Here is a 121,896-nt window from a genome sequence, read left to right as displayed (position 1 = left end):
TTACTTTCCAATAATAATAAATAAATCTTAAAAAAAAACTCTTGACAATAGGATGCTGGAAGCTCTGCCATTGTTTATACTTACAATGTCAGGATACACATAAATAACAGAATGATGGACTTATTGCTTATACTTATTACTTATAAAGGACTGTTATTGTGATAATATAGGGGGAATGAATTAGGAGGGTAGAGGATATGGGGAAAGGAAGTCCCAGAGCCTATGGAACTGTGTCATAAAATGAAAAAGTCATAATTACTAAAAAAAAAAAAAAAACCCCACATGGTAACTGTCTTAGGCATTTTTTTTTAATAAATTATTCTCTGTTCTTTATTTAATTTAAAGCCTAAACTTGAGGAAAAACTAAATTTTCTTCCAGTTTGAGCCTCAATTTGTCTAACAAAAGGAAGTAATCTGCATAGAGAAGTACTGTTGGAACATACCCACCAAGTGTCTTGTTAAAGGCTCCTTCAGTGCACAGGTGTTCTGCCTGCGTGACCGTAAGCTAAACATCTGGATGGTAGAGTTACTGTAATTCTCACCAGATGTTTGGTGTTAAGGAGTAGATAGAGCCATGTAATTGATCTGTGAGTAGTTGAAATGTTGAGTGAACAAATAACTTGAGACTGCACTTGCACACATTCTGAACGTGACCACAAGTCCACAGCGTCATTACTTCCAGTGCATTCAAATTCGTGTTCACAGGCACTGAATTGGTGACTTCATCTTGCACTCCTAGAAGCATGAATTACAACCTAAGAAATCACTTTCAATCTATAGTTCCACAAACCGAAGAGCTGCCTTAGAGATTTCATTAAATGCACATCTTTCTCCCACATGTTGGTTCTAGGATTCCTCCTCCCATCCTTAATTTTTAATTGAAAAATTAAAAAAAGCCTAGTTGTGTAACTCTAATGCTCTCTTGAATAAAATAAGATGTGTCTGTCTTAAATGAAAGAGAGGTTACTGGGAGCCTAGGACTGATCAGACTATAATCTCTGTAGGACGAAAGGATGTTTCAGCTCAGGGAGTTGTTTAGCCTACCAGTTGAGATGCCCGCATCCCATGTGAGCTCCATTCTGGTTCTGGCCTCTGACTCTACCTATCTTCCTGCTAATAGAGACCCTGAGAAGCAGCAGTAATGGCTCAGGAATTGGGTTTTTGCTTCCACCCAGAGACTTGGGCTGTGTTCATAGCACCCTGCCCTGGCCTCAGCCATCATAGGCATTTGGGGAATGAGCCAGTAGATTAGAGCTGCATGTCTGTCTCAGTATCTCACAAATACTTTTTTTTCCACCTGAAAGCATCTATAAAGGATTTTTATGGTGGATCTTAATAATTAAAAAGTACATATACACATACAAATCTATTGCTTCTTACTTTACTATTTATTTTTACACTCAAGTTTGTGGAAAATGGAATTTGAAGATAGGTTTAATTTGGTGTAAAATAATGCTGAAATCCATGCATATAAAAGGGTCTTTAAGAAAGTTCCTGAGAAAATGCTGGTAGCCTTTTTGCACATTGGGAGTCCTTGCTGTGCTTCATGGTTTATCACCCGTATTTGCTTTTCAAATAATTATTCAGGGGAGATAAAGAGAAGGGGACCTTGAGGTCCACAAACCTGTGCTGTCGTTGTGAGCTAGAATACACTAAGCACTTTGTTCTCCATGTGTTCTCAGCCAATCCCACTCCATCCTTCCCTGGGGCACCTGTAGGCTGCCTGAAAGGAGGTTGCCTGTGTTTCTTAGGGTGATGAAGGAGAGTCTATTAGTACCAGCAGGGGATCTCACTGGTGGAAGTGGTTAGAACTGGCCAGGAGTTGCCTTTCACAGGCTTTGGCAGCTGACAAGACTACCTATTTGTAAAGTCTCTATTTGAGTTTATGAGTGGCTGGAGGTTAAAGCATTCTTGTCAGAAGGCCCCTGAAGTGAGTAGAGAAATATCTACTTATAATTAGTTACCTGGGTAGGGGAAGTTCACACACATCATAATAAAGTAACACAATAACAGAAATCTCAATTTTTCTGTTTAATTGCTGCAATTTCATAATTTCATCATTTTGTTTTAAAAGATCACTTTTTTTTGCCAATACATAAACTTGGTATGCACAGCTTGCATTTATCCTTTTTAATGGTACAATTCAATAGCTCTGGCATTTCCCTTCCCAGTCCCCCAACTCCCCACCTCTCCCATTGATGTCCCCCATATCATTACAATACTACAGTCCTACACAATCAATCATAAGTCCATCATTCTGCTATTTAAGTGTATCCTGACATTGTAGGCTTGGACAATGGCAGAGTCCAGCATCCTATTGTCAATATGCATTCAACAGTTTCATTAGGAGTCCAATTTCGATTTGTAAGTAGAGATGCATGATATCTTCCCACCAGTATTTTATAGTCTCTCACACAGTTACTATACATCCCCTTTTTAACCCAAACTTTTCTTTTTGGGGGGTTACTTTTGTATTTGTGAAAAAGGAAACCTTTGTTTATTTATACTTTCACATCTTAATTTTCCATTATTTTAGTGCACCCTGGCCTTCTCTTCAGGTCAATAGATATTCTTTTAAAAGTTATTTATTTGAAAGGCAGAGTTAGAAAGGGAAAGACAGAGGACTAGGTCTTCTATCATTTGATTTACTTGCCAGATACCTGCAATAGACAAGACAGAGCCAGGACAAACCAGAAGGCTGGAGCTTCTTCCAGGTCTCCCATGTGGGCGCAGGGACCCAAGCACTTGGGTTATCTTTTATTGTTTTCCCAGGAACTTTAGCTGTGAACCTGATGGCAAGTAGAGCAGCCAGGACACAGGTCAGTGCCAAGAATGGGATGGCTGGCACTAAAGGCTGCAGCTTAACTTGCTAAGCCACAGCCCACAGCACTAGGCCCTCAACAACTATTCCTAACTTGTTGTCCTTTTTCATCAATGCAAAACATGCTAAAGAGCAGATGAACTACAGCTATAATCTCGCAGTTACATATCGCCAGTCAATATTCCTTCCTGTGATGTCATTAAGAAGAAGTCTGTTTTGTTCTTATGTTCTACAATCATGTAGGATCTTCATTTTAGAGAAATATCATTTAGAATATAGATGATGAAAAAGATATAGAAGAGAGCTGTTTTAGATTACATATTGGATGTTGTAAAATAGGTATTGTATAGCTAAGAACCAGATGTTGAATGGACAGATGAATGTGTGAGCGTGTTCCTAAGCATGGCAGTCTGTACTATTTCTGTCTTTTGCAGCAAGTGTTCTCATCACAGGCTCTGAACCAATGCATGCTGCAAATGTGCCTCTCTCCTCCTCATCTCCCTGAACAGAGTGGGCAGCCTCAGGCTTGTACATCCCCTGTGTCTAACAGTTTCTTCTGGAAACAGCTGTTTATCCTTTAGAAGGAAAATTTCCCACATATATGATTTTGTCAAATGGTGTCTTCCTAGGCCAGCCCTCAAACTCTTTAACTCACAATGAAAGTGAAAAAAACCCGATAATATTAGAGTTTCTTCTTGTTTCTTGGCAGGCAGGGCTGAGGGATTGGTGGGTGGGTAGGGGGACCAGCCTGGAGGGAAGATATTTTGAATTCCAAATGAGGATCCTGGTCCAGGGAACTCTACTCACAGAGATCCAGAGATGCTCGTCCTTACTGTCCTCACATGATGTGGTCATCCCTTTCCTCTTCTACTAATTTGGTTGTATATGGAAACTGCACAAGCAGAACAGTCAGTTATGATGAGCAAATATGAAAGTGTCAGAAAGAAAAAAAGCAAGAGAACCTATTTGACATAAAAGTTCGCTGTTTTTTTCTGAGAGTCCTTATTCATGTTGAGATCTAAGAATCTCAATTTGATCCCTGAGACTACAGTAACTGAAATGTGCAGTAATCAGAGATTTTTTTTAGCTGTTACAAATTTCCCTGAATTTGCAATCTTTTTCATAAAGCATATTCAAAATATGATCTGGGTTGAGTGTTTGGTCTGGTGAGTCCCATTGGAGTAGTGGGGTTGCAGTCCCAGCTCCAGTTCCTGATTCTGCTAATGGGTACCCTGGGAGCCAGCAGTGATGACTCAGGTGTTTGAGTCCCTGTCACCCACATGAGAAACCCTAATGGAATTCTCAGCTTCCAGTGGCTTGTGGACATCTGAGGAGTGAGTCGGCAGATGGTTACTCTCTGTTTCTTTCTTCCTAGTTGTGGTTTCTTATCTAAAACACATATGATATTGAAGTGAAGCCCAATAGTTGGTATTCATGGTTTGCATTTTTTTTCTTAAGCAACAAAGTATTTTCCCCACATGGCATCCCTCTTAGAACCTCAGCATGTATACCAGAAAGCAGGGGACCTTCTTTGGTTGAAATGGAATGATGTTTGAAATCAGAATTCACAGTTTGAGGTTGAAAAAGTATGTAATGGGCTGTTTAAATCCATATTTACTTTCAAGTTACAAAGCATTCAAAGCAAATCATGAGGCCTGACATATGCTGATTGTTTTGACCAATGAATCCACATAAGAGGTGGATAGCAGAAAAAAAATCTGAAAATTTTTAAAAATTAAAGGGCAAAAATATATTTGAGATCCTTATAATTTTTGAATGTATGTTGATTTTTGTGGTGACACAGGCTCTGAAAATTATCACTGTTCACTCGAAATAGACTGAGGAAAATAGTGTGTACCCCAAATCCACAGTTGAATATATGAATATTTCCTTTTTTATCTTTTACATTTGATCTTAGCCAAAAGGCCAAGAAGTGATCCTTTTTATTTTTTAAGGGAAAGTTTTAATCAATTTATTTATTTTGTAAAAACATTAGTTGACCCCATTTATTTGTGGAAGTGAAAATCAGAAACAGAGTTAAACAGGTAAATAATCCAACTTAATACTTGGAAGATAAAATAAAGAAGATAACTATATCAGATTACCATGAATTTGGTGTGGCTTTTAGGAAATTCAAGTAATAGACTAAGAGGAAAAGACAGAATTATTGTAAAATCCTTTAAGAAATCAATAGATTAAATCCTTAAAGAAAAAGGAGAGAGAGAACCTTGTATTTCATTGATGTGGAGGAAACAAACTGAGAAACACTGTCATCTTTTAAAACCACTGGTCAATCCCATTATGAAGCACCTCCAAATCTTCCCATTGTTCTAGAGTGAAATTCAAACTCCTCCAACTGACCTCTGCTCAGCTGTCCACCTGATCTCATGTCCTTCTTACACTCACTATTCTCTCTATTCCCAGAATGTACCTGATGTGTCTGCTTATCAAGGACTCATCTCCCTACTCTTTCTTCTGCCCGGGTACTTCGCAGACGTGGAATGGCTGGGTCTAGGTTCTTGCCTCCGAAGCAAGAAACAGTGTGAGGACAAGAAGCAGACAAGCACGATTTATATTTGAACCAAGAAAAGTACACACTCAAAGAATATGGGCATACTTAAGAACTGCACTCTGTAAGGCTTGGAGCCATCCCTGTACATGATCTGGAGATATACAGGATGGCAGGAACTGGGACTGAATTCAATTGTGGAAACAAGGCTTGGGTACCATTGTCTCTTTCCGGAAAACTTGTTCCACAATTAAAAAAAAAAGATATATATTTATTTGTATTGCAAAAGTAGATGAGATTTACAGAGAGAAGGAGAGACAGAGAGAATAATCTTCTACCCATTGGTTCACTCTCCTAATGGCCACATTGGCCAGAGCTGGGCCAGTCTGAGGCTAGGAGCCAGGAGCTTCTGCCAGGCCTCCCATGTGGGTGCAGGGTCCCGAGGCTTTGGGCCGTCCTCCTCTGCTTTTCCTCGGACACAAGCAGGGAGCTGGAAAGGAAGTAGAGTAACTGGGAGCTGAACTGGCACCCATTTGGGATGCTGGTACTTGGAAGTGAAGGATTAGCCTATTGAGCCACTACACTGGCCCCAGGTAAAAAACAGTCTTTAAGAGTTTTGATAATGACTATTTCACAATCATTTTAGAAAACCATGATGTTTTCAAAGATGAAAACCTTCTCTTTGGACTAAAAAGCAAACAAAACAAATGACAAAAAAGAACCCTGACACACACACACACACACGGGGGTGGGGGGTGGCGGGGGGAGAGGAGACGCTTGGACAATTTTAGAGAATGTTTTCCTTCTTTCCCTCACCAGAACAGAACAAAAATGAATTATTTATTATTAAGGAATGGCACTACCTTAATTCAAATTAATGATTTCTCAGAGAATAATTGTTAACAAACTGTACCTCATTTCCAAGTTCATATGAAGTGGAAGGCATCCCAACAAGTAGCAGTCAAACACGCTCCAGAATGCCCTGACTCCATGGCAATGGTCCATGAAGCTTAGCTGCTGGCCTTGCAGCCTCCTCAGCCCCAGCACCTGCAGCGCAGGTGCAGCTGGCTCTGTGTTTACTCAGCCTGGACTTTACACGACCCTCAGTACAAGGTAAATAGTCATCTATGTCTTCATATTTGGCAACTGCTCTGCACATGCGGAATCTTATTTTTTATTATGATTTATTTATCTCTACTGGAAAGTCTGATTTACAGAGAGAAGGAGAGACAGAGAGAAAGATTCTCCATCTGCTGGTTTACTCCCCAAGTGGCTGCAACATCTGGAGCTGAGCTGATCTGAAGCCAGGAGCCCAGAGCTTCTTCTGGGTCTCCCACACGGGTGCAGGGTCCCAAGGCTTTGGGCTGTCCTCAACTGCTTTCTCCAGCCACAAGCAGGGAGCTGGATTGGAAGTAGAGCAGCCAAGATACAAACCTATGCACATGTGGGATCCCAGCATGTGCAAGGCGAAGAATTTAGCCTCTGTCTAGTCTACTGTGCCTGGGCTGGAACTTTCATTTTTTTTTTATTATTTTTTTATTGGAAAGGCGGATATACAGAGAGGAGAGACAAGAGGAAGATCTTCCGTCTGATGATTCACTCCCCAAGTGAGCACAACGGGCCGATACTATGCCGATCCGAAGCCAGGAGCCTCTTCCGGGTCTCCCACGCGGGTGCAGGGTCCCAAAGCTTTGGGCCGTCCTCAACTGCTTTCCCAGGCCACGGGCAGGGAGCTGGAAGGGAAGCGGGGCTGCCGGGATTAGAACCGGCGCCCATATGGGATCCCGGGCGTGCAAGGCGAGGACCTTTAACCACTTGCGCCACCGCGCCGGGCCCTGGAACTTTCATTTTTAAAATAACCATTTGCTTGAGAAGCAGAGGGACCAGGGCGAGAGGTTCCATTCACTGGTTTACTCCCCAGATGCACACAACAGTTAGCACTGGGCCAGGTCAAAGCCAGGAGCCTAGAGCTTCATCTTGCCACACAGGAGGCAAGAACCCAAGTCCTTGAAAGCGTGTATCTGCTGCCTCTGAGGCTGTGTATCAGAAGAAAGGTACAGCTGACAGTAGAGCCGGGACTGGAACCCAGGTGTGGAGTCCCAAGTGGCATCTAACTGAGTCCAATATTTGTCCTTGGAGTCCTCATTTTCTGTAATAATGGTTTGAATTCTAGCACTGTGGAGTTTACTGCAGGACAGAAATAGTAACAGTGTGGCATTGTGGAACAGTTGGCATTGTGGTACAGTTGGTTTAGCCAAGGCCTGCATCCCATATACGTGATGGTTCAAGTTCCAGATGCTCTATTTCCAATCTAACTCTCTGTAAAAGCAGCAGAGGATGGCCCTATTGATTGGGCCCCTGCCACCCACATGGGAGACCCGGATGGAGGGTTATGTCAGTTATGACCTGCCAGGGCACTGCAACCATTCAGAAAGTAAACCAGCAGCTTGAAAATCTCCCTCTCCTTACCTCCACTGTCACTCTGCCTTTCAAACAATAAATACTCATAAAGAAATAGGTGCAGCAATGCTATAGAGAAAATTGGAGGGTACTCTGTTTTAGTAATAGATGTACTTTAGTTAGAATTCCATCATTATGCATAACTTAATGTACAGTTTTAAAAGCTACAGCTGTAGAATAAGGTGACATTAGTGCCATTGTTGGCATACTACTATGGAAATTAACATGTGAATTTCCTACGCTGTCAGAAGACCTGGAAAGCAGAGGTTACCACTCCTTGTTTCCTGCAAGGCCTGAAGGGCTGCTAAACACTCCCAGGCATTTAGCAAATGTTTGTTACTTGAATGATTATTTTATGAAAATATGTTCATTTATTAGAAAACAAAAACCCATCTGAAAGCAGTTAATTTGGTATATCTTTTCTTCAAAAAGACTTATTTATTTTTATTGGAAAGTCAGATTTACAGAGAAAAGGAGAGACAGAGAAGAAAGATCTTCCATCTGTTGATTCACTCCCCAAGTGGCCGCAATGGCCAGAGCCTAGCCAAACCAAAGCCAGGAGCCAGGAACTTCTTCCAGGTCTCCCATATGGGTGCAGGGTCCCCAGGCTTTGAACTGTCCTCAACTATGCAATGGTAAATGGAACAGTCAGGATTAGAACCTGTGTCGATATGGGATCCTGATAGAGGCAAGGCAAAGACTTTAGCCACTAGGCTATTGCATTGGGCCCAGCATGTATCTTTACACATCTTTAGTTAAGAGCCACTCAATTATCATGTTCAACTGATCTTTGTCTGTCCAGTTCCCCTGAAATTAGTCCAGGCATATCCAGGTAGAACTCTGGAGGATGTTCCACTCTGCTGGTGACGCAGACCTATGCTTTCACTCCACAGGCCTGCCCCCAGCAACAGGTTTTTCTCCTATTAGATGATGGTATCTGGTCAGATCTCCTTGGTAAGGCAGAATGTACTGTTCCGATAGACTTCTCAAAACATTGTATTTTGCCATATTGTTCCAATCTGCACAGAGATTTACTACTATGAGTGGCTCATCAGAGGCTAAGCAATTCCTCTTCACTGTGCCTGTCAGTACCAGCTGGGTATGTTGGGTCATACTGACTTTTTTGCTCTGCAGTTGCAAGGCACCAAGGGCCTAACAGGAGAGAGAGATGCAGTCCATATTCTCTGAGTTTAGGTATCTGGAAAATGGGAGGCCATCCAAGTATTCTTGGGTGCTCCAGGGGTTCAAGAAAACTGGAGAGTCTGTGATGCCCCCAGCTTCCTGGCCAGCTAATGAAATAATAAATGCAAGGGCATGGGAAAAGAGGTTATGCTGAGCTTAATTTTAGCTCAAATGACTTGTTGCACATCTAGGTGGGATGTGTCTGGGGTTCAGAAGAATTGGAGGACTCACCTAACACACCTAACACAGACACTCATTGAGAATGATGGGGGTGCAGAGGCAGATACATGCTGCTAAACAATGTACTGAATGCAGCCTGAACTGAAAATGCATTTAATCCATGCAACCTGCCAAATGCCATTGCTCATGTAGCTTAAGCGCATTGACGAGCTTGAGATGCTTCCCTTGGGAATCCTGGGGCTAACTTAGAGCCACAGCTGCCTCTGTCCAGTCCTGAAAGCAAGCATTGAACCATTCATCCTGTCTTGGGAACAGACCAAAAGCCATGATGCGACATTCTACATCACCCTAAAGCTGGAAAAAAATGGTAGATAGAATCATCATAAGCTGGGGACCATGTGGGTGGGCATCTGCAAAGCGCTGAGCATGGGTGAGAGCAACTAAAGAGAAAGCATATAGAATGATCAAGTAAGAGGATTGAGGAAAGAAGGTCAGGAAACACCATAACTGAGGGTGCTAGTAGCACAGAAGCAGGCAGCTAGGAATCAGACTAGGCCGGGAGGATGTCGCTGAGGCAGCATAGTGGACAACAAGGCAGGACAATCAATGTTACTAAGTGACTAAGAGACTGAGTGAAACATAGTGAAAATGGCCTGTTAGAAAAGTTAATAGAAGGAAATAGATATAAAATACCAATAAATCTATTCCTGATGGGTGAGATTTCAGATGCCTTGCCTTCTTAAATAGCCTATATTTTCTGAACTATGTCTAATAAATATCAGATATCTTTATATTGAAGAGCTACTAAAATGTGGGACAAATGCTTTGATAAAGTCTAAATTTATGGAGCAAAGAGCAAATAATGACTGGCTGAGGAGTGTTCCTATATGCTGGACACCATGCTAAGGAGAAAGCAGTACACAAGAGGATAGTTCTGCTGTTTTACCAACAGTTGTTTTGGCAAGGGAGGAATGCAGGGCTCCTGGGAGAGTACTCTGCTGCTAAACGACAGTAGACTTGATGGGTCTTAGCAAAAACGGTGGCCTTAGGTCTGAAGACTGAAGAGCCAGAATGGGAGCTGGGCTGTACCTGACAGGGATGCTATACTTAACTTGGGTAGCAGTATGGTTGCTGGCCTGGAAGATCCCATGGAAGGCTATAGGGTATATCATCTCTTCGCAGGCCTCAAGGGATGGGCCAGGTCCCAAGATGTAGTATCAGTGTGTTTCCAGGATGCAATAACTATGGATTTATGCAGAAGGGATAAGGACATGGTGGGGATGGGAGTGGGGGAAATTAGCAACAAACTCCATCCTTATCAAAGGCCACGGAGTCCTGAACATCATCTTTGGGTGGATATGCACAGTAATGATGCCTATCTTCAAGTTCCATGCGTATTGGCACTTTGCAAATAAGTTTCCTTTTTTTGCCTTATGTGTGACTGGGCTGTTAGGAGGCCATGAAGGGCTGTGTGTACCCAACTCTATCTGGGCTCCTTGAACTAGCACTACAGAGGCAGCTGGCTTTGAGAAACCCAGGGAAAGCAGCACCATATGGCCCAAGGAGCCCTCAGGAGGATTTCTTGCCCTCCTGGAGCCTGTGTGTGGCAACAGCTGCAGTGACATCAGTGAGTCACAAGTGAGATACTCAGTGGTTCCCTACTTTCTTCTTTCCTTCCTCTCCACTTTTTTCTTCCCATTCCAGGGGAAACACTGTTAGAAAAAGAAATCTGATTCCTGGGTTTTAAACTTGAATCCAATGAGGGTCATTGGTACATAAATTAAGAAAGCAAGTGGCTGCGTCAGACACTTACTTCAACTGAGGGGGAAACGAAATGTGTGTAGGAGAGACCTACTTGTGAGAGCAAGGGCACACAACAGAGAACTAAATCTTCAGCTCCTGCTTAACGACACAAGCATATTGGGAGACTTTTTAAGTCTGCAGAAGGCAATACTTCTGGAACAAAGAGTGTGTTCAAGTGATTATTTTAGGAAGCGTTTATTTATAAAATATTGTGTAAACTGCTAAAGAAGGGGCTAGAAGTTTGGGGGAAAGTTGTTGAAGGTGGGAAGAAGGAACAGGTGTAATTAAATGTGAAATCGATGCTTTTGTATGCAAGTGATGGACAAGGAGGAGCTCCCAAGGGAGTTGGTAGTCCGAGTTTGAGCAAGCAGGTGACACCTGTAGCACCTGTCACAGCTGCTCCACGGGTATTCTTGTGCCCTCCCTTTGATCTCCGTGGTGCAGGCGTTCAAAGCAGCCAGGGCTGCTCAGCAAGTGAGCGAAGCAGGCCCAAAGAGGAAAGCATAATCTGTCGCCTTCTCAGTGGCAAGGCTAGGATACATAGTCTTGGTGTTGAGACCTTCCTCGCCTAGCAACCAAACGGGATGTCAGGTGGTGTCAGGGCAGGTGGTGCGGCTCCACAAATGGTCACAATCTCAATCACCGACAAGGGCTGCAATCAGACAGGGATGCCTCACGGTGCTGGCCTAAACCCCGACGGTCCCACGTTCCACTCCTTGACATCTTCTGTCCTCGCCCCCATGGTTCCAAACAGCATTTGCAGCCAGGTCGCCCTACCAACCGGGAGGTAGCAGCTCCTATGCTTCCTCCTTCTTCAGTCCCTCCTCCTCAAGCTCCAGGTGACCCCGAGGAAGGCCAGACATGGCACCTGCGCCCATCCTGGTCCACCACAGGATCTTCTGGGCCTCAAACCCCAGGCCTATGTGAACCCCTGCCCTGCGCCAAGGCTCTCCTCCCGCGGGGGTCCTCCATGCCAGTGCCTGCAGCAGGAAAGCAAGCACCCCCGCCGCACTACCAACAGCTGAGATTCACGGGCGGCCGCTTGTTGCTTGTTGCTCCCGCGACATGGGGAAGTGAAAATGAAATTGACTTTTCCGAGAAATGATGAAAGCGGCGTGGCGAGCCAATGAGCGGTGGCGGAGAACTTCCGCACCTCACTGCCGGCCGCTCGCGCCCTCCCTCGGCCTCCACCTCTTGGTTGCACAAGCCTTGAAACAAACACTGGGGAGGAAGGGCGGAGGGAGGCGGGCGAAGGGGGAGGCGCGGGAGGGCGCACGGCGGGAGGAGGGCGGGGGGTGGGGGGATTTCCAGCGGCGGCGCTTCGCAGTTTCCTCTCCTTGTTTTGCTTTCGATCTGGACTGTTCTCAGGCAAGCCGGGGAGTAACTTTTAGTTTTGCTCCTGAGATTATTCAACTGACGGGCTTTCGTTTCCATTTCCCACACCCTAACAACACTTCATACCTTGTGGAATTGCACTGGTAGCGTTGAAAAAAGCACACTGAGAAGGTAACATTTTTTTTTCCTCCCCCAAATTATAGTTGTGACTACACGTTGTGTTTTCTCTTGAAGGCAAGGGAAAAGGGGCTGTGTGTGTGTGTGTGTGTGTGTGTGTGTCCCCTGATGCTTTGACACGCTGTTTTGCAGACAGAAAATGCCGGGATCCATAAATATTAATACCGGTTGGTGGAGGATCAGTCGGCGTAATTATGGATCATCTGATTTCTGGGGGAAAGCAGGTTCTGCTGCTGTTGCTGTTGCTACTGGGGCTGCTGAGGCTGCGAGGAGGAGGAGGAGGTAGAGAGGGAGGAGGAGGAGGTTGGTGGAGGTTTAATTTCACTTTTGGATTTGCAGATGTGAAGAGGTGGCTTCAGGGACACAGATCTACTCAGTGTTGATTATGTACCTCAGGTGTTGTGTGTCGGGGAGCGGGTCCGCTGGTGTCGGCCCTCACTTAAAACAAAAATTGTCCTGTCTGTGTGTGTGTTTACATCCACTGCCGCCCGGCAGACCCAAAGGAGGAGAGCAGGTTTTCTTTGGAGCTGGCGGCAGCCGCTAGGGTAAATAAGCGGGCACCGCTGCCCTCCCGCCGCCAGCTGCCCGCGCTCCAGCAACAGCAAACTTGATGGGGCGCCCCGTGGCGAAGCTGGGGCTCACCTACCCGCCCCGGCTCGGCTCGGGGCAGGGTCCTGGGCATCGGGTGCTGGCAGCCGGAGTCGGGCTCCAAGCCTGGCCTGGCCGACGCGCCCGGCTTCCTGGGGGCTGGGCCGCCGCCGCCGCCGCCACACGGGAGGGACGCGGCGTCCTCCTTCCCGCCGGCCAGCATCCGGCTTGGCCTGGCCCTGGGGCTTTGTCATTGCACTTGTCCGGGCGCTCAAGGGGGCTCAGGAAAGCGCGTCCAGGGAGGGTGTCGCACAGAGTGGTCATCTGGCACTGGCCGCGACTGCGGCCTAGTGCCGGGTGCCTCGGGGTCCCCATGGCGCCCCGGGCGGGCCTGGCGCGCTGGGCCTGACCCGCCACCGCTACGGAGCGGGCGAAGTGGGGGCGGGGAGCCTCTGGGGACCAAGCGGCGCCCTGCGGGCTGGCTTCCCTTCTCAGGTCCTGAGGCGCAGGGCGACGGTGGTGGGTTGGGGGCGTGCGCGCCCGCCTGCGCCCTCCGACCCCCGCTGTGGGCGCCGGGTGACATTCGTCCTCAGGCCGAACATGGTTGGTGCAAAGCCGCGGCCGCCACTTCCTTTCCGCCTCGCCCACCGAGCGATGCCGGCCACAGCCAATCGCGGCGCCCGCCCGCTTCCACTGGCATGGGTTAGTGGTTGGCACCCGCGAGGGGGCTCAAGGAAGCTGTCCCAATTCACAGGGTGTCACTGAGAACTCCTGTCCTCCCCCAGGAGGCAGCGGCATCACCCGCTGAGGGGCTTTTGCCACCCTCACCAGCTAGTCCCCTTTGGAAGCAGGAAAGGAAAGGCTGACCGCCTGAGCCGGGCATGAGGAGCGTGTGTGCGGGCACCGCTGAGGTCCCTGTGCCGGGTGGCGGAGGCAAGCCCCATGGTGGTCGGCATTCCATTTAGTGGGGGTGGCTCTTTCCCTGCTTTCTAACACTGTCATGTTTGAAGCTTGGCGGTGGATGGGGTGCGTACTACTCGCTCCTTGCTCCCGTCGGGGGCTGAGGGTGGTGCTGGCTGCCCTTGGATGAGGAAGAAGAAAATGTAGTTCTAAATGAGGCCAAGTGCTGGCCTGTGCCGCTGGGCGCCCGGTGGCTGTGATTCGGTCTGCTTTTGATGAATGGCTAGGGAGGGTGGAGGATACTTAGATTTCCTGTTGTGGATTTTCAGGAATCATCATCAAGGTTGCCATTAAGCCTGCAGACATTTATTAGTTTTCATATCCATGGCAAGCTACACTTGAACTTTAGCAGCCTGAACTTCTTTCTTGGTGCTTAAGGGCAGGTGCAGACAGGGGTCTGCCAAGCGACGACCAGGGGCGATGGTCTTGATGACAGACAGATGCTGGCTGTGTTACCAGGGCCCCAAGGGTGGTTGTTTAACTTCACCACATGCACCACACACACACACAGAACAGAGAGAGAGAGAGAGAGAGAGAGAGAGAAATTCAGGGTTCCTTGCTTTTCCTAGTCCCTTTCATCCTTCTGTTAGGATTGTAGTTGGGGGTTAGGAGAAAGAGGAAAAATAGAAACCTATAAACTCCTGGGAAAGCTTATTTCTTTCCTTAGGAAACTTTACCAGATGGATTTTTTTTTTTTGGAAGCATGGAATCTGGCCATTTGTAGGTGTAACCTTGAAACACCTATTGATCAATGTGGCAAAGTCCAGAATTTCACTGTAATTAGTGAATGATTAGAATTTACAGCAGCCTGTTGCATAAGAGCTAGGCTTTGGCCGCCTTGGATCCAAGAATTCTCCTGTATTGTTATGATTTGCAGCTGCTTCTTAAGATGAAACATGCATATATCTCATTCTTGTTGAGTCGTATTTTTTTCCTGTGTGCCCTCTAATTAGAATTCCACCTACTTCAGACTTAGGTACCTGTACAAAAATCATAATTGGTCATCATAATTAAAATTGAGGGTCTGTAGTCAAATTGCGAGTAACTTATGGCAAACAAGTGGTTGTTGTCAAGAAGTGACAGCTCCAGAAACAGTCACTCTTTTCTCTTACTCTGCTCTCTGAGATACTTTATTAGGCAAATATTTAATATACCACTGCTAAAGATGTTTAGACTTGGCTGTGGAAAATTTGAGACTGGATTTTCAACATCTGCCTCAATCTTCACAAGGACCTTGGCTCTCTTTGCCTACCATTACCTCGTATGAGAGCTGTTGTTTTTAGAGCATTTTCCCTTAGTTTCTTTTAGACAGTGAGCAGGTCACTGAATTGGGTATGTGGGTGGTTGTTTCCTTATCTGTCTCAGACCCAAAAAAGTCTTGAAGGAAACCAGAGAATTTATTCATACATGTAGTATTTGTGGGATGTGTGCTGTGTATCAGACACAGTGCTGGGCTCTGGAGTGAGTCAAGAACAAGACCTACAGCCTGTTTATAATCTGTGGTGGGTTGCATCCTAGTTAGTGAGCTGACAATAAATAAATAAATAAATAAATAAATAAATAAATAAATAAATAAATTCAAACATCACCTTTGGAGGTAGATTTTATGAAAGGTAAAATGCTATTTAACCATGTTTCCTAGGGGCACAATTGAAACACTGTGGAAGAACACTTTGGAGTTAAGCAATCTACTCATGTGTAAAACATTACCTTTGAAAACTGTTAGTAGCTTGTTCTGGGTGTGGAAAAACAATATGGAATAACTAAGGCAAAGTAGCAGGAAAATACCCAACAATTTGTTATTGTTAGTGAATTTTTTTCTATCAGAAGCGAAGTTAGGTCATATCCGTGGTAGACTACTTGATGTGGAATTACCAATGTTTGGACCAGTGCATTTCCCTTCCATATATCAGTTCCCCAAGCTGTGTTTGTGAATTTTCTTCTTCATTGCATCAGACTCCTCAAGTAATTATCTGTTATTACACATGCACCCTTAGCTGATTTGCGTATTCAGCTATATACTATATTTGTTCTGCTGTACCAGGTATACCAAGGAGAATTGATTTGCCTGCATGTGTTTAATATTTACTGTTTGTCCAGTGCTGTATTTGTAACGCTTTATATGTGAAAAATATATAATAGCATATAGGTAAATTTTATACTACCTATTTATAGCACAGAAACAGAAGAATACACAAAATAATATGTAAAACCATATAAATGCCGTGAAGTGTCAGTTCTGATCATTAGTAAAAATCAGTGCTACTTTCCTTCGGTAAGAGACACCATGTCCCTGCTCACATAAGGATGGGAGGTCAGGACCTCTGCCTTTGTCTGCCCTAATTTGAAGGGCCTGAATGTGATCAATATTTGGTGTTCAGTGTCAGCTTAGAGCATAATGGGCTGCTGGTGGGTGTGGCTGGTGGGAAGGCGAGCCTGTGAAAAAGTTTGGTGAAACCTGGATTTGTTGGCCCAGAATGACAACTTAGCTATAGGGTCCACATTGAAATCTGAAGCCAGTGTATCTTTTTTCTGAGATGCCAGGAGGAACTTATAGCTAGGATATGAAGGCCACAGTGCTGGTGAAGTGTGGCCAGGGCCTCTCTACACACTCAGAGCAGAGAGCTGGCCTGTAGTGGCCAGTGTTTTATCTGCAAGGATCCTGTTAAGCGAGCCACCTGGCTCCTATCCCCGCCCCTGCAACTTGGCTATGTATTAGGAAGATCTCCTGTGTCCATTTTTATCACTCAACTGTATACAACTTCCAGTCTGAACTGCTTGACTGGACAACACCGGTATTACCAACTCTAGTTCATTTCATTCTGGGTAGCTTTACAAGGAGGTTTTCCAAGCTTCCATGGCATAAGAAATGCAACATGATTTTATTTTGGTGCGCAGAAATTATTTTTGAAGTCCATGCTTATGGGTATGATCAAAAAGTTAATGAAAACTGTGCATTGTGATAAGCAGTTAGGTGTGGATTTGGAGCATTTTTTTAACACCAAAATAAACATATTTAATTCCATTTTCTCCTTTGTGTGTTTAGTTAGCCTAAAAGTCTTGTTAAGCTTCCTGAGGACCCTGTATCAGTAACTGAGTGTTGGGAGCTCACTGAAATATTGTTATGGCTGGTAATAGATGTTGTAACTTCTGCAATTATTTTGATAAATGAGCACAGCCATTGTGTTGCTCTTTCTTTAATATTTGTTGATGACCAGCTCTCTACAGGGCTGTCTATAGTGCAAGGTGCATGCCCCTGGAGACTTGGATTTGGCTTTAAGCTCTTTTCATTCCCTACCCTTTAGGGCCATACTTTCACATATGTAAATTATGACTAGATAGTTTTGCCACCCTCAAGGGCTAGGATATATGTGTATTATGAAAATCACCTATGAGGAGGCACCTTTATGGTTGAGACTGGCTGCAACCCCTTCTTCTGTTTGCCCTCTTCACCCCTACTGTGACCCTGTTATTCACCATTGCACACTCAGCCTCACAGGTGCAAGAGCAAAGGAGAAGAACCCCTTGAATCGAGGGTCTCCTCCTACCACCACATCTTTAACCTTTCCCTGCGCCCAGAGGCCAGCAATGTGGTAAGCAAGCACATTTTTAATGATGCTTTGAATAGCAGGCCTGTGGTCACTCTCTGCTGGCTCTGCCTGTGTTGACCTTGTCATGCAAACTGGTATTCATATTGTAGTTTGCTGTGACACTTTGAATTGTCCTAGTGGTGGAGGTGAGAAGGACTTGATTTTATGAGCTTTCATGTCTGTCCAGAAAGGCCAGGGAGAGTTGGTTTTTTTTTGTTGTTGTTGTTTTTTGCTGTTGTTTTGTTTCTGCTTCGGCTTATAGTTCCCTTTATCAGTTTAGTACTCAACTCTGATAAGCCAGAAAGAACTAGAGTTGTGCAAAGAATGTCTCCATCCGAGAAACAAAAGGGATGTGTGCAATTCTTTCTGATGATGCATTTCAAGCAGTTTTTATCTCAAGGGTGACGCCAATGGAGTTCCACAAAATGTCTTAGTTTAGAATTTTACAAGATAAAAGCCAGTCCAGTTTTAGTTGAAACATCACTGCTAACTACTTGCTGTATAATATTCATAAGTAATTTCTTCCCAGGCATACTTAGTAATAATCTGTTTGCTGACTATATAACTGCATTTTGATACTTGTACACTTGATGCAATCAAAGAAAAGATTTGAGTTTTCATTTGCATTTGCCCTTACTGCACTTGTGAATGTCTGGCTTCTGCATGCATCCAACAGAAGTACTTCTTGGTTAGACTGTCATCTGCTAGACCCATAAACTTTGAGTCCTGTTGACTTTTCCATCTCAGAAGGCTGACATGTGGAAGGAAAAAGAACTGCATGCAACCTGCTTTATTTCCAGGATTATCTAACCTGTTATTTTTGAGTCTTTTTTTCTCTTTATCCTAGATTATTGAAGAAAATGAAAAATAAAATTAGTGGTGAGAAGAATGTCCTAATGCCTAGAAATAGTGTTAGGTGTATGGGGTGGAGTGGGGTAGGGAAATAGAAGTGGTCAGTGTGTTGGAAAATGGGAGTTGGGGCTGAACGATGAACAAAGTCAAGTGGGGAGTACAATACTGCCTCTGGAATTCTTTTTTTTTTTTTAAAAAAGATTTATTTTTTTATTATTTTTTTATTGGAAAGGCGGATATACAGAGAGGAGAGATCTTCCGTCTGATGATTCACTCCCCAAGTGAGCGCAACGGCCAATGCTATGCCGATCCAAAGCCAGGAGCCTCTTTTGGGTCTCCCACAAGGGTGTAGGGTCCCAAAGCTTTGGGCTGTCCTCGATGGCTTTCCCGGGCCACAGGCAGGGAGCTGGAAGGGAAGCGGGGCCGCCAGGGTAGAACTGGCACCCATATGGGATCCCAGGCGTGCAAGGCGAGGACCTTAACCACTTGTGCCACCGCGCCGGGCCCTGCCTCTGGAATTCTTAAGTGGCAGAAAAAGAAGAGGCGATTAAACAGGTAGATTTTCTGTTCCTGTGCAAATATGGTTGAGGGTGTCTTGGAAGTGGGTGGAGCAGATTGGTAGTTAATGAACAGAATAACTCAAGGACCTGTTGAAATGCTAGAGGACCCTCCCCTTTTGACTTTGTGGTTAGACCTTTTTAACTTGGGGATGATAGGGTCTCATGGGAAAACTAGGAGGCACCAGCTAACTGAGTCAGTGTGGGGTTGTGAGTAGTAAGTTGTCATAGGGTACGACTGAAGTAATCGGAGAAGGCCATCAGGATGAGCAGTATCTGGGGAAGGGGCTTTCATTCCCACCAAGTGAGACCCAGGGCTCCAACCAAAACTGTCTTTGAGGCCAGCTTAGAGGCCAGGAGAGAAAGATACCTGTCAGTAACCTCAGAAATATTCAACTACCTTTTTCTGCCTCCCTCCCTGGCCCCAGGCTGCTTTTCCCTGGGGCTGTTTCATTTGTGTCAGACCACAACAGGTACCTGTGGAGGCAGGAAAGCAGAGTGGGCTGTGACTGCTTTTGTAGATAATAAATAGTTGGCCCAGTTTAGGCCTGAGCAGTGGCTCTAACACAGCCACATACTGAGTGTCACTGATTCACCAACTCCATGCAGGGTACTGTGCTTTGGATTGTAAGTGGAAACAAAATTTCTGGAATTCAATCTGGTAATGCTGTTTCCTAGAATCTATTTACCTGAAGTACCCAGAGGGAAACAAAGACATATAGACAAGGATGTGGAGTGAATTAGCTTTTGTTCTGGGCACACTTGGAAACAACCTAACTATGCAGCAGTAGTAGCACATTTAAATAAATTGTGTCAGTCTAAGTGTATAAGATAGCTTACATAATTAATGTTTATAGCATTTAGCTATGGGAACATTGGTTAAATAGGGGAAAATAGTAAATTGTCTCCCTAAGTTTATTTTAAAAAACATAATGTGTGTAGTTGTTTATCAATACAAAAAAAATGCTGAAAGAAATAGCATTTGTTGGTGGAATTTGCACATTTTTCTCCTTTTTGAAACACTTTTGTTTATTTCCGCTTAAGTTTAAAGCAACAGGTATGATTACTCCTCACCAGAAAGATGGTCTCAAGACAGGTGAAGTAGCTCCTGGCCCCCAGTTCTGACAGTGCAAGCTTTGGGAAAACAGCCTGAGTGTTGCCAAGAGGCTGTGGTGCGTGGACTTCAGCCTTTGGCACCAGGCTGTAGAATCAGAGCTTCCCTAGTCAACACCACTGTCCTGGTGCCACTCTTGCCACTTCCAGGGAGGCGGCCCTTTGGGGAAGTGGGGACATGTTGTGGTCGTCTCAGGGAGTACCCCAATCCGCTGTTTCCTGCTGTACAGAACACACAGCTCGGGAGGAGGAGGGTGTCTGTGCACGTTTGCTGCCAGGGCAGCAGTCTGGATGACACTGCTGCATGGCTCATCTGTCCCCCGTCAGAGAGCAACTAGACCCTGGGCATGTGGTCCCTCTCCCTCCCTGAATCTGAGAGGAAAAGCAAAGACAAAATGATGTTTGGGGATGAGCTGGAAAGGATCTAGGATCCTGACCTATCAGAACAACCTCGGGGTGTCTTCAAGGCCCGATCTTCATCCCATCTGAAATGGAAGCATCTCCAGCAGTACGGGCTATGGGATAGTGAGGGGGGTTAGATTTTTCTAGCAGCTAGGTAATGGTAGCTGGCAGCCCTAATCTTAGCTGTAACTACTTGGTCCTTATGAAGAGATAAGAGGTTTTATTATCCTTTTGGATAAGAGCAATTAATTTCGACAAATGGCTACCAATCTCCTTCTCAGGGTATAATGAAGAATAAAGTGCAAGTAAGGCGAAAGTAGACATGTCCAACGTGTTTTCTCTGTCTTTCATGTTCATTCCCATGTCAGCAGGCCAGTGTGTACTACCTAAGCTATGACCAGACCTTGAAGTTTAACTTTTCCTCTCTCACCTATCTTGAGAAGTCTCTTTACTGGAAAATGAGTCATTATGATTTCATCAGTGTGACCTCTGAATTTTCAACTGTGGAGGATATCAAAATCCCTAATATTTATCTGAAAAGAATACTAGAAGAGTTTTGTTCCCTTGATGAATATGGAAATGGTTGTGGAATTCGGAGGTCAAATGTGGAAGCACAGTCACAAAGTGTTGTTGAAGACAACGCTGTGCAACACAAATACAACATGAGCCCCATGCATGCCTATACTTTTATTTTTTGTTTTAAAGGTTTATTTACCTTTATTGGAAAGGCAGATTTACAGAGAGGAGAGACAGAGAGAAAGATCTTCCGTTTGTGGGTTCACTCCGCAAGTGGCCATAATGGTCAGAGCTGAGCAGATCTGAAGCCAGGAATCAGGAGGCCTCTCAGGGTCTCCCACATGGGTACAGGGTCCTGAGGCCATAGGCCATCCTCCAGTGCTTTCTCAGCCCATAAACAGGGAGCTGGATAGGAAGCAAGGCAGCCAGGACATGAACCAGTGCCCGTATGCGATTCCAGCACATGCAAGGTGAGAACTTTTGTCACTAGGCTATTATTGTGCTGGGTCCACATGTCTGTAGTTTTCAACTAGCCACATTAGAAAAGTAAAAAAACAGTAGCAGTGTTTTGGTAGTGAACTTAATTTAACATGTTTTGTCCAATATATTATCGTCTCAATTTGTTATATGAAAATGCTACTGAGAGTGGGATTTGTGTTTGGCACAGTGGATTAAGCCACTACCTGCAATTACAAACATCACATCTGGGTGCTGGATTGAGTCCTGGATGCTCTACTTCTGTTCCAAATCACTATTAATGCACCTGGGGAAGTAGCAGAAGATGGCCTAAGTACATGCTACCCAAGTGGCAGAACTGCATAGGCTCCTGGCTGCAGCCTGGCCTAGCTCCTGCTATTGCCGCCATCGGGGAGTGAGGCAGAAGATGGAAACTGTCTCTCTCTAACACTTTTCTATAAATAAATACATATTTTAAACAACAGTCCTACTTGTTGTTTCATGCTAAGTCCTTGAGATTCAGTGTGTCTTTCATAAGTACAACATGGGTTACTGCAGCCTGGTCACCTTTCACAGGCTCAGGAGACACATGTATGTGTTAGTTGGTGCAAGATTAGGAAAGGAAGCAAGGCACACAGAAAGTGTAGGAAAAGCCTTCCTACAAGGACTGGAGGAAAGCAGAGAGTTAGGGGGTAGGCCAACTCCTTGTGCCTCTCTGCACAACCCTTACCCAAACAGCCAGACACCCCACATTTCTACAGAAACAGCACCCTGAATGTGCCATGTGTGTGACTGTGAACCCTGCACATCTTCAGGAATGTTTTCTAGCCTCTTGAACTGTCAGGCAAGTCATTAGTTAAACTGAGTTCTTCCATTTCTGTCACGTGCATGCATGCTGAGGTATTTGAGAGGCCGCGATTGTGTTGGTTCTTTGCTTTCCCCACCCATCCTGAATAGGCAGCAGTAAGAACTTGATAAATATTTGTTTATTTGATTTCAGCTATAAAGCAAAGGTTAGCATGGAAGGCCAAGTCCCAGCTCAGGGAGAGTGGCATGATCTACGTCAGGTGAGGAGCCCATCTGGAATATATATCATGGACTGAACACAGAAGCCTTGGGGCTTGACACTCTTCACAGGGTTAGGATTCAACATCCAGAAGGTGAAACATTTGAGGTGTTTCTGCCTATACCAGACCTTTAAAATGCCAGGGCAGTGCATTCCTTTGACTTCTTAACTTCAATGAGAGCACTAATATTTCTTCATCCATATGAATAAACTGTACTTGGTGATAAACACTAAGGTTAGATTTTTTTTAGGAGCTACTATTTAGAAATATGTGGATTCCTTATTAATAATAATTTTGCTGTTAACAAACACTTTCAACCCATAAGACATACATCATGAGATTTTTTTTTTTAAATCAAGTGCAGTATTTTACTGTTGCCTTCATTTTGTTCTCTGTGACTAACTGGTGGGTTGAAGCAATAATCTTATCCACAGAACCAAGGCAATTTATTTTTACTGAAGCCTACCTAAGAACTGCTTAGGTAGCTTTTCTTTGCAAGATTAAATGCGACCTTCACAGAATCATGTTAGCAAGGCCAGCAGCTAGAAAAATAAAGACCAAACCAAACCTTCAGTGACAAAATTCCCAGCTGCTCAGTGGGCCAGAGCTTTCCTGATTACCTTCTTCCAATAAAAACACCGTGATTAGTTTTAAGTGAATTCTTGTAGGTTTGGGGATTTGCAACTGACAGAGAAATAGGAAAGCATAATCTCATTTTATAATCATAATCCTTAAGGCAAATCTTGATTGACTTTTTCTGGGATGCTGGGATTTTGTTTATATAGGAAAAACTCCCCCTCATGGGTACTAGTCAGCTGACCTTTCAAGTTGAAACCCCTGAGAAGGAGGGAGAAGGGAGAGGGTACAGTTAGGGAAGTTCTGAGGTTTCCGACTCTCTTTCCACCTAGAATGAAGGTAAGAACTGGGCACCCGGCCTGGGCACCTGCAGTAGAGAATGCAGGTCATCTTTCCCTTTCACCTTTGGGTGTGGTTCTGTTGATGGTTTGTGAAGTCAGGTGAATTAAAACCATCACAAGGTGGGAGGGGATTGACTTCCCATACAGGTGCTTGTCAGCCTCACAGCTTTGCTTTTCTGCAAAGAGTTTGCAGTTTGGGAGACAGAGAAGAGTCAGGTGTTTACCTGAATCAACTGTTCTGATCATTCATTGTCATGTGTTTAACAGTATTTTATTCAGTACAAAGTCTGCTAAGAAGAGGGAAGTATAAAAAGGAAGAAGTTGGCTAGCTAGGTAGGTTGATGATCTGCATTCTGTATAATCTGATTAATCCCAATAGAAAAAATAGAATCAAGTGCCAGAAATGGTTTTAGGTATCTGTGATTCCTTTTTAGAACTTTCTTAGGCCATGTGGATTTTCTCATTGGGGGTTGCGAGGCCACAGTGTTTGTGTGACAGATTTTTGGCCAAGTGTATACCTTTGATTTTTCTTTTAGAAGAACCAATTATTTTATTTTTAAAGATTTATTAATTTTTATTGCAAAGTCAGATATACAGAGAGGAGGAGAGACAGAGAGGAAGATCTTCTGTCTGATGCTTCACTCCCCAAGTGACCACAATGGCCAGAGCTGTGCCGATTCAAAGCAAGAAACCAGGAACTTCTTCCAGATCTCCCATGTGGGTGCAGGGTCCCAAAGCTTTGGGCCGTCTTCGACTGCTTTCCCAGACCACAAGCAGGGAGCTGAAAGGGAAGCAGGGCTGCCACTATTAGAACCTATGCCCATATGGGATCCCTGTGTGTGCGAAGTGAGGACTTTAGCAGCTAGGCTACTGCACTGGGCCTAAGAACCAATTTCTAATAGAGTATAAACGCCTGTGTTGGAATTGCTGGTTGTTTCTCAGCAGCCATCTATCTACCTGCAGTTTGGTGTGTAGAGCTGTTGTCTGGTGGCTCCTGCATTCAGGGTCACTGCAGTGGTCAAATCCTGATGATTATCTCCACTATGCTTCTCTGAACCTAGATGAGTGCTTAATAAACCTAGCCCTGGGAGTCTATGCTGGGATAACCTGGCTCTTCCCGTGAGCCAGAGAGCTTTTCTCCCCAGAAAGGACAAGACCAGGTAAGGGAATTAGCCTTTATTTAATTTGCATGTGTGTGTGTGTGTGTGTGTGTGTGTGTGTGTGTGTGTGTGTGTGTGTGCGCGCGCGTCCCCACAGCAGATAAGTTCCCTGGAGTTAGAGACTGATTATTATCCACAAGAGGACTGCAATAAATGGTAGCAGCAAGCAGTGAATTAATAAATACCATTGAGTCATTTTTCTATTGTAGTTAAGTTTGCATGACACAATCTAGCATTATAATCACTTTTAGACCTGAAATTCAATGGAGTTAAGCCCATTCACAATGTTGTGCAGCCATCATAGCTCACCATTTCCAGAACTTTTCCATCATCTCAAGCAGAAACTCTAAACAAATTCAACAATGACTCTGTTCTCCTACCATTCTGCTTTCTGTCTCTATGGAGTCATCCACCCTGGGTACCTTATGCAGGTGGAACCATATAGCATCTGTCGTTTTGCTGTCTGGCTTTGTTCATTTAGTGGAATGTCTTTCAGGTTTATCTGTGTTGTAGCAGGCACCAGAATGTCATTGATTTTTTAAGACAGAATAATATTCCCCCAGCTTGTTCATTCCTCTGTGGGTGGCCATTGAGGTAGTGATTAGTATTAGGATAGGGTGAATAATACTGCTAAGGATGTGGGGGTGAAGGGTAAAACTCTTCTTTTGGAGTCCTTGCTTTTCGTTCTTTGAATCCAGTGGCATGCTGGTAATTCCATGTTTCACATGTTGAAGAACCACTGCATTTTTTCCAGAGTGGTTGTCCCATTTTGCACTCCCAGCAGCCAGTGCACAGGGTTCCAATTTGTCTATACCGTATGCATATATTTGTACTTTAAGTAAGAGCCATAATAATGAGTGTGATGTATTATCTCATGGTTTTGATGTGTGTTCCCCTAATAGTCACTGATGTTGAGTATTTTTGTGTGTGATTCTTGGCCACTTGTGTACCCCTGTGGCAGAAGTGTCTCTCTGTTCAGGTCCTTTGTCGGTTTTTGAATTGTTTGTGTTTTTGTTGAGCTGTGGGAGCAAGTCATTCTTATTGTGGTTTTGAAAATGACATAGTACTATGGTGTGCAAAGCTAACCAAGCTTCTCCCTGAAGACAGTACGTGGCGCTTGTGGCACAAAACCATCTTCAACATTTTGAAATGTTGTAAAACAGGCAGAACACACATTGGGGAATTAAGTTATGCCGGAATGCAGTAAATCAGACTGCATTGGTAAATGGGAAATCAGATAAAACTGCACAGTCTCTTACAGAATTCTAAAATTGGGATTTTCCTAGCAGCTATTGTCTGCCCCCTCTTTTTTTTTTTTTTTTGCTGGAGAAATCTAACCATCTCTCCAGTTCTGAGACTTGATTTAGGATTTAGTATGAAAATACTTCAAAAATTCTTGGAAAAATGGAATGAAAGATAACTTTAGTTTGAGGCAAAATTTTTTTAAATCCATGTCATTTTTTTGTAATACTTATTTTCATAAACTTATTGAAGACTACTTACATGTATGGATTTCAGACTTTTTGCACTAAAATAAACATTTTTAAATTCCATTTCCCATAGACTATTTGAGATACTGTTGTGAATTTTATTGAATGGTAAATTAAACAGTTTTTTAAAAAAATTTATTTTAGCTGTATTTGAAAGGCAGAGTTACAGAGAGGAGAGACAGGGAGAGAGGAGAGAAACAGAGAGAGAGAGAGAGATCTTTTATCTGCTGGCTCACTTCCCAAATGGCTGCAATGGCCAGAGCTGGGCTGATTGAAATCCAGGAACTATGAGCTTCCTCTAGTTCTCTCACATGGTTGCAGGGGCCCCAGGACTTAAGCTAATGTGTGCTGTTTTCATAGACCTAGACCATAAGCAAAGAGCTGGATGAGAAGTGGAATAGTCAGAACATAGACTGGTACCCATATGGGATACTGCTGCCACAGATGAAGGATTGGCCTACTATGCCGTGATGCCAGCCACGAACTAAACAATTATTATTTTTTTCTTTTGTATTTCAGTCTTGAAATCTTTGATTAGGAGAATAACAACAGTGCTTGATAGCAGTGCTTGAATCTCATGGAAAGAAAAAACCTTAGGGCTCGTCATTTCTGTGACATTTTAGGCTAAGTATAAAATAAAGCCCCAGAGTACTACTTGCGGGCTTAAGAATTCAAATATAATCCATTCAGTAATTGTTCAGTATTACAACCTGAGTGGGTGAAAAAATTGTTGAAGGCTGTGACAACATTTGCTAAGAAAGATGAAAAAAAAACATTGTGCATTTTGTTGTGAATTAGCAACAGAACTTGAATCCCTTTATTTGTCTTTGCAAGGGCTGTGGTCAATAAAGAAATTCAGTGAAGTATTCCAACCGAATAGTAACAAGTTTACCGTTGCTTGGAAGTCTGCTCTGCTCAAACGTTTTTATTTTGCTTCCTCCTCCGGAAGAGCTGGTCTTGGGGCGTGGGAGGGTGTGGGAGTCTAAGCAGAGGAAGCAGTACAGTAGGTGTTGGCCTGACAGCTATGTGACCCTTGAGGAGCTGGAGACATTCTCCTTACCTTCAGACTTGGGTCGAAGGTTAAAAACAGCCTTACAACACGCCAGTCAGTTCATACCACAAGCATAGATGTGATAAATGATGGAATTAAATGGGAGATGCTTTTTTTTTTTTGGTGAAAATTCGTGATAAAACTCAGACAAACTAGTTCCTTCAGAAGGTGCTTTTGATCAGCTGCATGGGAAGCACGTGACTGGGAAGACGTGAAGGTGGACATTCCTGACCCATGTTATCAAAGTACTTGCTCTTTTTTTTCTTTTTTTTAATTATATTTTTGACAATCTTTACATAGTTAATTAGGGTAAAAAGGTACAAGGGCTATAGGAAAGTGGGTAAGACTATTATTTCCATATTGTTTCCTTCATATATCTGAGGTAAAGGGAATATTGAGGGAGAAGCCCCATCCAGTCTCCCACCCACCCCAGGTCCCTGATGTGGGGCATGCTCTGAGATACTTGCTCAAGTGGTTTTGATAGTTCACCAGTTATGAATCGCTCGCTACCAATCTCGCCACTCCAAGCACGATGAGGTTGTTGAAGAATCCACTGATTGACATAGTCCATCATAGAGTCTCCATTTGTCCAGTACTTCGCTGCCAACATATAGCTGAGATGGTTGATTGACAAAGTATTTGCTCTTTAGGTAGAGAGACAGTAGGCACATACTGTGTGTGTGCGCACACACATGCACGCACGTTAGAGGAAAGGATGAAATATGGGCCGAACAGAAGCAAACCAAGCATGAAGCTAAGGAAGGAACTGAACTCAGGAACCAAATGAAAGAAACTGAGATGTGCTTCACTGCTGATTTCTGGAAGGGGCAGCTGGGGACAGACGAGCTGTAAGGATCCTCTTGGGGTTGAAGGAACAAACAGCAAGAGCAAAGGCCTTGGAGAGTTGAATATTCCTGGTTCCATGGAGAACTCTGTTGTCGTGCAGAGCATATAGTTCAGGGAGGAGCATCTGGACTGGTTCCAGGTAGCCATCATTATCTTTTTCCAGAACATGGATCCACATCCTTCTCAGTAAGGAAAGGCCTTGTTATGAGAACAGAGCAGCTATTTTTGGTGAGGTTATTAAGGTTCTGGAACATTTCCCCAACCCTCTTGTTATCATTTCAGAAAATGATAGATTATGACTGTTAGCAGCTGTGTGTGTCACAGCTGTCCACCTGCTACATGTAAGAAGGGGGGTGCTGGGGGAGGGGGCAGAATTCATTTGTGGTCCTCTGCACAGTGGACATTGCAGGAAGCACTTGACTGTGCTCTGGCCAGTATCCAGACCTGTCTCAGTCTTCAAGGCATTTTAGTGCCTCTGAGAGGGAGAGATCCAGAGGTACAGAATACTTTTTTCTACTCTTGTTTGTGTATTTTGATTTGGTTTATAAAGAGAGTGAAGTGATTATGAAGAGGTTTATAAGACTCAGGTGAGGAAGAGATAGACAGTTGTAACTCAGATAAGAACTCCAATGGGGAAGGGCAGGGCACACTGACACAATGCCAGGATGGGGTGGGCATTCTTGGAATGGCCCTTTCAATTGGCTCCTAGAGGGATTCAGCTTCTACTATCCACTACAAGGGGCTGTGCTCAAGATACTTGGAGCAATGCCCATGGATAACCAAGGAGCGGATGAGTGGATCTCTCAGACTGAAGGCTAAGCTGAAAAGGCTAATGCCACCGAGGTAGCCCACCATATTGCCTGCACACAGTTGAGGTTTCCTCCAATCCACCTCCCTATTGCAGTGTGAATGTACTGAAAATAGTACTGTCAACAGGTGTGGAGGGACATAATCTGCTATGGTTGACCAGTTGTTGTAACAACATTTATTGGCTAGACTGTCCCCTTTATCATAGGAGATTTAAAGGGCTTAATCAGAGGCCCTATACATTTCTGTATGGACTTCAACATACCCAATTATACATAACTGCCTTTTCAAACTGGCTGCACATTTGAGAGGGCAGTGAAATGTGGCTTCTAGGGCTCAGCAACATGACTCATGAGTTCCCCCAAAATTGGTTGAATTCAGTTGCAGTGATTGACTTAGTACTCTAGGTTAGCTCCCACCAGACACACGCCCAGCTGCAGTGGAGAGAGCTAATATGGTCTGTGTGTTTTCTGGTGCAAGAATCTGACAGCAGGTGGAAAACATGTCAGGCACATTGGGGGTTTTCTGTCATCACTCAACAAGGGTTGTAGTTAGGGCTCCAGGACATACAGCTAGCTCTCTCTGTTACTTAGCCAGCCTCAGTCAAGCCTTCCAGCTGCTTCTCTACCACATGCCACATCTTTCCCAATGTTCCTCAAACTTCCACCCCCCGCTCCCCATTTTCTCTGCAGCATGTCTTCCCAGTACTAATGACACAGATGTACCATCCTACTTCCTCTCTCTTGGCCATGTTCTTCCTCTTCTTCAGACTGTCTTTCCTTCCTTCAAACCTGAGGATCCCTTTTCTTTTCAGGTCCCGCTTAGAGGACCTCCTCTCCCTTTCCAAGCTTTCCAGATCCTCTCTTTCTTCCAGACTTACTCTATAGAATATAGTAGAGCCTCCCACTCCCACCTGAATACCTACCTATACAAAATGCAGGGTCATATTCCTGGGAAGGGGGTGAAGTGATGGGCTGAGCCACTTTAGAGATCGAGCCAGTGGCCACTGGTGATAAATACTAATGTTCTGTTGTCATGGGAGATGTGCTGTCTCAGGCTTGGTCAGCCTCTGCTTGCTTCTCTGGTGTCACCTCGACAGGATGCCTCATTTCGCCTTTGATACACCTGCTGCCGTCATAGCCGTGGAGTCCCTTAAGGACACAGCCCGTGTCTCTCCCATCTTTGGGTCTTCCATAGAGCCTTTAGTGGTAGTTACTAATATGAAAGCTCAGTAAGGTTTGATTGAATGAAATGTTGGTTAAAGGCAACTCAAGGGAGATGGTGGTGTTGCAACGCAGTCATTTAGGTTACAGCCTGTAACACTGACATCCCTTATGAGTATCATTCAAGTCCTGGCTGCTCCACTTAATGGTCCAGCTCCCTGCTGATGTGCTTGGGAAAACACAGGAAAATGACTGAAGTGATTTGACTCCTGCCACTCACGTGGAGAACATTGTAGAGATCCAGGCTTCCTGCTTTGGCCTGACCTGGCTGTGACCATTGTGGCCATCTGGGGAGTGAACCTGCAAATGGAAGATCTTTTTCTGTTTTTCCCTTTCTCAGTTCACTCTAATTTTCAAATAGATAAAACAAGCTTTTAAAATGTAATTCAAAATTCTAACATTAGTCTTAGCTTGATTCACTTGAGACAAAATGTCATGAAAACAATAAAAAATAAAATTAGGTTGCTTGTCTTTCCAGCCCTGTTGTTCAGGTTGTCATTTGTTCATATGATTTATCACCATGTGCAGCTAGCATCTGCCTTTGCCCTCTGGCTCATTGCCCTAGGTGCCCTTCCTTACCAACAAACGATCCATGTGTATCATTTCATCCAAAGTACTATGTTTGGTGTTTCAGAAGGTTCAAAGGTGACTTGGTTGATGTTGTTGCCTGCAAGAACTTTCACAGAGATAAGCCTGTTTTCAAGGATATGGAGTCATGAACTGTGGTTTATTTAGAAGCCGAAGGAGTTGTTGGGAGAGGCGATCAGAGGGTCAGGAGGGGGTGAATTATGGTGGCCAGGAGTCCAGTTTTTACTGGCTAGGCATTGGGGGGCATGGGGGGATTCTGATGAGGTGAGAAGATGATTGAGGCGGTTCATCTGGTGCACATTTGGCAAGGCAGAGAATGCACTTCTGCTCCTGAAGATGGGCTCTGCATACCATCCAGCTTTCTGTGGAACAAGCTGGCCTTGTCCTGTCTGCGGTTAGGGAAAGCACTGATGCTAGCATTTTTGGAATTTCTTTGGGGGAAGTCTTATGGGAGCTCAATGCAGTCTCATCCTGTACCTTTCCTCCTCCTGATATAAATTCCCATTTATTTCTTCTGACAGTTGCTCTGCCAGGTTGCTATGAAGACATTTGTTCACAGGTGAGGAAATTGGTTTGGAGGAGTTAATGGGTTGTGAGTGATGAGGTTCAGAGGCAGGTGAACCTGACACCCATCCTGAGCTCTCGCCATTATACTGGGCTTCAGCAAAGAGAGAGAGAGAAACTGTTGTGGTCCTGGCGTGGGCCAGCAGGTAGGGAAACGGAAACCATCAGTGGATGCCAAATGTAGTTTTATACTATCATTTGGAAGGTGTTGAGAGGTAGTTGAATACCTTATAAAATACTGGAATTCTGCACCTTGCCGGAAGAGACATTTTTGCTTTGGAAAGACTCTTTTTTTGTGATGAGAATGGATCACAGTTCCAGTCTCTTGCTAGTGGGAATTTTGTTGGCAATTGGGAGTTTATTCCAAGGAAACAATCAAACTGGTGAAAACCATCGTACAGAAGTTTACAGTTATGTGTTGGTTCTCGGACCTGAGTTTTAACAGAGAGTTGAACCAGATGGCTCTGCAAGAAAAATCATGAATAGTAGGTAACAAGTGACTTCTACTGAGAGCATAAATCAGAGGGAAGATTCAAATTCTCAAAGTGGTGGGAGGAAGGAGGCAGGCAGGGTCTATGTACTGATGTCAGGGGAGAGAAAGAAAGAATACTCCGGGGGAAATGGTAGTGATTTTCATAGTCGGCCTTTCCCAGAGCAGATTGTTTTCCAGGCAAGGAGCCGGACTTCAGAATGGCTGGCAGGTGATGGATTTGAAAGCGCAAATTTAAGAGCAGTTTATTATGTAAATCAGTTTTCTTATGCCCTTCTAAGAATCTCTGTTACCATTTCAAGCTTAAGTTCTCTCATTCTCTGTTATCCACTTGGGAGTCTGCGCTTTTTCCACATGCATCACCTTGTTTGTTGAACTTTTAACATATGGTCCTTTTAACATATGGTCTCTGATTTCACTATAGTTTTGATTTTATGATAGTTCAGCGTTACTGCCATGTGAAAGCAGTAAGCTTTGAGAAGCAGCTGTGTTTTGCATGTTGGCATTCTTTCTTGCCACCCTTGTCATTGCTGGGCCTGCCTCTAATGAGGAGTAGAGAGAGCCCCTACTCCATGAGGTGATGTTCTCCTAGGCATTCAGATTTGTGTATTCCATAAAGACAGGAGCTAGCCTTCATCATAAAACAGTTTGCGGTAGATGAATTTGCCCACAGGCTGGCCACTGTAAGTGTCATGAGCATGCATAAGGGAGCTTGCATGAGGCTGGGACATTTGGTAGGTTAGGTGTGTTAAATGCATGTCCAACTTGGCAGTGCATCAGGTGGCATCTTACTGCTGCTTGGTGTGGTACTGAAGAAAGTCTGCCCCTGACTTGTGTACTGCTGATTTGGGTGGGTAGCTGCAGGATGCCCACAATTATTTTTTATTTATTTATTTTACCAGGTGGGGAGATGATGGTGGTGGTGGTGGGGGAAGAATCTTATAGGAGCTCCTGGCTTAACTCCCCCGAGGCTGAGCTGTGCCTTTCAGAGGCTGTTTTCCTCCTCTAGTTCTGCAGAGGCATTCTTCACTGGGCCTGCTGATTAAGGGAAAAGTGGGGTCACTTCATTCCCCAGGTTCCATATGGAAAGAAGGTTTGAACATGCAGTCTGAACCTGAGCCCATATGCTTTGAAATCTGTCTATGATTTCAACTTTGCTGGATTGCGGAGGCTGAAGCCATCTTGGTGCTGGGATCCAAGCACACCTGATGACCCCAGCATAGTTTAATTTATGAAATATCCTCAGAAGTCAATAAAGCCTTTTTGGTCTTAACTTCTGTGTATGGATTTTTGTGAAACATACTCTATTAAAAGGTGACGAACTAAAGGAGCGCTGTTAGATTTTCTTAATTTATGTGTGTCTGGGAGATAATGTATCTGTGCAACTCCACAGAGCTATCTCATCTTATTTATTTGTTGTTTTCAAAAGGTAATATCACATTTGCATCAGCATTGACATGAATGACCAGCATTGTAGTTTTTCGGTTTGTTTCCGTGGTTTTGGTTTGTTTGTTTCCTTGGTTGTTTCTCTTCTTCTTTTTTTAAATCATTTTTCACACAAGATGAAACTACTTGGGAAACAGCCTTAGAAGTGGCTGTTACGGGCATTAAGGGAGTGAACCTGCAGATGGAAGATCTCTTTCTCCTGCTTTGTCTCTTCTCCTCTCTGTGTAACTCTCTTAAACAAATAAATAAATGTTTGAAATATTTTAGTTATTTAAGAAGCAAAGAATAGGAAGGGTGAGAACACAGAGAGAGGTAGAGAGAAAAGAGAGAGAGAGAGGTAGAGAGGTGTTTCAGCTCCAAATGCTGAGATAAGAACAGCTAAAGTTGGGCAAGGCACTCTCTTTGCTCTGGGCCCCTGTGTGGCTGTGGCCTCTTCTTGCACTCCCGCACTGGAAGCTATCCCACAGAATCTGTGCAGAATGACTTTCCTGATCTTTATGCTTTTGCTAAAATTGCTGACTGTGACACTGGTACATATTCAGGGCCTTGCTTGCTTCCCTATCCATACTGATGAGGAGCTCAATCAGAAGCCTAGGGGTAGGGGACTTAAAAGGTTGTTTCAGGCATTTCAGATTTAAACTCCATGATGGTCCTGTTGCTCCTGTTGCTGCTGGATTGCAAAACCCATGTTTGTTTTCATCGGTGCAGTCATCTAGAGTCGAGAGGCTTCATCTTTTAATTAATGTCCCAGACAGGCCCTTGATCTTCCTTTCCATCTTTGGTTGCAGGAGATTTGTGTTTTAGTTGTCCTTCCATGTAACTAACGACTGATGGGCAGTGGCCTGTGAACTGCTGGCTTTGGGCTTTTTTTCTAATCTCCGGGGAACTTTTTACACTTTATTTTCTGGACATGAGGGGACAAGCCATCACAATGAGTATGGTGTCCCAACCACCTTGTTTTCTAGCTTTTACATTGGAGGACCCAAGGGGTACCTGCAGGAGAAGGGCATTTGATTTCACCAAGAAGACCTCAAAGTCACTTGGCCACCAAGATAATGCAACCTAGTGTCCAATGAACAGCTGTGGCTGAACCATCTCTTCTCACTTTGAGGATGGCAGAGAGAACCTACCTGCAGGAGTTTTGTGTGTGTTTGTGTTTGTGTGTGTTAATTGACCTTACATACAAAGATTGATACGAGGTGGATTGTAGGTGTCCAGTAAGGGGTCATTGCTCTCACCAGCTTTATCCCCTGAGCAATCAGGGTAGCATTTTTATTTAATTTAAAAAGAATTTTTTTATAGGCAAAATGAAAGAGAGGGTCAGAGAGTCAGAAACACAGAGAGAAGCTTTTCCATTTATTAATTCACTCTTCAAATAACTGCAATAGCCGGGGCTGTGCCAAGCTGAAGCAAGAAGTCCAGAATCCTATGTGAGTTCCCAACAAGGGATAGGATCAAAGCTATTGGGTCTCATTTTCCACTGCCTTCCTAGGCATATTAGCAGGGAGCTGGCTGGGAAGCACAGTAGCTAGGGCTCAAACTGGTTGCTCTAAAATGGAATGCTAGCATTACAGACAATGGTCTAACCCTCTGTACTTCAATGCCTGCCCCAGAAATGTTTTGTTTTGTTGGACAGATTTTAGCTTTTATATATGCAAGGGTACTTCAGAAAGTGTCCTGCTCATAGAAGATCTTTTAAAAATTACATATTAGGAGAAATTGATGCATGCATTTAAAAACCTTTAAATTTCATTTTCCCACAAATTCTCTCAGCTGCCCTCGTTTTTATGAAAAAGTCAATGCACTGCTCATGACGGGAGGCATGTGTAAGTACGTCTGTCTGTCTAATAGGAAGGGTCTTTGGTTTTAACCCCTCTTTAGCTGTCTGCTTTCCCTCCTTTCATCCTACCTGGAGGCAGTATGTGGCCTTAGAGTTCCACGTAGTTACCCAATCTCCACAGAATCTGAACTGAACATGTACATTCTTCTCCCTTTCTGGTGATAGCTCGGCGCTGTCATTCCAATAGACATTAGAGGTATATGTTCCAGGCAGGTCCACTTGTGAGTTTGCATTTGTGCCATTGCAAGTGTTTGGTCTTTATGTTTCATACCAATGTGTCCCAGAGGTGTGTACAGGGGACAGCAGTCCCTGGCCATCTCATAGAGTAATGTGGCACTCCTTCGTAGTACACAGGGAATAATAAACAGTGCTTGCAAAGTATGTTGTTTTGCCACATAAGTTTTGAAATAAGATATTTGCAATGCCATGGGACAAAGAAAAATGGAGTTCAAAAGTGTTGCTGGTAAGGCAACTTGGGGGAGTAGTTTAATGAAATTTTGGTTCTTAGTTAAAACTTCCTTTTATGTATGTATCAAAGGTATTAGATTTGCAAAGGAAATCATGTGTGGCTAGGTACACATTATTTGGAGGAAATAATAATTTAAAATTTTTTTTGAAAGGCAGAGAAAGAGAGAGACAGATGTTCCTTCTGCTGGTGTGCCACAGCAGGCAGTGCTGAGCTAGGCAGAAGGTGTGATCCTGGGACTCCTTCCAGCCATCCCATGTGGGTGGCAGGGCCTCAGCTCTTTGAGCAAGCACCTGCTGCCTCCCCAAGTGTGCCTGAGCAGGAAACTGTGTCAGACAGGAGGAAGTGGGAGCTGAACCAGGTACTTTGAAATGGGATGTGGGCCTCCCAGACAGCATCTTACCCGCTCCGCCAGATGCCTGCTGCTCTGGAAAAAATCATTCTAAACAGTTATGTATAATCTCAATTTACAGGAAAATACTCAAGAAAAGTATTTTCATACTTGCTAATAGGCAGAAGCAGTTGGCATTAAGCTTTTTCTGTTTCAGAACTAAAAAGTTCTATATGGTTCACTAAATTAAGCATAGTTTTTGCCAGAATAATTTGTAATAACATAAATTATAATTTAAGAAACAAGGCGCTGATTTTCCTGTGTAGCAATTACATTGTGCAAAAAGTGACTTAGAATCTTTTTTAGAAAAAAAGAAGGAGTAATTTTTATTTGTTTGAAAGGCGGAATTACAAGGGTGAAGGATGGAGAAAAGACTTAGAGAAAGAGAGAAAGAGAGAGAGAGAGAAGAGGACAAGTGCTGTTCCAATCCCCAAATGCCTGTAACAGCTAGGCTGTGCCTGGCTTAAGACAGGAGCCTGCCAACGTAGCTTGGCAGCAGGGACTCAAGCACTTGGGCCATCATCTGCAGCCTGCTTAGGTGCATTAGCAGGAAGCTGAATTAGCAGCAATGGAGCCAGGGTGTGGAGTGGCATCATGACACAGCGTCTTAAGCCATGTCAGAGCACAAGTGTCTGTGGTTTCACCTCTGGTCCAGTTCCCTCCTGCTGCTTCTGACAAAGCAGTGAAGGAGGTTCTTGGGTCCCTGCAACCTGGGTAGGAGACCCTGATGGAGTTCTGGACTCCTGGCTTTGGCACTTGAGGAGCAAACTAGAGGACAGAAGATCTTTTTCTTTGTGTCTTCCTCTCTGTCGTTCTGCCTTTCAAATAAAAAACTGTTTTTAGGAAAAGGCGGCAGAGGTGCTAGATCTTGAACCACTACTCCAACATGGAATGTGGGATTTGTAGATGCACTTTAACCCAATGTACCACAAAAGCCCATAACCCAAATCTCCTATTTTCAATCCCCAAAGCTCATATAATCTGCTCTGAATTGACATGACAGCCATTCATAACTTTTATTGATCCCAATCAGTGGGAATGTGACTGCAAAAACACTGCTGTGTTGGACTGGGAGGTCTGCCCAGGATAACTTGTGGGGGTGTTATGTTCCAATGGGAAATGTGCATTATTCACTCTCTACCATTCAACGCAACTGGACCAAGGAATTTGAATACAAGATGGTGAGCTCCTGGAAGTATTTGGACCAGTATTCCAACGGCCTCCTGGAAGCCAAGGACTGGGTTTTCCCCAAGACGGTCATTTTTCAATGTGTTCCCAGAACAATTATTCTTAAGGCCCACTCTCTTCATCAGTGTTCCATTTAGGCCAGTTAATTTTATGGTCATCTTCCTGGCTACCTCTAAGTTACAGGTGATGAGTATTGTGGTATTGATGCACATGAAAAAGTTTCTGGTGAATTCCGAGATACAAAACTGGAACATACATTATTTCTGGGCGCACTGATGTAAGAAGTACTTTTGAAGTGTGGACTCCACTGCCTTCCCAGAGTCCCCATGGCATTTACTTACACTTCTGTTCTTGGTACTTCATTACTGTCCTTAAGGCCATTGCTTGTGTGTGAACCTGTTCACTCTCTATAAACTTTTATACCTTTATAGTTATTTATTTATTTATTTATTTATTTATTTATTTATTTATTTATAGATGCAGAGCGATGGAGACCACATTAATTAGGCTTTCCATTCTCTGGTTCACTCCCCAGGTGTCCCCAAAACTGGTTGCTGGGCCAGACCAAAGCCAGACGTCACGAACTCAGTGTGGGTCTCCCATATGGGTGGCAAGGACCCAAATACTTGAGCCACCACTGCTATCTCCCAGGTGCACCTGAGTAGGAAGTTGGAATTGGCGGCAGAACCAGGACTCGAAGTTGCAGTAGCCCCAAGTGGCATCCTTACCATTAACTCTGCTGCAAATCATTCCCATTCCCCTTCTGCTTGTGTGATGCCAGTGCGTCTACAGAGACCTCCTTTTATCTTGTGTGCATTCCTACACAGCAAGTGTTGCCTATAACCTTGGACATCTCTGAATCCACACTACAGTTTTATAAATTAGGTTAGCAAGAAGTAATAGTAGCTAGTAATAAGATAAAACAACCAGGAAAAGGTACTGTAGTAAAAGTCATTGGAAGTGAACGCATTCTTTCTGAAATTTGCCAAGGAGTTAGCTTGGGTCGCTGGCTGTAAACGGAAGGGGCGGAGCTGTGCCTAAGTGAAATCTACAGCTATCGGTTTGTTGCTTCAGCTTTTGCCACACTCCAGGCTCTGCAAACAAGAACGGGTGAAACAGAAATGGTTTTAATTCTCAAGGAGTCCTATCTAGATGTGGCGATCTGACTGGGGTAGACTAAGTTTTTGCTGAGGAAGTAAGTTGGCAGATAAGCCTGAAAAATGCGGAAGAGGGGGCAGGAAGGGAAGAAAGGGGTGCTCTTTGGGTCCAAGGGTAGCAGGTGCAGAGCCCGTCCGCTGGGAAGGGTTCACCTGCCCATTGGAAGGGTTCGCAGTGAGGACCGCAGAGGGAGGTAACTGAAGGCGGGTGTGTGTCCCCCGTTTGAGGCCTTCAGCACTGCAAGCTGCCAAGTTCACTTGGGGCGGGGGCAGGCGTTCGCTTAAAGGTTTCACTTTCTGTCCTCACAGCGCTGCTGCTGTCTCCCTGCAGACAATAGTTCCCGTGTGTGCCCGCCTTGGGCCTTGGAGACTGCGGCAGCTTTGCCTGCAGCGTTTAGCCAAGCCAGAGAGGGTAAAACTGAGAACTGAGGGCTCATTCAAGCTTTCGGGCTTCCAGGCTCCAGCGAGTGAAGGAAACGCTGTCAAGCAACAAAAAGCAAAACCCTGACTCACGGCGGGCCTGTTCCGAGCCAAGTGTCTGGCCAGGCTGTGGGAGCTGGGACCTGTTGTCCCGGCAGGAAAATGAAACTATGCTGGGAATGCCAGCTCTGGGCTCGCTGCTTCGGGCGGGCTCCCGGGGCGAGCTGGGAGTCCCTGAAAGGGAGCCTGCAGGGCGAGGCCTCCAGGGCGCAAACATCTCAGCTATGCTGCCCCGGGGCGGTGGGATGGACCTGCCCAGTGCTGCTTCCCTCACTGCCTTCAACTTGACAGTTAGGCAATGCTGCTTAGAGACCGACTTCCTATCCTAAAGTTAAACACCCTCAATTAACTAGGAAAGCCGGAATCCGACTACTGGGACATCTAAGCGCCTGCTCTGAGAGGTGCAACCGTCTAAGGTGGTTTTATTTTTCAATTTTCTACACAGCATACAGCGCAGCAATGTCAATGTAGGTACCGGCCCTCCCCTGCCCACCCCACCCCTTCCCCAGGAAATAAAGCCTCGTGGCTCCCTGTTCCAATCATTGTCGATCATTGTCGCTTCATTGCTTCATTGAACGGCCCCGCCTTGTTTGTATGGATGGATACAATGATTGATGGCTGCGCTTCATGCCTTCCCATGCCCTGCATCTGGAATCCACCACAGAGAACATGTCCAAGGGGTTGTCGCATTGGCAGAAGCACCCAGTCAAGTTCCCTGTAAATCATTGGTGTGCTTGGCTCTAGTCTCTTGCCAAGTTTTATTTTGAACTCATTTCAAACTTAGATGAAAAGTGTAAAAACAATACAGGGAGTTTCTTTTCTGAACCTTTGGCGGGGCACCTGCTACTACTGAGGTTTTGCCTGGTCTCCAAGCACTTGAGAGTGTCTTTCCTAGACCGAGCACATGGTCCAGTGTGATCGTAATGTGGCCATCACAATCTGCACATGAACATGGGACAGTGCAAGCACCTCAGTGGCGGACCCCTGCTCAGGTTTCCAGATGTGTCCCTAACATGCACATCTTGCTTGTATCCTTTGCAGCCGAAGCATCAGATCCAGGTGGCACCTGGCTGTCCTGCCTCTTTCCCCAACTTCTATGAATGCGACTTTTTTTTTTTGACAGTTACAAACTGATTATCTTTCAGAATGGCTATCAGGTTTGCTGGACAATTCCTCATGATTAGATTCAGTTTATATATTTTTTTTCCTTTATGAGAAAATCACAGGTGTGAACCTAATCTCCTTGCACTCCTGTGAGTGATTGAAATGTGTCCCTTTATTGGCCGTCACCTTTAGATCAGTTGGTTAAGCCAGAAAATAACAGAGTGTCCATTGGAAATGTGTTCCTCCCCTGCTTTTTTTAAAATATAAGATTTATTTTTTATTAGAGAGGCAGGTTTACAGAGAGAAGGGGAGACAAAAAATATTCTATCTGCTTGTTCACTCTGCAAATGGCTGCACCAGCCAGAGCTGAGCTGATCCAAAGTCAGAAGCCAGGAGCTTCCTCTGGGTCCCCAACATGGGTGAAGAGTCTCAAGCACTGAGCCATTTTGCGCTGCCCTCCCAGGCCACAAGCAGGGATGGATGGGAAGTGGAGCAGCCGGGACATGAACTGGCACCCATAAGAGATGCCAGCATTTGCAGGTGGAGGATTAGCCAATTGAGTCACTACACCGGGCCTTTCCCCTGTGTAATGAAGTCTTCTGGGGAGATTTGCCATCCTCCTTGCACCCATTGATACTTCCTGGCTGCGCTGTGACTACTTTGATGGCCACCAATATTAGACTTCAAATTTCATGTATGTTTATTAATTGATATCTCACCTTGTGGGAAAGCTTTGTCAGTCTGTGCCCTGAAGTCTCTGTTCAGCAGCAGGCAATTCTATCATTTATTTTGACACTCAGCTTGTCTTAGATTTGACCCTGGGGAACTCCTCTAGCTTGACACAGGCCCAGTCTTTTGGCTACTTCTTTAGCTCTGGGCCAAAGCTCTAGCTCAGGTTGCTTTTCCACTGTCTCACACCCAGGCTGGGAGTCAAACATTTCTGCTAGAATTGCTCATTCCATTTTAGTGGTAACTGAATTTAAAAGATATGATTTTGCCACCACATGTGGTCATTGCTATTTTTGTGTTACTGCTCTCAGGCATCCTGAGGGGACAGGCTTAGAGGACATGTATGATTTCTGTGTATGTGTGTAGCTACACATACTTATTTTATACCTTGTCTCTTCTGTATTTTCTGGGCTTGGTGGAAAGCCAAGAATCCTAATGGACAGCCAGGGTTATTCTGTTTTTCTTTTTCTCTGTAATTGTAGCTTCCTTCTCCAGTATTCTTGGCTCCCACTATTGTATAACTTGTCACCTTGTGTGTGGCTAATCTCATGTTCCCGTTGGTGGTGGTCCCTCCTCACTACCCTCTTCCGCTCCTGCTTCTGCTTGCTGCCCCACAAGGGTGTGGGGTGGAGAAGCAGGCTGGCTATCTTGTCTCCATAGGCCAGCATGCTGCTGCTCCTCTGCCCTCGGGGAAGCCATCTTTTTGTTGACCCCTGCCCTGGCTCCCATTGGGTTCTGGCACATTGGTTTTCTATGCTGCCATCATGAGGGACCACAGCATTTTCCTGCCCAGTTCTGGAGTCGGAACTCAAGATGAAGGTGGGGTCTGTTCCTTCCAGGAGGAGAAACTGACTCTTGCTTGTGCTTGCTTGTCCTTCATGCCCTGTGACCGTGGGCAGATCACTCCTATTTATGTCGTTGTTTTTATTATTTTTTATTATTTTTTTAATTAGTGGTTACGTTGTATTATGAGATACAGTTCCATAGGTACTGGGATTTCCCCCACCCCTCCCCCCATGGTGGACTCCTCCACCTTGTTGTGAGACATCAGATCAAGATCAGTTGAGACACCTTCACCGCAAGCATATACCAAGCATAGAGTCCAGCATCTTATTATCCAGACAAGTTCGTCCGCTTCCTGGGCCTTCTTTCTGTGTCCAATTGCTCCTCATCGAATGAGGACACCTTCCCTTATTAAATGTAGGGCCTGGTGGCACCTTGTGCACTCAACCATGAGATGCACCTGCAGGAACCCAAGCATTTCACATAGCACACATTATTGGCTTACCTTGTGCTGCTTGTTCTAAGAAACTGCAGGCATAGGACCAGCTCTAAAAAGCTGCATTTATAGAAATAGTGTGCTTCTGCAGAGGAAATGTGTGTTACTTAATGTATCAGGAGTAGGATGCTCTACGCAACTGTTAAACCAGGAGACTTTTCATCCCCTGCACTTTCTGGACAGAGCTGCCACCCAGATTGGATATGCTGCCAGCCCCCAGCTGCTCAGTTCCAGGCCATGTCCCTTGGTGATGTCAGCCAGACCTGTACCCCAAGTACCAGGGCTGCAGCACTTGTGGGCAGGTGAGTTTGAACCAGCCAGAGAAGAAAGCCATGTGCAGTATGGGACTCCCTGGTCATGGGGACAACCCATGGCACACACGCTTGGCCCTTTATGTCCCCAGTGGGTTGAAAGTCACCCTTTACGCACATCATGCTTTTGCTTTATATTTGGAACATTCCCATATAAATTAAATATTCTTCCATAGTCTCAAGATTTCGTTATTTGTTTGACTCTCCCATGTTTAGTCAAACATTATTCTGCTGTCTGGCATTTGGGTCAGTTTGAAATTCTTGTGATTGTGAATAATGCTCATGGAACATCCTTGACAACAGTGTGTCTCTGGAGACTGTTCACGATTAAATATCAGTTATCAGTCAGATGCCAGGCTGAATTCTTTGTAACTCCTATTTCATCCTTACCAGGAACTCTTAAGCAGTTATCCCTACTTCACAGAGGACAAAGCTTAGGCACAGGACCTGGGGTTCTGGTACTACCTCTATGCACCTGCTCTTGAAGAGGTGCCGTGGGAAGCTGTTCCTGATGGAGACCCTCTCTCTCCTCCCCCAAGACCTGAACAGTGTCTGCAGTTCTGTAGAGAGTGGTAGAGACTGGGGATAAGGGGTGAGGAGGGAGGCAGGGACAGGGGTGTTTCTGAGTTTGTAGACAGGTGGCAGGATTTCTTATGTCATTTGTAATATTGTGACAAAGAAATGGCACCAGCCACAGGCCCTCCCTGCCCCCCCCCCCCCGCCCTCCCTGCTTGTGATGGATACAGGAGCCACCAAAGTCTTCCCTGGTTTACTTTGTGTCCATGCTGGAGTCCTGATGACTGTCAGGCCACAGAGGTTCCCCCACCTCTCATCCCATAGTTTACAGGAACAGTGCTAGGCGCTGTTGACATCACAGTCATTCACTAGGAAATGTGCTCATCAGTCAGTGACAAGTCAGACTGTCCTGGTTATCATTAGTATCCAAACATCTCAGTGGGACTTGTGGTAAGAGTTGGGTCTCCCTTCGTCAGTGAAAGCTTTGCTGGAAGGATTAGAGTCGGGACCTGTGCCAAGTGGAATGTGACTTTGTGTGGAGTGGCATTATGTACTCATGAATTTTTTTTTCTGTATGTTAAGGAAATCATTTTTACCTTATTGGTACTTTTTGTAAACATCTTCAAAGATCTATCACAGCACCTCATTTTCCCATTAATTTAACAAATTATGTGGAAAAATGCTCAGAAAAACACACCTGCTGCTGTTAGCGTCATTTCTTCTTCTTTTTTTTTTTCTATATGTGAATACCCATAGTAACAATCTTCTCTTCTTTTTTTAAGAGAAATCTGTCTCTCTCTCTCTCATGATCTTACATAGTTGATTATGGGACCCGTGTCTGGGGTCAGGGGAGAAACAGGGAGAAGTCACACCCAGCCTGCTACCCATCCCAGATCCCCAATGTGGGGCATGCTCTGAGGGTTATGCTCAAGCAGTTTTGATAGTTCAACAGTTCTGAATTGCTGCCAATCTCGCCATTCCAAGCACGAGGAAATCTATTCAGAATCCACTGACTGACATAGTCTCTTCATGGTTGGGGTTCTGAGATCGGCAATTTAGTTGGAGGGATCTCCAAAGAAACTTGGTCTGAGGTAATCCCAGACCTGATTCTTGTGTGTGCTTACGAGTACAGGGTCTTTCACTGTTCATCTCCCCAATCAGCTTATGCACATGCTGGTCATTACAATTACTGGGTCAGTTCTGTTTCCAGCCCTGTCTTCCATGTAAACCAGAGGTTGCTGCAGTCCAGCCCAATCCTGCCCACTTCATACTCGGCCCTCACACAAACCAGTAGGAGCTGCAGCCTAGTTGGGGCGACTCCCCATAACCCCCACCAGGCCTGCCCTCTACCTTGGTTCCCATGCTTGTTCACAGACTTGTTCAGTCTATGCCACATCCTATTTAGCTCTTGTACATGTCAATGGGCATTGAAGTCTAGTTCAACCTAACCAACCCTACTATCCAGCCCACACACATACTGGCAGGTGCTTTTCTGTCTAGCCACCCCTGCCTTGAAATTCTTGCTGTCCAGTGGGAGTGGTAACCCAAGAGGGAGGTGCCCACTATTTCTGTACTAGGGCACTCCCACTCCCTGATTATGCACTCTCCAGGCAGTTCTGGAGTTTAGCTTGACAGATTTAGTCCCCAGTGCCAGCCTTTGCCAGCTGATGCTGTGACAAAGCCCAACCAACCCGCACCCACTCTGACTTTTGCTTGCACCAGTTGAAACTGTCAGCCCAACTTGGCTTTTCCCTGATCTAGCTCACATGAGGCCCACAGGTGTTGTAGCCCTGCTTGGTCTGGTCTGCCCCCATCCCAACTCACGCTCTCCATTTAGAGTCGTTGTCTAGTAAGGGGAGCCCACATCCCCCCTGCCGGCTTTGCACCCTCCCTCCCTGGTTCTCACCTGTGCTGTTTAGGCACTGCGGCCACATCTGGTATGGCTCACCTCACTTTGGCATTCCGTAATGTGCACTGGTTTGTGTCATGACCGAACCTGACCTGACCAACACTCTATTCTGGTGCTCAGATTCACCAGTGGATGATGTGAACTGGTTCTGCCTGGTCTGGACCCGACCTATACCTAATGTATTCTGGTGAGTATCTTTCTCTGGCCTGGAATGGGTTGCTCCCTATTGTGCTTCTTGTGCTCACCTGCAGGGACTGTGTCCCAATAGAGGAGTTTCCCAAGCTCCTCCGCCAGAACCTCTTATTATGCCAGATCTCGCACATATTGGTGGGTCTATGGGCCAGCCCTCCTTGTTGGCCTTCAATCCATTCTGGTTCTTACTGTTGGATGTTTCAGCCCAGCCAAGGCTTGTCCATACTCAGACACTGCTCACACATGGTTGATTGGGGGGACTGATGAGATTTAAAACCTAAGCAGGCTGTTTTTTGGATTTTGGTTTTGGACCGCCTTAGAAGTCCTGATCCTACAAATGAGGTCATTATTCAGAGTGGAAAGCAGAGTAATCTCATCACCAAACCTTTGCTGTTTGTATATGCGCAAATGGCAGGAGATGTGAACTGACCGACATTGACAATACCTAGTACTTGTCATGAGCTTAATGGATGCTGATGTGGCACTGACCTCAAGGTAGGGCAACATTAGATCTGTGTGGTGCTGACTGGTGCTCTTCGGATGGTTTTCCAGGTCAGTCCATAGCAGGCTGAGCTCCACCTGCTTTGCTCTTCCTCATGGACCTGGCAGGAACCTGGCTGGTCCCCCTGCATGTGGGCCAGCAGAAACCGAAAGGAAATAACTCTAGAATACACCCAGATGATGCAAAAAGAGAAAAAAAAAATCCCTTGGGTTCTTTTCTGTTTCTTTTTCTTAAAGAGAGGATGGAGTGTAAGTGCAGGGAGTGGGAAAACTTTTTATTTTGTACCCTATGAGTGGGAAACTATTGTTTTTCTTGTATAAGCTACAAAAATGAAGCTCTGGTTGGCCAGGATATGTCATGTTTTGTTGATTCCCACTTGACAGGAAAGGACTAAAAGGCACAGGAAGTGTGGGTTTTGAAGGGGGGCTCGGTCAGGGAGATTGAGAAACTGCTTCCTATTTAGCAGGCCTGGGTGCACTGGCTGAGCAGTCATGGCCTGGCTGGAAGGCTTGGCTGGTCCCGGCATGGGTCCCTACAGCTTCCTTGTGGATGCCAGGTCAGAGGCAGACATTGGGTGCGCTGGACCTCTTTTGTAGGGATGCCGCTTTCACCTCTTCATGGGCACCACCTGTCACAAAGTGAAGTAAGGATCTTAAGGCTCTTTTTCAAGTGTGAGGCCTGCCCCTCAGTAACTTGGCAGAGCCTGGGCAGGCTGCTTCATCTCAGTTAGGCATCTCAGTTTTTTCCTCTATGGAATGGGGACTATAGCAGTCCCCACAGAGCAGGGTGGTTGTGAATCCAGTTGAATGATCCTGATACTCCTCCTTCTGTGACATCATTAACTCCCTTTAGCTGTTGTTAGTAGCATAGTGGTGGATAGTCTGTGCCTGCCAGCAAATGTTATTTTCAGGAGCTTTTCAGGCCTGGGTCTGGAAAGGTCAGTCATTGCCATGGAAGCTCTCCCACGTGCTGTCAGGTTGTGCCCCAAAAGGATGACTAAACTCGCAGGTAGTGCATAAGCTTCTGCAAACCAGAATAGTTGCAGTGTTGGGTAGATACAACACAGAGAAGCCTCTGCAGCTGGTCCATCTGCCCTCAAGATGACCTGACTACTCACTGTGATTTGGAAATACTAGAACCAGCCTGGAAGCTCTAGTTCTGTCTTCAGTGACAAAGGTTTCCTCATTCATGCCAGCTGCAGTTCAACCATCCAGTAGCTCCCTGTGGCTGCCCAGAGGATAGACCATGTCCATGGTTGTAGGATGTCTGGTGGGTAATGCCAGTCTGTGCTTCCTGGGTGCCTGCTGGAGTAAAAATACATGAGAACAGAGCCCCACATATTAACCCATGGGACCATATTAACATGGTACAAAAAGGTGTATTTGTATCAGGGGATTAAAGTACATAAAAATGAACTGGAGACCATGACAGTATAAATTCCCATGGTAACAGTCAGAGGCTCTGTATTTTATGAATGAGTTTGTGTCTTGCATATGGCTGTGAACAGATGACATTTGAGCAGGTTTCAAAGGAATGATTGGTTCTTATTGTCTGTCAACATTTTTTCTTGGGTATCTCAAAGATGCCTCAGACCTAGTCAGTCAGTCTTAGCATGTTTCCTGGACTTCTTGGATTTCCAACTGCAGAGATTGACATTATCACCCACCCCATCTGAAAATGGAGGTCATAGAAATCCAGATAACTTTGAAATGGGAGAGAAGTTAGAACTTCAGAGGGAAGAGCCCAGTGACTTCTGTTTTTTTTTTTTTTTCTGTGAAATTGGAAGCAGTGTCATTTGACCTAAATTGGGGAGAGTGAGGTTGGAAAGAGCTGAAATTGCTTGCTCCGGGAAAGGGGAACGGGAGTCAGAGGGGGAAGAACCAAAAGGTGCACAGACTTGAAAGTGCAGAGAAGTGATAAACTGCACATCCACATTGAGACAGTTAGCCTGGCATGGATTCTTGCAGTGTGATCAAGCAAGAGGGAGGTAGTAGGACCCATTTGGGGTCAGGAAGTGGCAGGGCCACTAGGCTAGGATGGATGGAAAGAAGAGGAGGCAGAGGGGCAAGGAAAAGCAAGTCAAGAAACAGGAAGGCAAGTGGGGCTGTGTACTCATTGGGCAGGGATGGCATGTAGGACTATGGGAGTACAGAGGGGCATGTAGGATACAGAACAATGTTGGAGATCTAGGACAACACCTTGGAGTAGGTCACAGTGAAAAGACTTGGCACTAGGTATTGGAGACCCTTGAAAGGATTGTCAGCATGCCAGTGAGCAGCTAAGTTTGTTTCTGAGATTGAAGTCCAGGGTAGAGATGGAGGCAGAGAGATCAGTCAAGGGCACAGGTGAGAGGAGAAGCCCCTGAGCCAATAGCAGTGGTGGGGCTGGAACGAGGGTATGAGCAACAAGTGGAACACGACGGGGGGTTCTGCATCACTTTTTGACCACTGTGGTGGGTGGGCCAGGAAGAGGGCCTGGGCCAGCTGGAGTGAAGAAAGGTTTGTTGAACGGCCAGGCTACTTGTAAGTTAGTGTTCAGTTATATTTCTTCCTTTCTTTTTAAGATTTTAAGAAAATTTTTGAAAGTTAGAGAAAATCTTTCTTGCATTGGTCCACTCCCCAGATGGCTGCAATGACCAAATTTGGGACAAGCTGAAGCCAGGAGTTTCATTTGGGTCCAAATGTGGGTGACAAGACCACAGGCAGATAGGGTTTTTTCACTGTTTTCCCAAGTGAATTAGCAGGGAGCTGGATCACAGATGGAGCAGCCAGGAGACTAATGGGTGCCCTTGTGTGCTGTTGACATCACAGGTGGAAGCTTTATCCACTATACCACCATGCCCACCCCTTTCATCTGTTGGTTAATTCCCCAAATGATCAGAATAGCTGAGTCTGGGCTGGACTGAAGCCAGGAGTTTCATCTGGATCTCCCATGTGGGTGTAAGAGCCCAAGGCCTTGGGGTATCTTCTGCTGCTTTCCCAGGCTTATTAGCACACAGCTGGATGAGAAGTAGAGCAGCTGGAATTGAACTGCATCCATAAGTGTTGCTGGAATTATAGGCAACTACCTAATCCATTACACCACAACACTGGCCACCCTACATGTATATTACAGTATATTTCCTGAATCAAGAACCCTTGTGCTGCACTGAAGCTCTTTCCTAGAATGGCCACCAAGATATTGATGTATTTGGAGCACAACAGGTAGATGCCCTAAGTCAATTTCTCCCATTAGTTCAATATTGTGCAATGAAATCATCCTCTTGGACCACAGCGCCAGAGTAATGTAATCTAGTATCTGAGGTCTTGAAAAGGTCTGTGGAGGTACAGTGTGTTCAGTGGACTAAATTATTGCTTGTGACCTTAAAATCCTATCAGACTACCAGTTTTCATCCTGGTTGTGCTGATTCTGATCCAGTTTCCTGCTAATACACCTGGGAAGGCAGCAAATGACAGCTCTAGTTCCTAGGCCTTTGCTGTCCATATGGAAGATCAGGATGGAATTCAGACTGATCGAGTCCTGTCTGCTGTGACTATGTGAGTGCATAAGCAGATGGAAGCGTTCCATCTCAATCTTTCCCACCTTCTCTTTCTCCATTGCTTTGCCTTTCTAATATTTGAATATATAAATATTTTTAGAAGAGCAGTAAATTTGTTGGAAAATGTGCATTATAGAAAAGCTGTGTCTAGATATCAAAATTAATTTATACTAAAACAAACTTGCCATAACATTTTCCCATAAGATCTTTAAAGTATCTGTCTGTAATGTATCATACATCTTCGTAAAATGCTGTTTACCATGGAACGTTTTCTTATATTTTCTGTATTCTGGTTCATTGAAATTAAATTAAAAAAAACCTTCTAATAGATTCTTACCAGAAGCTTGAAAAACACTGACCTAAGGGGTTCTAGCATATTCTTTGGGAGTCAAGTAGATCTGAATGTGAACTTTTGTTTGCCTCTTAATTAGTTGGGCAGCTTGTAGGTTGCTTCATGTTCTTATCTGTGAAATGGAGATAAGATGCCTGCTGTAATGTTTGGAAATCACACATATGTGATTGGCTTAGCATCTGGCTTCTGTGAGCCTTGCAGTGGGATGTCACTATTGATGGTCAGGATTTTCAGTGTTCAACTCTGGGTTTTCTCTCTACTCACAGAATTTCGCACGGGTTTTCTTCCTTTGCTAAAACAGGATCACACAGACAGAATGAGCAGTGTTGAATGTCACGGCAGAGGAACTTGCAGTTGGGGAAAGATCATTGTCTACTCAGGGAAAGCCACCATGAGAAATGGACCCTATATTCCTATAAGCTTTTTCCCTCTGCATGCCAATAACCACATCCTGAACAGGAACAGTAATTTCTTGCTTATCTGCTTGCCTCCATTTGGGCCTAAATAGAATGCTGCTTGGCTCCTGATATTGAAATCAAGGCTTTCTGAAGGCATTTGCTCAGGGATCTTCGCTGATGTACAAACAAGCTCAGAGCCCAGGCAGACACATGAAACACTGGGAAAAGCTAGGTTTACAGCCTGGCTCTTTAGCTGAAAGCTTGAGTGATATGTTTTATTTATTTATTTTTCATGTTTTTGGTTCAGGAGAGGTTTCACCTTTCTAGCTATATGCTTTTCTTCATCTCTAAAATGACAGTTAACTAGTTAGGGCAGATTATTTAATTGGTAGGAGCGGTTATGAGGGTAGAGATGTTTGACGTCAAATATCCCACTCTTAGATGCACTACCCATGTCTGTTTATACGTGTCAGTTGCCATACCCTGCCAGTGAACACATTTTCCTGCTCCTGTTTTGCCCAGGGCTACCAACCCTTTACCTTGCCTACTACCTTTTGTCTGCCTAGGCAGTGGCTACCCTTCCAGTAAGTTCTTTCACCATAAAGCTGTCCCTTGCAGACCCATTTAGTAATGATTTATATCATATATCCTTTATGAACTAGTTAATAATTAGTTTATATATTGCCTTCTGCTACGTAGTCTTTTGTAATTACAGTGTCAGCTTCCTATGATTGCTCTCTTACATCCCCCATTAATGTATCAATTCTTGGGGGCAACCATCATGTTACACATCTTTGAACCCTCTGTAATACTTCACCCAATTCCTCGTTACAGTTTGTGTTTGATAAAGATGTGTTGACGACACTGGTTGATTGGCACAGAAATAGCACATGCCAGAGGCATAGGAGTGCCTGGAGGTTATATTTGTGAAAGATTTAATAGATGAAAATGAGTTAGACAGTGTTGAGAGGGGACATTTCTGGAGGTGGCTGGACCAGTGGTCCTGTGGCTCTGCAGGGAAGGCAGTTTAGGGACAGAAACTCTCACAGGCATTTTTTAAATGGTGATATTTATTTATTTATTTGTATTGGAAAGTCAGATTTATAGAGAGAAGGAAAGACAGAGAGAGCTTTCCATTCACTGATTAACTCCTGATGTGGATGCAACAGCAGAGCTGAGCTGATCCAAAGCCAGGAGCCAGGAACTTCTTCCAGGTCTCCCATATGGTATAGTCTGAAGGCTTTGGGCCGTCTTTGACTGCTTTCCCAGGCCACAAGCAGGGAGCTGGATGAAAAGTGGAGCAGCCAGGACACGAATCAGTGCCCATATGGGATCCTGGTGCATGTAAGTGAGAATTTAGCCACTAGGCTACCATGCCAGGCTCTTGCAGGCATTTTTAAATACCTGCACAGCTGCTGAAGAACTGTAGGCACAGCACTGCAAGAACGGGCTTCTATGGTCCACCCAGGCTTTCCTAGTTCCCATCTTTTGCCTTCACTCCTGACCCCATCTGACCCATTTCCACGAATATTGCTGTGAATTTACTAATGGTAATTCCTATAGGCTGGTAATTCCCTTGGGTTTTCTCCTGGTTTCTTTTTTCCAGAAAAAAAAAAACAACTTTCTGGCTGTGAAAGTTGAGAAGATGGTAGTTATTTTCTTTCAGAACTCTTTCTTTGCAGACCTCTTTCCATTAACCCCTGTCTGCTATTGCTTCTGTGGAATAATCATTATAAAGCTAGTATGTGTGCATGTGTGTGTGTGTCTGTCTTTGGGGTGGGGAGATTGTTGTTTGAAGCTCCCACCCCAAACTGTTTTTTCCAGGTTGTTCCCAAGTTGGATTCTTTAAAAGATTCTTTCAGCAAATTCAGCCTGGTTTGCCTAGGTGTCATTTTATTTATCTTGTGTGTTTGAGATTCATAATAATTTAAAAATCTGCTTGGAAGCGAATTGTCCAATTTTTTTTAATATTGTTTAAGCCTCATGCTTTCTTCTGTCTTTCTGAAACTCTAAAGTTTATATTTTAGGTATTTTCAGTGTTTTCCTTGTGGATTTTATATTCCTTTTTATATTGTCCCACACTTTTGTCTTTCAATGTTTCTATCTCTGTAAATTATTTTGATCCATCTTTGGGTCACTTCTCCCCTCCCCCCCCAGAAATGCAGATGCAATTATGAAATCATCTATTGAGTTCTTAATTATGATTTATCTTAGTTCTAGAATTTCTTTTATTTTTTCTAGTTCTCTGCCAAATTTTTCCATCTTTTTTGTTTGTTTTCTTAAGTTTATTAAGCTTAGATTTATAAAGATGATTTGTTTATTTGAAAGCAGAGCAGGAGAGAGAGAGAAAGAAAGATATCTTTCAACTGCTAATTGATTCCCTGGATGGTCCTAAGAACTGGGACTGGACCAGGTCAAAGACAGGAATTGGACATCATGAGGTTTCTCATCTGGCCCATCTTCCATTGTTTCTCAGTTGCATTAGTAAGAACCTGGATTGGAAGCAGAGCAACCAGGACTAAACCCAGTGATCTAAAATGGGATGCTAGTGTTACAAGGAATGGCTTAATGAACTGAGCCACAGTGCTGGCCCCTCTGCATAGACTTTTAAAGACTGTGTCTGAGGAACATTTGGTGTTTATGTATCCATTCTAGCTGTGAAAGAGCTATATCTCTGTCCCAGTGCATCTGTTTCTATTGTTCATGACTCCCTTGGGTTTTCCATTTTGTTGCCCTTTTTCCTTGTACTCTCAGTTATATTGACTGCAGACTGGAAATTTCCTTTACTAAACTGCAGAGATTAACAGGAACCTGAAGATAATGTTATCTTCCTCAAGATAGGTTTGACATTTACTTCTGATATTTCCAGGCCAGAGATTGAGATGATTCACAACTGAACCACAGTCCTTGCTCTTAGTTAAGGCTGTCCCCAGTTAAGTTTCCTGGTGGCAGATTTCCAGGAACGGGCATTCTGTTCTTTAACTTTTGTACCTGTGTTCATTGGAATATGTCAAAAGTGCTTCCTCTGGGACGGTCAGATGTGCTTTCCTGGATTTCTTTCTTCTCCCAGATCCTGTTCTTTCTCTTTCACTCTTAGTCTCTCTCTGAACTACCTCGTTAAGTCTCTTATGCTTTTAAGCAGATAAAAAAAAACACATGGTATTTTTCCATGTTACTTAGTTACTCATCATGGGAGTTAGTTCTGGATTATTTATTGTTCCTTTAGCAGAAGCACCACTCCCTTCTCAGCCAAGGACTCCATGATCATAAATCCAGCCAGGGTATCTAGAAGTTTGTCAAACAGAGAACTAATCTGATTAAAGTGGCATTTAGGAAGACAAAGATGTCAGTGTGGTATGCAAGCTACAAAGGAGGGATGATCCAGAGGCCATTGGAGCTCAGTGCTTTCTGGAAGCAAGGGTTAGGATTTATGAGTCTGGGCTTTTCTCTCCAGGTAGACCAGCAGGAGAGTTTCAGCTCTGTACTGACTAGTAGGATGCATTTCAGTCTATTCCCTTTCTCCTAGGCTATAGGAGCTAAATGACATGACCCATAAAATGTCTAGTTTTAATGCGTGGTGCATAAGAGTTCATTCGGCCTTAGCCACTGCTGTCAGCCCCTCTACAACATCCCTGTTGAGGAAACTCACTAGACAGGGCTGTGCGCTGAGAACCTCACAGGGCACCATCCATGTCCTGTCAACCACAGTGATGCTTGCAGCCCTCATGCAGCAGACATGGCGCCAGTGACACTATAAATACAGCACAGTCCTCCCTGGTCCATGACGTCATTGCCCTCAGGCTCCATTATCCACAGTCAACCATAGTTAGAAAATAGAACACTCCAAAAACAATCTGGAATTTACTCTTCTGTGTAATGAGATGTAATCTTCTGCCTCCCTACTGTAGCCTGCCCAGGGTATGGACCTTGTCTTTGCCCAGTGTGTCCACACTGTATACCTTACTCACTCATTTAGTCTTGTGGTAGCTTTCTCAGTTATCCCATTGATGTCAGGGTATCGCAGTGTGTGTGATCTGGTAACCATCATTTTACTTAATAATGCCCCAGAGCATGAGAGATGTGTTGCTGGCAGAGATCTGCTGTAAAGCGAAAAACTGGAAGTTTGTGTGTGTGTGTGTGTGTGTGTGTGTGTGTGTGTGTGTGTGTGTGCGCGCGCGCACACGCGCGCAGCTAATTCTATAGTATACAAAAGGTGCAATACTGTCTGTGGTTTCAAGCATATACTGTGCATCCTGTAATATGTCCTCAGATCATGGGGTCTGCTGTACCCAGCGTGTGCCCAATTGATTGACTGCCATGGTTCTGAAAAGGGATCCAGCCCCCTCTCAAAGGTGTGATGACAGGTGCACTCACAAAGGGTTTTTGTTGGGCTTGAGGATGAATACCTCACATTTCACTTCCTTTGAAGCAGAGGTTGCTCTTATTTCAGGTTTATAAAACCATAAAATTTGTTAGGACCTTACTTAAACATAGTATTAATCATAGAAGTTAATAAAAAAAAAAGATAAATTAGAATTAGACTGTGAGCCCTCCAGTTAGAAAAGGACTCATAGAAGCTCAAAAATCATCTTCTTGAAACGTCTCAGTGTGGACCAGAACAGTGAAATGACTAGCCCAAGGAAAACTCCCCAGCAATGGTCAAGTCAGGACTGGAACACAGAGGTGTCCTGATTTCTGGGTGTTGTTGTTCTCTTATGCAAAAAATAGCTACTTGGTGTTTCTCCCACCCTGTTACCACCGTCTGACTCTGTTCCAGTTTCACTCTGCCTCAGTGTTGGTGCCCTGGAGAGATTAGCCTTCCAGGATATCAAGGCCCATGTGTCACCTTGAATTTCATTTATACTGAATACTGGCATTTTTTTTTCTCTTTAGTACTGAGTCTTGATTTCTTGGTGTTTGTTACCTCGGCATTGTAATCTCTGTAAAGATAATCTGCTATTAGGGTCCAGCTCAATGATCAGTGCTCAATGTAGAATTCTTCCCTTGCCTTTCTTTATAGAAGGATGTGGGGCTGTTCTCTTGGTCATGAGAAATCTATGGAAAACTGTTTGTTCTATGTCATGTACTAATAACACCTGCAAATCATTATCTGTACAGTGTGGGCAAGTCACACTAAAAAGAGAATGCTTTCATACAAATGGGCTTGCTTTCTGCTGTCTATCATAGGGGGATGTTTAGGTATTAACACAAATCTGAAGTAAGCTCCTAAGAGTTACCTCTGTGCATAAACTGCTTGCTCTATTGGAGTTTTCTTAAAACTCCATTTAAAACTAATAGTATTCCTGACTTAAGATTTTAAAAAATGTTTTAGTATAATCAGTTTTATCTGTCTTTGTTCATTATGTGTTGTCATAACAAAATACTATAAGCTGGGTACTTTATAAAGAAATAAGGGCTTATTTTAGGCTCACAATTCTGTAGGTTCCAGAGTCTGGCAGCAGCATTTGCTTGATTCTGGTGGTGGGGGCCTTGTGATAAGTGGCATCATGGTGACCAGAGTGCATGCTAAATTGTGGTGAGCCCTGTGTGTGGAAGAGGGTTTCTTTGGAGGTGCCACAAAAGGATTGCTTTTGACAGTCTGTTCTTGAAGAGACTAACCCAGGTCCACAAGATCTGACCTGCTGCTGCCAGGCAGCATTCATCTGTTCATAGAAGTGGAACACCCCCTGTCCCCATGACCTGCTACCTGACCCTGCTTCCCAAAGGTCCCACCATCTCCATGGGGACCAGACTTTTCTTTTCTTTTTTCTTTTCTTTTCTTTTCTTTTCTTTTCTTTTCTTTTCTTTTCTTTTCTTTTCTTTTCTTTTCTTTTCTTTTCTTTTCTTTTCTTTTCTTTCCTTTTCTTTTCTTTTCTTCTTTCTTTCTTTCTTTCTTTCTTTCTTTCTTTCTTTCTTTCTCTCTTTCTTTCTCTTTCTTTCTTTCTCTTTCTTTCTTTCTTTCCTTTTTGTCGTTCTTAAGCCATGACTTTTTTTTTCCATTTTATTATTATTATTATCATTTTATAATACAGTTCCATATTCCCTTAATCCCTCCCCTAATTCCCTCCCACACCTAGTTTCTCTATATCATTACTAACATATAGTTCTTCATACTCAGTCATATGTCCATCATTGCGGGCATGGACAATGGCAGTGAGTCCAGAATTCTATTGTCAAGATATAGTAAACAGTTTCATTGTAAGTCCATCTTTGTCTGGAAGCAGAAATGAATACTACACTGCATCCTTACATCTGGATGTTAGTCTCCGTAAATGAAAAGTCATGATACAAAATCAATAATAGAAAGAAAAATAGAAATTTATAATGCCATGAAGTTAAATAATATGCTATTGGATATGATAGTCTCCATTACACAACTATTGTATATCCCCTTAAATGAAGAGCCACAATACAAAACCGATATCAGGGAGAAAAAGAAATTAACACCACCAAAAAGTTAAATAACATGCTATTAAATGACTAACGTGCAGCTGAAGAAATGAAAATCAAGAACCTTCTTGTAGAAAATGATGCCACTGTATGATCTACAAGTCATTGAATGATTTAATCAGAAGAAAGTGTTTTGAAGAGATGAAACCAACAGAAATCACAAAACCCACGTGATATAGTTTCCGCTGATTTTTGTTGGTGAAGTGTGTCTCCTCCAGACAATAAACAGATAGGTTTTGTTTTTTAATCCAGTCTACTAACCTATGACGTTTGATTGAGCTTAAGCCATTTACATTTAAAGTTAAATATACATAGGTGGTACTTTGGTCCTGTCATTTTAGGAATGGGTTGTTCATTGGTTTAGTCTTCTGTTGTCATATTACTGGGATGTTCTTCCCATTTGCCTTTGGTTTTGGTAGGTGCTATTCCTCTTCTCTGTCAAGAGAACATCTTGAAGTATCATTTGTAGGGCAGGTTTGATAGAAGCAAATTCTTTTAACTTTTCATTACTGTGGAAGAATTTTATTTCATTTTCAAAGACAAAAGAAAGCTTTGCTGGATATGTTATCCTAGGCCGACAATTTTCTTCTTCTAGAATCTGGAATATGTCACTCCATTCTCTTCTTGCCTGTAGAGTTTCCTGTGAGAGATCTCCTGTGAGTTTAATTGGCACTCCTTTATATGTCAATTGATTTTTTTCACTTGCACATTTAAGGATCTTTTCCTTATGTTCAATTGAAGAGAGCTTGATAATCATGTGTCTTGGATCACTTTTGATCAAGCCTGTTGAGAGTTCTGTGCCCCTCCTGGAACTTGTTTCCCAATTCTTTCTCCAGATTAGGGAAATTTTCCTTGATTATTTCATTAAATACATTTGCACACTCAACTTCTCTTTCTGCATCTTCTGGGACTCACATAACTCTTATATTTGGCCTCTTAATAGTCTTTCAATTCTTGAATACTTCTTTTGGCCTAATCCAGCTCTGCTTCTAGCTTTTTGTTTGCTTCCCCCTGGTGACAGGAAATATCTTCCAATTCTGAGATTCTTTCTTCCGCTTGCTTCATTCTATTTTGGAGACTCTCCATTGTACTTTTAATTTGCTCTACTGTGTTCTTAATTTTTGATATATCAGCCTTGATTTGCTTTATTGCTTCCTCAAATTCTTTGAACTCTTGCATGAGCTTCTCATTTTTTATCAGAAGCTTTATAAGAGTCTTGTGGATTCTGTGTCTCCCATTTTCTCAATGTCTTCCTCAGTTAACTCTGAGGTTGGCATAGGGTTTTGCTCCTTTACAGGGGAGTTTTCAGTAATATTCATTGTGTCTTTGTCTCTTCTTTTGCTCTTGATCATTGTACTTCTGGTTAGCAGAGTCTTCTCCTTGGGGCAGGTTTCTAAGCTGTGTCACCCACAGGTCTACAGTGTGATTTTACTTATTGCAGTTGGTACACAACTTTTTGCTTGCAGTCACTTGTGCCACAACCTCCAGCAAGTTCCAGTTCTGGGTTCTTATGTCAGATTTCCACCATGGTCTCCACAGCCCCAGCTCCTGGCTCTCCAATCTCCACCTCCTGTGATACCGTGCTGAGGCTGCACCGTTGACTCTGCAACCTTTCTTCCACTTCCGGTTGGAGCGGGTCCTAGGATTAGAGAGACACCAGGTGTACTATCTAGTTAGGTTGTTGGTGGTACTGATCTTGCCAGAACCTGTTTAACGTTAGGTCTGGGTGCCACATGGTTTGACTGGTACAATCACAGTCAGTATTATTTTCCTGTGGGACCAGTGCAATCCATGGAATTCAGCAAGTTCTCATCATGCTCAGCACATGCGCAATTCACTGTTGTCCCTTGCAGTCCCAAAGCTATTGCCATAGTGTGTAAAATGGCTTCTGACGTACCACCACTACAGTTCTTGATTTGCTGGCAATCAGATCCGAGGGCTACCCAGACTTGTCTTGGGTGGAACCTGTAGAATGCCACTCGTTGCAATTCACCGAGTCAGAAATGAGCTCACTCCAAGCTTAGCGCATGCTCAGTCCTTTCCCTTGCCCTTTCCTCCTTGTGCAAAATGGCGCCCAATTCAGCTCTAGGGGGCTGACTGGGCTATGAAATCCACCCTGTTCTTGTACTGCCCATCTGAGATCTGCTGCTCTGTCTCTGCAATCAAATGGACCAGCAGGACGGACAGTTCTTTGTCTGGATTCACCTCCCAAGCTCCCAGTGAAAGTCCCTTACCACCTGGTTGCTGGTGGAGTTCTGGCTGCTGGTGGAGTTCAGATCGCCATTAATTGAATGCCACTGGAGTATCAGTCACTGCAGCACCACACTGCTGTGCTTGCTGCTTTCCTGTGTCTATCAGTCTCCAGGTACCCCTCTGCTGTTGTTCTGTCCTTTCCTCTTTCCTGAAATATGTCCTCTCTGCTTCATTCTGATTAGATATTTTTCAGTTTGTTTAAATGTGTCCTTACCCTATTCTGCCATCTTGATTCTCTGGGACCAGGCTTTCAACCTATGCCACATCCAAGCCATGCATGGCATCCCAGTGTATTGGCCAGTAGAAAGCTATACCTTGAGGACTGGTTTAACCGCATCCTGTTGAAAGGTATGGTATATAAGTAAGAGGTGGAATGACAGAGAGATGATGAAATACAATGTGACCTTTAAGATTAGTGGAGGAAGCTTACTGGTTAAAATAACCTGACTTCCTGGGAAGTCAGAGAAGAACCAGGCAGCTCATGGCTCACAGTGTGATTCAAGGACTTAGGAGGCTGGTAGAAAACACGGCATCACAAGGATCATCTCGACCTGCTGAATTGGAATTTCTGTATGCTCTGAGGTCGATGAAACATCAATCCCGATTTCATAATCAGCTTTCATCTTCACCGTTAATAGAATTGATCATGTCAATCATTTGTTTAACCCCTTCAGTTTTCTCTTCAGTCTTAGGCTATTGATCAAAATCAAAGGCGGAGTTTCCCAGGCCCTGTTTGGTCAGCCTGGTCACTAGCCATCTTTCCTGTTCCTGTCTGCCTTTCAGCACAAGGGCTTTGCTGTGTCTTCCTTCAGAGTTCTAGGCTTGCATAACAAAGTACCACACTCTGTATGGCTTCACACTAGAGCAATTTGTTCTGCTAAGGTTCTGGAGTGTAGGAGTCTAAGCTCAGTGTGGCAGAGGGCCAGCCTCCTGCCGAAGGCTGGAAAGCATGGCTTTTCCTTGCCTCTCTCTGCTTCCAGTGGCTCCAGGGATTCCTTGGCGTAGGGAGCCTCACCCCAGTCTGCTTTGGCTTTACACAGCCACTTTCCCTCTGTGTCTCCGTTGTGTGTCCGTGCCTACCTCTTCCCTCTTCTGATCCCTGGCAACCTCCAGTCATAACATTTTCATCAGCCAATCAATATACAGGAAATAGATATCCCCGGGATCTGGGGGGCTTCTGTCCAGGAACCCCTCCCCACCAAGACTAGAAATCCACAGGTGCTTCAGACCGCCATAGCAGATACAGCAGTATTTGCATTAAGCTCTGAACACTGTGCTAAATTACATTACCAAGTACAACGTCAGTGTTATGCAGAAAATTGTCATACTCTGTTGTTGGGGAATATACAAATGCAGCCTTAGTGGATGGAGCCAGGACCTGCTGTGTGGCAGGAGACACTGTGATGTTTCCCTATCCATCACTCATTCACATAGTTTAACCATATGCTTGGCATGTGGCAAATTGAAGTTTTGCTTTTTGAAGTGTAATTAATTTTTTTTTTCTCAAATACTTCCAAATTGTGTGGTTGAATCCCCAGATGCAGAAGCGGGAGATACAAGGGGCTAACTATGTGACCCTGGGTGCATGTCTGTTCTGTTTAAAGGCACTTTGTTTAACACGTGTTATTGGCTGATGAACACTACACTCACAGCCAGTGGCTCCGTCCCCCATGCCCAAGTGCAGTTTGCCTGAAGCCATGTACTTTCTTCATAAAGCACACTGCAGCCTTTCCGTGCCTAGGAACATGAAGCAGCACTTCAGCAGCATCTTGGGGGCCATTTTAAACACAAAGCCACCAACAGAAAACACAAAAAGTGTGGGAAATGTCTCACTAAGTAGACCGTGAAAAGCACACTTGTTTGCAGTACAATAGAAAAAAACACAGCAGTGTGTTGCCTCGTTTGACCTAAGTGGGGAACACATGTGTCAGACAACCTAGTATTTTTTTTTTGCCTCTCTGCATGTGTCTATGATGACTGTGAAAGTACCAGGACTGTGAATTTGGAGGTTACAGATATTTTTATTAAGAAGTCTTAACTCATCAGGGCTCGTGTTGCAGCACACTAGGTTGAACTGACACATGTGACATGGGCAACCTGTATAAGTGCTGGTTTGAGTTCCTGCCACTCCACTTCCAAACTAGCTCCCTGCAGATGGACTTGGGAAAGCAGTGGGGAATAGCCCACGTACTTGAGGCCTCCTCATTCATGTGGGAGACCAGGTAGAATTCCTGACTCCTGGTTTCAGATTGGCCCTGCTCTGTTGGCAGCCATTTGGCAAATGAATCGGTGGATAGGAAATCTTACTATTTCTTCCTTCCTGTCTCTGACTTTTTGTGTATCTCTGCAACTCTAGTTTGCAAATAAACAAGTGTATTTTAAAAAGAATAATAATAAAGATCACAAATTCAGAGTCTGCAAGCAACACAGATCGATTCTTTGGATATGCCTCCAACAGGCTGTAGCTTTGCAGCCATTTTAAAAAAACTGTTTCGGGTGATCGGTTTTCTCCTTAAGTAAGTTATTTGGGTGGGAAGATATGGGAGGAAATGCCAGGCTGTTATGATGATGTACTGGAAGCAGCCTTTCAGCCTCTCATATTTCCATGTTACTAAGTTTAGGGTCAGCAGCAGCCTCAGGGACTTGCAACAGTTCTGCATGTCATTCTGTCCTCCAAAGAGGTGGTGGCCTCATGACTATCTAAGTGCCCCAGCCTCTGCTCTGCCCTCTCCTGCCCTTGCTGTCCCAGATCTGCTGGTTCCCACTCCGTGCCTTGATGCCTCACTCCAAGGGAGGTGGTGGCCACTCCAATGGACAGAACCCTCACAGGGGTCACTTGTGTGCAGCATTTCCCAGCAGTCCTGGATGTCTCTGTGACTTCTTATGTATCATCTTGTGCATTGGACTTTTCTCAGGATGTGATGCTTCTTCACCATGTCCTGTAACACTGGGAATGTCTTATCTTTTCTAATTCTAGGAACTTCAACCCACAATCTTTGAGTGGTTGGATGTACAATGAATAGAACAACCAGGGACACACTAAAGCCCAACCCTAGCTGATAGGTAGAATGGGCCGGGGCCTTGTGTTGAACATTTCTAATGCAGAGGAGGTGTTTGGGCTTCCTAGAATTATGAGAAGACCTGTGAGCAATAAAGCTCCCATTCAGAATGAGCAGGCCGTTTGGCTGGGAGGACCAAGTGCATGTGACTGACTAGTGTGTAGTGGCTGCCCCAAGGCAGTATGTGGTATTTATGTGAGCAGTGAGAGGTTCCAGGAACGTGTTGGGATTTGTACGAGGAGAGACAGCTTCATGCTGTGGTGGTCTGAAGAAGGAGGGAAGGGGCTGGGTCTTGGAGGATGGAGCTGAATGGGCAAGGCCAGGAAGAGATGAGCAGAGGCCCTGGCAATCATAAGGAACAGGAGATGTCCTGTCCACAGCTGTGTGCATGCAAGAGCTGCAAGAGGTAGATAAAGAAAAGGCAGGTGGCCCCTTAGGCAAAGCCTGAGTCCCCCACCCTGGGGATTCAGTCTGGTAGGAACTGGGATGGGCTCAAAGGGAATGGAAATCCATGGCAGACTGGAAGAAAGATCTGCTGAAACACCCATTGTTGCAACCCTAGTCACCTGACTGCAGGGTTCAGAGCTCATGCTCAGAGGAGTTGAGTTCAACCAAGAGGAGACATCTGAGGTTTAGGCAGTCAGCTCTGTTCCTAAGGTCCTACAGAATGGGACTGTGCCTCGGGATCCCAAGTTAATGGTAGATTTAGGCACACATTAGGTAAAGATAAATAGTGGATGGTTTGGGACTTTATAATTCTTTTCTAGATGTGTTTTGGTAGATAAGGAAAAGCCTATCTCACACATGTGGAGGGTGTACAGACTCAGTCACTGGGTAGGCAGGTTGAGGAAAAGATGTTCCAAGCACAAAATAGTTTTCAAAGGCAAGTAGGGTAAAGGTGAAAGAGATGGCTTCAGGTCAGAGAGGAGGCGGAGGGTGATGTTGAGGAAAGGTGCTTAAGGCAGTAGGAGAGTAGGGTAAAAACAAGGGTATAGAAAGGGCAAGATGTTGGCATCTGTGATTTAAAATAACATCACAAAGGAGTGGCTTATAGTTAATAGAGGGGAAACCAAAGTGATTGGCTACTGTACAGCGTTGTGTGCTGGTATTGGGGGTTCAAAGCATTTGTATGGCCCGGAGAGCCAAAAGAAGTGAGTTGAATTCAGGCCTAAAAGGATATGTAGGAATTGGTTATCAGAATTCCTTCCCCACGCTGACCACTCTGCTCTGCTCACCCTTGCTTCTTCAAAAGATAGTACATGAAGGTCCTCTGAATCCTGATAAACTGAAGGTTTCTGCTGCAAGCACTGCCAAGGAGAGTAATGCCTGGCATCAGCAGGACCTCTGAGATGCATCTGGGCCCCTGGTTTCCTGCGATTCTGCCAGTCTAGGGCACCATGTTAACAGGACCCTCTTGGTTGATTGCTGGTGTAGAGAATGACAGGCTTGGTCTATTCTACATGTTCGCCAGGACAGCTCCTTAGGAATGAGTGGGCTGACTAAGCAGGGCAGGTGACTCTGGGGGAAAGCCCTGGAATGCATTCCCTATACCCACCCATCTTGAGGAAGAAGAAAAAAGAAAAACGTTACACAGGCGAGTAGGTCTTTGTTGGGCAGATAGAACAGTCAGTAGCAGAAATGCTAATGCTGTGCTTCTCTTCTGTTAAAGGGTACCATGCCGGTGGAGAGAATGCGCATGCGCCCATGGCTGGAGAAACAGATCAATTCAAACACGATACCGGGGCTAAAGTGGCTTAATAAGGTAAGTGTATCAGTTGTCTGTGTGTGTACATGCATGCAGAAAACAAAGTTTCTGCTAAATGCATGTTCACTAAAAGTAAAAGTTTCTTCTATGTTCATAATTTTGTATTTGTCCATTATAAACATGAAGCAGCCAGAAATGAGAGTCAGAAATCAGTGATGTCAGAAAGACTTTCATTGTCATTCTACTTTGAGTTGTGAGTTTCTGCTCAGATCTGGTGTGTTGGATGATCATGGCAGGGAAGCCCCTGGTTGTCTGTCTTTAACGGCTTATACTCACTCCCTTCTCCAGGTTTCTTTTCTCTGCTCATCCTAGCTCTCTAGGATAAAATGAGCTGGAAACTCCAGACTCTTACTTTGGGACTGGTTGGGAGCGTGGTTTTCTTTACTGTGATGAAACACATGAGGCAGACTAATGTGAGGAAGGGTTTGTCTAGCTCCCAGTTTGGAGGCTGGAAGTCCATCATCAGGTGGACTTCAAGCCCTGATGAGGGCTTGATGGGCAGATGGGATCAAGCAGGAGTGAATGTCAGAGAGAGACAGCATCACTAGGCAGCAAGATGAGAGAGGCAAGAGGCCCCACTCCTGCCCCAGGACTTCCCACATATCCCAGCTCCCAAGGGCTACTGCATCTGCAATATCGCCACTCCAGCAGCCAGGCCTACAACGTGCAAATCCATGCAGGGACACTCAGACCTCCTCCTGATGCATCATTCCACACCATGGGGTGATTTTCCCAGGCATCTCACAATGCAGAATGCATTCACTCTAGCCCTCGCTCCATGGTGAAACAGTCTTGACTTCTGCAGCATGTCTTGCAGTCCATGTCCAAGATCTCCAAGCCTCCAGGAAAACTCTTTCAGCTGTGAGACTTTTTTTTCAAGTTAGAGTGGTGGAACACAGATAGGATCCTCTGTGGTTGAATTCTGCACTCCTGCAGAACCAGCTCACCAAGGTCTGCCAGTGGCACATGCTGCACTCAGGTCTGCTGCAACCATGGCTATATGTACCAGGAAGAGGTGCAGTGCTTTGGAGCAAATTCCATTCTCTTATCCTCTAATCTATCTTTTGCTTTTTTAATATTCAGGGCATGATGAATAATTGAGCTGGTCAGGCTCTGGCTCTGGACCAGGTACAACAGCTAAGTGCTAGATTGCAGAGTGGGACCTGCTGCTAACTAGTGAATAGGACAATGCAGCCTGGTTTTTTTTGTTGTTGTTGTTGGGTTTTTTTTTTCTCTTCACTGATATCACCCTTGGCCCCATTTGATCTGTTCAGATCTCATTCAGGTATTTTTTTTTCTTCAGCCACTTATTTTGAATGTAGTGTTCCCACATTTGAATGTAGCTGAGTCTTCTCTGAAACAAGCAGGGGTATGAAGTAAGTAGAGATAACTTACATAAACATAGGCTTCTTTCTGGTGACCTGTCACATATCTTAAGGTTCTGTGGCAAGCAATGAATATTTTTCTCAACTTGTTGCATGTGTAATGTTATAGAGTTGGATAAGTAATTAGCCTCTTGCAAAGAAAAAAATGAGAAATGGAGTTGCTCCTTTACTCTGTTATTTGGGGTACATATGGAGGTATAAGAAGGGAGAGAGTAATGCAGAGTGGAAGAGGTTTGGGGAAATAAGCAGTAATAATAAAACCTAATGTTTAATAAGTGTTTAATATTACCAGGCATTTTTCCAAGCCTTAACTTGCACAGTCTCCTCTGGCACATACGTTCTATTTTCTGCTTTATAGATGAGGAAACTTAGGCACAGGGAGGTTAAGTAGGATTCTGTTTTGAAGAACAAGACAGCATTATCTTTTTGTGATTGAGAGCATGAGAGCACAGCTTACATTCCTGGGTCCTGAAGAGTAGTGTGCTGTCCTCTGGATTTCTGTCACCAGCATAGGTTGGCTTGGTGCAAGGGAGAATGTACAGGGTGATCATGCCTCCTGCATGGAGAAAGCAACTGAGGTGCTGCAGATGGACAGCTCAATTCTGGGCCCTCCACATTCCAACACCTGCGGCCTGTGAGGGGTTCTCATTTGGAAAAAGGGAGGATCATCCTGGAGTAGCTTGCTTGGCTCTAGGTTCAATGACAAATGACAAAGGTCTTTTTAAAATGCATTTATTTTGTATCATTTCAAAGGTAGAGTAAAATGAGAAGGAGAGACAAAGATCTTCCTCTGGTTCATTCCCCAAATGGCCACCCCAAGCAGAGCTGAGCTGATCCAAAGTTAGGAAGAGCTGGGTTTTTTTGGTTGTTGTTTTTGTTATTTTGTTTTTCTTTTTTCTTTTAAAATTATGACCAGAAAGCAAATGCATCCTTCTTTGCATGGCTGCAAACTCTGTTCTTCTCCTGTGGTCCTTGCCTGCCAAGCCTCACTCACTGCCTCTTTGCCCAAGGCAGAAAGAAAGGAACCCTTTGTGCCATCTCATCAGGCTCCCCTGCCTAGGCTGCTGACCACTGCTGGCACACAGATCCATGCCAGCATGCAGTGCCTGGCCAGACCAGGCATGTGGCCATGCTGGTACATATGGGCAGAGTCACCTGTAGACTCTGGATGGAGTCAAGATCTTTTTTGTCCATCTGTACACTCCTGCAGGGCCTCTCTGTTTCCACTGTTCCACTGAGTTTGGCTTGTTGGCATACATCTGACCAGGGTGTGATGTTGTTCCTGTTGAGCACTTCCACTGAAGAGTTCCTGTTTCTGTTTTGAGCGATCCGGCATCATTCCAGCAGTCTCTTCTCCCACTGAAGACTGAAGCAACTCTTAGAAAGCAGGAACTGCCCTCAGAATATGTACATATTGAGACTCTGAGTTGATATGAGGTAGTGGTTCCTCATCCTTAGGTACTGGGATGTGTGGAAAGATGTGAGTGGTTTCTCCCTTTGTCTCTTCCCTTCCCCCAGAAGCAACAAGAAGAAACAGCAAATTTGGAAGCAATGAGCACACTCAATTTTGCCTAAACTTTAATCCTTCCCACCTGAATCCACCATGTAATCATTATAAAAAATAAAATTTATAATTAAAAAAAGAAATGAAATGGATACCACTGTAAACCACAGTGATTGTTAAAATAAACCAATCTCAAAAATGCAAAAAAAAAAAAAAGCAGGCATTGGCCAGGTGGCTCTGAGATTCATCTGCCCCAGTTGGTGTTCAGTATGTGTGTGTTTAAAGATTTATTTATTTTTACTTGAAAGGCAGATTCATATAGAGAGAGACAAAGAGATCATCCATCCACTGATTCACTCCCCAAATGGCCACAAAGACTGCAGCTGAGCTGATCCAAAACCAGGAGCCAGTGGCTTCTTCTAGGTCTCCCATGTGGGTGCAGGGTCCCAAGGCTTTGCACCATCCTCTGCTGCTTTTCCAGGCCACAAGTAGGGAGCTGGGTGGGAAGTGGGGCAACCAGGACATGAACTGACACCCATATGGGATGTTGCTTTTGGAGGTGGAAGGTTAGTCAGCTGAGCCAACATACCGGCCCCAAATGTTTGTGTTTCTAGTGATGTGTTTCAGGCTAGGAGCTTCATGCCCAGATCCCATGCCTGAGTTCTTGATCGTTGTTGTAATCCAAAAGTGGTCCTTTCTGCCTAGTCAGCTATAGATATTCTGAATACACAGGACAAGGTGGTGTCCTTGAAGAGCCCCTTCCAAGGCTGTGGTTGGTTTCCTTTAGAAATGGGCTTAGGAGCTGGCCACCATCACTGGTCTGTCTGGTGGAGAGTCCCTGCAACCCAAGTGTACTCTTAGTGAGAGACAAATACGTGGTTGTTAGGGGCCTTATGTGCTTCTCCATCTCTGACTTTTAATAAAGTGTGGGGAGGATGGTAAGGGAATGTGTTCTTTGGAGTCCTCCCAAGAACAGGGAAAGCATTTGGCAAAGCAGCATTATAAGTAGTTCATGAAAGGGGCATTGGCTAGGACTGTTTACTTTTTTTATGAGGATTTGCCAACGTAATCGTATGTTTGAGTACTCTGAGGAACAGAATGATTAGGACAGCAAATTCCCGTATTGCAGCATCCAGTTTTATTAATGCTTTTGTTGTATCTTTGCACTTTTGTATTGTTAAAGCAACTGTCTGACAGTATACATCTATGACCTAAGGACTTTAAAATATATGTATCTCCATATAATATCATTATCAGTTGGCCAAAATGAATCACTTTTAAAATATGTTCACTGCCTCACAGATTGACTCTCCAGATGGCTGCTTTGCCTTGGGTTAGGCTAGGCCAAAGCTGGGAACCTGGAACTCCGTCCAGATTTCCCATGTGGGTGGCAGGAGCCCAAGTACTTGAGCTGGTTTCTGCTGCTTTCCCAGCTGCATTTGCAAGCATCTGGGTCAAAAGTGGAATAGTTAGTGCTCAAATTGGTGCTCATTTGAGATGCTGGTGTCAGGAGAGATTGCTTAGCATGCTGTGGCACAGTCCCAGACCCTCCAGAAATATATTTTAGCAGTTGATTTGCTCAAATCAGAACCCAGCAAAGGTTCTGGTGACTCTAGAACGTTTCCCCTTCTTGCCATTGACTGGTTGAAGAGACCAGGTAGTTCTGAGTGTGTCCAGATGTTTGTGGCTGGTTTCCCTGGGCTACTGCTTGAGTGAAGTTGAGGAAGTTGCTGCAGCCACATTCAGGGTTTCTCCCCTGTGTCTCTCTGCGTGATTCCCACTGTGGTCTTCATTTCCTGTGGATCCAGGCACTGTGAATACTCCCCAGGCACAGAGGTCATCACATGGTCCCAGACCTTTCCCTTGTAATTAAAAAATATATTTATTTATTTTTATTAGCCAGATTTAGAGAGAGAAGAGAGACAGTGAGATCTGTCCTCTGGTTCACTCCCCAAGTGGCTGTAACAGCTGGAGTAGAGCTAATCCGGAGCCAGGATCCTCTTCCGAGTCTCCCATGCAGGTGCAGGGTCCCAAGACTTTGGGCCATCCTCACCTGCTTTCCCAGGCCATAAGTAGGAAGTTGGATGTGAAGTGAAGCAGCCAGGATATGAACCAGCACCCATCTGGGCCCTGAAGAGCCATTTTTTAAGAAGATAAGCAAAACAAGCTTTTAACCTGAATAGCAAAGAAAAAGCAAGAGAGAAAAAACAAGTAAAGTTAGAGATGAAAAAGAAAATATCTGCTAACCAACCTGTTTCATGTCTCCATGGAGTTACCTTTTCTGGATGTTGCACACACATGACACCTTTAGGATTCATGCTTTTGTGTGTAACTCCTCTCACCCGTGGAGGGTTTTCAGTGCTCACCCATGTGGGTGTGTGTGCCTGAGTTTCTTCCCTCTTTGTGACCGGGTGATGCATATGTATGTATTCATTGTATGTCTACCCTGTTGCATGACCATGCTGCCTTGTGTTCCCTCACCCGCCGACTCATGGGTGTTTGGGCTGTGTCTGCCTTTGGGCTTTTGTGGGTAGTGCTGCAGGGAACCTTTCTGTATCAGTTTTTGTTTGGATTTCCGCTTACAGTTCTTTCGGTATATAACCAGGGGTGAAATTACTGGATTATCTAGTAATTGTACTTTGGACTTTGTAGCAAAATATGTATTTATTTAATTAAAAGGTAGACTGACAGAGTGAGAGAGCAAGAGTAAGAGAGAGATTAGGATCTTCCACATGCATCAAAGCCAGGAGCCAGGAATTCCGGCTTGGTCTCCTGCATGGGTGGCTGGAACCCAAGGACTTGAGCTGTCGTTTGCTGCTTCCCAGGCATATTAACAGAGAGCTTGAGAGGAAGCATAGCCACTGAGATTTGAACCAGTGCTCTAGTGTGGGACTGCCTGTCACTTTATTTTTCTGAGGAGCCTCCCCAACTCTTTTCCCATTTTACATTCTGCCCAGAGATGTGAAAGAGTCCTAGTTTCTCCACATGCTTATCAACACTTGTGTTTTTTCTTTTCATTATTACTGTTTTATTCTAGTCACTGTAGTGGGTGTGAAACATGACATAGTTGTCCTGATTTGCATTTCCCTAATAATTAGTGATGCTGAGCATCTTTTCATGTGTTTAGTAGTCATTTGGGAATTTTTTTTTGGAAGAAATGTCTGTTCAAGTCTGCTGCTCACTTAGAACAGTCCAAGTGAACTTTGTTGGGTTCAGTTATTGCTTCTGTGGTTTAGTGATTTTTTGCGTAGTTTCTATATTATTAGATTTGAATGTGAGCACACACGTGTATATGCATACTAATGCTTAGCAAGATCAACCTGGTCCATGTTCATTTTATGTCCTGTCAGGCGGATTTCAGTGTGTGTCAGCCCATAACCCCTTTGACCGAGGGAAAAATCCGGTAGTAAATTTTTAGGGTTTGCCTCTCTACACCTGCTGCCTCTGAGTATGCAGTCAGTTCTTGTTCATTTGTATCCATTTTCACATCAACCTCAAAAAGCCACTTTAGATATTTTGCTCTCTGTGGTTTATGTTTTAAAAAAAATAAAGTTTCGTTGAGTTCTTTTCCGATCTCTGCAGGTATGAAAATGGCTTGTCTGAAAGCCTGCCCTCTCTCTGGATGATTACAAAACGGTCAACGAGGAGTTGGTGAAAAAGTTTCTCATTTTCAGTTCTTCTTTATTAACCAGCTTTTTAAAAAATCATGGAATTTCCCTCTTTAACTGTTTTTGGAAGACTCTCCAGTGTTCTGAAAGATTTCCAGATCAGGCTTTGTGACTGGTCCTTCCGAGAAGGGCAGAGGCTCTTATTGGGAGAAATGGGACCCCCTTTGGATTTGGGAGACCCAAGTGAAGACTCCCAGTCCTTACTAAGCCCATGGTATGGGGAACCTGCATTTCTAGCAAAGATCAGAACCGCCTGCAAAGGTTTTGAATTGTGTCATGTGCCTGGGCTTGGCTTTACACAGAGTGTAAGGCATCAGCTCTGTTATGGAATAGGAAATCTAAATTTCCAATGTGGGAGATACAGTGTGGTCTGATGAAAAGTATTGGAGTATGGGATCACATGACCTTGATTTAAAAGTTAGACAGTATTGCAGGTTTATTACATAAACTCATTGGATTATTGCAAAAAAGAAAAAATGAACCCCATGTGGACATGGGTCATGGCACAGTGTGCCAGGGACCTTAGTAGCTGCCGGTTTTGGTGACAGGCAAGCAGCTTGGACATCGATTCTCTCTTCAGTCTCTCTTCGGGTATGACTTTGTTTCCAAAGGATCAGTTCCTGATCTTTTGATTGTTAGTTCCAGTTGACCCACTTTGAGCTGTCCCTAGAGCTGCAGTAGAGAGCAGCGAATCTCATATGTTGTCTTGAGGGCCTTTCCCCAGAAAGCGAGCATCATCTCCCTGTCTGTGCACCTCCCTGGGTGGGACTGCTCCTTGGGGCAGGGGAGTAGACCACAGGGACTCCAGCTTTAGACTCAGTCTCCTGTGTCTGTTGGATACGAGCAGATCCGCTGTCACAGTGGCCTCACATACACTCATAAGTCACCCAGGGAGCTGCCATTAAGATTTACCGCATGATGGAATTACATGATACAGCATTGGAACAATCAGCTGGTGGCCAGTTTTTTGTAGTCTTCTGAAGAGAAAGTGTACCAATGATGGGACACTTGTGGATGCCCCTCAACCTCACCTTTGGCCTTGGAAAGCATTCCCTTCCATTCTGCCAGCCTGGATGAGAACGAATCTCACCCAGAGCTCAGTGTCTGAATGGTGCCCCAAGGAAGATTGGGATTGGTTTGCAATGGATGGCACTATAGGTGCTACATGAACTCAGTGATGCTTAAGTGGGGATTCAAGGCCGGAACCTAGACTCCTCTGCCAACATGGGGCAGAACCTGGGACCACAGTACTTATTTACATCTTTTTTTTTTCTCTCCAGGAAAAGAAGATTTTTCAGATTCCCTGGATGCATGCGGCAAGACATGGGTGGGATGTAGAAAAAGATGCCCCACTCTTCCGAAACTGGGCAATCCACACAGGTACGAAGATGCCCTGCTTCAGCTGTCAAGGCAGGTGGTGCTGCTGCTCAGTTTCCATCTCATGATGCTTGTAAAATGTCCCGGCTTTGGGCATCATGGGCTCCAAACTCTGGGTCTGTTCCTCAGCACTTTAGCGGTAAATACGAACACTCAGAAGGGACATCCCACAAGGCCAAAGTCCTTGAAGTTTTCTCTCTATACCTTGTTCTGACAAGTTCCCCAGCTGTTACCGGAGGAATATAATTTCATTTCTTCTGGAGCCATGACTTGGAGTAAATTGGTCCTCCCCAAGAAGTGAGTTAGACCACTCCTTTATGTATACTGCTCAAATCCTTTATGTGGAATGGCACAAAATTTGCATGTAACCTGCATTAATTCTCCTATATACTTTAAATCCTCCACAGAGTTACCATAATATCTAACATAATGTAATTGCTGTGTAAATAGCTCCTATACCATATTGTTTCAGAAATAATGGCAAGAAAAAAGTGCATGCACATGTTTAGTGCAGACACAATTATTTTTTCTAGGCTATTTCTGATTCTTGATTAATTGACTTCACAGACAAGGACCCTGTGGATACGGAGGCCTGGTGGTATTTATTTATAACAAAAAATTTTTTTAAGTATTTTATTTCTGTTTGAAAAGCAGACTTATAGAGAAAAGGGAAGAGAGAGAAAGAGAAATCTATCCACAATAGCCAGAGGTGAACTGATTCAAAGCTGGGAGTCAGGAACTTTTTTTGGGTATCCAACATGGGTGCAGGATTCCAAGAACTTGGGCCATCTTCTGCTGCTTTTCCAGGCCGCAACCAGAGCAGCCAGGACACAAACCAGTGCTCACATTGGATGCCAATGCATCAGGCGCAAGACTAGCCTGCTATGCCACATTGCCAGCCCCAATAACAAAATGTAGTCAGTAGACAACTATTTACAGAAATGAATTGTTTAGGTCAAATGGGAAAGGTGCTCATGATACATTTGCTTGCTGGCTTTCCCACTTTGTGGGCTTCTGTATTACTTAACATTGAGTCCTTTTTTTTTTTTTTCCTGCTGTGATACCTTTGTCTTGATCTGCTTGGTAGAACCTGGAATTCCACTTTATTCCCATTCTCCCAGATTGGGAATGCTTTATAAAGAAAACCCCTGCATCCAGAAACTTCCTTAGGTCCATGGCCCACCTGGAGGGTTGGTCCTGGTAGATGCAGCTGAGGAATGAAAAGGCCTTTTTCTGCACCACCTGGCCAGCCTTGCTGGGCCGTACTTGTCTTTTATGCCAAATCTGATTCCCCTCCCTGTTTTTCTTAACCCCTGGCTGCTGTATCAGGAAAGCACCAACCAGGAGTAGACAAACCTGATCCAAAAACATGGAAGGCGAATTTCCGATGTGCCATGAACTCCTTACCTGACATTGAAGAAGTCAAGGATAAAAGTATAAAGAAAGGGAACAACGCCTTCCGAGTGTACCGGATGTTGCCCTTGTCTGAGCGGCCTTCCAAGAAAGGTAAACACACCCACCTGCTGAAGAAACCATCACGCAGCATGTTCCATTGTGCCCGGGTGGCACCCATATTCTTGCACCTGGAGTTCCTTCAGGGTGGCAGGCAATCCTCCTGCCTTCATCTCCCTTGAAAAAGTAACTTTTAAGAAACCAAGGCAGAAAAAGATACAGAGGGCATTTGGACCATGTGCATGTTCAAGTAAAAGGCTCACTGAATGGTTCCACAAAGATTTTAGTTTAGGGGAGCTATTGCCCTGTGTATCCTTTGTGAATTAACCCAAAACTACTTTGTTGTTGTTGCTGCAGGAAAGAAACCAAAGACTGAAAAAGAAGACAGAGTTAAGCACATCAAGGTAATCTTGAGTTGTAGAGTCAGAAGGCCAAAGTCCTGACCATATTAACAATTCATACGTATTTTTTCTTTCTTAAAATATAAGTAGCATGATCTTTGCTGAATACTGAACTCTTTCTTCTTTTGCTATTGTATTTTGTATGCGTGTGTGTGCTTTCTGTGTCTCCTCTTTGGCATGCACCTACTTCAAACACAGGTAACCACATCCTAGCTTCATCCAATTTGCTGGGAAATTTATGAATGAAGTCATGAATTCACACTGAGCTTGACAGCTTGAAGCCTCCATCTGGTCACCACAACTGTTGCCAGCTGGCTACTTAGTCCCCACAACCAGCTGGAGACATAAGTCTGATGCTATTAAGTATATTGTCAGGCCATTAAGCATATTTTAATATATGTTATGTGGTGTATGTTTCTATTAAACTCTAAGTCTATACTTACAGATAAGCTTATGGATAAACTCTATACTTATAAATTTCATCACAGGCCGTTAAGCTGAGGATGTAGGAGTCAAGTCAAGCACTCAATTAATGTGGTTCTTGGTAGCTTTTTTCTGTTCTACTGTGAACCACCTTGTGTTCCTCAAGGCTTTCTGTAAAGGGGTATGTGTGTGTGCTTGCATGCGCGTGTGTGTAAGAGAGCATGAGAGAGAAACACACAAGAATTTTTTGGTTGACTGTGCAGTCTGAACTTCCTGTACTTGGAGAATTTTAACTGCTTTGCTGAATGCTGAGGAAAGAGCCAAATACCTCATGCAAAACAGGAGACTGGCTTCAGCTGCTAAGCCCTTGGACCACCTGGCTTCTGTTTGTAGGTGAAGAGATTGAGGTATGAGAGTCTGGCAACATGGTGCCCCAGGTCACAAGGTTATATAGAAGTGAATTTGAATATGACCAGGATTCTGATTTATAATATGGAATAACTGGTAAAGGAAAAAAATATAGCAAATCACCTAGACAGCCCATTGCTTAAAAGCTGGAAAAAATTTTTTTTAAAGCTGGCAAATTTAAATGGTTGGGAAAAATGGGAAATAATTTATGCCAGGTACATTCTCAGACATAAGAAGATAGTCACATTTTAAGGGAAAACTTGGGTAAATTGTTCAAGTTGCATGATAGTCATCTCTACAATGGAAAATAAGTGGTTTTGGCAAAGTATTTCACCCTTCTAGTTTCACTTTCAATATTTTTAGTTTCTGGCTTAGTTTAAATATAGCACAGTCTTAAGACCTAATCTTGTTTTAATTTTTTTTTTTTACAAAATTTATTTATGTATTTGAGAGGCAGAGAGAGGAGGAGGCAGACAGAGCTTCCATCTACTTGTTTCCTCCCCAGATGTCTGCAAGGGCCAAGACTGGGCTCTTGCCAAAGCTAGCAGCCAGGTGCTCAGGCCAGGTCTCCTGCATGTCAGGAACTCAGGTACTGGTGCCATTACCTGCCACCTCCCAGGTCTTAGTGCACAGGAAGCTGGAGTCAGGACCTGGAGCCAGAAGTTGGACCCAGGCCCTCCCTTGGAGAATGTGGCATCTTAACCACTGGGCAAGATACCCACTTCTTGTTTTAATTTTCTGTTTTGGAAATGTTTAACATACATATAAAGGACAAATAGGTAATATTAACCCCACAGAGCATCACCCACATTTCAGCATTAGTCAATCACCTGCTGCCAATGTTGCTTTCATTAGTATTCTCAGTTACTTCCAAACCACCAATATATAAACCCCAGATATTCCATCATGTTTGACTCATAAAAAAATACTAAATACTTCCTTATAGTTCCATTTAACATGGCAAAGACATTCTAAGCATCATTACCATTTCTTCCGTAAGTATTTCACTGTGTATATGTATACATATGACACATATGTAAACGTATACCATGTGCTCTTTAACAGTACCACAGTGTCATTATTGTACCTGAAAAAATCAACACTAATTCAGCATCCTAACTTCTGTATGATTTTGTTTTCTTGAATGAAAGTGTGTATAAAATACACACATGATTTTTGGATGTTTCTGTAAGTTTTTCTTTAATGTATAGGGTTCCCCTATGTAAGTTAAAAAAAAATTTTTTTGAACTGGCATTGTGCCTTGGTATACTGGCATTCCATATTAGTTCTGGTTTAAGTTCTGGCTGTTCTGCTTCTGACCAAGCTCTCCATTAAAGAGTCTGGGAAAGTAGTGGAAGATGGCCCAAGTTCTTGGGCCACAATCACCCAATTGAGAGACCTGGATGGAATTTCTGGCTCTTGGCTTTGGCTTGACCAAACCCTGTTTTTATAGTTTTGAGTTTTTAATGCCTATCTTTTTTTCCCCAAGATTTGTTTATTTAGATGAAGGGCACAGTGACAGACAGAGAGACACAGAGAAAGAGAGATGTAATACCTGTTGAGTCACTCCACAGGCGGTCACAATGATCAACGCTAAACCAAACCCAGGGCCAAGAGCTCCACTGAGTCTCCCACACGGATGTCATAGGCCCCAGTACTTGGGTCATCATCTGCTACTTTTCCAGGCACATGAGCAGGAGGCTGGGATGGAAGCAGAGCAGCTGGGACTTGAACCAGTGCTTTGATACGTGATGCCAGATTCACACACACAATGCTGGCCCCCTGATGCGTGTATCTTGATTAGTATTGTTTACTCAAAAATTGTAACTTCCCTACAAATACATGATGTTGACAAATTGCACATAATTGGGCATGAATCAATCATACTTACCAGTATTTTCATAGCAATTGGCTCAGTGCCTGGCACATAGGAAACGGCACATATTTATTAACTGAATAGATGAATATGCATTTGTTGACTTAAGCAGATGTATAAAAATTATACACATAAAAATAAATGTGCTTTTCAAAAGTTCATGTAAACCATAATTAAAAGATAAACCTATTTTGGTCCCCAAAAAATCTTAGAAAATTAAACATGAGAGATTTTCAAAAAGTTCATAAACATCCATATTATGGAAAAAACTGCTTGACTTTAAAAAAAAAACTTTGGCACCAAAATAATCATCTTAAAATTCTATTTTTCAGTGGACTTTTGAGGTTCCTTGTGTGCAGTGGGATTGGAATGAGAGGTTTGACACAAGGAAGCAAATTTAATTTCAGAAGCGGATTAGTGGTATGAAGTAACAGATGTGTGATCTTCAGCACACTTTGCTCATATAAACACCCATCCCATCCACTGTCTGGCAGATGGCAGTGATTGTAAGATGCACTAGTATTTTATGTATATCTAAGGAAGAAAAACCTGACAGAATGGATGATAAAGCCCATTTCAGAAATATAGAAGCAGGCATCTCAGATTGATAGACAGTGCCCCTATTAAATGAAGGATTTTCTACCGTACCATCAGCCTGGTGGTGCCTTCCTCAAGGCCACTAATATGAACACATTACAGAAGGTTCAGCTCTGGGTGGGGCCTGGCACATGGGAGTGAGGGAGAGGCTCGTGGGTACAGTCACCCAGGCAGCATGTATTATAAAAACCAGATGTAATGAACACATGGTTAATACCTGAAGCTTGTGCCTCGCAAGGCCGTTGTTGCTTGTGCAGAAGGTAAGTGAGTCACCAGACATAAGCACAGCCTGACTTTGGGTGCACATGACTTCCATTATAGTGGCAGAAATGGAGAAGGCCAGGAGACTGCCCAAGTTCTGTGGTTCAGGGTTGCAAAAGCAACGGTGCTGACTTCATGTTTCTAAGCTACCTCCTCAGCTTGTTTGGATTATATAGTTAAAAGACCTTATATAGTTAAAAGACCTTATCCTCGCTGAGTGATTAAGAACATTGTTTTTTTGCATTGTGTGTCAGAATACCTAACCTCTGAGTGAAGTGGGAATATGCAATTGGATAGCCTAGGCTCCTCTACTGGGAAAATCCATCTTGTGCATAGAGAACTTGCTGGCAGACCAAGATTCTTCCTGGTCCCCAATTCAAAATGAAGTGAACTTGTGATTAGGAAGTGGTGTTTAGAACTTGGGAGTCTAGCATCAGTTTTTCTTGAGTCTCTTGAATGGCTTGTCTCCAGGCTGTTTGTCCTGGCTGTGTCTTCCCAGGGCCCACAGCCAGGTAGTAGGTACAGAAACACCACCTCAGTGTTCTGTGATGTTCTTTCTCCAAGTATATCCTGTAGGTACTTGGAGAGCCGTGTTTTACTTAAACTAGATCCCACATATGTGGAGGTAACTGACTTCCTAAAAGAAATAAGAACAAAGAAAAAAACAGTAGTGCACAACACTAGATTGCGCATCTGCAATGCATGTATGTGTTTCAAGAATTGTGGAAAAGATTGTTCTGGGACTTAAGACAAGGTCAAGGACAATCAGGACAAAAGGAAGCAAGACAGAGGGTTGGCAGCTGCCATTTTGAGTCCTTATTAAGTTGCAAATGGAGAATATTTTATCTGATTGCATTCTGTGATGAGCGGGCTGCCTGACTTTGACACTGAAGGAATGAGGCCTGGGGAGACTGAGTCATTTTTCCCAAGGTGGCACTGTTTTAAGGAGATTATTTTGAATTCATGGCAGTCTGACTCCAGAACCAATGTTCTGTGTCCTCCTCTGGGTCCTGCAGCTCTTTTTAAGCAGTGAGACCTGTGCCAGGCCGTGGGGGTAGAGAACCATGACAATGCAATAGGAGCCATCAGAAACAAGGGCCTAGAGATTAAAGCTGCTGGGTCAGCCCTGGATGAGTCAGGAAAGGGCTTAATTGGAGCAGGAGTCTGTGTGAGGAGACAATGAGAAATAAAGACCTGTTGTTAGGATCTGTGTAAAGGAATGCTTCCCGCCTTGGGCACTGTTACAGATGAAATAGCCATGGTATGCATCTACGGAGTGCTTCCAGATCAAAGCAGACCTGTCACAATGGCGAGGAGCAAGCCTGACCTCTACTAGTCAGAACTTAGAGCTGCATGTGGAAGTTACAGAAAAATGATTATTGATTCAGCAGGACATCCTAGTAGAACTGTTGCCCCAGGTAGCAACATGAGCCAGATAAAAACACACCATACTCCTGGAGACTGCTTAACGAAAGGGTGGAGGACTGGCAGGGCAATTAGCAATGTGATCCCTTCATTGACTGGAAGAGGTCTTCCCTTGAGTTAGATGAAAACAGGAGTTGGGGACACACTTGAGGGTCTTTAAAAAATTTTTTTTCTTTTTATTGGAAAGTGAAATATACAGAGAGGAGTATCTTCTGTCCGATGATCCACTCTCCAAGTGGTCGCAACGGCTGGAGCTGAGCTGATCTGAAGCCATATGTATATTTTAAACTTTATTTATTTTTATTGGAAAGTCAGATTTACAGAGAGAAGGAAGATCTTTTGTCCACTGGTTCATTCCTCAAGTGGCTACAACAGTTGGGGCTAAGCCTATCTGAAGCTAGGAGCCAGGAGCTTCTTTCCAGGTCTCCCATGCGAGACTAGGGCAGAGGGACATACTTGAAATACAGGTAAAGTCAGAGCTGCTCTGGGTGACACAGGGTAGTGGGCTTAGCCAGCCTGCTCTGATCCTTCCTCTCCTTACTCATGACTCTCCAAGGCACTGCTTGGAGCACAGTTTGAAAGCAGTAAGACCAAGTAGCCCCCTCAAATGATCTTAAGGGTTAAGGCACAGCTGAAATCCATACAGCTGATTCAGAGAACCACAGTTCAGAAACATAAGGGAGATCTTTTATTGCAGTGACAGGAAGGAATGGAGGGAAGGGGAGACTGCAGTATGAAGTTTAGACAAAGAGGGCAGCCATTGGAGGAGAAAGGTTAGACACATTTTCCCAGAGCTTAGGAAAGGATATGGAGGATGAAATAGTGTTTAAAGCAGGAGTGTATGGAAGAAGAGGTCCTGGGTGCTTAAACCTTAGAGAGGAAGTGGAGAGGAGGGCACTTTCATGTTTGACATGTTGAGTTTATGACAACAGGAGCCATGCATGAATACCAGTAGAGATGGAGATGAAACTACTTGGAACACGGATTGACTCTCTCCATCCCTACCTGTGTTTTGCATTGCTCTTCCTCTAGTCTACCATGAGTAGCAGCCTGACACTACTTCACTCCCACCCTGCACACTTCATGAAGTTCAGTGCTGAAGTCATGAGGGAACTAGTTACCTTGTGACAAAAAGATCCTGGAATGGAACCATGTAGCATAGCTAAAGACCACCTTCAGTTCCTGTGTCTGCTTGGGCTAAAAGTGTGTGATGTTGGAAAATTAATTTATTCTCTGAGTCATTATTTTCTCAAGCATCAAATGATGAAAGTATCACTCACAACTATACTGTAAATCACGTGAAATGCTCGAAGCCTTCAATTGAAGAAATGAAATATCAGAATAATTCAGGTTTTTAAATATATGCAGGTCTGACTGCCTCATTACTTTTATAAAAAGCTTAGACATAGGGTGAGTGAAATCAATATAGCAAGAGAAATCCATAAAAACAAACAGTTCCTTCCATAATTTCCTCAACTGCCCCTGCTTACAGGGGAATGGAGGGAATGGAAGAGGGATAATGAAATGCCGGCATGATCAGGATTGGGGAGGCAGAAAGGGCTGCAGTGAATACACCAACCAGGAAAGAAGGCTCTGCAGGAGAGACAGAGTGGCAGCAAGGACTCCGTAGGAGGTTGCTTCCCTTATGGAGCTCAGAGCATGGAGTGAGGAAAGAGGACTGCGGGAGAGGTCATGGCACCTGGGAAAGTGGAATTTCATTGGTGACCTTTGACCATGGTCAGCACCTGCTTGATAGGAAGTGCATGTGTATCTCTTTCTGGTCGACTGTTTACACCTTTCTCTAGACAGGGTCCTCTTACTGTATCCCCGGTTTACCATTGTCCACAGTGCCTATCCCCAACTTGCCATCCCTCCCCACCCCTCACCGCTGGTAAACCTTGCAGTGTGTGTGTGTGTGTGTGTGTGTGTGTGTGTGTGTGTGTGTGTGTTCATACCAAGCAGTGCAGTGATGAGTATTTGCAAAGTGGAGTCTTGAAGGGGAGGTGCTGGGGAGTTTGTCCACTTTCCCTATGTAACTTTGCTGAGATTTTCTGTGTGAGATTTACTATTTGCAAATTTTATACAAATAAATTGGTTAGAACACCCACCATCATGCCTTAGAGTTGCCCACTACTCACAGTTTTTCACAGCCAAGCCCTTCCTCCCTCACGCCGTCCTCTGCTTGCAGTCCCATGTTCCTTGTACTGCTCTACCCTCTTCCATTTCGGATCCCTCAGGTGCTCTCCTGTGTGGCCGTTTGTCTGACCTGAGTTTTATCATCGTAGTAAATGCAATCTTCGTGAAGACGCTCTCTGTTTAACATGCTTCAAATCAATTCTGCCTTGGCACTGCCTTCTCAGAATCCACCAGAGGCCTCACAGGGACTGTGGACTGTGGATTGGGGGCTGGGGGGATAGGGCGAGGTGGGACAGGGCGGCTAGTGTGCTCATTTTACAGAGGGAGAGATTGAAGCATGGAGACAGCTTACCAATGGCAGAGATTGAGAGAGATGTCTAAGGAAGAAGATTCATGCCTGCTCTCTCATTACTGTGAATGTGTAGCCTCTTGGGTGGCATGCAGTAGTCAGGTACTTGAAGGGCATTTGTGAAAAGTAATGGCTGGGGAGCTAGCTGAATGGACTTCAATGTCAGCTGCAAGTGCAGCCCCTTGTGGTCAGCCATGTGCTGACTACAGGGAGCACTGGTGTTCAGGAACAGTGGCAAACCATCATCCACAGCTCCTTCTGACTCCCTGTTCTTGGGGCGGTCGCTAAGACTGAGGTTTTTCCTTAGACAAGTGTACTACAGGGGGCAGGGCTCCCCTTGGAAGAGAAAGACAGGGAGCCTTTTGGAGCACACCCTCTTCAGAGCACACCCTCTGAGAAGACAGCCTTGGAATCTCTGCAGCATGAGACTTTACCCATAGCCCCGTAGCCAACCAGGCATGCTTGTGTCAGTTCCACAACAGAAAATGCAGGAAGCAGAACAGTTACCTAGCAGTGCAGCCCATTCAGCAACAGGTGTGTGTAACCCAGGCTGATAGAGAAGTGGGAATGTGTGCACTGGAGGAGCATGAGTGACCCCTCAGCATCCAGGAAGCAGGCAGAGGGTAGGATCTAAGTGAAGACACAGGAGGGGAAAGGAAGTGTTCTCAATTCTGTTTTCTTTTCTTCTTCCTAGCAAGAACCAGTTGAGTCATCTTTGGGGCTTAGTAATGGAGTAAGTGATCTTTCTTCTGAGTATGCGGTCCTGACTTCAGCTATAAAACATGAAGTGGATAGTACGGTGAACATCATAGGTAAACTGTTTTGACATCTCCTCTTTTATGCGCACGAGCATCCCTCTGGGGTCTGGAAGTTGAGTCATTGGGAGGAGGAGAGGAGGAGGTCCTGGACCCATCTCAGAGTGCAGAGTCCAGCTGCTGCTGCATTTAAGGGCTGAAAACATTAAGATCTTGGAGGGTCAAACAGTGGCACTGGGATGGCTTGGGAAATGGGGCTGGAGATGACTCCCCAGAAGTCATTCTGTCCCAGTGGGTGGTGCTTGGCCAGTTCTCCCATCTTGCACCATTTGGCCCCATGGACACACGTGTGGTTTGCTGAATTTGAGAACCAAGGACTGACCCCATGAGTCCCCTCAACAACAGCTCCCATGGCTGACTTACCACAAACAGATTAACTGAGGCACAGAGACATGTTGCCCTAGGGCACATTCCCAATTCGGCAGCTGTTAGATGGACACTGTCCATAGAGCAGACTCATCAATATGGGTAAGAAGTGGATTGGTGAGCATGGCCAGCCCCATTGCTATCTTTGCAGAAGGACATAGATAGTAAACAAAGTAGCAGGCAAGTCCTCCTGCAAAGGATGCGCTGCCAGGGGAGATTTAGCCTGGGAAGACACCAGGAGGGAACACAGCTGAAGGGGCGAAGGGGAAGTATGGTCTGGGACACCCAAGACCCCAAAGAGGGAGAGAGCAATCAAGGCGTTTCCTGGGATGGCATGGAGTTTTATTCCAGAGTTACTGAGGGACATGTTCTAAAGGCATTTTGTTCCTATTGGGGAGAAGTATAACATAGACAGCAAAGAATCCAGATGTTTTACATGCACAACAACCCTGGTGGTTTTAGGCAAGTGGGGATTAGCTGTAAATTCTTGTTCACTGCAGTCACTGGGGTAGATGGAGGTGGTCTTGGGCATGAACTTGGGTTAATTCTGGGATCCAGCAATGGGGCTTATTTTGATGCTTGAAACAGCTCCATTTGACAAGCAATGGGGTTTCTGATGTTAATAAGGGAACCAGAGAGATCACACAGAGCCAACCTGGGTTCTAGAAATGGAGTGCTCCAGCCAGAGGTTCAGCTGTCCATGCCCTGGGCCATCCATGTCCATGCACATGTCCCTGTTCATCCTTCCTGGCCTTGGAGTTCTGCAAGTAGCACTGGTTCTGCCAGAGCTGCCGGGAAGGTGGAGGTCTCTGAAGTATGCAGCACAAAGACAGAGTAAGGCAAACCTCCTGGGCAGGCAGTAGCACAAGGCCACAGAGCCAGCAGCCATTGCAAGTGCTGGCAGCTATAGGACACACTGGCCAACAGGCATTGCATCCCTCATTCCCAGTGAGGAGACTGAGGCCCTGGGCATAAGGCCCTTTGCCTAATTGGGGACCCAGTACCCCTTCCTTCCCCATCATCTCCTAGCTGTCTCTGGTGTCCCATTCATGCACTCCACTCTGCTAGCCTGTATTTATCTTACCCTTAAAGCTAGGGATGTCCAACGAGCCCTTTCAAAAATAGAAAAGTGCTTGCCACCACTCCAGGAACCTTCTCTTGGGATTCCTCTGATCTTGAGTGAGGTGCTTGGTTTTTGGAGCTCCCCTTCACTTTAGAGATGAATTCAGCCTAGGATCAAATTGCTGAACAACAGCTCAGGGGATTGACGTTTTTCAATTTCATAGAAAAGTGAGATTATCACAGCTGTGCTGTTCTGTAGCTTTTTAAAATGTTTTCATCTGTCTATTTCTAGTTGATAAATAACAATGTTGTATTTTTATAGGGAACAATGGGATGTTTTGACCTATATATATTCGATTTAAAAAATTGAATCAAGCCTATTTTTTTCTGGCAAAATGTTTTTTTTTCAAAATTCATCCTTTCAATGGTTTAAAAAATATGTAATTCATTGTTAGGAACTGTGGTCCTAACCATGCATTGCAATAGATCATTAAATAATACTTTAAATTTAAAAAATTATTTTTATGTGTTGGGGAGGAGGAAAGATAGAGAGCGAGCGCGCATTAGCTGTTATCCACTTGTTTTCTCCTCTATGCCTGCTGTGTTCCTGGTGGAGCAGAACTGGGCCAGGCAGGGAGGCCAAGACTAGCTGGAAGCCTGAATACATTCCAGGTCTGCCATGTTAGCAGGAATCCAGTTCCTTGAGCCCTCACTGGCTGCCTCCAGGGTTTACAGTAGCAGAAAGCTGCGGTCAGGAGCTTGTGTCGGTCACAGAACCCAGACACTCCGTGGACACTGGGTGTCACAGCTGTTAGGCTCAATGTGGGTACCAGATTACCAACTCTTGTCCTTCCATTGATTAACATCCTCCCCTGTCCCAGCACTCCTCCACTTTACCCCAGCCTCTGGTCACCTCCCTTCTTCTCTATTTCTAGGGGATTGACGTTTTTCAATTTCATAGAAAAGTGAGATCATCATAGTATTTTTTTTTCCGTGTATCCTTTAGTTCACTTATTATCATGTCCTCCAATCCTATTGTGCTTAACAATAACATGCACCGCTCCGCTTCAGGCTGACTGTTCTCTGTGCTGACGGCATGAGAGGTGCCGGCTGGGTGAGTGTGGGTCCTTCCTCTGAGACAAAGACAAAGGACAGGTTTGGTGAGAAAGTTTCTGGATTAAACAATTCTCTTCCTGGTCTGAATAATACACTAATACTGAGCGGCATAGACACATGTATGAATATCTCTAGTTAGTTTGTGACCCTTAACATAAATCCATAATTACATATGAAGTGGATTCATGACATGTTTGAAGAACGGAGATCCTTGTCCAAGTAGCATGACCTCAGACTTGAAGCAGCTTCCCCTGTGGTTGTGGATTGACTATCCTGGTCTTTGTGATTTGTGGACCAAGAGGAGAAACACAAAGATTCTAATTCCATGGCGGCTGCCATGGCAATGGGAGACTTTCTCTGTTGCTCCACATCTTGTAAATATTTCTTCATTTCTTACTGTAGTTCATCTGTTTCTACACTCAGGTTTCATTTTAGTTTTTTTTTTTAAGCTTTATGTACTCATTTGAAAGGAAGAATTACAAAGAGAGAGGGAAACACACACACACACACACACACACACACACACACACACACACACACACACACAGCTTTTCCATCTCCTGGTTCATTCCCCAAATGGTTACAAGAGCTGGAGCTGGGCCTATCTGATGTCAGGAACCAGGAGCTTCTTCTGGGTCTCCCATGTGGGTGCAGGTGCCCAAAGTCATGAGCTGTCCTCCATAGCTTTCCCAGACCATAAGCAGGGAGCTGGATGGAAAGAGGAGCAACTGAGACTTGAACCCATGACCATATAGGATGAGGGCACCACAGGTTGGTGACATGATTCACTACACTACAACACCAGCCCCTTTCATTTCAATTTTGTCTTCAGGCCCCCAAAAACTTCAAGCTGTTTTTCCTGTCATCTGGGGGCTCCTTAGCTAAGAACTAGTTTGCGAATGCTGCTGCCGTGGTGGCTGCCAGCTTTTGCTTTTGTTCCTACCACAGTGCAAAGGGTCACGTGTGCACACGTGCATGCGCACGCACACACACAGAGTTCTGTGTTCTTGCCACCATCTCCAGTGGAGTTGGCCGTTGAAGCCAAATGTAGGACATGGCTGAATTAAGGTTTAGCATACCAAAATCATGTGTGGTGTTTTCCATATTGAACCATGTATCCTTCAGGTCCATCATCCCTATAAGGATCGACATACGGGTTTAGCACCCAAGATCCATTCCTGCTCCCTTTAAGGGAAAACAGGAAGAGAAAAAACAAAACCCTTCTTATTTTTATTTTCGCTTTTATTTGGTGTTGTGGTTTCTGTTGTGTGTGCAGTGACTTCTGTTTTTAGTGAGCGGAAGAAGCCAGTAGCATGATGGATTGTTCTGACAATGCCCTGCTGGTCCAACATCCGGTGCTGTTGCTGAACTGTGCTGCTGCAAGCTCCAGGCAGTGTAAAAAGTCTGCAGGTGTGGACATTTGGTCCAACCCGCCTGGGCAATACTTTATAGTCCCACTGTGCTCCTTGATAAAAAGTAACCCCACCCTGCAATAAGGCAAAGATCACTGCAACACAAGGGAGGCCAATTTATTACCCCGAGCTAGCCTTGGACACCAGACAAACAGCAATTGGAAAGTCAGGTGCTTTGGGTTGTGTGTTATTTTGAACAAACAAAGTGCACTTTCAGAAGCCAGTCCTTTTTTGGCAATGGCTTCCAAATTTAACTGACTTTATCTAAAGCGAAGCTTTAGTAGCTTTTTTAGCCAAGCCTAGAATCCCACTTTCAATGGCATGCAGCAGGAAGACAGAGTTACAACTCATGGGGCAACTTGTGAGTGGCTACCAGGGTTCCTGGCAAGGTTGGCAGCTGCTGACACCTAAGCTCTCGTCATTGGAAGATGGCAAAGAGGATGATGCCGATGCTGCTGGGCCAGAGGACAATGCCATCACCCTTTGCATCAGTCACTATTAAAATTCTGTCCACAGGACACAGTAGGGCAGATCTTTAGATGGTAGACACTCCCTCTTAAGGGGTCTTCCTTACCTGGGTCCAGTGGGCTGTCTACTGTGACCCTTGGCTTCTGAGAGAACTAAGCTTTCCCCCATAGGAGCAGATCAGAGAGCCCCCTAGAAAGTCCTTCATCATACATAAAGTGTGCACCACAATACCACAGTCTACATGGCTCTGATCACAGACTGTAGCTTTCTCTTGCAATGAGTTTAAGCCACCCTGGTCACACAAGTGACACTGCATAGTTCTCCTCCTTGGTCACCAAGGGCCAGCTGGGATCTCTGGGTAGTGGATTGGCCTGTGGGTTATTTCAACCTTTAGAAACTTTTGTTTCTCAAAAAAACCTGTCCAATTTTTAGGAGACTATGTATGTTCTTTCTCCTTAGTCTTTTGTTAGGTATCCATCCCCACTTAAGACTAACAGGGGCTAGTCCTGTGGCATAGCCATGTGGACACCAGTTCAAGTCCCAGCTGCTCCACTACCCATCCAAGACCCCAACTGTGGCCTGGGAAAGCAGTGGAGGATGGCCCAAGGCCTTGGGCCCCTGCACCCATGTAGGAGACCCAGAGGAGGCTCCTGGCTCACAGCTTTGGATCAACCCAGTTCCAACTATTGCAACCCTTTGGGCAGTGAACTGCAGAGGCATGATCGATCAATCTCTCTTTCTCTTCCCCCTTCTCTTTGTAACTCTGCCTTGCAAATAAAAATAAAATGAATGTTTAAAAATTTGTCAAATCCTCTGGTCTGCCCTCCATTCCTTTTTGCTTCTCTCTGGCACATTGGCACTGGCCCTGTATCCTATCTGCCTCTTCTCTTTCATTCTTCATGCAAAGCTTTCCATTTTGTTTAATTTTGTTTTACAATTCCAACATCCCCATGTCACCACTGCTGCCAAGACAAACACACAAGTCCCCCCTTCCCCACTGTGTCCTCGGGATCTAGCCTGACCCAAGTTCCCACCCTACTACCCTCTGCTTTTCTGGTTTTGGTTATGAATTTTTTTTTGAACAGTTGAATTATCTGTAGAGATTGTGGTGTGGCAGCTGAGGCCCAGTAAGAAAAAGGCCTTTGGTAGTCCCACTGGGCAATGAAGGCTGGCCAGCAGGCCTCTCCCAGATCCCTGCTCCTACGTCTCTGGCCCTGGAAACACTGGTGGACTCTCTGTTGGGGTTTACTGGGAACCATCATATGCTCCCCTTTGCAGAGTGGTAGGTGATGCTGTTGTGGCTGGGATAAGGAGCTGCACTGCAGCAACCACAACCCTGCTTCCTCTTCCCACACCTGTGACCTCCCCATCGCTGCAGGCAGGGACAGAACTGCTTGTCTGGCATGGTGAACCTCTGATAATTATGTCTCCCACCATGTCTCCTAAGTCAGTGATGGCTGTCTTTTATCAAGACAAGAGCATCTGATGAGAAGCTGAAAGGCCTGGGATTTTGGCCTAGTTATGAAGTTTTTTGTTTGTTTTATTTTAGTTTACTGTGTGACTCATTTATATATAAACTTTGTATATTTATAAAATTATACATGAAACAGAAATAATAATGCTGATTCAAGTTGTGGGGAAGATCCTGTGAGAGGTCCATGTCCGTCACCCTGTGGTGGGATGGTGTGGTTGAAGGGACTGGTGGTGATGACAACATCATCCAGTCACAGTGAACTATATCCACATACAAACAGCCCTGCTCTGTGCCACGTCTTCCAGCCCAGCATGAACACATCTAACACTCTGACTTTTAGAGGGGGCCAAGGAGAAATTTCTCTCCATGAAATCTTGCTAATGGCCTGATTTTGTGCTCTCCTGGGTGACCTTGGCAACTGACCTCTGGGTTTCAATTTTTCAACCATGGTGTGGTTGAGCCAAGCCACCACCAGCAGCCTTGCTTCGCAGCCCTCTTGCAGGTGGAGCCCTCCATGAGGTGAACAGTCGTTCATCAAGAACAGCCCAGGCAGTTCATCATTAACCAACCACTGACAGTCAGCTTGGAGTTCTCAGCCATTGGTTTCAAAGAAGCCGGCAGTGTTCAAGTCACTCTCCTCAGGATGTGTTGCCCTTGGTCAGGAGGAGGAGCCGGGTAGTTTTCTAGCACCTGCTTCTGACTGTTGGTGAATTTCCTTAGTTCTCACCCTGCCTATAGAGAGCTGCTGGAAAGAAATTTCATGTTTGTTTATAAACACAAAGACTCATTAAGGTGAGATTAGAAAAGTTTTTATTCCCAATGTTGTGGGGGCTAGAAAGCTGGGGGTAGTTCACGTCTAACTCTGCTAGGGATGCTGAATTGCAAAGAGTCAAAATTTGGGGCCATAAAGTTAACCTGGCTTTATTATTATATTATTTTTTAAAGATTTTATTATTCATTTGAAATGCATAGCCACCATGAAGAAGGGAGAGACAAAAAGAAAGATATGCCATCTGAATTCACAAACAACAGCAGCATTTGGGACTGTGTTAGACCAGGCAGGCAGAAGCCTGGAACTTCATGTGGTTCTCCCTTGTGAGTGACAGGGGCCCCAGTGCCTTGTTAGAGAGCTGGCTTGGAAGTGGAGCAGCCAGGACTCAAACCAGTGCTAATATGGGATTTCAGTGTCACAGGCAGTGGTTTAATGCACTCCCATCACAGCATCAGCCCTATAAAGCCACTGAAGGTCTGTCTGGTCTGGAATCTTAATTCTAATTGTATCGTTGTTTTATCACATCTCAGAGGAGGTCATAATTTTGCTTTCCTCTAGGATTTGGGGACACAGGAGTAATAGAGACAAGTAAAGGTGAGTCTTAAAAAGTTCACTGTTCTTTCAGTTGGGACACGCATTAGCACAGACAGCCATGTCTGACGTTCCTTGCTGTAGCCCTTATTGGTTTCATCACAACAGGGAAATTGCAGCTCAGGGAAATCAGTCATAAGAGAGATGGATTCATGTTGGTGTCTTAGTGCCTCAGATGTTGCAGTTCCCCTACTTTTCTCTGTGTTTTGATTTCAGAGCTGGAAAACTTCCTTTTTTTTTTTTTTTTTTCATTTAACTTTCTGTATGCATTGGAGAGCCAGACAGCAAGCACCCATCCACTGGTTCACTCCCCAAATGCCTGGGGCCAGACTAAGCCATAGCCACAAGCCAAGAGCTCAGTCCAGATCTCCCAGGTTCCCACATGCCTGACCAGCAGAAACTGGCATGAGGAGTGGATCTGGGACTTTGACAGGAAATGTGGGCATTATATGGTAGCTTATTCATGGTGCCGGAACCCAGCCCTGGATAGAGTAGTGACATGTGTCTAAAATGTCCTCAGTATGCCATTCCTTACTGAAGGATAAAATAACACTGCTCTTAGAGATGATGTCATCAGGGATAATGCCATCATTAGCTGGGTTTCTAGATCATAGCCCAAAAAACCAAAAACCTGTTTTCCTGCCCTATTCACCAGCACTCAAGTTAGTCCTAAAATTCGAGTTGAAATGCTGAATTACTTTTCTTTGTCTTAAGACTCACATGCCAAATGAAGCACAATCAACTGAAGCTATAAATTAATGTGTACGTTCTTCTCACAAATGACCCTGGTGGAGACACCAACCACCACATTCAAGCCAGAATGTTTTCATTGTCCTCTAGCCGAAACCAGCAAGACTCACCACTCTGACTTCAGTACTTTACCTAGGTTTAAAAGAGTCTACTTGCCAAAGACAATGAAATTTCTAGTAGGCACTTTTCTCTGCTCACAAATTCAGCAGAGGTTCATTTGAGCTGCAAGCTGGTGCAAGCTGAAAGAATGTGTCATGATGGGGCACAGAAAGTGCTAATACCTGAGGCTGGCAAGTAAAGCCACTGCTTGTGACCTGCACTGCTTTAAGTCCTGACTGTTTGGCTTTTGATCTAGCTCCTGTAGCACAAGAAGGACCAAGTGCCTTGCACCCCTGTGCTCAGATTGAGTTCCAGGCTCCTAACTTCAGCTTGGACCAGCCCAGGCCATTGTAGTTATTGAAAAGTGAACTACTAGATGGAAGATTCTCTCCCCCCAACCCAAGTGCCTTGCAAATAAATGAGGAAAGAAAGCGGGGGAAGACCGCCCAATTGTGTGCTCTTAGTCCTGAGAGGTGGGAATTGACTTGAAGAGGTCTGACCTTGCAAATACATGAGAGAGAGGAAGGAAGGAAGGAAGGAAGGAAGGAAGGAAGGAAGGAAGGAAGGAAGGAAGGAAGGAAGGAAGGAAGGAAGGAAGGAAGGAAGGAAGGAAGGAAGGAAGGAAGGAAGGAAGGAAGGAAGGAAGGAAAGAAAGAAGGAAGGAAGGAAGGAAGGAAGGAAGGAAGGAAGGAAGAAAGAAAAAGAAAGAAAGAAAAAAAAGAAAGAAAGTCCTGTGGTGTGCTCAGCCCTCAGAGATGGGAATTGACTTGAAGAGATCTGATCTCAGCAAGTAAGAAGCTAGTTAAGGACAGAGAGAAGTCACTAGCAACATGAGGCAGAAAGTCAAGAAAAGACCATGGAACCAGTACCATGGCATAGCAGCCTCATTTTTCATCTGCAAACACTGGCACCCTTCTTATCCCAGCTGCTCCACTTCCCATGCAGCTCCCTGCTTGTGACCTAGGAAAACAGTGGATGGCCCAAAGCTTGACTCACTGTGGGTACCCTGAATCAGTGTGGGACACCTGGAAGAAGCTCCTGGCTCCTGGCTGCTAACCAGCTCAGCTCCAGCTGTTGCAGCCATTTGGAGAATGAACCAGAAGATGGAAGATCTTTCTCTCTCAATGACTTAACTCTTCTCCTTTAATCTGCCTGTCCAGTAAAATAAGACTCTAACTAAAGAGGAAGGAAGGAAGGGAGAGAGGGAGGGAGGGAGGAAGGGAGGAAGGAAGGATGGAAGGGAGGGAGGGAGCAAGGAAGGGAGAGAGGGAGGGAGGGAGCAAGGAAGGGAGCAAGGAAGGGAGGAAGGAAATGCAAGGTGAGGTGAGGCTAAGCTGAGGCTGTGTAAGGAAGGAAGTTAGAGGTGTTTAGAGGTATCTGTGCTAAGAAGGCACCCCCAAAACAGGGGCCTTCAGAATGTAGTTGTTCAGCCCCAACCCATCCCCCATGCTGGTACCTCACTGAAACCTTTGAGTCCTTGCACCACATCCTTAACTTCTGTCATGCTTCTGAACTTCTCCCTCTCCCACTTCTAGTCTGACCCACCCCTACTTTAACCTGATTCTTGGCATTATTGTATGCTGATGCAAAGTCACCTAGACTTCTTTTCTCCCCCTGCTCCCATCCCTGTCTGTGCTGCTCTTTGCTCCTGTAGGCCGTGGATCATGTGGCTCATGGCAACCTGTGTAAAACAAGTGCCCTGCACACCTTTGTTCAGTAAGCCTGAATTTGGGCATTGTGAGGGAAGGTCCCACGGAAGAGTCCTGGTGGGAACAAAAAGGCATAAGCAGGAAGATACTTGAGCTGCCTCCATCATCACTCTGCTGACTCACAGTATCCCTCTCAGGAAGGACACAGTGGGTTTGGGGATATTGGAAGATGGAGCTGCTTTGGTTTAAGTCAGGTATATAGTAGGCCTTTGTTGCTGCTAGGAAGGGTATTGCTTGATCTTCTTCTTGGCGTGTACACACACACGCACACACAAACCCACACACCCTATTTGGTTTTTATCTTGCCCCTCCACCAGCCTCTTAGGGCTTAGGATGGGGCAGCACATATCTTGTTTTCCTTACACTGTGTTGTTTGACTTGGGAGAACAGACGGCAAAAACCTGAGAGGCATCCAAGGCAGCGGTCAGGCCCGTCTGAGTCTAGTGAGCTGTGTAATTGCCAGCCTCACACCGCAGTGAGCCTGTCCAAGGGATGAAATAAGACTTGGGAGTCTGCCTGCCAATTTTAACCTGTCCTCCTGACCTCTAATTACGTCCCCGGCAGGCCCAGAGATAGGGTACCTTGTCCCCTTCCGTCCTGCAAGGCTGGGTTGATTTGGGGATTCTCTTTTCCCCTCCTCTTCCAGTTCTTTGTGAAAGAACCTCCCAAATCCCACAGATTTCTAACACCTTCCTTGAGTAGAAACCATCAGTATTCATGTTGTGCACTACTCCCCCCCACTCCTGGCTCCAAAGCAGTTGATACAAGAACTTAACAAATATTCATAAACCAAATATTTCAAGAAGAATAAAAATTCTTTGATTTTTTAAAAAAATATTTTTTATTTGAAAGGCACAATGACAGTGAGAGAGTGAGATCTTCCATTCACTGATTCACTCACCCCCCAAATGATCACAGTGCTTAGAGCTGGGCCAGGTTGAGGCCAGAACTCAACTTTGGGCTCCCACATGGGTGATAGGGACCACACATACTTGAGCCAGCATCTGCATTCTCCTAGGCTCGTTGATAGGAGCTGAATGGGAAGCAGAGCAGCCAGAATGCAAGCTAATGCTTCTGACACATGACACAGGCTGCTACTGTTGCAGATTAAGGTGTGTCTGCCTCACTTTGAGTTATTATAGTTTGACCTATTGGTACTGGTGCTGTGGTATTGGCATGTTACACCACTACCTGCAGTGCTGGCATCACATGGGGACCAGCTCAAGTCTGAGCTGCTCCACTTCCAATCCAGCTGCCTGCTTATGTGTCTTGCAGAGCAATGGAAGATGGCTCAGGTACTTGGTCCCCTTCATCCACGGGGGAGATCTGGATGATGCTCCTGTCTTCGATGAAGCCTAGCCCTGGCCATTGCAGTGAATTTAGCATTTAGCAAGTGAACCAGCAAATGGAAGCCTCTCGTTCTCTGTAATTCTGCTTTTCACATAAGTAAATAAATCTTAACAACAAATAAAATCTTGCTCTGTCCTTGAGGTTAACACCTTAGGAAGATTGGCACATGGCCATCTTCCCCCTTACCTGAACATTTTGCAAATTGGTGAGACAATGACAAGAATATAGAGCATTTCTTTGCATGTAATGCAACCTAAGTGTTTTGGGACACTCTACTTCTCTGAGCTTGAGTTTCTTCATCCATAATAGGATATTGCTCCTTTCATCAGCCCTATCTTGGGTTGAAATGTAACTTTCACGTAAGTGTGAGTAAAACAGTGATTTAGGTGGCAAAGTGCTTTGAGGACCCGGGGAAGCATTGTTAGTGTTGCTTTGTTATCTTCTCCTTCATTCTAGGGAGCCAGTTTCCAGGGACATTTCATCCAATCATCTGCCAACAGTGCTGGCTCAGTCCTGTTTTAAGTTAGGGTGTTGAGAGTGAACAGTGAGCATAGCCGTGAAGATGCCCATTTCCTGCATTGGAGGATATAGGTTTGATATCCAGTCCCAGCTCCTGACTAGCACCCAGCTAACGCAGAGCCTGGGAGGCAGCAGTAAAGGCCCCAGTGGTTGGGTTCCTACCACTCACACGTGGAAGACCTGGATTGCATTCCCTGCTTCTGGGCTCAAACCCAACCCAACCTTGTTCTTGACTGACATTTGAGGAGTGAACTAGCAGATGGGAGTGTGCATTTTCTCTTCTTTTCAAATAATTTTCTAAAAGATTAAAATAAAATAAAAGAGAGCATCATGGACTTTGAAAAGAGTGAATATTATGTACCTATCAGAATGGCTAAGATAAAAACATTTTGACAACACAGAATGCTCGTATAGTAAGACCATTTGGACATCACTGGTGGGAATGGAAAGTGACAGTCACCCTGGGAAATAACTCTCCATTTATTATCAAATCAAACATATAGTTCCTATGTGACCTGGCAGTTGAACTCTTATATATTTATCCCAGAGAAATAAAAACTCCAGTTCATACAAAATTTGACACAAGCCTTCCTAGCAGCCTTGTTCATAATAGCCAGACTGTTCTCAGCTATCTGTCCATGGGTGAGCCCATGAGCATCACTCTGTGGAATATTACCCTGCAATAAAAAAGAAGCAGCTACTGAGAGGAGTCACACAGGATGGCGACTCTCCAGGGAGCTGTACTGAGTGAGAAAAGATGCTGGGTTACTGTGTGAGTCCTTCTTTCCAAGGACAAAAGTTACAGAAACCGAGGAACCCATGATTGCTTGCCAGAGGTTAGGCAGGTGGATGGGGAGGTGGCAAAAGAAGGCAGAGATGAAGAGTGAAATAGGAGATGGGACTGTTGGGCATTGTGACTGTAATAATGGGTACAGGAAGCCTTTATGTCATAGAGCAAACCACACACACACACACACACACACACACACACACACACACACACGGGAGTATAAGTAAAACTGAGGAAGCCTGAACACAATGGGTGGATTACTCTCAGGATCAATATCCTAGCTGTGATAGTGCACTTATTTTTGTAAGAAATTTCCGTTGGGGGAGATGGGGGTAAAGGCACACAAAATCTCAGGGTATTCTTTCTTAGAATTGTGTGTTTACAGCTATCTCAAGATTAAAAGAAAAAAATGTTTAATGAAGTAAAATAGAGCAGTTTCAGGCCAAAGTGGTGAGAAGTCAGTGATTTGGGGAGTAACTGCTGCCAGAGCTTGCCCAAACTGGGAACTGCCTCTGTGGCATGGCTCTGACTCCTACTCAGTTGGCTCTGTTGCCTGCAGAGCAAGTGGAAGGCTGGGCATGTGGAGAGTGACTGGACTGGTGGCTTCTGTGACTCTTCTCTTCTTCCTGAAGTTTATGTGTCTCTGGACCACAGAAGCCTGAGATCTAAGTCAGAACAGAACAGAGTGGAAGAACTAGGTCAACATCAGAGCACTGCCGTGTCTGGTCCAGGCTGGGTTTGGATGCAGCCTTGGCTGCAACTGGTGGCATTTGAAATTCTGCTGAGTCCACTTGGGATGGGTATTACCCATTTGGGGCACCACCAACCGGCCTTCTGGACAGACATGGGGAGCCAGTGTGTTAGGGGACTGCTCCTCTGGTCCTCAGTTTGGTCCTGGCCACCAAAAGTCCCATGGTGAGCCGGCTCTGTTGGGGAAGGTGCTGGAACTGCAAACTCATGAGATGCGAGTGCTTGATGGCTTTCTCTTCTCTGAAGTTGTAGGACAGTCCCATCTGGATAGCAGCATTGAGGATCAAGAGATTGTCACCAATCCTCCAGACATCTGCCAAGTTGTGGAGGTGACCACTGAGAGTGATGAGCAGCCAATGAGCATGAGCGAGCTCTACCCTCTGCAGATCTCCCCCGTGTCCTCCTACGCAGGTACGTGGGCTCCAGGGAAATCTGGGGATGGAGCCCAGGGCAAGGAAACTCTCCTGCATCCTCCCTGACTCGTGGATTTCTGGCCATGTTTGCTCTTGGTAGAGACATGCTTGTAGCATTTCTTTCATTGATCACACTTATCAGTGCTGTACGTGACTTACCAACAGTAAGATTTCTTTGGAAAGTGGCCCTGCAGGCTGTCAGAAATGTGGCACAGTGTTTTGATGAACTCTCAGTTCAGTCTGGCTAGATAGGAGCTGCTCACTTGTTCTTGGAAGCAAAAGACTGTTCATTGGCACCCAAAAGGTTAGTGCCTGGACCAGGACTTGAACTCGACTTTCAGACCCCTGAGGTCATTGTCAGATCCACTTGGCTTCACCACATTGACTTGGCACTTTCATGTAGTCTCTGCTTTCTTTCAGCCTGTTACTGCATGAAGACTGCTCAGCATACCTCAGAGTCCCTGGGGGACTTGTAGGGCTGGCCCAGGCAGGATCACAGGATTCAGAACAGACTGGGTTGGTCCTTCCATCCTTACAGAGTTCAGAGAAGACATTTCTTTCTTTTTCCCATGTGCATGACATCCGCTTAAGCTTTTTCCTAATGATCTTAATTTAGCTTTAAAAAAATTATTTTTATTTGAATCAGATTTACACAGAGAGAGAAGGGAAGAAAAGAGAGAGACCTTCCATCTGCTGGTTCACTTCCCCAAATGGCCACAATGGCTAGAGCTGAGTTGATCTGAAGCCAGGAACCAGGAACTTCCTCCAGGTTTCCCACATCAGTGTAGGTTCCCAGGGACTTGAGCCATCCTCCACTGCTTTTCCAGACCATAAACATGGAGCTGGATGGGAAATGGAATAGCTGGGAGACGAGTTGGTGCCATAGAGGATGCCAGTACCACAGGATGAAGGATTAGCCTGGTGAGCCAAGGCGTCAGCCCCCTCTTTAAACTTTGGGGGCTCAACCATCATTAGGAACTACAAGTTCAGAACCAGTGTTTTGCTTAAAGATATTAAATGTAAAAAAGCAGAGGTCCTCTCCTGTGAACCTCCATCTAGACCTGGTTAAACGGCTCAGGGATTCTTGCCAGTGTTCTCCCACTGCCTCGCAGGCTGTCCAGGGGATGGTGGGTACCATCCCCTGTCCCTGAGTACTGAGTAGCCATGGATCTGTAGCTCACTGATACAGCCCAGGATTCTGAACCATCAGCCACATTAACCTCCTATCCCCTGAAGGCCAGTTTTCTTCTCAAGTTTTAAAGTTATGATCAAGATGCATATAGCATAGAATTTGCCATCTCAGTGTACAGTTCATTAGCATGAAGTACATATCTTCATACCTACCATTCATCTCTGATTTTTAAATCTTCTTTTACAAGATCAAACTTTGTTTGCATTAAACATGTACTCTCTTTTGTAGCCCAGCCCACAGTAAACACCAGGCTCCTTTTAGTTTCTGTGGCTGTGACTACTTAGGCACAACCGTGAATGGATTCGCACAGGACTGTTGGGACTGCCTTCCTTCACTGAGCATGAGTGCTGACTTGCTTTTGTTGGGGAAATGTGCAACAAACCTTGCCAACAGGAATCTTTGAATCCAGGAGGCTAGGCTTGTCACAGTGATTTATACGTTGACTTGCCTTGAACTCTGACATGTGGCAGTGTCTGATCTTTGCCAGTTCCTAATAACTGTAACTGTTCTTTGCTGCATGTTCCATGTGCTATGGGAACAAAGCTAAATGCTGGGATTGATGAGTTTGTTCAGTGATGATGAAAATAATCCTGGCAGTCTGGGCATCATCACAAGGAACAGTGGGCCCTAAGACTGATGTGGGAGAAGCAGTGTGTCCCAGGACAGAAACTGTAGCATGGGTGGAGATCAAGTGCAGCCAATGTTGAAGCCCAGTTGTTAACTCCCCATCCTCAGCTGCAGTGCCACTGCACTGGACAACTGCATGTGGCTTTGCCCTCTGAATGCATCCAGACCCTGCAGTCTTGGTTGCTTCTCACAAGGATCCTCCAGGGGAGGCAGAACAGAATGTTTATGTTTTACTGTTACAGTAAGCAGAACCAAAATGTGAAACACTAAGCTCCTGTGCTTCTCTGTATTTATATAGTGATGGCTGCAACTTGGACTTTTCTTCTGTGTCATGCTGCACTGGCATTGTAATACTCCATGTGATTATGTGTGTGTATGTGTGTGTGTTTTAAGCAGAGGTGGGAGCTTTACAATAGACTTTTATGTTTTGTCTGTTTTGAGTAAGACTTTTCTAAAGCCTTCTTGAGGATTTTGGAAAGACCCCTTCTTGCCTGTTCTACCAGTAGTGGCATTTTGCTTCGACAGAATGGTCCCGAGAACAGCTGGGCTGAGCAGATAGAAATGAACATTTCATTACCCTTTCCAGGACATTTGCATAGAGTTGAAAAGAAGAAGCTCCCTCAGTGCCAGGAGGGCAGACAGTGGGAGGTTTTGCTAGAGCCTGGCTTTTCAAGCCAGGTCTTTGGTTCTGTCAATTGTTTTCATTGCCTGAATTTTCCAGAACCTCTTGAAGGTGTGTCTGTTACTGGTCATGGCTACCATTAAGTCTTTTAGTCTACAGTTTTATAGCATTCTGCTAGGAGAGGCCACAGTCACCTTTCTTGCTGTATGTTTGCTGATGGGATAGGCTGCTTGCCTGATTTTTGTGAATGCATCCCTTTGTTCAAGCGACCACCTTCTTTTCCTTGTTTTGCACACTACTGTTTAGGGACTATTTGTTATTTCCTTTTTTCAGACACAGAGAGATAAGATAAAGACAAAGAGTTCTCATTCCTGGGTAGCTTCCCAAATGCCCACACCATCCACGACTGGGCTGAGGCTAAAGCCAGGAGCTAGGGAAGAAACCCAGGTCTCCCTTAGGGATGACAAGAACCTGGTTACTTGAGCCATCATTGCTGCCAGAGTCTGCGTGGGTAGAAAGTTGAAGTCAGGGGCTGGAGTCAGGAATCAAACCCAGAAACTCCATTGTGGAGCACAGGCATCCTAAATGGCATCTTAACAAAGCTAAATGCCTGCTCTGATTGACCAATGGTGTGATTGACTGATAGATTTTACACATCCAGAGAGAGAAAGCACTCCTATTCACTGTTTCACTTCCAAATGCCTCACCTACTGGGACTGGAGTGGGAACAAAGCCAGGAGCCCGGGTCTCAGAATGTAAATCTCCCATGTGGATGGCAGGAACCCAATGATGTGAGCCATTACTACTGCCTCCCAGGATCTGCATTAGTAGGCAATTAGAGTGAGGAACTAGCGCTCAGATATCCCAGGTCCCTCATTGCCTCCTCCTCCCCACATTTGCTATTTCTGATCATTGAAATATAGCCTCATACATCTATTTTCTTCTATTGTCTAAAAACTGCAATGAGAGAGTTCCTTTGAGTAGAAGTACATGTATGTTGTGCTTTAAGGCAACATTGAGATTCTGATGGGATTTCTGACACTTTCATCCAAGACCACCCTTGGGAAACTCCAGATTCTAGTTATCTTCCTTTTCTAAGGCCCCTTTCCTGATCAGTGGCATCAGCATTTGTGTGTGTGTGTGTGTATGTGTGTGTTACTGATGGGTTAGTGAAAGAAAGTCCCAAGGGTGTATGAGGAGAGGAAAGGTTTGAAGTGTCAATACACTTAGGAAGGAAGCACAATTCAAAGGGTTAACTGATTGCAGCAGAGAGAAAGGGGTTTGCCTGTTGACACACCAGAAGCTGTAAAGACTTTAAGTCCTCTTGGAAACCACATCAGCTCTCTTTGGTTGAGTTGGTAAAGGGCACAACATTTTGAGATGAAGAAGACTGTTTTGAGCTGTTAAGCTGTCTTCCAATGAAAGTAGTTGAGGAAACCATCAGTGGAAACAAATCCCTGTCAGTCTGTTAATGCATAAAGTGTGTTGAATAAGAGCATTTCAGAAGAGGGCCAAAGGGCTTGCAGTTAAAACCTACTGCCTTGCATTCCTATAGGACTCCTGAAATGGTTGGTCAGTACATGTTCTCAGGGAGGTCTTTACAGCTGGGCTGAAATGGGGCCTAGGCCCAAGACTAAGATCATCCTGCATTGGCATCACTGGAAGAAGCTCTGGGTGCTTGTCCCCAGTCATCATTGTCTTCAGGGGAGTATACACCAGGGAGGATAAGGGAGTTGCTTGTGCATCTGTCATTGCTTGTTGCTCTGTAAGCTAGCGAAGCATTTCCCAATGTCTATCTCATCATATTCCAAGTAAGTAAAGAAGCAGGTCCAACTGAAATCAGGAGAAAACTTGAAGCCACCACTCATGCTGACATTTCAGCAATAGTGTTGACTTGGAAGCAGCAGCTGCGATACACTCATTTGTCTTCTTGGAAATGGTGATGGAAAAGCAAGAGAGAGCAGAAGCAGCAGGGTGTGAGGACGCTCAGCGCAACACAGCACTTGGGCCCAGCAATCCAGGGCACTTGTGAGAATCACTGTGACCTAGAGAGGCAGGTCTTGGGGGAGGAAGAACTCTCTTGCTCCTGGGCTGCGTGGCTCAAGGCCTTTGTTCTTCAACAATAAAATTAGACACCTCATTTCACCAGTGCACTGAATTTTCATAACTGCTTCAAAAACAGTTGATTCAAGACATAGAGAGAGAAGAGCTCTTTCTTCTGTGGGTTCACTCCCCATCTGAGTTTCCCACATGTGTGCTATGGGCCCAACCACTTGGGCCATCCTTTGCTTCTTCCCCAGACTCATTAGCAAGGAAATGGGTCGAAGTGGAGCAGCCAGGACAGGAACTGGCACCACATGGAATGTCATGGCAAGCACCAACTTTACCTGCTATGCCAAAATGCTGGTCCCAGGTTCAAGTACCTTGATCCTGCTACCCATATGTTACACTTGTATTGAGTTTCTGGCTCTGGTCATAGCCCAGTCCCAGCTATCTTAAATGTTTGGGCTGCCAACTAGCAAGTAAAAACTCTCACTTAAAGGAAATCATGCTCTTTAACTAGCATTTGTGTCAGCTGCGAACCTAAGTTCAAAACATGTGTATCCTTGTTTTCAAAAGATTTATTCGGGGCCCGATGGCGTGGCCTAGTGGCTAAAGTCCTTGTCTTGAACGTGCCAGGATCCCATATGGGCACCAGTTCTAATATCAGCAGCTCCACTTCCCATCCAGCTCCCTGCTTGTGGCCTGGGAAAACAGTTGAGGACAACCCAAAGCCTTGGGACTCTGCACCTATGTGGGAGACCTGGAAGAAGTTTCTGGCTCCTGGCTTCAGATTGGCATAGCACCAGCCATTGCGCTCATTTGAGGAGTGAATCATCGGATGGAAGATCTTCTTCTCTGTCTCTCCTCCTCTCTGTATATCTGACTTTCCAATAAAAATTAAATTTAAAAAGATTTATTTGATCTATTTGAAAGGCAGAGTGACAGAGTTGGGAGAAAGATAGCTCTCATCTACTAGTTCATTCCTCAAATGGCCTCAAGGGCCAGGGCTGGGCCAGGCAAAAATAGGAGCCAGGATCTCCCACATATGTGGAAAGGATCCAAGTACTTGGGCCATCTTCAGCTGCCTTACCATACATATTAGCAGTGAGCTAGATCAGAAGTAGAGCATCTAGGAGTAGAACCAGCACTCTGCTATGACTTGCTGGGGATAGCAAGTGGCAGCTTGGCATGCTCTACCATAGTGCTTGCCCCGTCTTTGTTCATCTGCAGTTATCTCTCTGAAGCTGAAAAACAGGTTCTTAAAAAGAACTTAACATTCTGATCACATCCAGGCTCAGCCCTACACTGCCTGGCAGCCCCGTTAGCTGCTATGACTTGGATGAGGGCAGAAGCCCGGAACTGAAGTTACCACTCATCTTCATCCTCTTCCATCCCCAAATGTGCCTGGCAATACTTACTTTTGTTTTCGGAGAAAAGGAACAGAAAAGAAGCTTCTGTTAGCTTCTTTGGCCTCAGAGCACAAAGAAATGCATGTAAACACATGGCAAGAGGATTTTGAACTTCAGCCAGAGGCCTGAGCAGCAGGACCCAGGGCAGCTGGGCTGGGTGGCCACACTTGCCAGGCCTTGGGCTCGGGGTGCAGTCCTGTTTGCCCTTTGCTGTGCTGACTTTGGCAAGTTTCTCAACATCACAGTTCCTCATTTTTCTCCTTGGGAATAGCTGTCCAGATCCCTGCCTCTCAGGGCTCTGAGCTGACTGGTGGGAATGTTTCTTTGCTGCTGTTCTCCATTTGTTTCTGTGCTTGATGTTGTTGGTCTACCTGTCCTCACAGCCACAGGGATACTGCCTGGGGCAGCTGTACTCTTGCCTGGGCACCAGTGGCTCCCACTTGGGGACACCCTGGGGAGAATGTACTCAGGCCATAAACAACAGATATCTGACCTCCAACTACCCCTAGGCTACCATTCATCCATAGCTGCATGAAGTCACTGAGTTCCATGGCCAGGAAAAACAAAGAAAGGCTCCAGAGGCGGAGCAGTGAAGTCCACGTTCTTTCCATTTTTAAAATGAGTTATCTGAGAGACAGAGACTACCTCCCACCTACTGGCTTACTCCTGTAATACCATCCAGGTCCAAGCGTGGGTGGCGAGGTCCTGGATGGTGAAAGGGGCTCTGCCTGGGCCATGCTCTTCTTGTCCTAGTGATGCCACAGGAAGATGGGAGCTAGAAAGAAACAAGGGGTGGGGGGCTCCCTCTTAGCAGGGACAAGATGGCAGAGGATGGAGGGTGCCTATGTACAGTGGGTATGTGGGGGTTGGGGATCCTGGTGTGTAATGAGCAGACCCCATCGCTAAAGGCCCTGGTGGCTGTACAGTGGCCCATAGCACTCCAGCAGTGTTCATTGTAAGATGCTTTTTTGGTCTCATCTGTATCCCACATCGCCCAACCCAGGAGATTCCTGAGGACCTATGTTTGAAAAGCTCTGCCCTCTCTTGATTTTACATCTCAGCCACTTTGAACATTGAAACACTCACTTTATGCCAACTTTTTAAAAAAAATTTCATCTTAAGAACATAAAATCACTTTTGTTACAAACTTCCATTCCCTAAACAGAGGCTGTGGAATCTCTAGCTCCCAGGTCTTCCCCTGGGAATCCAGGCTGGTGGCCACAGTGCACAGCCCTGAGTTATAGGCCCCTCTCCTGCCGGTGAGGCCTTTCCCCATACTTTCGTCTCTAGATGGTGGTGATAGCCCCACCTTACAGGTGAGAGAGCTGGGGTCGAGGGGCTGAGTCAGAGCTAGCTGAAGAGTGATCTGTGGCTGCATGCTGGGCATATACCCCATATGCCCAGCAGCCTGACGGAACACACCATTTTGGAAGGGTTTCTCTGCGTCACTATCCCAGGGTAGCTTCCATGACAATGCAGTCCAGGGATTACCCAAAATTACCCACTCCATCTGTGGCTCAGTCCAGTAAAGGGTCATGGCCAAATGCCCCTTTCTTGGGCTGAAATGGGTTCCCTGCAGGCAACTGAACTGAGGGCTTTGGTTGCTTGCTGACAGTTGGCTGGCATCAAGCGGTCCTCTCTTCTTGGCCATGTGAACCTTTTCAGAATGGCCTCTTATCTCCCATCGTCTAGGTCCGGCCCACTCTCAGGTACACGGGGAGCCTCCCCCTGCCATAAGACAGCTGGCACCAGAGTTGCAGATATCAAGGACCAGTTGGGAATCAGTCCACTCACAGCAACTCAAATGCAAGATCCAACTGGAAGAATCCAAGCAAAAAGCTACTGTCAGGGCCATGTGGTGGAGCTGGGGTCTGGCTGGTTAGGGATGTGTGAGGAAAACCAATCAGAAAATGCTGACTCCCAGGCGAGGTTTAGTGAAATGGTGGACAGGCTTGGGAGGAGGGTGCCAGCACTGGGCATCACAGATGGAAATCCAGGGAACCAACGCCAACTCGTGGGGAGTGGTGGCTCCTGCAAAGGCAGCTTGCTTGCCCTCCCTTCTAGCCCCATCCAGGCTACTCTGACACTCACTTTGCCAGAAGGCCAAATAGAGAACAAGACATGGCCACCCCAGGGGACAAGTGATCCAAGGACAGGGTGGGGTTCCTTTAGCTGCTTTCTCCTCTTTGAAAAGAAATGCTTGGACTCAGTGAGAGCAGAGGGGAATGACACTGTGTTTGTCTCTGGACAGAAAGCGAAACCACCGACAGCGTGCCCAGTGATGAAGAGAGCGGTGAGGTGAGCCCCCATCCCTGACCCCTTTTGCATGTGGGTTTCTGGCGTGGGACAATACACAAGTCCTCAATTCCTCTCTCCTTTGGACTGTTGCGTTGTAAAGCTCAAGGGTAGAGACGGCAAAGAGAAACAAGGCAGTGACATGTTGGCAAAGGTTGATGTGCTGGCGGCACTGTTGACATCCCATTCTGCAGAGACATGGCCGACAGTGCTGGCCAGAGCTGAGCTGGGGCAACTCATGGTGCCACTCTCTAGCATCCCTGCCTGGAGGCTGCTAAGGCGCCTAGGCTCCAGGCCGAGGTGACCTCCCACAATGGCAGGAAGTGGTTGTGGTGGATGGTCGCTGCTAGCTTGCCTTGCCATGGGTGGTTGGGTGCCTGAATGAAGGAGAGAGATAACAAGGGAGAAAGGGTAGAAGAGAGAAGATAGGGGGAAGGGGGCAAGAGAGAGGAGAGGAGTTCAAGCCAGGGAAGCCAGTGCCTGCCTGTTGAAGTCAGAGATTTCTCAGTTCAGGTCAAGTGCAGAAAGTCTCAGCAAACCTGAGCAGTTGGTGATCATGTGTACCCCATCCTTACCTCTTCAAAGCCACAGTTCTAGCTGCTTTTCTGAAGGAAGCTGTCCTTGAGGCCAGCTGCCTGGGTGGGACACACAGAGACCTGAGCTCCAGTAGCCAAGTGGCCCACTTTGCTGCCTCTTACAAATATAAATTGACTCAAAGATCTGATGGAGTTAGCAGTGAGAAACCATGCCTCCTGGATACACTCTGGGCTTAGGAGAAGTCTTTAGAAAGTTTGTGGAAAATATGTATTATGAGAGAATGATGCATGGAATTTTTCATACTAAAATAAACTTACCTTTTAATTTCATTTTCCCCACAAACTTTTGGAAGTACCCCTGTGTTTCTTGGAGGTGGCAAATGGAAAGTGATGCAAAATGGAAAGAGAAGCTTCATTGCTCTGGATAGGAGTAGCTGGGTACAGATCTCAGTGGGGGGACAGAGAATTGCCAAGCCTCTGCTTGCAACTATTAAAATACTCTGTGGGAACACACACACGTGAGAACAGCAAAGTAAAAAGACATGGAGTCTGATCCCCCTCCCGCCCCCACTTTTTTTTTTTGCCAGGGGCGGCTGCACTGGCGGAAGAGGAACATTGAAGGCAAACAATACCTCAGCAACATGGGGAGCCGAAGCACCTACCTGCTGCCCAGCATGGCAACCTTCGTCACTTCTAACAAGCCGGACCTGCAGGTCACCATCAAGGAGGAGAGCTGTCCCATGCCTTACAACAGCTCCTGGCCCTCGTTTCCAGAACTGCCTCTGGGCCCCTCCGTGACACCCACCCCAGGCAGCAGCCGGGAGACCAGGGCCAGCGTCATCAAGAAGACGTCTGACGTGACCCAGGCCCGTGTCAAGAGCTGTTAAGCCTCCGACTCTGCCCGGTGGTTGTTGGAAGTTCTTGGCTTTGTTGTGTTGTTTGTTTGTCTTTCATTCTCCTGTCTTGACACCCGTTTTAGACAAATCTAAGGAAAACGCCTTGACAATAGAACATTGATTGCTGTGTCCAACTCCAGTACTGGAGCTTCGTTTTAACTCAGGACTCCAGCCCCTTGGTAGACGCGTGTCTCTAGAGCCTGCTGGATTCCCCTGCCCCACCCTGCCCTGCCCCCTTCCAGGGCTCCTCCCTCAAGTTCAAGGACCAACACACCCACATGGGCAGTGGAGGTGCTGCATGGCCTGCAGTCAAGGCCAGCATGGTGGAGTGGATGCCTCAGAATGGACGAGAAAATGTGAACTAGCTGGAATTTTTTTTATTCTTGTGAATATGTACATAGGGCAGCACTAGCGACATTGCAGTCTGCTTCTGCACCTTATCTTAAAGCACTTACAATAGGCCTTCTCCTGAGCTTGCTCTGTTTCACAGCACATCCAACACCCCCTTTTCTGCCCCTGTCCCCATTGTCCTCCCTTGCACCCGGTCCTCAGGTTCCTTTGTTTCTCCTCCTCCTTGCAGAGGCTGTGTTCCACCTGTTTGAGGAGGAGGAGAAGCAGAAAATGAACCTCTTCGCAGATGTCCCATTTTAAGACTGCTTAAAAAAAAAAAGACAACAACAAAAAGATCATTCTAATCTGCTATGCTTGAATGCCACGCGGTACAAAGGAAAACTATCATGGAAATATTATGCAAATTCCCAGATCCGAAGACGGAAATATTCTAATTCTAACCAGAGCAAGCTTTTTTATTTTTTATACAGGGGAATATTTTATTCAAGGTAAAATTCTAAATAAAAATATAATTGTTTTTTATCTTTTCTACAGCAAATTTATAATTTTAAGATTCCTTTTCTTGTTTATCAGCAGTTGTATTACATCCTTGTGGCACATTTTTTTTAATTTTGTAAAGGTGAGAAAAAAGCTTTTATGAGCTCATGTAGCAATCAAATTATCCTGTGGATTGATAATAAATGAATATGATAAATAATTAACATTTTTTAATGGGTATCACTCCTGGCTCCTGTCTGTCTGCATTCTAGAACACAGTCATGGGGGAGGGTTGACTGGGGTGTTCCCTTTTGGGGACTAACACGCTTCCCTGCTGACCACATGAGACACTAAGAGTTCCTACTGCAAGGCCACAAGTGACTTTGTCTGCTGTGTATTCACACTGCGCCAGCCCTGGGCTGGAGACTGTATGTGCATTTCCTGTCTTGCTTACCATGGATGTCCTGCGGCCTGGAGAGCAACTTCAGAAGGTTCCCAGATTGGGAGTCAAGGGCACAGGGTAAACCCGGGTCAGGAGATGGCTGAGTTTTTCTACCTCCTCCACTGTTATCGCTCATGAGCAAACCTTGCCCACCTCTGTCTGCTTCCTGCTCTCACCCTGAGGACCATGCATCAGGTGGGCTTCTGTGTTGACGTCACATTCATGGTGCATGATTAAGGTGGTCAGCAGTGGGAAAGGTGAGTGAGGTTCTGACTGTGTCTGTTGCTCTTGGGCTTTTGGCATGAGGCCCGCATTCAAAATGTGGTCTGTACCTTTGGAGTTTCTAGAGCACCCGACTCCGTCACCTGCTTTGTCCTTCAAGGAGTAGACTTGTTCTTGAGAATGCCACCATGCTTGCCTCTTGTGCCCCCAATGTCTGTAAAGTCAGAATGTTCATACCCTACCCTCAGCTGCCTACCTGTCACCTCTGGGCATAGTGGAGGGAGGATTGCTGAGTTAATGTTTGAAAAGGTTCCTTTGATGAAAGGACAAAGGGCAGTTTTCATGCCTGTCTCCTTGTGTGGCTGCTGATAGAAGCAGTGGTCATAAAGTTATGCGGCTCTGAACAGAAACTAACCGAAGCATTCTTGTTGATGAGTGGTAGTGGCTTATGGAGGCACCGGTGTTGATGGGATTTTATGTCTCATTAAAAGGAATTGAGGGTGGAAAAACACTCTGCTGGGCCCCCTAGCTCTGTGCTTTTCAGGGGATACCTACTCTTCTGGCTGATCCCAAATAGATGAGTTCATTTCTTTGTGATTTATATCTAAATCCTTTTACATAGCCATCCTGGTTTATTTTCTTTATTTGAAAGGGGAATAGAGATGTAGAAAGGGGGGAGCTCCCATCCTCTTGCTCACAACACAAATGCCTGCTTGGCTAAGACTGGGCCAGAGCCAGAAGCTGGGAACACAATCCAGACCTCCCACAGGGGTGGCAGGAACTCAATTACTAGAGCCATTACCACTGTCTCCCTCAGTCTGCATTGGCGGGACCCAGAGCTGGGTGTTGAGCCATGGCATGTTGATGAGAATGTTTTAACTGATATCTTAACTACCAGGCTAACCATCTGCCCCAATCATCCTGTTTTAAAAGATTTATTTATTTGAAAGGTTGACATCTTCCATTCCTGCATCATTCTACCAAATGACCACACAGTCTAGTGTAGGACAGGCTGAGGCCAGAAGACAGAACCCCAACCTAGTCTCTCGTATGGGTGGCTGAAGCTCGAGTACTTGGGCCATCTTCCACTGTTTTCCCAGGCACACTGGACAGAGGCTGAAAGTATAGCAGCTGGGTCTTGAATCTGCGCTCTGAAATGGGATATGGGTATAGGAAGCAATGGTTCAAATTACTGTGCCACAACACAGACCCCATCTGGCTTTTAAATAAATGAAACTGTGACAGACATTGACCTTGAGTCCTGTGGCCAAGTTATGAAAAGGTTTAGGGGACCTGCACCTTCTTCCCTCTCCCAAACATAGCGTAACAGAATTAGAAGCAGAGTAGCCAGATTCAAATTAGCACTCATATGGGATGCTGACATTGCAGGTAGCAATTTAACCCATAATACCACAACTCTGGCTCCCCAAATCTGTCTTATTTCTAAATGATCCTTTCCAGCAGTGTAGAATAATAAGCCAGTTACACAATGCTCAGAGCTGACATGAGCAAGAAAAACAAACCAGATGGAAGCTCTCTTGGACTTGAGACCCAGACCTTTCTGTTTTCCCCTGCAGGAAGTACTGGGAGGCGGGGACTTCATTTGCTTGGCATCTGTGTGAGCTGATAGGCTTTTACGATGGGCTTGGCTGTGAGTGTGTGTGTTTAAGGAGCAAGTTCAATGTCACTGCCTTTGGAACAATAGTTTTTATTTTCCCTGGTCTCTCCCTTCATAACGATTGTACAGCTGTGACCTCTGACACCAGTGACAGGTGCCTCTCCCCAGCTGAGAGAACCCAGCACATTCAACCCACTTTCCAGAGCACCACATGCAAGTCTAAACAAATCTGTGTTCAACTGTAGCATTTTTTCCATGTTTAGATGAAGTAACTGCCAAAGGTGGTGCTTGGTCTATTTAAATGTAATTATAGAGAAGAATAAATATACATGGATAAGACATACAACTTTTCTCAATAGCAAAGCCCTAAAATATCCTTTCTGTTTCACCAAAAGCAAAGTGCATTTTTCTGTCACCTCCCCATCCCCTCCTCCCCCATCTTGTGATAGAAATACTAAGAATGAGGAAGAGTAGTGATTTAGTTTCAGGATTCTGAGTTTTGAGACTGGTGTTTTGGGAAGTAATTCTGCATGTGAATGGAAAAACTGTTAAGCCCTCAGTTGGAGAGGGAACATTAAACCTTCCATCTGCTGCAGACCCATTCTTTGCATGTTGAATTTATTAGGCTTTAAAGGGCCCCCTGTTATATTAGCTTTGGGCAAATATACCCAGATAAAAGGTGAAAGCAAGAACCCCACATTTCTACTGAATCTTAACCAAAGAAAGACAAAAAGCTTAGGAAAGGCTTGCAAACAGCTAGGCTGAGTGGGCCCCTGGCAAATGTGGGTGTTGGATGTCCAATGCCTCAGTAGATAGCACTCTGAGTTTGGAAAGAGAATACAAGCAGAAACTGGTTCTTTCCTGGTGGTGTTTGGTCATCTGTCTCAAGAAATTAGAACCATGGGATTGAAGCTGACTTGCTGTGGTACCCGGATACATCTCATGCTTGGCTTGCAGACTGCAGCAGACCCTTGCCCGATTCATGTCACAGCAGGTATTTGTCTGATTTCAGGGCTTTGTAAACTCATTTTAAAAATAATTTATTTGAAAGATGGACAAAGTCAGGTCTCCTATCTCTGCTGGCTCACTTCTCACATGTCTGTAACAATCAGAACTGGGCCAGGCTCAAACCAGGAGCCCAAAGGTCCACCTGTGTCTCCCTGCTGAGTTCCGGGGGCCCAAGTACTGCTGCCTCCAAGGATATACATTAACTGGCCTGGGGAGCTGAGCTGGAACTGATACCCAGGCACTCTGATATGGGATGCCTGCTTCCCTTGTGGCATGAATGTCCAATGAGCCATAAACTTGCCACCCTTGTAAACCTCTTGAAGTCACGTCTCAGTCACATTTACACTCCTACATGTGCTTTGATGGGCAGGATTGCCTTCTCCCCTGTTCCCACCATTGTCAAGGGAACAGGGGTGGGACTCCTGGTTATGCCTCCTGAGGCATGTAAGCAGCATCAAGCCTGGAGCTAAGTGGTGAGCAGGGGTTGGGAGATGAAGGAAAGGCTAGTGGAGGTGTTGCCTCTTGGGGCTGCCTGAGGCCTCCACTGGCACCCTTTAGGCACTGGAAACACTCCCAGCTTGGGCTCAGGTATCACAGCCTTGCTGTGCAGACGTTTTCTTCTGGAACCATGTTAACAACAGGTGCAGAGGCGCTGTGTCTCTACTTCTGAAAATAGCGCCTGGAAGGAAGGAAGCGGTCAGGCCTAATAGTCGGCCTTAGCAAAAAAAAAAAAAAAAGTGTGAAGTCTGTCCAAGAACCTAGCTCTTGCTGTGGAAGGATCCAAGAGCAGGACATTTCTGAGTTCACAAAATTTGTTAAGAGTGTGTTGTGGAGTTCTTTGAGTCAGTTTCTTAGGTCAAGCAGCCTGTGGTATTCCATTCCTTTCAGTAAACTGCCCTTCGGAGGCTTGTTCAGTTTTTCCATATTTGCTTTATAAACATATTCTGATGGATGTTGCAGGTTCCACTGAGTGAATTATGCAGGGGTTGTGCAACTGTCACTTGGTTAACCCCTTACACTCACCCAACTGGAGGAACACATGTCACTTGCAACAGCCTGTGTGCAAAGACATATGCTTTTAGTAACACGACTATTGTCACAGTTGCAAAAAAAAAAAATTCCAGAGAGAGAGCATCTCTTTAAGATTCCATTTTGATTGAGAAGAACATCTGAAAACACCCAAACTGTCATTCACATGAATTATCAATGAAAGAGGATGCTCAACACATTCCCTGTGCCAAGTACATGGTTTGGTTATCCAAGGATGCCCTTATATTACATATTTTGTAAGCCACGGGTTCGAAGCCATTGGCACTGCAGACTACAAGTTGCAGACTCACTGCCTGAATTTCAGGTTAATGTTAGTAGCTAGATGGGGGTCAGTGTCTTAGTGTGAGTGATAACTCAGCATCTATTCATTACTGCAATTAACACTGATAAATACTTTCTACTGAGTTCACCACTCTTTCTCCCAACAAGACTTCTCTAATGCTGTGGTTCTAGGCACATTTTTATGGCTGCAGTTTCTTTTCTCCGGGAATCTCGTGTGTTGTGTTTTTAACACAATGATATCCAGAAGCCATTGCACAGGCTCAGCATTCAGGATACTGACACATAGGAATTTTAATAAATACACACACACACACACACACACACACACACATATACTAACCAGTCATTGCTCAAAATTTATTTTATTTTACTATTTTTTATTGGAAAGGCAGATTTACAGACAGAAACAGAGAGAAAGATCTTCCATCTGCTGGTTCATTTCTGAAATGCCTGCAATGGCTGGAGCTGAGCCAATCCGAAGCCAGGAGCTATTTGCTTCTTCTGGGTCTCCTTTGCGGGTGTACAGGCCCAAGGCTTTAGGCCATTCTCCAAAGCTTTCCCAGGACTCAAGCAAGGAGCTAGATAGGGAGTGCAGTAGCCGGAACACAAACTAGTACCTATATGGGATCCTACCGCATGCAAGGTGAGGACTTAGCCACTGAACTATGTTGCACCAAACCTAATTTATTTCAATTTTTAAGGTTTCTATTTTTATTTGAAAATCAGAGAAAGAGATATCTCTCATCCTCTGGTTCACTTCTCGAAATACCTGAAGCAGCTGGTGCTGGGCCAGGCCAAAGTTGGGAGCCTGAGAGTCCATGCGTGTCCCCCCATGTGGGTGGCATAGACCCCACAGAAGAAAGCCAGAGCTGAAGCACCGTGGGGACTTGACCCCAGATACTCCGACATGCATTGTTTGTGTCCTGGGGAAAAAGATGTGTATCAGCAGCTTTCCGTTGCAGGAAGCAGAAGGCACCCAGACTATTTTAAGCAGAAAGGCCTAGAAGCAGGAACCAGGCCCACATGATAACCGTTGTGCTCTGCACTCCAGACTTGCCCCTGTCACACAGATCTCACCTGTTGACTTGCAATGTGCAATGTGACCATGGTATGGGAAGAAATTCACTTAGGGGCACACGGGTTTACATGACTGCCTTTCTTCAGTAGTCCATGGCTTCAGAGTAGGAGACACTATCATCTTGACTTGGCCAGGACTAAGGAGCTCCAGGGACATGGAATGTTTATTGCTAAAACTGAATTCATCTCAAGCCAACTGGCACAAGTGGCTCACCTCAAGGGTGATGCTGAGATCCAGGAGGACATAGGTTGCTTTGTGCTCTGAGAGCAGTGCCCAAGTGAACAAATTAAAGTCTTTATTCCAGTGGTGCTTCAGTTCTCCTTGGAGGAGAGGACACTTAGCCAGCATTAAAAGCCAGCTGACTAAGAGAAACAGGGCATGCAGCAGATACTCCCAGCTTTTCTTTTGCAGTTCAGAGTCCATTGCAGGCCTGGCAGTTACAAAGAGCGAGAGAAGGAGAACCGTGGATATCAAGAGCACTCAGTTGCAGGAAACAGAAACCACTCCAGTTATTTTAAGCAGAAGGGCATTGAGTGGAAAGAAGCAGGTGTGTGTGACATTGCTGCCAAGGCTGGAGGACGCATACCTAGGGCTGCCTCTATCTCGGCCATCTCTGTGCAGCTTGGAAATCAAGAGGCCATCAGTGGAAAAACCGACTTTGAGGACAATTTGCTGTAGCTGAAATCTGCTAAACAAATCTTGATCACTAATACTATCATTGCCCAGATTGCAATGCAGTTACAGAAAAGCCAGGTGTGTACAGCATTACACCTGGCCAGTGGGGATGGCTGAATGAACAGAAAGATGACCTCTGCCTTCATTCTAATTTGCAAGTTTCTTTCAAGTGCATTTGAGTATTTTAAGGCTTCCATTTTATGAGAGTTCCTTCTGAGCATTTCTTTAGAAGCAAGTGCACCCATCCTGAATTTGGAAGCATAATCAAGAAAGAGGCACAGTTTTATTGGGACTGCACATCTTTGCATGATACCAAGCGCTGTGATTGTAAGACAAGAATACCTGACACACGCAGGATGAACGTTCTTAAACAGCCCACAAGCTGCTGTCTGTGTGTGCATGTCCCTCCAAACTTTGATCAACTTGTAAAGGGACCCTGGAGAGCTAAAAAACAGTACACAACCAGATCACAATGGTATGCTTAAGTACTAATTACAATGGAAAGAGGATAGAAAACAAATAAAAGGTAACTTACAAGGTGTGGGCCAGCAATAACTCCAAAGTGTTATTTCTTTTATGAGTTTAACAACACATCCTGGTTTATATAGTGGAAATCGGCATGTGAGGGTTAGCGACATTCATGGTATTGCTAATTTGCTTTTTTTTTTTTCTTCCTGTTGTTGATTTTGTTTTGTGGCTTTTCATTTAAGCAGATGTATAGTAACTGTAATGGAGACTATCATATCTAGCAGCATGTAATTTAACTTCATGGCATTGTAAATTTCTATTTTTCTTCCTGTTGTTGATTTAGTATTGTGGCTTTTCATTTAAGGGGGTGTAACTGTGTAATGGAGACTATCATACCCAGATGTGAGGATACAATGCAATATACATCTCTGCTTCCAGACCAAAGATGGACTCCCAAAGAAACTGTTAAATGTATCTTGATGATAGGATGCTGGATTGCCTGCCGTTGTCCATGCCCGCAATAATGGACATATGACTGTGTATGAAGAACTACTATAGCAATCATATAGGGGAAATCATGAGGGGGGAGGGACCTGGGGAGGGGAAAAGGGAAATTCCAGGGCCTATGACACTGTATCATAAAATGATAATAATAAAAATAAGTAAAATTTAAAAAAAAGAAAGCTAGGAGACTCCCTGAAGCTCTTAGAAAAACCAACTTTTAGCTTGAATAAAGCAATAGTTTCAACTTAAAATACAATTTAACTCAAGTTCAATTTTCAGCTTCTGCATACTATCAACTTACTGTTTCAATGTTGTGCACTTCAATCATAATAATTTACAAAATATTTCTCAGCATGCATCTAACAAAAGGACAAGTATTCAGTGTCCTTGCATTGTAACCAAGAAGCTTAAACTGAACAGCAATAGACACATCTTTAAAATCGTGAAGCTGAGCAGTAACAAAGAGGCTCCAGTGCATTCAGTTGAAGACATAGGACACTATTGATAATGACTCTGAAGCACAGGCATATAGAGCTGGAGGCATCCTTCTAAACAGCCATTTTAAGGAGTTAGCCCATCATCATTGTTGTCATCACCATGACATCACAAAGCAAATGCCTGTGGATGGACCCTTTTTCCTGGACATTCTCAAGACCATCCAAAGTCTCCTCATCCGAATCACTTTCTCCTACATTATCACCTGCTTTTGCGCATGCATCTTGTCCCTCTTTCTTTTCACGAGTGTCTGCGGGGAAGTTTCATGCACCCCAACCTCTTCCTTTTATCAGCATCATCCAGGCCCTTTCTGTCTAGCTGATTCAATCTCTTTTTTCATCAGATTCCTCATCAAAAAACTTGTGCACAGTCCTGGCATGATAGCCTAGTGGCTAAATCCTCATGTTGCAAACCTCAGGATCCCATATGGGTGCCAGTTCATTTTCCGGCTATTCTACTTCCCATCCATCTCCATGCTTGTGGGAAAACAATAGAAGACAACCCAAAGCCATGGGACCCTGCACTCACATGGGAGATCCAGAGGAAGCTCCTAGCTCCTGGCTTCACATTGATTCAGCTCTGGCCACTGCAGCCACTTGGGGAGTGAATCAGTGGATGGGAGATCTTTCTATCTCTCCTTCTCTGTATATCTGCCTTTCAATAAAAATAAATAAATCTTACAAGAAAAAAGCAAACTTATGCACATGGATCTTCCTCTTCCTCTGGGCCTCCATTCAACTCTCTTAGAGACTTCCTCCTCTAGCCCACAGGGAGCCCTCATCAAATTCTCATCTCCCAGAGTCACTTGAATCTAACTCCTTCTTCCAACATGTCCATGACACTGCTGCCCAGTGCCACCCATCAAGAACTCTGTAGACCCCAGTTTCCTGAGATTCTTGGCCAGAGCCATCGCTGGATTATTTTGCTGAGCAGGCTTCATCAGAATCTCTGAGTTGTTCTCCACAGAGCCCTTTTGCAAGGCCATGCTCCTCATAACTATTTTTATGTGTCTTCTTTTGGGATTCTCATTGGGGGCCACTCTCTCCCAACTTCATTTTAGGATTACTATCTTCTATCTCCTACAGGGCTGCCTTCTTCACAGTTCCTCACTGGGCAGCCCTCTAAAACTCTCCTACATCTTGGCTCTCTTTAGAATCTCTTTAGGGGTAGTTTTTTTGTAGGTTTTTTTTTTTTGGGTGGGGGGCGTGCAACTTCTTTAGCATCATTTTCACAGAAGGATCTTCTTAAAATTCTTCTCCATCTTCTCTGTCTTTTCAAATTTCACAATAGATTCTTCACATTTCGTTGTAGCTGTGACTTCTTGGCCATGAGAAAGAGAGAGATTAGAAATGGATTTTTCACCCTCTGATTCACTCCCCCAGGTGGGTATAAGCAGATCTGGGCCAGCCCAAAGCCAGGGGCCATGGGCCAGGAGCCAGGAGCTCCATACAGATCTTTCACAGGGGTATAGGAACACAAGTACTTGAGCCATCCTCCACTGTCTTGCCAGGAGCATTAGCAGGAATCTGGATCAGAAGTAGAGCAGGGGAGGTGCAATGGGTTATCTAGCTAAACTGGCTAATCTGCCTGCAACTGTTGGTACCCATACTGGTACTGATCCGTGTCCTGACTGCTCCACTTTCTATCTAGCTCACTGCTTTTGGACTGGGAAAGCAGTGGAAGATGGTCCAAGCACTTGAGACTCTGTGATGCATGTGGGAAATCCAGAAGAAACTCTTGGTTCCTGGCTCCTGAATGAAGGCTGTATAAGTTCATCCACTGGCATATCTGAAGGCAAACCACACATATGCTTGGATTACCGTCTTCTGCAATGTAAAATCATCCTGATTTGGCTTTCTTTTCCCTTACTTCTTTGTGGGACCAGTGTGTTGGGCAGGAATGGGAGCTGCTGGCTGAGGTTCCTCTGTGGTCTTGGTATTGACATCTTGTGGTTTGCAGCAGAGGCAGAGGAGACATCGTGAGAGAAGCCATAAGCAGTGTGCAAGGTAGCAATGAACCCTGTGGCGGTTGTGGGGAACTGAGCTTCTTGTCTGTGTCCCACTCAGGGTGGGTGTCAGCCTGCTGCTCCCAAAGATTCCGCTTCCCTGCTGGGATTCATCTTCGAGTCGCTGGCCTTGATGTCTCCATACAATCCTTGCATTCATGACTAATCTTTAAATTTATTCCCATGCGAATTGCTGCTGCTCCTAGTTTCTTCCTAGCTGAAGGGCAAGGTGCAGGTGAGCCTTTGCAAGTCAGAACATTGCTAGAGAGCAGCTTGCTAAAGAAGACAGGCAGTTCCCAGCCTCTCGCGGTTTACAATTGCACTGAATTTGTCAAACTCAGCTCAAAGTAGCCCAGCTGCAAGCAAAACTGCGAAACATGAGTCTGGATTTCCGGTCTCTGCAGCAGAGGAAGGAGTGCTGGAAGGAGGTGTAGATGCGTGTTCTACAGGACATCATCTGTCACACCCCAAGACATCCTTTCCCCCCAAGAATACCAACAGGAGTAGAAATCTCATGGTAAGAATATGCAGGGAATAGCATGTTCATTCCGTACACTCTGGTGTGTAGGATGACAGTAAATGTTGGCTAGGGAATAAGTTATTGAAATCAGACAAACATGGGTTAAGTCCTCAGTTCTTTCTAACTCTGGGAAAATCTCTTAGTATCAATGAAGGCAAGTTCTTCATACATAAAATTTGAGTGTTGACAGCTTACTTAAAAAGTAGAAGAATTAAATAAGATAATGACATTTAAGTGCAGGGCACATTGCAGACACTCGTATCAGTAGTATAATCTGCACATAAAATAAGTAAAATCCATATTTTGGGGAACTGATGACACATACTCTCCCACACTTTTATTAATTAAAGAACTCATCAATAAGATTTCGAGGCTCAAGCATGGGACTCCAATTTCTAAAGTGTTAAAATTAATCTCTTCCCTGCCCTGCTCTGTCCCCACAATCCAGGCTGTCCTTCCCTGGGAAAACCTAATTCTGCTATCGCTTGGACCCAGTACTTCCTTTTTTTTTTCTAAAGCAACATGAATTTAAATATCTAAATGCCTTATGAACCTGCCTGGGGAATTAAATTCGCTTCTGGTGATTGAAGTGATTGTAATTTGCCTCATTCTGGGTCAACATTACAATTTCCACTGTAAACCATTTTGCACTGTAATTTCCACCAGGTGCCTGATGTTTTGGCTCAGTAACTTGTAAACTGGGACTACTTCAACATATGAAAGAAGACCTAATGACTGAGCTTCTGTGTTTCCCTCATCTTCTCCCACCATCTCCTGGAACCTAATCTGTGCCCCTGGACGAGCTGAGGGAAGTCCTGTAGCAGATGTTGTATCATACATACACCAGGTGTGAGGGGGAAAATATCCCTTTCTATGGCATCTGTGCATGCAAAGTGATTCACACAGAGACTGAGGAGTCCCCTGAACTAAGAGCTGGAAGAGCCTGCCAGAGACCAGATGCTGGGTGAGAGAATCGAGCCTGGGGCTGGGACCAGCTGGAGCCCATTAGACCCCACTGCTGCTAGGAGCCATTTTTGGTATGGTGGTAAAGCTATTGCCTTATGCCATAAAGACACTTGCCTCCTTAAAGACCCTAAGAGAGAATGGCTGGGGGTGTACAAAGCTTCCGCAGGCAGCCCCATGCCCCCTTTTGAGGTGAGAGTTTCTCAGGATAGCCCTTAGTGGCCTGAGCTGGGGCAGCACATAAAGTAGAAGGGTGAACATTGTCAAGACTATGCCAGAGGCAGGTGGCCCAGAGAAATTGCCAGATATTAGGTAGTAGGATTGATGTCACAGGTTCCATGGTGTCCATGTTGGTGATGGACCCGCACAGAGGCTTCATCATTAACCTTTGAGAGGCTCCTGAAGGACAACCTACAGGGTGGCATCACATTGCCTAAGTTATTGAGAAAAAGGGAAAAACATGGAAAATGCAGGACAACCTGCATAGGAAACAGGTGTAAAAATTGAAAGTTGAACTGGCCTTTTTGCAGAGTACGTACAAAATAATAACTGCTTCAGCTGCAGTGATTCTGTCATCCGTTATGCAGTATCTCTTCTATGGTTTGGATGATTTGATTATGTCTCCTCAAGGGTTCATGTGCTGGGAACTTGGTCCTCAGAGTAGCTGTGTTGGGAGGTGGTCATTAAAAATTTGTTTGTTTATAAACAACTCAGAATTAGGGAGAGATAGAGAAAGAGAGATTTTCCAATCACTGATTCACTCCCCAGATGGCTGTAACAGCCAGTACTTGGCCAAGCCAAAGCTAGGAGCTTCATCCAGGTCTTCCTCATAGGGGGCAGCCTTCCATATTTTATTATAACACTAAAAGCAGTGACTAACTCAACCTCTACAACTCTGCATTTTGGTATTTAATAATTCTTTGCTTTTATTTTGCAATAAACACTTGTAACAATAGGAAGTTTTAAAAGAAACAACACTTGCATACCTCCAGTCCTGGGTTGACTTGATTTCAGGTTCCTGCAGATGTGTGCTCCAGGAGACACTAAGTGATGGCCTGAGTGGTGGGCACTTGCTATTAGCTTGGGAGACCCATGCGCAGTTAGTGAGTGAACCAGCATATGGAAGCTCTGTCTATCTCTACCTCTTCCCCCTTTCTCTATCTTTCGAATAAAATTGTTCAAAAATTATTTAACTATAGGCCTAGTGCAAAAAAAAAAATTGTCTTTTAGATTCTCAAAGAAGTTGATGATTAACAGTCAATTTGCACCAAATGTTTCAGTGTATTTTTTTTTCTATCTTTTTTTTAAAGATTTATTTTTATTATTTTTTTTTTATTGGAAAGGCGGATATACAGGGAGGAGAGACAGAGAGGAAGATCTTCCATCCGATGATTCACTCCCCAAGTGAGCTCAACGGCCAATGCTATGCAGGTACCCACGCGGGAACAGGGTCCCAAAGCTTTGGGCCATCCTTGACTGCTTTCCCGGGCCACAGGCAGGGAGCTGGAAGGGAAGCGGGGCTGCTGGGATTAGAACCGGCGCCTATATGGGATCCCAGGCGTGCAAGGCGAGGACCTTAACCACTGTGCCACCGTGCCGGGCCCAAGACTTATTATTTTTATTGGAAAGTCAAATTTTCAGCGAGTAGGAGAGATAGAAAGAGCTTCCATTCGCTGGTTCACTCCCCACATGACTGCAATAGCCACAGATGGGTCAATCTGAAGTCAGAAACCAGGAGCTTCTTCTAGGTCTCCCACAGAGTTGCAGGGTCCCAAAGGTTTGAGCCTTGTTTTCCTGGCCTACAAGCAGGGAGCTGGATGGGAAGTAGAGCCGCCAGAACATGAACCAGCACCCATACTGGATGCCAGTACATGCAAGATGAGGATTTAGCCACTTCCTCACCAGGCTCTGCACCAAATGTTTCTAGACATTTGCCACCCAATGAATGGCTGTGGGGGTATCACCAGTCACAAGAAAATCTATGGACAAAGCTGGCTGTCACAGGAAGCATCAATGCCTGTCTCAGAATAGAGTGGATATTTTTAAAAGACTGTGCTACCGGCGGATGCGTGTTTACATGTCACTGTGCAGCAATGATGATGCTATTGCGAGGAGTGCAAAGATCTCTTCTCAATGCATTGTGTTCATTGCCAGTGGCTGCCCAGTGAAGGGCTGTTGGTGCTCACAGTGTGTCACCCAGAAGCCTTTAACATGGTGGAAACTGAGGCCTTCGGCCAGAAAAGAAGCCAACCTGGCCATGTGAGGGACCGGAAATGAGAGGAAGTGGTTTCTAGGTGCCCTGTCAGAGGTGTGGTATCTGCTGGGCAGCTGCCAAGCTGGTGAAGGCTGGGAGGGCTGACAGCTGTGGCGCAGAGGCCTGAGGCTCTGTTTGCTTTGTCTTATGGTCTCCATGCAGGGGTAGTGCTGTGGCACCAGCAGGAGATACCCTCAGAACGTGTATTCTCTGCCTGGGGCTGGCAGAGAGCAAGAGAAGCCCCAGGTCCACCACGGTGCCTCTGTCTTCCAGAGCTTTCTGCAAATCCCTCCCAGAGACATTGTGGCCAGTTTGGTCTTGCCCATTGGCACAGGTTCTTTTCTTGGATTTCTAGATCAGGGGCCTTCCTTCTCCTTTGAAAGGCTGGGAACTGTTTCAGAGGCAGCAAATCAAAGCTATGGCCGGTGAAACAGGAAAGGAGGAGCTTTGGTGTGAAAACTTTCAAACAACTCAGACATACTGTTTGCTTATTAACTTTATTTTTTAATCAAGAAGCAACAACAAAAAATCCACCAAAAGCAAAAATGATCATATGTATGAACACACAAAGTTGCACAAACACTCACATAGGATTAATTTCTAATTCCTTTAATAAATTCAGGTTGGTACATCATAGTAGCCCTAGCTCATTCCTAATTCCAGTGAATGTCAAAGTCCTCTCTGAAAGACAGTGAGAGGGGCTGGCCTTGTGACTCTGAAGCCTCCACTTGTAGTGCCAGCACCCCATATGGGTGTATAGTCAAGACCTGGATGCTCCACTTCTGATCCAGCTCCCTGTTGATGTGCCTGGGAAAGTAGCAGAGGATGGCCAGGATTCTTGGATCCCTACCTGCATATGAGAGACCTGGAGGAAGCTCTTAGATCCTGACGTGGGCCTGGCACAGCCCTAATTATTGCAACTGTTTAGGAAGTGAACCAGTGCAAGGACTCTCTCTCTTCCTTTTCTTCTACCTCTCTTTCTCTCTGTATGCTCTCTGTATGCTCAAGAGAGGTGGAGCATACAGCCAGAGGTGGAGCATACAGACACGAAATAGGCATTTGCATACCAGCCTTCAGAAAATGAAGCTGGATCTTGAAGAAGCTACCTTGATGGCACAACAAGCTGAAAGTTCACAATAAACTTGGCTGTTGTCTTCCTTTTTTTTTTTTTTTTTTCCAAGCTGTGATCTGAGTTCTTATCTCCAGGGTTGGGGCAAGGGGGAAGTTGTGATGTCAGAAAGACAAGAGGTTGACATAACCTTTCAGCTGAAAAATGCTTATCCAGCCAAGTGACATTCTCAAGGCTTTAGGATTTTGAAAGCTGCCATATTTTTTCTAGTGTAAGAACCACTTTATTTTTTTTCACTTGCTAACATCTGTGAATTTGAGATGTGTAACGAATGCCTCATCTAAAGGTTTTGCCAGCCACTGATCAGAGGAGAGAGGTACACAGGCATTGCCAGTGGCTACACGGTACTAAGCCAGCTCTGCAGCAGTATCTGTTCACCCACTTTGCCACTCCGGTGCTATCTGTTATTGTATTTGCCTTGGTGGCAACAGATACTGCTTAACTTCATGCCCCTAAAGTCATGGAAAATGCCTTGAAGATTATACCACTTTACTGTTTTGAAACAGAACTCATTGTGCACACCTGTGATTGCCTGGCACATACTTCCGTACTACCCCATTGCACTGAGTAAATGATATCGTTCTTGAAGCTTGAGGAAATTACTGTGATTACTTCATATATCATAAAATTGCTGTTATTCAGGCCTTAGAATCTAACAAAAGCTTCCGGTGATTTTCAAAAGAAACCACTTAATGTTCATCTTTTAAAAGGGAAAAAAATTATAAATTTACCCAAAGAGGAAATGCCAACAAGCTGCTAGTATTCTCCATAATGCCCTCACATTACATTGCTAATCTTAAGTGCAAAGAGGTCAAGTGCATAAGCCTGGCTGAGAAGCAGCAAGTCCCAGAAGGCTATGAAAAACCATGGGGTCTAGAATGACTTGGAAGAATACTTTGTTCCTGGTTACAAAAATGTGAGAGAAAACGTGGGTAACGAAGGAAGCATGGATAAAAAAAAATACAAGAACCATTTAAGAATATACACCGTAGGTTTGGCCTGCCTTTTCCTCTCTGTTTCACTATCCTCTCTTTAACCTCTCTTGCTTTTGATAAAAAAAAATATTCTGAAACATTTTAAGCTTAAGTACAGGAATGACAAGATGGAAGGCATGAAAGGCAGTGAGAGGAAGTTGTAAGCAGATGCCCCTTCATGTTGCTACATGTGTGTGGAAACCTTAACTCAAATCCCATCACAACTCCCTGCTTCAAATCCAACCAATCCAGAAGCCACAAACATTTCCCTTTACTGACTTCTCCCTGCTTTGCATGATCCTGCCTCACTCATCTCTGGTTAAGACAGGGTCAATTCCAAAGTTTCTATTTTCCCTGCCCCATAATTTTTGTTAAAGGGTGCTCTTAGCTTCAGCACCCATGGACATCTTTCTAACTGCTGACTTGTCTCAGCTTCAGCCTCTTTCTTTCTGCCTAACCTCTCTTCTTCACACTAGCTAAAAGTTTCTCCATTTGTTTAAATGTGTCCTTACTCTATCCTGCCATCTTGATTCTCCCCGAGTTTATAAATCTCAAAAAGAAATATGGCCAGACTCACGGTTAAGGCATAAATGGGCAACTTCAAGGAAGAAATGGGAAGTGCAATAAGAGTGCTTGGAGTTTAGAGCACTGGATAAAGCCTGACAGAGCATTAGTCTTATCTCAAAAAGCATCAGCTAATCGGAGTAGATGGTGAAATGGTGAGCATGAGTTGGTGAGCATGGTATGTGGGTTCTGAGGGCAGAAGCACAAGCAATAATCTCAACAGAAGTAGAAGTGGTGCTGTTGGAGTGCTTAGAATGGGTGAGATCCTGGTCACCTTCTTGCTGAATGCATTCATCCAGCAGACGAGCCCTATCCTGTAAAGGCAGGATCTAGCCTCTGTCTTCTGAAACCCATCGAAAGGAATTCACTGAATTGAGGGAATAACCCAGCTGATCTGAAAGATTTTAATCATGGGAGTCAAGCAGTCATTTGCTTATTCAATAGCTACAA

General features: G+C 44.9%; 1 protein-coding gene across 4 annotated transcripts; it reads left to right on the top strand.

Moving 5' to 3' along the window:
• Nucleotides 1-12,220: 12,220 nt before the first annotated feature.
• Nucleotides 12,221-105,415, top strand: IRF2 (interferon regulatory factor 2). Of its 4 annotated transcripts, none has more exons than XM_040965962.1 (10): nucleotides 12,221-12,461; nucleotides 62,934-63,026; nucleotides 70,867-70,966; nucleotides 72,293-72,469; nucleotides 72,773-72,819; nucleotides 80,986-81,103; nucleotides 88,335-88,370; nucleotides 94,587-94,745; nucleotides 102,892-102,938; nucleotides 104,059-105,415. In XM_040965962.1, exons 2-10 carry the CDS (start codon nucleotides 62,940-62,942, stop codon nucleotides 104,356-104,358), a joined length of 1,071 nt encoding a protein of 356 aa, XP_040821896.1. In that variant the 5' UTR covers nucleotides 12,221-12,461; nucleotides 62,934-62,939; the 3' UTR covers nucleotides 104,359-105,415. The 4 variants fall into 4 exon arrangements, with proteins under 4 accessions (XP_040821896.1, XP_040821895.1, XP_040821898.1 ...); XM_040965961.1 differs by having other exon boundaries at nucleotides 12,222-12,461; nucleotides 94,581-94,745; XM_040965964.1 differs by lacking the exon at nucleotides 88,335-88,370 and having other exon boundaries at nucleotides 12,222-12,461.
• Nucleotides 105,416-121,896: the final 16,481 nt, after the last annotated feature.

The sequence above is a fragment of the Ochotona curzoniae genome, unplaced genomic scaffold, assembly GCF_017591425.1.
Source record: "Ochotona curzoniae isolate NIBS_2020 unplaced genomic scaffold, NIBS_Ocur_1.0 scaffold_4505, whole genome shotgun sequence".
NCBI classification, from domain to species: domain Eukaryota; kingdom Metazoa; phylum Chordata; class Mammalia; order Lagomorpha; family Ochotonidae; genus Ochotona; species Ochotona curzoniae.
The sequence above is the reverse complement of the archived record's forward strand: the minus strand, read 5'-3'. Positions and strand labels throughout refer to the sequence as shown.

Coding starts and splice junctions, on each gene's coding strand:
- IRF2 (XM_040965961.1), top strand. CDS start 62,940: ATGCCGGTGGAGAGAATGCGCATGCGCCCATGGCTGGAGAAACAGATC. Junction 63,027..70,866: donor GGCTAAAGTGGCTTAATAAG/GTAAGTGTATCA, acceptor TTTTCTCTCCAG/GAAAAGAAGATTTTTCAGAT. Junction 72,470..72,772: donor TGAGCGGCCTTCCAAGAAAG/GTAAACACACCC, acceptor TTGTTGCTGCAG/GAAAGAAACCAAAGACTGAA.